This window comes from Lacerta agilis, chromosome 14 (genome assembly GCF_009819535.1).
Source record: "Lacerta agilis isolate rLacAgi1 chromosome 14, rLacAgi1.pri, whole genome shotgun sequence".
Classification (NCBI taxonomy): Eukaryota; Metazoa; Chordata; class Lepidosauria; order Squamata; family Lacertidae; genus Lacerta; species Lacerta agilis.
The window spans coordinates 9,703,189-9,844,376 of record NC_046325.1 but is presented as its reverse complement, the minus strand read 5'-3'; the positions used below and the strand labels follow the sequence as shown (position 1 = coordinate 9,844,376).

The 141,188-nt window shown below is 46.8% G+C and overlaps 6 protein-coding genes and 1 non-coding gene across 8 annotated transcripts; 3 read left to right on the top strand and 4 right to left on the bottom strand.

The window, feature by feature from the left end:
• Positions 1-21,744: 21,744 nt before the first annotated feature.
• Positions 21,745-38,869, bottom strand: FIS1 (fission, mitochondrial 1). Its single transcript, XM_033170082.1, has 5 exons — positions 38,750-38,869; positions 29,452-29,584; positions 27,061-27,137; positions 24,024-24,129; positions 21,745-23,155 (listed from the first exon to the last, which is right to left on the bottom strand). The coding sequence occupies exons 1-5, from the start codon at positions 38,792-38,794 to the stop codon at positions 23,058-23,060; spliced, it is 459 nt and encodes a 152-aa protein (XP_033025973.1). The 5' UTR covers positions 38,795-38,869; the 3' UTR covers positions 21,745-23,057.
• Positions 38,870-41,904: 3,035 nt separating this feature from the next.
• On the top strand, positions 41,905-52,352 carry LOC117057354 (extracellular calcium-sensing receptor-like). Its single transcript, XM_033168197.1, has 6 exons — positions 41,905-41,945; positions 43,314-43,605; positions 45,131-45,943; positions 48,082-48,309; positions 50,559-50,682; positions 51,439-52,352. Exons 1-6 carry the CDS (start codon positions 41,905-41,907, stop codon positions 52,350-52,352), a joined length of 2,412 nt encoding a protein of 803 aa, XP_033024088.1.
• Positions 52,353-55,354: 3,002 nt separating this feature from the next.
• Positions 55,355-63,645, bottom strand: LOC117057353 (C-type lectin domain family 4 member D-like). Its single transcript, XM_033168194.1, has 5 exons — positions 63,579-63,645; positions 61,459-61,568; positions 58,867-58,986; positions 56,758-56,801; positions 55,355-55,688 (listed from the first exon to the last, which is right to left on the bottom strand). The coding sequence occupies exons 1-5, from the start codon at positions 63,643-63,645 to the stop codon at positions 55,664-55,666; spliced, it is 366 nt and encodes a 121-aa protein (XP_033024085.1). The 3' UTR covers positions 55,355-55,663.
• A 4,835-nt stretch (positions 63,646-68,480) lies between these two features.
• LOC117058476 (alpha-2,8-sialyltransferase 8F-like) lies at positions 68,481-79,138 on the bottom strand. Its single transcript, XM_033169656.1, has 7 exons — positions 79,017-79,138; positions 77,395-77,472; positions 75,685-75,837; positions 73,818-73,962; positions 72,442-72,554; positions 70,686-70,772; positions 68,481-69,019 (listed from the first exon to the last, which is right to left on the bottom strand). The coding sequence occupies exons 1-7, from the start codon at positions 79,115-79,117 to the stop codon at positions 68,557-68,559; spliced, it is 1,140 nt and encodes a 379-aa protein (XP_033025547.1). The 5' UTR covers positions 79,118-79,138; the 3' UTR covers positions 68,481-68,556.
• A 21,476-nt stretch (positions 79,139-100,614) lies between these two features.
• ZNHIT1 (zinc finger HIT-type containing 1) lies at positions 100,615-107,172 on the bottom strand. Of its 2 annotated transcripts, none has more exons than XM_033170656.1 (5): positions 107,027-107,172; positions 104,431-104,601; positions 102,678-102,796; positions 101,619-101,788; positions 100,615-100,850 (listed from the first exon to the last, which is right to left on the bottom strand). In XM_033170656.1, exons 1-5 carry the CDS (start codon positions 107,046-107,048, stop codon positions 100,829-100,831), a joined length of 504 nt encoding a protein of 167 aa, XP_033026547.1. In that variant the 5' UTR covers positions 107,049-107,172; the 3' UTR covers positions 100,615-100,828. The 2 variants fall into 2 exon arrangements, with proteins under 2 accessions (XP_033026547.1, XP_033026548.1); XM_033170657.1 differs by having other exon boundaries at positions 102,717-102,796.
• Positions 107,173-107,785: 613 nt separating this feature from the next.
• On the top strand, positions 107,786-107,857 carry TRNAA-UGC. Its single transcript has one exon. It is a non-coding gene; the product is annotated as a tRNA-Ala (tRNA).
• Positions 107,858-109,377: 1,520 nt separating this feature from the next.
• Positions 109,378-137,708, top strand: PLOD3 (procollagen-lysine,2-oxoglutarate 5-dioxygenase 3). Its single transcript, XM_033169607.1, has 19 exons — positions 109,378-109,671; positions 123,093-123,184; positions 123,942-124,078; positions 125,251-125,414; positions 126,784-126,896; positions 128,230-128,293; positions 129,166-129,263; positions 129,657-129,758; positions 130,098-130,229; positions 131,887-132,008; positions 132,124-132,228; positions 132,347-132,472; positions 133,576-133,717; positions 134,190-134,303; positions 134,767-134,832; positions 134,929-135,033; positions 135,792-135,938; positions 136,284-136,409; positions 137,099-137,708. The coding sequence occupies exons 1-19, from the start codon at positions 109,566-109,568 to the stop codon at positions 137,252-137,254; spliced, it is 2,217 nt and encodes a 738-aa protein (XP_033025498.1). The 5' UTR covers positions 109,378-109,565; the 3' UTR covers positions 137,255-137,708.
• The last annotated feature ends 3,480 nt before the right edge of the window (positions 137,709-141,188 follow it).

Genomic DNA, 141,188 nt, shown 5'->3' with positions numbered 1-141,188 from the left:
CAAACAACTGCACCACTGGTGCAGAACTGTAGAGTTGGAAGGAACCCCAAGTCATCCAGTCCAACCCCCTGCAATGCAGGAATCTCAGCTATAGCATCCAGAACGGATGGCCATTCAACCTCTGCTAAAAAACCTCCGAGGAAGGAGAGTCCACCACCTCCGAGGAAGACCGTGCCATTGTCAAACAGCTCTTACTGTCAGAAAGTTCTTCCTGTTGTTTAGTCGGAATCTCCTTTCCTATAACTTGAAGCCATTGAATTCAAACCCCACCTACCTACAAGTGGTTTTTGTTTTTGCTTTGCAGGGCTCTTCCGTAACATGCAATAGTGGTGGGCTTATACTGTACCATCCATGCATCCTTCTGCTCTATTAGTTGTTCTGTGATGCTTCACTGTTACCATATTATTGCCATCTAGAAAGGCACTAATCTGCTGCAGCACAACAGAAGGAACAAACACACTTCCAGTTCTACTATTCTAAGATTCTATGATCCCATACTTTTCAATGCCTTTCCCGGTCACTTTCCAAACCTCAAAGAGTCTGGCGTATTTCCCCCTGCTCCCAAGAGCATTTCTTGTGCAAGGCTGACATTTGTTTAGTCGTGTCCGACTCTTCGTGACCCCATGAACCAGAGCACGCCAGGCACTCCTGTCTACCACTGCCTCCCGCAGTTTGGTCAGACTCATGTTGGTATCCTCGAGAACACTGTCCAACCTCTGTCATCCACTTCTCCTTGTGCCCTCCATCTTTCACAACATCAGGGTCTTTTCCAGGGAGCCTTCTCTTCTCATGAGGTGGCCAAACTATTGGAGCCTCAGCTTCAGGATCTGTCCTTCTAGTGAGCACTCAGGGCTGATTTCCTTAAGAATGGATAGGTTTGATCTTCTTGCAGTCCATGGGACTCTCAAGAGTCTCCTCCAGCACCATAATTCAAAAGCATCAATTCTTCAGCAATCAGTCTTCTTTATGGTCCAGCTCTCACTTCCATACATTACTACTGGGAAAACCATAGCTTTAACTATACAGACCTTTGTCGGCAGGGTGATGTCTTTGCTTTTTAAGATGCTGTCTAGGTTTGTCATTGCTTTTCTCCCAAGAAGCAGGCATCTTCTAATTTCGTGACTGCTGTCACCATCTGCAGTGATCATGGAACCCAAGAAAGTAAAATCTGTCACTGCCTCAATTTCCCCCCCTTCTATTTGCCAGGAGGTGATGGGACCAGTGGCCATGATCTTAGCCCGCTTTAATCCACTTCAAACTCATGAACTTAACTGTTATTGTTGTTTTTGCATTTATATTCTACCTTTCCTCCAAGGAGCTCAAGGTGGCCTACTTAGTTCTCCCCCTCCCCAGTTTCTCCTCACAACAACCTTGCAAGGGAGCTTAGGCCTAGAGTGAGCGGACTGGCCCAAATCCAGTTAGCTTCTTGGCTGACTGTGGATTTGAGCCCTCTTCTCCCAGCTCCAATAGGGACGCGGTGTGGTGCTGTGGGTTAAACCACAGAGACTAGGGCTTGCTGATCAGAAAGTCGGTGGTTCGAATGCCCACAACGGGGTGAGCTCCCGTTGCTCGGTCCCAGCTCCTGCCCACCTAGCATTTCGAAAGCACGTCAAAGTGCAAGTAGATAAATAGGTATCGCTCCGGCGGGAAGGTAAATGGCGTTTCCGTGCGCTGCTCTGGTTCGCCAGAAGCGGCTTTGTCATGCTGGCCACATGACCCGGAAGCTGTACGCCAGCTCCCTCGGCCAGTAACGCGAGATGAGCGCCGCAACCCCAGAGTCGGGACACGACTGGACCTAATGGTCAGGGGTCCCTTTACCTTTACCTCCCAGATCCTAGCCTGGCCACTAGTGCCACACCAGCTCCTCATATGCACTTGAATCCCTCCTGGAAAATACCGGCAGACTGGAGGTACCCTTGGTGTATGACAGCAGAGTGGAGATAGGAAAAAGCCATCTTCCGTCATTTCACCTCCACATTTATTTTTTTTGGCTGCCTTGCTATGCACACATCCATCTCTCAAGCCCTGAAGATTGGATCGCCTGCCTTTTCACGTTGGCACCGACCACGCTCTGCAAACACATCATTTCCTGCCGACAATCTACGGGCGGAAGGCTGGATGCCACCCTAGAGGGATCACTGGCTTCGTTCCTGATGAACGGTGGGTGCTGATGCCATCCTTCTCCCCAGACATCCGCCTTCTCTGCAGGAGGGCATCAGGAGGGCTGGAAGAGCATTGCACAACCTAAAGGGCATTATTAGCAGTGTTTATTTTAAGAGAAGAGGAAGAAAGGGCTTGAGGAGGAGGGCCTGGGCAGGAAGTGGGTTTCAAACAATAAGGGAGCTGTTCAAGCGCCACAAGACTTGTATGTTGTCCACGTGTGTGTGCAGTTGTGTTGTCCCTTGGGAGCACACTGATAACCTCCCTCTTGCTTCACAGTGACCCTGTTCTGGATACAGTCCTATTGGCACTCACCATCTGAGTTCGGTATTAGAAGGACTATCAGGCCAAGAGAGCTGTTAAGAGTTAGACAGCAGGGACAACTTCCCATGGGCTCTTAAGTTTTCTAATATGTAAGTCAATACACAGAGCACAGGGGTTAAATGCATCTCATTCCTGAATGGGGATGGGCAATTCTGTCAGTTTTGGTTTCTCTCCGTTTCTCATTTTTGCAATCTAGGGTTCAGTTCTCCACGTCTGCATATCAGTTTGCTGCTATTAATTATATTATTATTATTATTATTATTATTATTATTATTATTATTATTATTTACAAATTTCCCCTGAAGTACATGCTTTTGTACAAATCTTTGTCTCATTTTCACACTTTTGCAAAGGACACCTCTATTTTTGTATGTTTTAGTTGCTGGCCTGTGCCTTTATATGCACACTTTATCCTAGTATATGCATTTTTGTACACATGACTTGGCTGGAGCACCGCACTGCAAGATTCGAGAAAGCGTGGATTTCCAAGGATGGTCCGAGCTTCAGCTTGCATGTTCTTTTACAAAGTAGGAATTAGGTAGGTTCCCCTTTAAAAGTGAACTGCACTGAACTCTCTCCCACCCCCCTTCCTAAAATGCATTTCTGGATACCGTGCAAGCAAAACATTAGCATGCCACCCGGAGAAGGTTTACAGAAATTAGGGGTATTTATTTAACTCCTCTGTATATGAGCCCATCTTCATGGTCAGGAGCATGAATAAGGCAAACAGCAGACCCAATGCATTGCATTCATATATAGGAAACAACCTACTTCATAGAATCATAGAATTGTAGAGTTGGAAGGGTCCCTGAGGATCATCTAGTCCAACCCTCTGCAATATGCAGCTGTCCCATACGGGGATCGAACCTGCAATCTTGGTGTTATCAGCACCATGCTCTAACCAACTGAGCTAATGCTGCATCAAATAATTCACTGAGATATATACACTCAGTGGTGTAGTAAGCTTCTCCGTTGCCTCTACTTAGAATCATGGAGTACAACCCGATGGCTTGTAGATTTCAACAAGTAAGGCCTGCAACAAAATGTTGCAGTACGTTCTGACATCCTCCTGCTCAGAGTTTAAGCTACCCAACAGCCCATGCATGCCATCCTCCCTCAGGCTAGTCTATTCTCCTCCCAGCCATTTTCTTTTCCGAATGCCAGTCAACCTTCCAGGACAAGTGATTCAACAGTCCAATCAGGGGGAACAAAGACCCGTTATTATTTCTACATCAGGGTCCCCTTCAGGGGTCTCTTTCTTCAGCACCATACAGCTGCCCAGTCAGGAACTGTATGCTCCAAAGCTAAGCATTTGGGGACAATGAAAACACAAGGTGCTTCAGTTCCAAGACAACGGAGCGAGTTCTGTTGCGTGCAATGGGACATCGCAGAAGACACAACTTAAGTCACAAATAAAATATCAGAGCACTCGAAATCATTTGCCCATGTACATGCAGAGAAAATGGAAGATCTAGCTGCTAGCAAACATGTTGGAGATCTTTGCTGATTGTTGCAATGCATCCCTAATTGCTATTATTTTATCATTACAAGATTATTGTATAATTATATTGTATAATCTCAGGAGGTTATATAATCTAAGAAGGGGTGTGGCTGTGAAGAGACCATGTCCTTCTGAATTTTCCCATGCGCTACTGCCCTAGTTTATGCTGACACATTGTCCCTCAACGACACTCAATGAGTTTTGTGGCTGAGTGGGAATTTGAACCCTAATCTCACAAAGCTTCGTCCACCAATCTAACTACTGCACCATACTGGCATATACCGGTACTTTCTTTTGCATCAAGGGAATACTTTCCCCCTTCAAAAGGCTGCTTTCTTTGCTTTTTAACATGCTTACTATTGGCAAGGCATCCCAGTGAAGTTAATGATAGATTGCATTTAATGGCAAAATATCCCAAGGTTAATCAAAAAGAGGATCCAATTTTTCTCTGGTTCTCCCCCCTCCCTCCCCGCCACCACCTCCTGATTCAGGAGGGAAGCAAATGTTGGGAAATGTGCAGGGAAACAAAACTTCAGTGTTCGGAGCAGCTTTGTAAAGTAGGAAAGTTTGAAAAACTGGCTGGATAAACAACAAGACTTTTTATTTGTCCCCAGGTAATAATGCGTTTGATGTTGGCACAGCATGGATTTGGCACATGCAGGGGAGAAAACTCAGCTAAACATTGTGCGTGCCAGCAGTGCCGGATTTACGTATAAGCTAAACAAGCTATAGCTTAGGGCCCCCCTCTCTTAGGGGGGCCCAAAAAAATTTAAAGGGAAAAAAACACTGGATGTACATTTCCAAAATATAAGATAAAAAATAACTAAAATAAAACCTACATACAGCAACAGTGTTTTGTGTTGTGTAGGCTCCTATTAGGTCCATAAATTACCATATAGCATATATTCAACACAAAAAGCAGCGACAATTTGTTGTTGACAAAAGATAACTGGACATAAAAAGGGCCCCATTACCTTCAGTAGTTTAGGGCCTCATCAAACCTAGATCTGGCCCTGCCAGAAGAAGAAGAAGAAGAAGAAGAAGAAGAAGAAGAAGAAGAAGAAGAAGAAGAAGAAGAAGAAGAAGAAGAAGAAGAAGAAGAAGAGTTTGGATTTGATATCCTGCTTTATCACTACCCGAAGGAGTCTCAAAGCGGCTAACATTCTCCTTCCCCTTCCTTCCCCACAACAAACACTCTGTGAGGTGAGTGGGGCTGAGAGACTTCAAAGAAGTGTGACTAGCCCAAGGTCACCCAGCAGCTGCATGTGGAGGAGCAGAGACGCGAACCCGGTTCACCAGATTACAAGACTACCACTCTTAACTACTACACCACACTGGCGAGCGTAACCTTTGGGTTTTCTTCCAAACCTCTTGAGTAAGCAACTGCTTCACTGGCCAATTCAAGTTGCCAACTGACCGGGGTGGGGCCGGGGCGGGCAGGAAGCTTTGTCCTTTAATTCCAATGAGACTACTTGCAGTAGAACTTAGCTGCTACCCAGTGGTGTTCCTTTTGGACCCATATAAATGATCAGTTGCCATTCCTAAGTAAGAAAAGTCTGCTGGATCAGGCCAATGGCACATCTAGGCCAGCACCCTGTTCTCACAATGGCTGTGCAAAGCCCGCAAGAAAGATCTGAGTGCAACAACACTCTCTGCTCCTGTGCTTTCCAGCAACTGGTATTCAGAAGCATACTGCCTGAAAGTGGAGATAGAACACAGCTCTGTATCTTCCTCTCATTCATTCATCATAAATGCATAGAACTGCATAGTTGGAAGAGACCTCGGGCAAAAACAAAAATGCCTTAGGCCAGCCCTGGGGAAAAGCCCAATCTATGACTACTGGAGTTGGGGCTCTTGTTCTCTCTAAACTAATGCTGATTGGAGTGTTCCCTCAGAAAAAGACTGCAAACCTATCTACCTAAGTGAGGTTCAGAGGTTGACTAGACTGGTTGTTGAATCTATTATTATTATTATTATTATTATTATTATTATTATTATTATTATTATCATCAATTGAATTTATATACCACCCTATACCTGGGGGTCTCTGGGCAGTTCACAGAATAAAATCAAAATATATAAAACCACAAAATACATAATAAAAATAAAAACAACAATCTAATAGCCTCCCGCTCACACACAAAAGAACATATTTTAAAAGGGCATAGGACACGGGTAGGCAAACTACCGGTAAGGCCCGGTGGCCGGATCTGGCCCAATCACCTTCTAAATCGGAATCAGCGTGTTTTTACATGAGTAGAATGCGTCCTTTTATTTAAAATGCATTTCTGGGTTATTTGTGGGGCATAGGAATTCGTTCATCCCCCCCAAAAAAAAATATAGTCCGTCCGCCAACCCCAAGCTCTGAGGGACAGTGGACCGGCCCCCTGCTGAAAATGTTTGTTGACCCCTGGCATAGAGTGTAAATCAGATCAACCAAAGACCTGGTTAAAAAGGAACATTTTTGTCTGGTGCCTAAATGTGTATAATGAAGGCGCCAGGCGAACTTCCCTGGGGAGAGCATTCCACAGACAGGAAGCCACTGCAGAGAAGGCCCCGTTCTCGTGTTGCTACCCTCCAGACACTGGCGGAGGAAGGGGGCAGGGGGGCGGTCCGCCCCAGGTGCCAACCCTGAGGTGGGGTGACATCGCCATGGGCAGCACCCCCATTGGGACGCTCACTCAGGCAATGTGCCACAGCCCCTAGCTCCCGGTACCAAAGCCCCTAGCTCCTGCACTGCCTCCAAACCTCTCAAGGAGGAGGCACACAAAGGAGGGCCTCAGAAGATGATCTCAGGGTCTGGGTGGGTTCATATGGAAAGAGGCGGCCCTTGAAGTATTGCAGTCCTGAGCCGTTTAAAGCTTTATAGGTGACAACCAGCACTTTGAATTGGGCCCAGAATCTTATTTCACCACTCATGGCAAGGCAACATCCTCCACTGTACCTGAGGTAGCAGGAATATAGGGAGAGGCATGTGACACATGTACACCTTTCTGCCATCCCATAGCTCCTGCTGCCTGAGGCCACTGCCTCACTCTGCCTTGTGAAAGAGCCGGTCCTGCTTTCGCCCCATTACTCCCTTTGGGTTTTGCACACTGACACACCAAAGCTTATTATCACGATTAAATCTGTTCCCATTGTGGAAATATGTTCAAACCCTAGAAATTAATAAATGGTAGGATTTTGATTATTTGGGATGTGAAGGGAGAAATACAAGCTGCAGAGGAATTCTTGAGCTAGCCTATGCAAAAGAAAAAAAGCTAGGGTTATTAAGGAACAATGTGGGGTCACTGAGGGCCATTGGCAATGCTAGAGAACTGTCCTTCCCTCTTGCCCTGAGGTGTGAACAGAGACGGGGGGGGGGGGGGTTTGAAAGGTTGCCAGGATAACTGGGTGTGAGATGACAGGAAAAGAGAGTTTTTAGCAAGGTGTTCTGGGAAGGAGGAAGAAGAAAAACTGGGATCCATCTTGGGCTGGCTGACTGGGAGAGATTTCTTAGATTCCAAGGCCCCTCTTGAAATGACCATGCTGCAAGATCTGGACTCCGTACACGCAGACCAAAGGTGTAAAGAGGTGAATAAGTCGTATTTCTTAAATCTACAGCAGTCTAATAATAATACCTTTATTGCCATTGTACAACCTGTGTACAATGAAATTAAACCAGCCTCCCCACTCCACCCAAACACACAATCTCTTATCGAACACCTCACAAGTCAATTGCGCAATGTTATTTTCCATTCAACAGCATAATGGCCCACGGATAGAAACTATTTTTTAGCCTGTTGTTACGGCTGATGATACTTCTATATCTCCACCGTGTCTCAATTCTCCAAAGGAACACAGACCCTGGGTGAGTGACTGGAACCTCATGGGCTCTTGCTACCTCTTGGCAGAGAGAGTGGGTAGCACTCAACTTTTGTAACAATATTATTTGTCATTTGCTGGTCCAAAGTGGGTTACAGTTTAAAACCCAGTCTGAAAAACAGTTATAGTAACAGAATAGGGTGGGTCCTGAAAACACACCGCTCAGGTGTCAAAGGCCAGAGTGAAGAGGCGTATCTCTTGAGGCCTGAACCTTCCTCAGCATCTGAGGTTGAGGCCCAAGGTTACTCTCACCTGGGTATATGCCCAAAACCTGTTGCTTGGCAACCGCTTGGGATCTGCCGTCAAATGCCCTTCTTGGAGAAGGGATTCTGACAAAGGCTTTCTCTCTGCCCTTGGCGGAAGCAACTAATTATTAACTCTCTAGGCCTTGAGTGACGCAGACATCTTTTCTCAGCTGTTGAGTTTTTCAAAGGCAGCAAGAGGATAAACAAAAGGCCCATCCCTCTAATTTCTGTGTTTCTTCTAAAGGACGGTGCAGTGTTACCGTTCGATCACAGTGACTTGGCGTAGCAAAGTCCAGAGGAACTGGTGTGACACCCATCTCACAAGGCATTCGATGGCAATAGCTTCCTTATAACAAAGAGCAAGACATGGTGTCGGTCAACTCTGTTCCAAGCATGACCATTTTTACCCGGGGGTGCAAGGGGTGGGGGGCTCTTAACTATCTAAAAAGGTAAAGGTACCCCTGACCCTTAGGTACAGTCGCAGAAGACTCTGGGGTTGTGGAGCTCATCTCCCTCTATAAGCCGAGGGAGCCGGCGTTTGTCCGCAGACAGCTTCCAGGTCATGTGGCCAGTGTGACTGAGCCGCTTCTGGCGAACCAGAGCAGCGCACGGAAATGCCGTTTACCTTCCCGCAGGAGCGGTACCTATTTATCTACTTGCACTTTGACGTGCTTTCGAACCGCTACGTTGGCAGGAGCAAGGACCGAGCAATAGGAGCTCACCCCGTCGCGGGGATTCGAACCGCCAACCTTCTGATCGGCAAGCCCTAGGCTCAGTGGTTTAGACCACAGCGCCACCCACGTCCCTTAAGGTAAAGGGACCCCTGACCATTAGGTCCAGTCGCGAACGACTCTGGGGTTGCGGTGCTCATCTCGCTTTACTGGCCGAGGGAGCCGGCGTACAGCTTCCGGGTCATGTGGCCAGCATGACAAAGCCGCTTCTGGCGAACCAGAGCAGCGCACGGAAACACCGTTTACCTTCCTGCTGAAGCAGTACCTATTTGTCTACTTGCACTTTGACGTGTTTACGAACTGCTAGGTTGGCAGGAGCATGGACCGAGCAACGGGAGCTCACCCCGTCGCAGGGATTCGAACTGCTGACCTTCCGATCGGCAAGCCCTAGGCACCGTGGTTTAGACCACAGTGCCACCCGCTATCTACCTGTTATGAAATAATAAATCTTTTTGATCAAGCTAGAAAAACAAAATACATATATACCTAGGTATATCACTAAAGGACTTTCAACTTTGTGCGCTCATTTACCAAAGACGCGCCGTGCCAGCGCTTGCCATTCACAACAGCGGCGCTTGTCGTTCACAACGATGCCGTGCACGCGAAATTAACTCTTACATCAAAATATTACGTATTGTATTGAGCTGCTATGCGGCAGCGGGGTCAGCGGCACCTTTGACATGACTGATGTTTCTCCTAAGTAGGTGCCTAAACAATACTTATAAGTTTAAGTGTGATGGCGTTGTATATTTAAGTATAAGTGTGTTGTAAATAAATGAGCAAATAAAAAAGTTTGTTTCTTTTTCCTCCCTTGTTTCGTAAACAAGAGATTAGGCTTAAAACTGGTGTCTGATATAAGTTAATTTGGGGGCTAAACTAAATTTGGGGGCATTGGGCGGATCTTTGCACCCCGGCGGCACATATGCTAAAGAAAGCACTGGTTCCGAGACAATGATTTTAAGCTTCCCATGAGGTTTCGGGTTGTGGCTTTGCTAAGTGGCTGGAAAGAGATGCTGGGCGGAATAGGCACTTGGCCAATGCTGGCCAATCATGACTCTTGGTATTGGAATAGAGGTGCCAATGGCAGCTCAGGGAGGCCCCAGGACGCATATGCTTCTCTGGTGCTGCTTTGACATCAGAGCAGCTAAGCCAATAGCAGCTAGAGTGGGGTGTGGCTCTCATCCGTAGCCGGAGTCCCTGTTACATCAGAGCAATCAGCCTATAAGAGAGAGGGAAGGGGAAAGAGAGAAATTGTTGAAAACACAGGGAAATTTGACTGCGCTCGCCTCCTGTGCTACAAGCAGTTACATAAGTGAGGAAAAGCAACTAAAATGAACAGCAAATATTCGCGAGAAATCCTTCCAAGTTGGCAGCGGAGCACAGGGAAGGAAGTGTCTTGTTTCACCCCTCCTACGCTACTTAGAAATTTAATGCCCTTCTAGTATCCGTCCTGATTTCCTGGCTCCTGTTTCAGAGGCCTAATCCAGTGGAGGAGCTGAGCGCTTTCACTACAGCCACAGGCAGAAGCCAGCACCATTCAGCTGGAAAGTTTAGTACCCTGTGAGACCATTTTTTGCCCCCCCTCCCTCCTCTTATTCGGGAGCCCAGGCTCTGCAGAAGAGAGCATTTCCTTATTATTTTAAGCTTCTGGTTGACAACTCTTAAACACACAGTGCAAGGGAAAGTGCACAATCCGTGTTTTTCAGCAGAGCTGCTGGCCAGGGAGGAAAAAGGAAAGTTTTGGAGTTTAATTGCAAGCTGCTTTAATGGAGCCCAAAGTGAAGTGTAAATGAAGTAAAGCATTTGCTTTATTTTTGTTCTGTTCTGTTTTGTGTTTGTTCACCCCCAAAGAGTGGTTAGAGTGTTTGGCTGAGCCAAAGGTGAGGACTCAATGCTGGCTGAGCTGGAAATCTGCTGCATCCTAAACTGCTCCCCCAGAAGGATCTTGCCATAGGATTCTCCCCTTGGTCTAGGAACTGTGCCTGCCATTGATCTCAATGGCTGACTGGCAATTCTACTAGATTTTCCTTATCTGCCGCCTTACCGCTTATCAGTTTTTATAGCACTAACTTGGCAGAATTGCTTTTGTTTTTGTTGCCATTAGTCACCTTGGGGTGAAGGGTGGAGAGAAAAGCAAGATGTGACTGTTCTAAATAAACAGATACGTGCATTTTTTATTAATTTACGCACTTCGTGCAGGTCACAGAATCCAGCTTTGCAGTTATTGTGGTTTAGAATTATAGGGCTGGGTCCAGTGTTTATCAGGCGTGACTAAGCCACATACCGTAAACTTTAGCTTTAAAGTGGATCGACACACTCAACCTAATGCAACACTTTAAACAGAAAGAAAAGATGGACAATTTGTGGTTAGGAATGTGATGAGAAAATGCACTGCAAAGAGTGGGATGAATAAATAATTAACAGGAAGGTGAGGAGTGATGTTATGAGAAAAAACTGCTCCTTTTCCCTTATGCGGTAGCCAAAAGCCCGTATAGAGTCCTTTTTTAGGTTCTCTATCGGTAGGAGAAAATAACAGACACCAACCAGAGAATATTGAGAAGCAAAGCAGTTAGTAAGTCTGATCTTTATTAAAGCTGTTGCAACAGTGTGCTCCCCCCCACACACACACACATAAGGGGGGGGACCCCCGAACCATGTGCAGAAGCCCTTATATAGACTTTTGAACTGCCCACCCTGGAGCCCAAGACCACCCCTCCAATACACTATATGTACATCAGAGAAGGGGCAAACTACAACAGAAATCAGAGTGTGTTGTTTTTTCTCGTGTCTGCTAGGTTTGTTGTTGTTTAGTCGTATCCGACTTTTCGTGACCCCATGGACCAGAGCATGGCAGGCACTCCTGTCTTCCACTGCCTCCCGCAGTTTGGTCAGACTCATGTTGGTAGCTTCGAGAACACTGTCCAACCATCTCGTCTTCTGTTGTCCCCTTCCCCTTGTGCCCTCCGTCTTTCCCAACATCAGGGTCTTTTCCAGGGAGTCTTCTCTTCTCATGAAGTGGACAAAGTATTGGAGCCTCAGCTTCAGGATCTGTCCTTCCAGTGAGCACTCAGGGCTGATTTCCTTAAGAATGGATAAGTTTGATCTTCTTGCAGTCCATGGGACTCTCAAGGGTCTCCTCCAGCACCATAAGGCTACTTGATCGATTACCTGGGCTTCCTGGCCACTCTTTTGTTATGATAACCCCTCAACTCCTAAGTCCAGGTCACAGGCTTACCCTATTCATCTCTTAAATGTGCTCTTGAGACAGGATTTGTGAGCAAAGAGACAATGAGGAGGCTCTCGATTTCCTTCGACCTTGCAGAGAAATATTTGAGGTCAATTTGGAAGAGAGAAAATGGTTTCAGGACTTTTCTGTGGGTTTCAGATATGCGGTTTACAAATTTGTATGTGTTTGCTTGGTACATTGATTGATTGATTGGTAGTATTTTTATTAAAAATTTCTTGATTTACAAAAGTATGTGTGCTTGGTACATTTATGAACACTTATTTTATGTATATAAGACCTTAAAATTCTTATAAGTCATCACACAAGCAAATCAGGATAAACACAGGAGATGTGTTTTTTTTTATATAACATCCTCACAGAATAGTTCAGTTGGTTAGAGCGTGGTGCTGATAATGCCAAGGTTGAAGGTTTGATCTCCGTATGGGACAGCTGCATATCCGTGCATTGCAGGGGGTTGGAGTAGATGATCCTCAGCGTCCCCACTCTACAATTCTATGATATCAGAATGAATGCTTAGTAGCAATTGTGTATAGACTGCATGTAACCCATATATTTATAGCACATTTCCTGTCCCCGTAGAATCCTGGGGACTGCAGTTTACCCCTCACAGAGCTACAATCCCAAGCACCCTAGGCAAACTACATTTCCCATGATTTGCAAACATCTGGTGTGGAAACCTAGCCATATGGGTGGGGTACAAGTAATGTTATAGACAGGATAAACCTGTCTATAATTAATAAATGCTAGGATTTTGGTTATTTGTGATATGAAGGGAGGATGCAAGCTGCAAGGGAATTCCTGGGCTGGCTTATGCAAACCAGCTTTCTTAAAGCAGAAGAGTCTCCGCCATGTCTTCTGTTCTCTGAAGGGACACAGACCCCGTATGTGCGCCTGTGACCCCATGTGCTCTCGCCACTGAGAGGGGCAGGCACCAGGCTTTTGTAGCAATGTTATCATTATTTTGTACACAGCCATAATTTAACCTCAATGTAAGCTTTGTGCAAGAAAATCCGCATACTGTAGGTTGCTTGGAGAAGTCCCAAGTTAGCTGAACTTAGTCTCCGCGGACATCAGTGGGACAAGTTCATCATGTTCATGACTTAAGTGTTATTGATTTTGATGGGAACAAAGTGTAACTCAAGACCTCTTTGGGCATAGTGATAAAGTGCTAAGCAAACATGGGGGGGGGGGGACAAGAGCGCTGCCTCTACCACCCCCATTCCCATCACCCTCCAACAGAAGAGTGTCTGTCTCAAGCAGGGAGGGGGCCTTTCTAGACTTGTGGGGCATCCCCGACCATGGGAAAACCCTGATCCTCTTACATTCACCTTAGGGACCAGAGCGACCTGCTGAATTCACCTGTGTCTCTCACTGTGTGTGTGTGTGTCTGTCTGTGTGTGTGCTGAAACTCCACCAATAAATTTCAGAATGCTAAATGGCTTTGCATTGTTCCGCGTGTGGTTCTTCCTGCAAGGAAAGAGTTAAATGCTGCCTTTATTCATACCTTCCCTTGTAGAGGAAAGGCATGGGAGGGACACATGCACTACATTGGGAATGTCAGCCCAGCTCATGTATTTTTTATTTTTTCTCCTGTTATGTTTGCTCTTTTGTCCCTATATAAGAGGGATGGGATGTTTCGACTTGGCAGCTTGTTAATTAAGTGCCTCAGATAAACACCATACAATAAGGCCTCTATCTGTGGGGACTGGTTTCCCATCACGGTGGGCCGCTTACTTCCTTCTTTGTGTCACACAGCTACCGGCAGCCAGTGCGGCCTGTTTTTTTCCACCGCCGAGCAAGCTCCTCTCCCGTTTCCCAAACAGCCTGTGCTCATTTCTCTGGGGTCCATTTTTCCACAAGGCCAGCCTCCCTGCTCCCCTCGTCCCGTATGGACTTGCACATCCCTCTCCGTGCCGCTGAATGCTCAATAAACAGGTTGTCTGAAAGTACCTCCATAATGGAGTGGCAGAATAAGCTACAAGAATATGTGGAAATGGCACAACTGACAAACAGCTTAAAGGGCAACTCAAGACAAGAATTTGCACAAAAATGGGATAAACACAAGAGATATGTGCAAAAATATACCAGTGGTTTATCGTCCATGGCAGCATTTGCTTGACCTTGGATAAAGAAACATGAGAAATAAGATCAACAGTACAAATTGTTGTAAGAGTGTATTAGAGAATATATAAAGAATAGAGTAATAATGGTAGGTACATTCACTATAAGAATAAAATTATACAACGGGAATTGACAGGAAGTCCAAAGTCTTTATGATATTTTTAAAAATAAACTTTGGTAATAATCTTTGTTAATAATCGCATAAAAAGTAGCATAAATACAGCTGAAGTTTAAGGTTCATAAATAGGTAAGAAAAGATAAATATATGTTTTGTTTTGTTTTGTTTTTGGTGTATATGATTGAAATTTCAATTTACTCTATGAGGTGTACTATATCGGGGTAGGCAATCTAAGGCCTGTGGGCCGGATGCGGCCCAATCACCTTCTCAATCCAGCCCACGGACGGTCCAGGAATCAGCCTGTTGTTACATGAGTAGAAAGTGTCCTTTTATTTAAAATGCATCTCTGGGTTATTTGTGGGGCATAGGAATTCGTTCATTTATATATATATTTTCAAAATATAGTCCGGCCCACCACATGGTCTGAGGGATGGTGGACCGGCCCACGGCTGAAAAAGGTTGCTGACCCCTGTATTTTATTTAATGTATTGTAAGACTATTAATACAGCCTTAAAAAAATAAATGAAAGTACCTCCATAATAGTGTCACGACAAGGCACGCGCAGACATTGTGGCCGCCGACACAGAATATACGTTTATTCTCCCAAAGAGTCCTGGGAACCGTAGTTTGTTAATGGTGTGTGCAGCAGAGCTTTATTCGCAATCACGGGCGGGTCTGACTCAGCCCCATCTGCTCTCCGTCAGAATCGGCACCTTGACAGCCTCAAGATGGGATCTGGCTTGGCGTTCGCTCCATCTCACCCGTCGCTCGGTCACCTAACAGGGCCTGCAAGGAAACTTCAGCCCTGAGGGGAGATGGGAGCTGCCTGATAGCAGCCCATTACATAACCCAACAGGGCCTGGGAATCCGAGCCAGGAATGAGATAATGACTCTGACACTTCTGTGTCACCTGTGTAGGTCTAGCACAGAAACCTCGATTACCAAATAGAACGGGAAATGCCCATAAACACACGTACTACACTCAGGCCCTGTCTGTTAAGGGCTGAGGTAACTTTTCTAACCTTCATTTCATTTCCATTCTTTTTGTTCTTTACTTATTCAGTAATTTGGAGGAAAGGTGGGGTATAGATAGAAGATAGATAGATAGATAGATAATAAAAGCTACCAGAAAAAAAAGAGGATCAGTTTTTCAATGGGCCTGAAAACCTATGACCCACGCGCTACTGCTAAAATCACTGTTCCCTTATTTTTGCTTCAGGGAAATTCTTAACACACACACACACACACACACACACACACACACACCCTTTCTTGATACTGTAAAACATGCATACCTTCCTCAGTCATTGTTTATGCAAGTTATGTTGTATAAATTGAATTTGTATTTTCCTACTCTGAAAACTAATAAAAATATTTGAAAGTGGGGGTGGGGAAAAAGAAAAACATTCTTTCCCCCCCCCCACGGCTCACTTTGTTTAATAAATATTTTAAATTCCATTTTATAACGTGTATAAAACATGATTGCTAGTACTTGCCACTACTTACCTTTTACTACTGGTAGTAAGCACTACTTACTGTCAATACTGTTAATACTGCCTTACCACTATAGTCTATTTACTGTTGCTGATAACTACTGCTAATAGTGGTAAGTAACACTATCACTGCTTCAACTGCTCCTGGTTTTAAGTGCTGCTGCTACAACTGTTGTAGCAACTACTGCCTCTGCTAGTCCTGCCGTACCTACATCGTTGGAAGGTGTGGGTCATCACCCTGCTGGGAACCGAGACGTCCGCAGCAGTTCTTTGGGAAAGCCCATGGCAGGAGGACAAAAACAACAGGTGCATGCCTGACCGCCACTGACCTCCTCATCACCTGACAAGAGGTCCATTGTTATCGGCTAAACCAGCTCAGCCGGAACTGTCAGCAGGGACACACACAAGCCACGGGGAAAGTGAGAGGGCAGGGATGGCGTGAGTGGAGGAGGAAATTCCAACAAGCGTGGTGTCAAGCGTGGTGTCAGCATCTGCAATGCTGGTATTTTGCCTGGGCTCTTTTCCCTGCCAACCTCCATGAGGACTAGAAACTTTAAACCTCTGTAAGAATTATGAGAATGCTGGATTCTGGCTCCCAAGACCAACCTACACTAGCAGACCTTCCAAGTGTCCTATTTCCCTATTTTCCAGGGACAGTCCTGGATTTACAGAAGCCATCCCAGTTTCTAATTTGATCCCGGAATGTCCTTTTTCTATTCCTTAAAGGTAAAAGATAAAGGGACCCCTGACCATTAGGTCCAGTCATGTCCCGACTCTGGGGTTGCGGCGCTCATCTCGCTTTACTGGCCGAGGGAGCCGCCGTACAGCTTCCGGGTCACGTGGCCAGCATGACTAAGCAGCATCTGGCGAACCAGAGCAGTGCACGGAAACGCCGTTTACCTTCCCGCTGGAGCGGTACCTATTTATCTACTTGCACTTTGACGTGCTTTCGAACTGCTAGGTGGGCAGGAGCTGGGACCGAGCAACGAGAGCTCACCCCGTCGCGGGGATTTGAACCGCCGACCTTCTGATCAGCAAGCCCTGGGCTCTGTGGCTTAACCCACAGCGTCACCCGCGTCCCCGGCTTTCTTTTCCTTAGGACGTCCCTATTTCCACCAGAGAAATCTTGGAGGGTATGAACTAGGTGCAGGGCAAGCAACCCCAAGGTCCTTTTTTGGAGTCATGGACTTGTAGAGCTGGCCCAAACACAGTCCAAGACGTGAGAGGCATGCCCGGGCTGAGGTCCACTTCGGCTGGAGGTGAGGAAGTTCATGTTCCATAAGGCCATCCGTGACGCGGTGAAGATTCCTTCCCTCCCACTCTTGGCAGGCTGGGCAGCTTTACCCACAGGATCAGGTGAAGGGCTCAGCTCCTGGCAAAAGGCCACGCAGCTTGGGAATGGGAGCTGCCGGTACCTACCATCTCCCACTAAAGGGGCGTTCCGCCCATCAATCAAGCTTTCGGGCAAGAGCATGAAGCACATTCCTGAGCTGCTGCCCCGAGCCAAGGTCCTGAAGGCAGCCCCAGGGCATAGTCTGAAAGCCCATGATGCAGGAGCTTTGTGGAAATTAAACGGGAGGTCGAAGGCTGGAACCTTCTGGGCCTCGAGTTCTGTCTTTCAGTATGTTGTAGTAGCAGAGGGTGGTCCATTAGGGTGGGCAAGGCACTACCCCACCGACATCTGGGCACCTTCAGCCAGCTCCCACCGACCTGCCTGCAGGCCGGGCCTTCTTGCTTACAACCACTCAGATCACAGGCTCTGCTGATCACTGCCTCTGGCGCCACCTACTGTCCGCCTCCCTGCCTTCTGCCCTACCAGTCGCAATCAGCACCAGGCAGCCCCCACCTGCCTTGCAGGGAGGTTGGGTGAGGCTGACTCAAAGCAAACCGTTATCCCACACCTCCCGTCGTTCTCCTTATCGCAAAAGAAAAAGAAAAAGAAAGTCCCTATCTTTTGGACAAGTGGGTTTGTTGCGCAAGACCTCCTAAACTTTTCTAATTGTGCAACCAGAATTTGACAGAATGCAACTGAATTTGCTGGAATCCACAAACACACACTCACCCTGCCCCTCAAAAACAGCAGTCTGGAAGCTCCACTGGTCTATTTTTTAAAAAAAAAACTATAAAAAGCATGACCACCCTAATAATAAGCAAGCTGTGGCAGTGCTGGGCAGGAGGCATCAGCAGGAAACTAGCCCCTCTTACAAAAAAAAAACTTACTAGCTGTTTCCCTTTCAATACAGATAAGGAATTAATTGGAAATACCAAGATGTAACAGTCAACAGATTCTTGTTGATTCACTCAGATTGATGGGAGCAGGGCAGGATTCTGAGTACTCAGTAAACACCCTCTGATTAAGAGCAGGGAAAGTAGTCGGATTTTTATTTTATTTTTTGGCATTTCTTCCTTCTTCTCCGATCAACAGTTTCCCAAGTGTAACATTTCACGATTTAGCAAATATGGGCATGCCAGGGCTCAAACATGGGACCTTCTGCCTGCAAAGCACATGCTATTCCACTAAGCTACAGCCCTTCCCCCTATTTCATTAGTTTATATCATTTTAATTTCTGTAATGATCTACATATATTTTAATACACAATTATTTTACTTTAAATAATTTTTTTTTAAAGGCTAGTTATTTCAGAACTATGGCACATAAAGATAGCTTCTCGGATAAGGACGTACCACTGCTGCAACCAGACTTAAGGGGTTTTTAAGCCCATTCAACGATGCAGAACATCGCTGCTCCAAATGGGGCGTCAGGGCCTGCCCTACCATTAGGCAGAGTGAGGTAGAAAATGAGAGTACCTCTAAACATTTTTTTAAAGAAAAAAAGCACTGGTTACACCACTTTGGAAACTGCTGCGCCTAGGGAGGAATGAGGGTTTCATAACAACTCCCTAACAAACTACAGAAGTCTTTGGGGGAAGCCATGGCTGTTTACAGTGATACTGCTCACTTGGTTATAGCCGTGGTGCTGATAACAAAGCTGCAGGTTCGATGGGACAGCTGCATATTCCTGCACTGCAGCGGGCTTGGGCTAGAGATGATCCAATTCTACCGGTAAGATTCTATCATGCTTTAAATGCATGGTGTGAATGTGGCCTTTTAATATAAAGCTACTGGGTCTTTTTAGATGGGCATTACCAATTTACTGGGCACGACGTTACTGACAAGACAAATCTCTGCAACATAGGGAAGAAGAGTGTGGATTTGATATCCCGCTTTATCCCTACTTTAAGGAGTCTCGAAGCGGCTAACATTCTCCTTTCCCTTCCTCCCCCACAACAAACACTCTGTGAGGTAAGTGGGGCTGAGAGACTTCAAAGAAGTGTGACTAGCCCAAGGTCACCCAGCAGCTGCATGTGGAGGAGCGGAGACGCGAACCCGATTCACCAGATTATGAGTCTTCCACTCTTAACCACTACACCACACCGGCTCTCAACAGACCAGTGATGACTCCAGGTTTTAGAGACCCCTTTGGGTCCTCCCTCAGCATGTCTACTTCCTCACTTCAGCAGGTCCAAAGGGCTCTTGTCAGATGCCTAACCCTCGGGCACCAGCCTTGGGAGGATAAACAGGGAGGGGAGGCAATCGATTCAATTAGACCGAATGGACTTTAGGCTTGCTTTTCGTAGGGGAGCAATGAGACCTTGGCAAAAACCTGATGGAAAAGGCGGGTCTGAAGGAGGGGATTTGAAAAGAGGGCAGGTATCCTCAGGAAGTCACTCTCATGGAGGGTCAGTTACGACTAAACCTGCCCCAACAGTTTTAAACCATTTGTGGGGTTGTTGTTTTTTGAGGTGGGTTAGAAAGTGACCAGGCTTTGAAAGTTGCTCCACTGTCCAACTATTCTTATCACTGGAACATTCTTCCCCATACGCAACCTAAATCTTTCTTCCTTGCATTTAATCCGATTAGCTGCTGTGATACAACTCCAGAGAGAGCGATCCGTCTCCATTCTCGTTAAGCAGTGCTTTTAAAATAGGAAAGGATGTGTGCAAGATCACGCAAATGCAATTTAAAGCAACCATTTGAACTGTAGCTTCACCACCTTTAAACATTGGGAAGAATGGGATATGAAAATAAAACAGTGGCCTAGATTTTCCAAGGGCCTGATCCAGAAAAAAAACAGCAGCTTCCTATATACTTACAACCCTATTCATTCTAAAGCCATGTCATTAACTAAACATGACCAAGAAGTGTACAGAAGTCTGGACCATCAAAAGAAAGTTTCCCTAGATTATGCAACATAAAAAAACTTAATGTCAACAAGAGATAAGCTAGAAAAACATTTCCAGTTTCTAGGAACCATCAATCTCCTTTCTGAAGGAGCTGCAGCCTCGGCTAGCACACCAATGTTTTCCTCCTCCGCATTCAGCAGGTGGAAGCTCTTCCCTGGCTAGAGATCCAGCATTGGAAACAACTTCACCTGGTGAATTTCTGGCTGCTGCACTTAAAAGATGCAGAAAACTCCCTGGGTGGGAAGCAGGGCAAAGCACACTCCTCTGGAAGATGCTATGCATGGATAACCCAAACACTGAAGGCCAAGTCTACACAAAGCAAACCAGTCCCCATTGCCAAAAGAAAACTAGAGGCCTGGGCAGGGAAGGAAGGAAGGGGGAAAACAAAAATAAGGGAATCAAGTGTTTCTGAGTACTGTATGCTGCAGTCTCTCTGCAAGGGCGAATGAGCTGGGTAGCTGGCATTTAAATCCGGAGAATATAGCATTCCTCAAGCTCTCGACATCCTCAAACATTGCAGTCCCACAACATCTGGGGACCCAAAGTCCCCCCCCCACTCTGGATTTGACTAGGGTGTCTTCTTCCCGATATCCCGCAAGGCAGCAAAGGTGTAGGACCAGAGTTTTCCTTTTCCTAGATGAGCTACCCTCACCTGGTTTAGCTGGCCAGTTGAAGCCGTTCCCGGGATGTGGCCGCTGTCAAATTCTGACAGCATCTAGGAGCCACAGGTGAGAACTGAGTGCGGGGTGGGGGGGGGGGGAACAAAGGTGGACCAACTACCCCAGGAGCACAATGTCACCCCCCCCCCACTGGAGACATTATCCCTCCCTTGCCACACCACACACGTCTACCACCACTATTTAAATCACCTTAATTTAAACCCAATCCACCCATTCTGCAAGCTGTCAGAAATGGAGCGCGAGGAATGGAAAGGGACGTTTTGAGACACAATGTCCTAGACAGACCATGGCGCAATGGGACGTTCTCAGCTTGCTTCCAAACACACGTCAGCTGCAGAATGGGAAAGAAGCCCATCGAATCAGGCCATCGCTTTGCTTCCACTTGCTCAGCAACTCTTGCAGCCAGCAGGGTGAGGGGGAATTGCAGTTTGCCAGACTCGGTCCAAAGGCTACCGTGTAGGCCTCTGCATTCACTAACTAGGTCAAGAGGCATTTGCCAGGATGCTGGCAAACAACATCTCCATGCACAGCAGCCAGGTTTCAGCTGTTCCACAATGTGAAATTAGCCATCTTGCTCACTTCTGAAAATCACTTGGGGCTGCCTGGGTGCAAGTTGCCTGGGTGTGAGCTGTCATACAGCAATTAAGACGCATGGTGTTGCCAAGGATCCAGAGTTCAAGGCAAGCTGTTGGGTGCTCATTATCGAGGGAGACCCTGGCCATAGGGGGAAGGGCTGGAGCTCCCGTGGTGCAACATCTGCTTTGCATGCAGCTTCAATCCCTGGCATCGCCAGGTAGGGCCAGGATAAGGCACCCTGTTTGAAACCTTGGGAGATCTGCTGCCAGGCAGCATCAACAGCTGATGGGCCAATGGTCTAATTGATTCCTAACTGGCCCAAAACATAGAAAATTCAGTGGCGGCCTACAGCATAAACAGGATGGACTGGACAACAGCTCACTGCCTTAAGGACATCTGGTGCCCAAACTTCGCGAGAGGCGCAAATCAGACAACCAAAATCATTCGCATCTGTATTTTTATTTTAATTCACATCTCTGCCTCACACCAGTCAGAGGCTAGAAAACCATATAAAAGCACCTGTTCAGTGAGCAGGGAGATTAAGTTTCCAGAAAGGAGGAGGAGAAGGAAGAAGAGAGAAGTGTTTTCAATACATTTGTAGTCTCTGAACGGCCACTGGAACGTCAACCTTGCGCGAAGGAAGCCACACCATAGGGTTGGTGTTGGGTCTCCACTCGCCAACCTAAAAAAGGAACCCGTCCCCTGTCAGCTCGGAATCAGACGCTTTCCAATATAAGGCTGCTTTGAGTGTCCTCCTTTTATGCTGTTTTTCCTCTCCATCTCCCAAGAATCTCGCTCTCTTTATCTGTTGCGAGACAAGAGAGGTGCACCTAATTCTCATGTTGGCAGCCCCCACCAGCTCTACCAAATAAATAAGGGGATGACGGAAGATAGCTATCTAGGCAGAGGAAGGCCCCAAAGAAGAAGTGGGGGCACCTATGATCCTCCAGTGATGTGGCTGGAGTACAATTCCTATCGCTCCTGACTGCTGCGCCCGTGCTGTTGGGGGCTGACGGGAGTTCAACAAAAATATAGGGGACCACAGGCTCCTCTAGAGGGAACCCAGTGCTGCTACGGAGCTAGGAGGGTCAGGAGGCACTGTGCATGGAAGGAAGAGAGGGAGGCACATCTGTGTGTGTGTGTGTGTAAGTGTAAGAGAAAACACAGTCTGACAGTGAGGAAAAGGTTCTGTCCCAGAAAGCCTTCTCCTCAACCATCATTCACAGCAAAAGAAGCTAAGCCACACACTGCAGGACAAGGGGGGTTTCCCCCCGCCCCACCCAATCCAACTGTAGTCTTCTCAAAATGATGTCCTTTCCTGGCATTTTGTATCCTATGTCGCAGATTGAGAGAAATCTCCAAGCCCCACGACAAGCGAGAGGCAGCAAAGGCAGGCAGCGGGGAGAAACCCGTGTGCTTTCCTCACACCAGCATGTGATAGGTGAAGCGTAGGCAAGGAACCTAAAGGAAGTTACACAACAGGGGGGCTGGGGCGACTGAGAGCTGGAAGGGCCCCCAGCCATGCGCGCCCATGTTCCTATTTGGCCAGCCTTCTACCGATAGGGTCACTTTGGCCTCACAGAAGGAGGGGAGGGGAAAGTCCGGGAATCGGGGTCGGGTTAGTGGCTGCCGAGCATGTTTTTAATCGTCCCTCATTTTCCCTGCAGGGTTAGAGCTGTGAGTTGCAAAGGCCACGTTGCTCTGGCCGGGTGCAAAAGGGGGCGGGACCCCGCCACCCCCCTAACCGAGCCAGTTAAGGTTTCGATTTGGAGATGGCCAAGCCGATGAGACCAGCCAGCCCGGCCGCGCCCAGAGCCATGCCGCCCACGATCGCCATGCCAACCAGGCCATCTGTGGAGAGAGAGAGAGAGAAGAGGGAAGAAAGGCGTCATCCTGGAACACTAGTTAAGGATTGAGAGGCTCCTCAAGAGATCTTTGGACTGCAGCCTGCGGGAGGGGGGCTGGACCAACCCGGTTGCCATGGAGACCAACTTTTTCCATCACCACCTTTTCAGAGGAGGAGGTGGAGGAATAGCTGCTGCCACCTCCCAGGCTGAGGGCCATCACCCTCTCATTGGCCTCTGCCAGTGCAGAAGGGATCCCTGTGCCCTCTTATCTGACCGAGGCACCCGGTCCTCGTCGCTGGTACTTGAGAGCTGTTGAAACGCCTTCCCGTCTCCCTTGAGAAATACTAGCGAGGCATTTCGTAAAAGGCGCTCGATGATGGTTGGATGTTTTAATGCATTCTGCTCTCTGAACCCATCGGCTTCGTTTACATGTCCAAAGCACGATGGTTTGTTGGGCAAGGAATTATGAAGAGCGTCCCTGCACTCTCCCCATTCCTACGCACTTTAAAAACAAAAAGCCTCCTTGGTCTGTTAAACCACATTTCCCCCATTGCTTCCAAACTGGGAAACTGCTTTGGGCGATCCCCACAAACCTTGCATGAAGAAATGTCTCGGGGTTCAAGACCAGGCTTCTCCAGCTACGGCTGGGAAATATTCCCTTCCTGAAACCCTGGAGAGCTGCTGCCAGTCAGTGCACTGAGCTAAGCAGAGTGACACAGGCCTCAGACACAGCAGCTTCCTATGTGGAGTCATCACTTGGTTTGGGAGAAATGCCCCAACCATGGTTTACTGGGATCAGAGTTATTGTGTTTGAACAGAGCCTTAAAAGGTGGGAGGGAAAGGGTTGCGCTCCCCACTCCTGGCCCCCTAACCTTTCTGCATGGCCCTCTTGATGAGCTTCTCCAGTTCCATGGCTTGCGTGTTGCTTGGCTCCGTCTTCAGCAGCCCCCGGATGTACTTCAGAGCTTTCTCATATTCCTATGAAAAGACAGAAGAGCATTAATGCACCTGTGTCTGGGGACATCGTGTGCAGTACCCTGTTGCCCACCATAGATGGAGTGAAATGGAGGGAATCAGAAAGTGCTTTGGAAAAAGCAAGTGATGAGCTGGATGGAGGCTTGAGGGGAGTCAAGGAAGGTGGGGGGAAAGGAGTTATGTGCACTTAGAACTAGGGTCACCCAACAATGCGGACCATGGCTGTGGTCAGACTAGACACAGAGCACCTTAGCCAAACTATGTAACAGCTGCCAAAGTGGGTTTCAAAAGTCCCACACACATTCATAGAAAAGAAGTCCATTGATGAAACCTCCACATTCAAAAGGTAGGATGTCTCCAAGGATCGGAAAACAGGAACAAACAACATGCAACCGTCTGATTCTCAGGCTACTCCCGGGTATAAGGCGGTATATAAATTCAATAAATAAAATAAATACTGGGTGGGGCAATTCAAAAGGGACAGTTCAAAAGTCTCCTGCCTCAGGACATTAGGCTCTCCCATTCCCCCTTTTAGCTCAAGGCAAGGAGTTTAACCTGCACAGGAGATGCAAACCCCATATAGAGGGGGAGGGGGAGAGGGGTGGCTGCTTGAGCAACCTTCTGAAGTCCACATGCCAGAGGTGGGTGGAACAACAAACGCCGCCTCTGTAGAGTAGGCTAGTTTCTATATGACCATTGGCAGGAGGCATGATTAAAAGACACTTTTCTGCTAGACAAGAAACACTTGGGGGGGGGTGTTGAAGCAGAGCGAGTAAGGGGCGTGGCTAGGGAGCATCCTGAGGGCCAAGCAGAGGCCTGGAGGGCCACACTTGGGTCTGAGCCTCCCTGCCCCTGCCACAAGCTTTGAGAAGGACAGGATCTGAAGGGGGGGGGAATCCAGGGCAGCATCCCACCAAGGTGTTCTGCTAGTGTATGGCTGCTCAATGGAACTCCCTCTCCCCATGTGCCCCCAACTGCTCTGCAGGACTGGGGAGTCCCAGAACAGAATGGAGGGTGCATTCTCAGTAGCACAACCCAGACCCTAGCAATCAACTGCAGCTTGCCATCATTTGCACCGACACTCTCAGGGCTGCAACCCTAGACAGTGTGAGACCCACTACATACAATGGAACTCCCTTGCGCAGGATTGCACGGTTAAGATCGGCTGTGTTTTGCACCGCTCCTTCCCCTTGGGCCCAAGCTCCTGCTTATCTCGCCCCGTTGCCTCCACACACACGCCCCGTGACTGAAGAGGGTTATGATCTGCTGCTCTCGCAGTCTATAAAAGCGCGCAGATAAAAGGCCCAGCTACGACTGATACATGTGGGCACCACCCTGGTTTTGACAAGGTTTATGGAGTTGGGATTAGCTGCCAGAGATAAGAAAGGGCCTGGAGTAACGGGAAATGCAGGACTTTCACCCTGGACAGGAGAGTTGACTTCTCCCTCACATGGGGGGGAAGCGAGTGTGAAAGATAGGCAAAGTCTCAAACACTGACTGAGGATCTCTCCCCCGCTCGCCATTTGGCAACCCAAGGAGAAAACACATCCGTTGCCTATCCGCAAAAATCTGCAGGACGCAAAACATTTTAAAGTTTTTTAATCTGTGTAAGGAGGAAGCTGGTGAAAAACAGAAGCTCAGCTTTCCTTAAGTGAGATTTGGGGACAGAGGATGGAACAGGGGAAGACCTAATGCAGCCTCCAGCTTTCTAGTTGCCTGATTGAATCCTCTCGAGTGCCAGGTGCTACTCTTCTCTATTTTCAGTCATCGGAGCCCTGAGGATACAAGCAAATGCTATGTGGGGAGTTCTGTGGAGGTAGCCCCTGTGGATGCTGTCCAAGCACAAAAGTGAGGGATCAGCAACTGGCAGCCCTGGGCCAAATCAGTTCCAGTTTGGGAGAAAGGGGCAGAAGCTGGGAGAGGTAATGAGGAAGAAGAGCTCACTTGCTTGATGCCACTTTGAAGAAAGGACGAACGGATCTGAACCTTCCTTCCCTCTTTGCCTCTGTCCCACTGACTCGATGCCAGATGTTCTCCTCCAGAGCAGAGGTGGAGCGCTGGATTTGGGGGCAGATCATCATCTCCCCCGCCCCCTGCACAGGGGCCAAGCTCAACAGGTGGGCGAGTCTATCTGTCAATCACCTGACACCACAATGACACCAGGAACATAGGAACCTGCCTTGTATCGAGTCAGACCATTGGGTAATCTAGCTTAGTACAGTTTGCATCAACTGGCAGCAGCTCTCTAGTTAAACTCTTACCCATTTTTCACCCCCTTTTTTGCCTACATGACTTGGAATCAAAACATTTATTATTGTTTATTTATTGCATTTATATATATATATATATATATCTATATCCCACCATTTTCTCAATGGAGCTCAATGCGGCTTACATGATACTCCCGCCTCCTCCTTTCACAGAATTGTAGACTCGCAAGGGAAACCCAAGGGTCATCTAGTCCAACCCCCTGCAAGGCAATCCCCACAGCAACCACCATGGTCGTAGTATGACACTCTAACCACTACACCACACGGCTTCTGTGGGCTTTGCAAGTGCCGACAACTGGCTGATCATCAGGGTTCACAAAGCACTGTGCATGTGACTTTTCACAGATCAGTGGGGCCGACAGACCCTCTTTCAGCCTGTTCTTTCCCTGACCTACACCTCACATCACATACGATATAGGGTGGGTGGGTTCACTGAACTGTCTCACAGCCCCAATAGGCAGGCTTGGGAGGCCTACTAAGGCCTGAGAGCTGGAGGTGACCCCACTGCTGCTTTAGAGGAAATTACCTCCCTAAAAAAAGTTACATTTTTCGTGGATTTTAACTATAAGCTTCACTTGGATCCCATCTTGCCTGAACAACAGAAGTACAAATATAAGTGGGTCCAAACCAAAGGAAGCAGGCAGGGCCACCAACAGAGGCTTACCTTCAGCCGATAATTGGCCACCGAGAGGTAAAAGACATAATCACGCTGTTCCTCTTTGTTCCCTTTGGGCAGCAGCTCTGAAAATGAAAGGGTCAAGAGAGTAACGTATACCTATATCTGTTTAGTTAGAGATGGGTCTGAGGGCTTCTCCATTTTACTTGCCTCCACGAAACATGCAGACACAACACACAAAAATCTGAACTTGTAACTAGAGTAACCCCACCTGGATTCCCGACAACCGAATCCCAAACGACACCCCGGCGCCTGGACTTTGGCAAGCCGAAGGTCAAGAGAGTGTACGGGGAGCTGCCGTGCAGGGAGAGCAAGGACATTGTGCCAAGGAGGTCACGCCCGACCGATGAAAGGACAGAAATGGGACAGATGCACACACACACACAAAATGAAGGGGTGTGTGTGGCAGAGACGGAAGGACAGGAGACATCTCACCTGCTGCCACGTACACACAAAATGTTTTCTCTCCCCACAGTGCAAAAAGATCCTTTGATACTCCAAGGGAGGTGGGGGGAAACTCATAGCAGAAGTTTATGATGCGGAGAAATAAGGTTTTTTTTTCTCCCCTCCCCAACAGATAATGGCAGAACAGGGGGTGGGGGGTGGAGCTGCTCAATTAATTGACTGGCAGCAGATTCAGGGCAAACCACGCAGGAAAAGTACTTATTCGCAGAACGCATAATTGGCACGTGGACCTCTTTGCCAGTTAATGTGGTGCTGGGTTCAGGTGGCTGTGAAAGAGGGTTGGGCAAATCTCAGCCACATTTGGTAGATGCACGTTCAGAGACAGTGTGCTGCTGAATACCAGGTGCTGGGGGAGAAGGGCTATTCACGCCCTGCCTGCGGGCTTGCTGGAGGCCATATGATTGGCTATGGGGCCGGGGGGAAGAATGCTGGACTAGAAACACCTTTGGTCCAATCTAGCAAGGCTCTTCTTATTAGAGCAGGTGCTTTCAGGTGGCGATGTTTCAGTGTTAGAAACTCAGATACAGTGGTACCTCGGTTTAAGAACGATTTGATTTACAAACTCCACAAAACCGGAAATAGTGTATTGGTTTGAGAACTTCACCTCGGTCTAAGAACGGAATCCGAACGGTGGAAGGGCACCAGCGGCAGGAGGCCTCATTAGGGAAAGCATGCCTCAGGTTTAGAACGGACTTCCAGAACGGATGAAGTTCGTAAAACGAGGTACCACTGTATATAAGCTAGGGGCCAAACGGATCCTTAAACCGAGGTTGTAAATGCCAAAATGGAATGCCTAGTTGCCATTTTGGGGTAAAAGGTAAAGGACCCCTGACAGTTAAGTCCAGTCGTGGACGACTCTGGGATTGTGGCACCCATCTCGCTTTACAGGCCGCAGACAATTTTTCCGGGCCATGTGGCCAGCATGACTAAGCTGCTTCTGAAACCAGAGCAGTGCAAGGAAACGCCGTTTACCTTCCCGCCAGATTGGTACCTATTTATCTACTTGCACTTTGATGTGCTTCCAAACTGCTAGGCTGGCAGGAGCAGGGACCGAGCAACGGGAGCTCACCCCGTCGCCAAGATTCGAACCGCCGACCTTCTGAACAGGAAGCCCAAGATTTAGCTCAGTGATTTATACCACAGCGTCACCCGCTTTATGGGGTAAGACAGCTGTAAAGTCTTCTTTTGCAAATGACAGACTGACTGAGATTGAGTCTCACTGAAACATCAGGCTAGTTCCGATGACAACCTTGAGCTAGGTTAAGAACTTGGAGGACTTAAAGAAGAAAAGTCACTTGATCCAGGGACAGTCCACATATATATTGGCCCATTCCTACCTGTGTTTTTTTCATGGTAACACAAACCATTCACAAGTTAAGAATATTCTTCACAACTGTGACCAGGACAGTGGGATGGGGTAAGTGAAGACAAACTACAACAAATTAACCATAATGTTGTTCACTGCTCCTGCTCAGGCTGCACAGAAAAAGCATTTTGGTTCCTGAAATTGGTTCCGATTGCGCAAATAAAATATAACAGATAGGATGTGGCGTTAGTGTGTGAAAACAGTCAAGATCCAAGGATCCCCAGGCATGCACCTCTAGATAGTGGAGATGTCAGGCACCATTCTGGCACTCAGGCTTCTTCACTTGGTTGCAAGCGGTCGATAGCCAGGTGCAATATGTGCCTGGCTAGTTTCAAGCACTGGGATGTTTGTAATAAAAACTACAAAATAACCAACGGGAGTGTACAAAAAGGACACACTGTGGAGCTCAAATAAATAAATCAAAATGGAGTGGGTGTTTCAACCACTGCTTTGCGATTAGGTGGAACAGCTCACTGGATATCTTGCTTGGCAAGAGAAATCAAGGAGGTGGCTCGGTGAATGTTCTGGTCTATTGATCTACTGCTCACCTTCCAGGAGTACAACGCCCTTCTTGATGTCCTCGTTGTATTTGCTGCGGACCAGGCACCAGGCGTACTCAAATGTGGTTCCTTTGGAGACATTGCCTGAGCTCACCTCAGCATTGTACTTCTTCTCAAATCTCTGTGGAAGAGAAGAGAGGGATGGGTAAGCTGCCACCAGTCTCCCGGGAAAGGCAAAATGTGCCTTTCTGCCCCACCTCGCCCACCCATTTCACAGGTTTCTCTGAGAACAATACGTCAGCAGGGGTCAAACTGACACGATCTTGGCCACAGTAGGCCACCAGGGGGTGGGTAGCGGGCCCCATAGATCATGAAGGAGTGACAAGGGACTTTGGCCCAGTGTTAGAAACTGAGATATGAAAGCTAGGAGCTAAATGGCACCTTAAACCTATGTTACGGGCACAACAATGGAATGTCTAGGCACGCTTTTTTATAGCAAGAATACAAAACTGAAAATGAATGAACTGCAGCTAAAATATTATGCTCATTTTTCACATGGTCTAGTCCAGGCGTAGGCAACCTAAGGCCCGGGGGCTGGATGCGGCCCAATCGCCTTCTCAATCCCGCCCACAGACGTTCCGGCAATCAGCGTGTTTTTACATGAATAGAATGTGTCCTTTTATTTAAAATGCATCTCTGGTTTATTTGTGGGATATAGGAATTCATTCATTTTGTTCCTTCAAAATATAGTCCGGCCCACCACATGGTCTGAGGGACGGTGGACCGGCCTACGGCTGAAAAAGGTTGCTGGCCCCTGGTCTAGTCCTTCCCCTGCTCACTCCCCTAATATTCTTAAGAGGGTCTCTTCTCCAGTTTCGAGAGTAGCTGGAAGTGGGGCGGCAGAAAAAGCTCCTCCTTTCCTTCCACTCTGTAGTTTTAATCTGAAATTTTAGGCGCAGCACTGCACCCAGAGCTCAGAAACTGCTCGCGCTAATGAGATTCCCTGTCGCAAAATGCGCCAAGAACAATGGGAGTTTTGAATGCTGCTCTGGCCTATGGGAGAGCTGCTTCCATTAGGCCACTTGTCTGTAGTGGGCGGAGCCAGGAGCAAAAGTGGGTGGAGCCACAGGTGTGCCAACAGCCTACATTACAGCCATGCAAATGTCAAGAATTTCACACCCCTCTTCATCCAGATGAGCAAGATGCACTGACTCACAGGGACTTTTCAAGCAATCTCCCATCCATGCACCGAACAGACAAACCCCAGACCTGCTTAGCTTCAGCAAACATGGAATAACCAAAAAAATATCACTGATTACAACAGAAAACTACTGGCAGTGGATGGCGGGAGAAGGAGAGGAAGACAAGACAAGGAGAAGCAGTTCGGAATTCCAAACATTTGGTGCCATTTCTCTGCAAGGCACCAGCGAAAGGGTTGGCAGATCCAAGAGTTTCCTTTTGCGGCTTTTTTAAAACAAAAAAAAAAAAACCCACCACCCTAAAAAAAAATTGTACTTGTGCGTGGATGGTGCCATCATGGCTACTCACCACCGAACTTCAGAAATAGAGAGGGACGGGTGCAGAACCAATTATGCAAGAGGAATGATGTACAGGCACATAAATTTTGACAAAGGTCAGAGAATTCAGCTTTACTAGTTGGGAGATTTATTATTATTTTAAAGCGTTGAGTACCTAGTAAGGACAGATGATTCCCAGATGAGGAATTGCTCCAACAGGAACCGGTGACCCTGGCTTAGCAGCCGGATCTTCTATGAAGCCTTACGCAAGCATTGAAGAAACAAGAAGAGAACAACAAGCACCTCCGAAACCAGACACTGGTCTTTTTGTCTCCCATCAATGGATTTGGTCTGGGCAGGTCGCACCAACTGCCGCCCAAGGCTGCCAGGCTGTTTAGTGCTGGAAAGTCAGAGGGGGCTCTTCGTTCCGCAGGCACAGGAACCATTCAAACCCCATTTCATAAAAGGGCTCAGAAGGGAAAGTTCAGGGGAAAGGGCTGCAGCTCAATGGCAGAGTGCCCGCTTTGCGGGCTGAAGGTCTTGGGTTTGATTCCCAACATCCCTAAGTAAGGCTGAGACACACTCCCTGTTGGAAAACCTGAAGAGTCGCTGGCAGTCTGTGCAGACAGCACTGAGCTAGCTGAACCGATCTTCCCACTCAGTATAAGGCACGCACACACACACACCCCAATTTAAACAGGGCCATACAGTTGTTTGCAATTTTATTGGGTAGCCAGTCATTTTAATGATTGTTCCGTACTACTATTAATTGTGGGGTTGTTGTTTTTTTACATTTTCATACTGCTGCACACCACCCTGATACTTTATGGGTACTTTTATCAGCTAATCAGTAAAATTAATATAAAGAAATATAGCGATCATGCGCTCCCGCGATGAAAACAATGTGACCTTTAGCGGGGCGGTGGTGGAAAGAGGTTTGCAGTGATGGCTAACACCAGCCAAAGATCTGTCCAAGTAGCTGCGTGACTTCTCAGAAGCCTGCTCAAAAACCCACGTTTACTAAAAACAGCCGCTCAAGGAGGGGACGTCACCTGCCATAAAAGCGCCCTTTTAATTTCATCGGAAAGGAAACAGAACTGTTTAAACAACACTCTGGTTGCAACACCACTGCTCAAAAGCCTGAAAACACCCAAAGGAGGCCAAGAGAAGACCTGAAGAGCACCTTGTCCTCTTTGGGGTGGGAGCTGGCAGAAAGGAGTCAGCAACAAGCAAACCCTTCCACTTGCAAGCCCAGAGGCAATGGGGCGGCAGGGGGATGTATGGAACCTTCTGCCAGTTCAATTTAGGGTGGGGAATCCATAGCCTTCAAGACATTGCTGGAGCCTCCAATTCCCCACTGGGCCAAGCTGGCTGGGACCAAAGAGAGATGGGGCTCAGCAGCATCTGGTGAAGGGTCACTGATCCCACCCACTTTGCAGGATGTGATGGTAGAGCCCAGGTCCCCTTGGTAGTATATGGACTAAATTAAATCCAAGCAGGGTAAAAACCATTGACTGAAACCACCAAGGGGTAAGGGGAGAAAGAGAGAGAAATAAATCAATGGAAAGCCACACCAATTTAAGTCATGTCCCCCCCCCCCATTATGAAACTGATTAACTTGAGAAGCCAAAATTCTCACAGAGTCTGCTGTAGGCTCCATGGAGGATCTTGGCAAGAGATAGGATGACAGCGCCTGGAACCCAGCACCAGTGAAGAAGGCATGTGAGTCCCTGCAGGTCGAGGAGGACATCCAAAATAAATACTTTGAGGCTGAGCTAGGAGTTCTCCCACCAGTACCAGCCTCCACCAATTTATTATTGCACAAGGTTCTGCAGACTGGAGTCCACCTGAAGCATGATCTTTAAGGAGAAGGTTGGAGGGGGGCATTACCCCCCAACAGAATCTTCCTACAAGGAAAAGGATATACTACCACCTGGGGAGCATTTGAAAAATGGCATCCCTCCACCTTTAGGCATTGCCTATGCCATGGCACTCCTCATAGGGAACTGATCACTGCAGACCTGCGGTCATCGCCAACAGCAAGCGCCCCTTGCCAAGGGTAGAATTTAAGGCATGCCCAGTTGCCCACCTGCCTAGGGTTGCCATACGTCTGGAATTTCCTGGACATAGCTGGCATCTGGCTGTCGAAAAGGGTGTCCGGGAGGAAATATCTGAAATGTCCAGGGAAATCCAGACATATGGCAACCCATGCTGGAACTGTAGATTTTGGCAAATTTTATTAAATGTAGGTCTCTTTTTGTTTGAGATTTTTGTGTCCGGATTTTCCTTTTTTGAAATATGGCAACCCTACATCTGCCCACCAGATGACAACAGGTGGGTGGTGGGTGTTTTTTGGAGGGGCGGGGGGCGGGAACAGCCTCCCAGGCCAAATTGGTTCCAGGCCTAATTATCTCACAGGCACTATCGACCAGGCATAGTTAAACTCGGCCCTCCAGATGTTTTGGGACTACAACTCCCATCATATCTAGCTAACAGGATCAGTGGTCAGGGATGATGGCAGTTGTAGTCCCAAAACATCTGGATAGCGAGCTTGCCTATGCCTGCTCTAGACTACTGAGATTAGAATAATACAAGGAACATTTCTTTAAAAATGACACCCATCCATCTACAGTCTGAAATTGCACTTCCCACTCCTGCACCTCAAGATTCAGCTACCTCAGCCAGATGCACGCACAGATCAGGCACTGGCATTTTAAGAGGCAGGCCTCTGTATTAAATGGAGGTTTCCTTTTAAAACTGGGTTACCGTATGTTTCAAGGCAAGCACACATGCCCTGGTCACAGCCAACAAAGTCTCTTGGATCCTTCTCCTCTAGCCCTCAGCAGCAACCACAGGAAATAGGTCACACCATAGTGAGTAAATTTCAGGGAGGGGGATTTTATTATTATTAAGATGTTTGTTTTATTAAGTATTCCTGCAGCTACTCAAATGAATCCATGCTTCCCCCTACTCTTAAACACGTCAACGCAGTTCAGATGTGAAAGCAGGGCTTGGGAGAACATGACTCTCCAGATACCATGGGACACCAAACTGAACAGTGGATTCCTTGACAGTATTGTATGACTTGACAGGCGCAGCTCCCAAGAGTCCAACCATTGCAATTTTGATGTTCTGTTATATTAAGTGCGATGTTCTACTGTAATGTTTATCATGGCAACTGATTGTATGTAAGCTACTTTGCATGAGAAGAGAAGACTCCCTGGAAAAGCCCCTGATGCTTGGAAAGATTGAGGGCACAAGGAGAAGGGGACGACAGAAGACGAGATGGTTGGATGGTATTCTCGAGGCTACCAACATGAGTCTGACCAAACTGCGGGAGGCAGTGAAAGACAGGCGTGCCTGGTGTGCTCTGGTCCATGAGGCCACGAAGAGTCGGACATGACTGAACGACAACAAAGCTACTTTGGGATCCAGGTTAATGGAAACTGTCATGGAAATACAATAATTCGCTCACACACACTCAAAGGGCAAGGAGTCTAAATATTCATGGTTTGAACAATAAACAATAGTAAGATTTGCTTTCCAAGTCATGGAGATGCATCTCCCTGTTCTGTATCAACCAGCTCCTGCTTCTGACTTGGGTAAGTGCCTTACAGATGTAAAGAGTGTGCCAGGAAAACGTGCTTAATTTCACAATTGCTCCCTTAAATGCAGATAATTCTGCAATACAAAAGGAAACTAGGGTCCACGGACAAAAGTTTTAGATTGCGTTCCTGTGCACTATAGTAAGCTCTGTTGGTACCTCACCATGCCAGTATTTCTACTCCCAGCAGAACTAGCATAGCTCATTGCAAGCCGATATTGGTGATTATGACAAAACATTAGCACCTATTGTTGCGGAGTAACCATATATGAATGAGAACAGCAAAACCACAATTCAAGTCTCCAATCTGAAAAACCAGCCCTTATTTGTGGTCACTTAAAATCCACCCTGATTGTTTGTCATTGTGTAAGACATACAAGCCTGGCGAATTTCCCATTTCCAGAGGGGTAGCTTGGCTGCAACCAACTAACAAAAGCATCTTGTGCCACCTGGAAGGCTAACAAATTTATTACGGTGCAAGCTTTCGTGAGCTATAGTCCATTTCATCACATGTACGAAATGTCATCCTAGGTTACAGGTGTACTTAAGGTTAATAGGCGGGGCAAGGTATTATCACCGAGGTCAGAGAGGAATGAGATGCAGAAAAAGCACAAGACTGTGATAATTATGTTATTAAGAGCCAGCCATTCACAACCAAGTTGATGGCGCTAATACATACATCCTGGAAATTCCTCCTTAGCAACTCAATTGACCCTGAATGCCCAATTCCAACTGCACACAGCCATAGAAACCTATGGTATCTTCTTTCCTAAGTTACCACATTCAATGTAAATGCAAACTGCTGCTCAGAGACTGCAAAAACAGCAGCTTCATTGGCGGAAAAAAATGTCACGGAATCAATGCTCTCCTCTGAAACAAGTAAGGCTACAACTCTAAATGTACCTACTGGAATGAAAACTACCCTGAATTCAAAAATACGCATGCATAAGTGTACACATTTAGGCTTTGGCAGGTAAGCGCTCAAGAGCTATTGGAAGTGATTTGATGCCCCCTAGTGGATTTGCTTTACTTCTTATGCCAGTCACTTCCTCACAAATAAATCACAGAATGGTAGAGTTGGAATGCGCCCCTAGGGTCATTTAGTCCAATCCCCTGCAATACAGGAATTTCAACTAAGCTTCCTTAATAGATGTCCCATTCAACCTCTGCTTTAAAACTTCCAAGGAAGGAGAGTCCACCACCTCCCGAGGGAATCCGTTCCTCTGTCAAAGTGCCCCTACAGTCAGAAAGTTCTTCCTTCTGCTTAGTCGGAATCTCCTTTCTTGTGACTTGAATCCTTTGGTTTGGGTCCTACCCTCTGGAGAAGGAGAAAACAAGCTTGCTCTGTCTTCCATGTGACAGCCCTTTAGAGATCTGAATCATTTGATTGCAGGCTGTTAACAAGCTGCCTTCTATAACCACGAGGCTTCAATTACTATGCAACCCGGTGACATGCCTCCTCACAGGGACAGATTAAAGGGAGGATCCAGTACACATAGCATCTTCACAGCAAGGATGTGGGTGTGTGCACGCACTGCTCCCATCTTTAGATCCGTTGCCAAACACTCACTGCAATACAGAACTGCGGGGAAAAGCATAGGGCACATTCTAGGATGCCGTATTTCTGTAAGAAGAGGAATGGGAAACCTGTGTTCCCCCAGATGTTGCTGAACTGTGACTCCTGTCAGCCCCAGCCAGCATGACCAGTGATCAAGAATGATGGGAGCTGTATTTCAGAAACATCTGGAAGACCACCTTGTCATGAAATTCTACTCAATATTAATCCAGAGCAGATACCAATTTATAATTAGAAGAGTAGAAACTTAAACACGTTGCGGGATTTCCAAAAAATAGACCAGAGGCAATTGTATTTAATCCAGCAGAGCTTTACTGCTACTGAAAGGCAAATGAGCATAATGGTTATAAATCCAATACATTCAGGATTGGCACTGTCAATAAGATATCCAGTTACAGCAGACTTAACTTAAAACTTACAACTTGTAATAAGTCTAAGACCTTAAAACTATACAGTGGTACCTTGGTTCTCAAACAGAATGCGTTCCGGAAGCTGCAGAAGACGTGCGGAACATTCAGCTTCCAAAAATCGTTCAGAAACCGGAACACTTGCTTCCGGGTTTTGATCGTTCAGGAGCCAATTTGTTTGGGAGCCAAGGCATTTGAGATGCAAGGTACAACTGTATATATAACACCACACCAGAAGGAAAAGAGATAGAAAGTGAAAGTGAAACCCAGGCTCCTTCTGCCCCTACTTTTATAGTCAGCATGACCTTGACAGAAGAGATAACAGAATCAGTTTAAGCCAACCGTACTCAGCGTCTCTGAAGGAATAACAAACATCATGAACCTTCTGCTTTGTTTCTTTCACACAGAGAAGCTTCCAGAACCCTCTTGAATTAAGCAGAATAGGAAAGGTCTCTACACATCAGATCAATACTTTCTGCTAATGCTTTTTATTTATTATTTTGATAAGCAGGAACTAATACGCAATTCACGTAAGTGACACATTGTTAATATCACATTTTAAACAGAATTTGTTAGTACAGGTTTAATTTGGTGTTTACAATAAAAATATTGGTACCAAACTTCAGTCTTCAAAACACTCTACTCTTTATTGTTTAACTCCTTAAGGTATTGTCTATGCTTAACATATACTTCAGATCCAGAAGTTGAGGCTCCAGTACTTTGGCCACCCCATGAGAAGAGAAGACTCCCTGGAAAAGACCCTGATGTTGGGAAAGACTGAGGGCACAAGGAGAAGGGGACGACAGAGGACGAGATGGTTGGACAGTGTTCTCGAAGCTACCAACATGAGTCTGACCAAACTGCGGGAGGCAGTGGAAGACAGGAGTGCCTGGCGTGCTCTGGTCCATGGGGTCACAAAGAGTCGAACACAACTAAACAACAACAACAACAACAACAACATATACTTCAAGGCTTCAAAGCACATACATTCCAGTAATCATTGAGTGTAAAAATCCAGGCACAAAAAATGGCACCCAGATTTTTGAGGTGCTCAGAAATACGAGAACCTTTAGGCGCGAAATGTGCCTGGCGCCTGCTATTGTCGAACCCCGTATACAGCATATACCTCAGCTGTCAGCAACCCCTGCTGTCCAGAAATCCTAATTGGAGAACAGAAAAAGTCACTGCCATGAAACTGCCTCAATGTGTACAGGGAGGGTGGGGTGGGGAAATGACCAATCACAGGGAAACAGGAGAAACCAGCCCATTTTTTTTCTTGAGCGCTCTCTGACTGACACCATGCTGAGGGAGCAGAGGAGAGCAAAACATAGAGAATATACAAGTCTATGTATAGTATAAGTAGCTAACTAAATTAATTTACCTACATAATTTAATATCCAGTTTGTAGCTAATATTAATAATCATAAACAGTAGCATCCAGCTAAGCCAGTGTAGAACTACTCTGATCATGACTTAGCTGCGTATCACACAAAATTAACAAAGAGTGTGGGGGTGGGGGTGCCGAGAGGACCACACCTTTTCCAGCCAGGGGGCCAAATTGCATTGTGGGCAATCTTCCAGGGGCCACATTCCAAATTTTACATTAGTTCATTTTAGCCATTTAAAAGCTATTCAATCTCCAGCCTCCATCCAGAGAAGCAAAAAACATTACAGCATCATAGTTTAATGCTACATATAAGCCAGGCAGAAACGTCTTGGGTGCTTTGTACTTTCCCTCACTTGAATTCACTCAAGTCATTCCCAGCACTTCCCTTCTCCATATGGAGTGGCTGCCCAGCACTTCAGTGGAGAATGGTCCCTCTTTCTAGTCGCTACCATGAAGCATTTCCGCTGGAGGAGAAGAAGCTCCGGCTCCACCTCATCTTCAGACTGGACATATGACCCACAGCACAAATGTAAAAGGTTGCAGGAGGGTGCATTTTTTTAAAAAAAGGAAGAGCCACCAAAAATTAGATCAAGCGCGCGGGGAAGAAGAACGAAGCGACCAGGACGGAGAGCAGAGGGCGGCCATGCTGGGCCAAAAGGCCCGTCCAAGCCCAGCTGACTCCATGAAGCTCAAAGGCACTGCCCGCACTCAGCAGCCCAAGGTAGACTGCCCCTGGACCTGGAGGCTCCACCTCCACTTAAATCTCGCGGCCCGCGACCAGAGCCAGGAGAAGAGGGAGACCCCCCCCCAGCCGCCGCGCACCTCCTCCTCCTGTTAAAAAAGTCTCCGACTCACCTGCAGATCCTCCAGCGCCACCACTTCGCTGAGCACCGACTCCATCGCGCCCAATCCCGGAAGCAGAGCCGGAAGCGGTGTTGCGACGGAAGCGGAACTTTTAAAAATCCCACTCGGTCGCTCTAGGACGGGAGAGGGAGGTTGTCTCTATGGCGGCCCTTTTCAACTCTCCCTTAGTTCAGCCACGCCCCCTTACCTCGCGCGCCTGCGCACGCTCCCTTCCGCCGAGAAACCCCTAGAGATTTAAAAGCCCCCGCGCGCTTGTTTGTGCGTTGGTCCGTTTCCATGGCAGCGGGGAGGGCGGGGGAAGGTCTTTTCCCGCCGCCTCCCTCCATCTTCACGCTCACTGGAGGAAAAGGAAACGCGCTTCCTCGCGTTTCCAAAAAAAAAAGGCCAATAAGAGGCTGCCATGGCAACCTCAAGAGCAGGAAGCGTCATAGGTTAGGCGCGCTTTCCCATAAAAAGTATTGCAAAAATGGATTAATCCATTCCAGACATTTAAAAACAACCCCTAAAACAGCAATTTAACATTAATTTTACTCTCTAAGGAGACTATTGATCCATAAAATGAAAGCAATAATGTACTGCAGTCACACACACACAATCAATCAATCAGTAGCTGAACTGGGTTCCACACATTCACAAAAACAAAAAAAGCCGCAAAAACAAAGGCCTGAGGTGGATAAGGGCAATGGTGGGGGATCTGTCCCTCCAGCTGTTGCTGTAGTATATTGTTAAGAGCCACCCCAAACTTTGCCCAGAGGTGCATTAGATTCCAGGGGGTATTTGCCCTCAGTGTAGGACCATATTTGGTCTCATGTTTGCCATCTTCTCTGATGATACATTTCCTCCTTCTTTGGCACAGGCCAAGTCCACATTATACATTTAAATCATATTCCCCCCCCCCCCCCCAAAAAAAAAAGACTCCAGGGAACTATTGTTTGTTACAGGTGCTGGGAATTGTAGCTCTGTGAAGGAGTAAACTACAGTTCCCAGGATTTTTTTTTTATGCATGTGGTTAAATTTATGGTGTTTATGCAGCCATAACATAACAGGCTGCCAATTGCCAACCAATGGCAATGCCCATTTCTTTCTGATACTGTTCTTTCCCTAGAAAACACACACACTAGCTAGCAGGCGCTTAATTAGGACAGGGAGGTGCAGCTCAAGTGTTCTGCTTCATGTTTGAACCTGCCCTCAATTACATGCACTTATCTGCTATTTTCCTAATGGTAATTGGAATGAAAATAATCCTAACTATTCCCTTGTCACATGCGGTTTACCTGCCCTTGGTGGAGATGAGGGCGTTAGTAATGTGTTGCCTTATTTGGTTAATGAGACAAAATGAGCTTTAGGGCAGGAACTGGTTTAATTGCATAATAAAGCTACTGGGAATAAATCTGCAAACAGGGACAACCCACTTACAGAAGTTTCAAAAGTTTGTCCTCAAGTAGAGCACGTGGAGATTCCTGTGCTTTTTACAGCTGGGCAAGTGGCAGAAACCCAACAGGGGCAGAGCTTTCGCCACCAATGCATCTCTCGGCCTGAAAAAGCTGCACCCATTTAATTTCTATATTCTCTGAAAATGCGGCAGTTTAGTAGGAATGGCTGGGCGATAGATCACTGCTTGCTCCTGGTCGTTCGCATAGAATCTCTGTGGATTTTTCATTCTGTTAAGAATATTTAGTCTGGCCTCCTGTTCTTACAGTGGCCAACCGGGTGCCTGTAGGAAACCCCACAAGCAGTGTTTGAGCACAACAGCACACTTTCCACTTGTGATTTCCAGGAACTGGCATTCAGGGACATACATCATCTGACTGTTGAAGGGAAATGTAGCCATAGATAGCCTTAAACTCCATGAATTTGCAAAATCCTCTTTTCAAACCGTCCAAGTTGGTAGCCATCGCTACATCTTTTGGGGAGCGAATTAAGTACAGTGGTACCTTGGGTTAAGAACTTAATTCGTTCTGGAGGTCCGTTCTTAACCTGGAACTGTTCTTAACCTGAGGTACCACTTTAGCTAATGGGGCCTCCTGCTGCTGCCGCGCGATTTCTGTTCTCATCCTGCAGCAAAGTTCTTAACCTGAGGTACTATTTCCGGGTTAGCAGAGTCTGTAACCTGAAGCGTCTGTAACCTGAAGCGTCTGTAACCCGAGGTACTGCTGTAGTTTAACAATGCACTGTGGGAAGAAGTACGCACTGTAGTTCTCCGTGTATAAGACAATGTTTTATTTATTATAAAATAATGGATAGTGCAGAAGGGGGACGATTGTCAGCCAAGCCCTGCTGTTGATTTTCAGCAATCCTCCCAAAAAAAAAAAAGGTCAACAACTCTGGTCAACTCCCCCCCCCCCAAAAAAGCTTAACAACTCCGGGCAATCTCTCCCCCCCCCACATTTTCTTAATTTGGAGTCCCCCAAAATAGGGGTTGTCTTATACACGGGGGCGTGTTATACACGGAAAAATGCGGTACTTTCTTTTGTCTGTCCTGAATTTTCCAAAATTCAGCTTTATTGGATGCTTACAAGTTCTGGTGTTAATAAGCGTGAGGTGGGGGGGGGGAATTCTCTACTTTCATAAGACGCACGTTGTTATGGCTCTGCATCAGGTCTCCACCTCCCCTTTTCTCTAAGCGAAATACCCACAGATACTGTAACTTTGCCTCGTGTGGGAGTTGCTCCAACCCCTTAATCATTTTGGTTGCCCTTTTCTGAACCTTAGCCATTGGTGAACACTTTTCACTTGGGTTTCTCACCACTGGATGGAAGGAAAGGCTTTGTGTTTGCACGGCCCCTAAGATTTCACAGCGTGCTGGCCCTCTTGGCCATCATGAGGTCTAGAAACCTATTCAAAAGAAAACAAAAGGGCGAATTCCACATCACCCACAAAATTCCACACTAATGTGACGCTGTTGCACATACCCAGAATTCACACATACATGTAATACAGTCCAGATATTTACCAGGAGGGACCCAATCCAGGTGACAAAGGAAAAACGAAGCATATACTGTACCATATTTCTTCTTTCATCTCCTGCGTGAAAGAATTAACAATTACTGGATTCTATGGCCTGACTGGATCATCTGCAGTAACCCCCTAGGAGATAAAAGTTTCAGACGATGGGGTGTGGGAATAATTTTATGCTATTAGCGGCTATGAATGCAGAAGCCCAAGGCTGCCTTGCTGAGCAACTCCAGTGAGTCCTGGAGTCTCCAGGGTCCTGTCATCCCTCCAGAGAATCCATTTTCAAATGTGCCCTTCCTTTGTGACGGGTGGTGGCCCGTCACTCATCTCGCCTTGCTTCCTCGGCTCATCACAATTTTCCATTTGGCAGAAATGCTCCAGGGATGGTAAGAGCCAACACAATATTATTTTGCTCTCTGCATCAATTGAAAAAGGGAGTTTTGGGGGTCCTGGAGATTAATTGGAGATAATATTTGCCATCAACCAAGAATCGGAGCGAAGAAAGACCTCCCTGTTACAGAAGGCCGCCTTCTTTGGATGTCACATCTATTTTCCGCAAGAGGCAATACAGAACATCTGCTTGCGGATCCATGAACTTCCTAGGACTCCCATTTTTTATGCTGGTGGTCCGCACTGATGGGCACCAGTGTCAGCTGCCAGCCCTCAGGATGGAGGCCTTTGAGAGAAGGGGAGACATCCTCATCGGAGGGCTTTTCCCTCTGCATCACCAAACATCACGCGATGCTGTGGCCATCACCTTCACAATGCCGCCTAATCCCACATACTGTCACATGTCAATGCAGCGCCAGCAGCCCCTCCCGAAGGATCTATCTTATACTGCTGGAACTGTCAATGCAAGACGTCCCTCGAGGTAAATCTGGGGTGCCTGGGCTGCTTTGGAGCAGGGTGGGAGGGCGATTCTCCTTTTCTCTTCTGCCTAAGGAGTGCTTGTTCACTCACAGAAGCATGCATGTTACCTGGGGCCTCTCCGACCAAGCCTGTGATGGTGTAGCGGTTAAGTGTGGGGCTAGGACCTAGGAGAGACTTGGGTTCGAATTTGGTGCCTCACCAGACTGGCTATTCATTGGGGGCGTGTTCTATGACATGTTCTTGACATCATAATAGTGCATTAGCGGTGATTCAGTGGCCTTCACTAGACTCTTTTCGGTGACTGTTAAAATTTTACAAGCCTACCCAGATATTTAGAATGCTGGTTTCTTTTTTTCTTTTTCCTTTTTGTAAAACCAGTAAAATCTGGATTTAATTGTTTTTACTAATCACAGAAAACAATAGAAAATTGCTTCAGTTTATTTTTAATATAGTTTTAATCAGAGGACGTGTGTGTGTGTGTTTGTGTGTGTGTGTTTTTATACACTCTACCCACACTCACTGGTATCTGTGTTCGGCAGCTAGCAGCCACCAGTCATCAGAACCCATTGAAGACACATTTATTTACCATTCATGTCCATTAGCTGTTGACTGAACAACATCTGAGGCAGGTCTATCTCAGTTGGCAGTCGGTGCAATAATCTGTGCAGCCTGAAGATCAATTCCTGCGTTCTGATTGGAACCCGCTGCATTTTCTCCTGCTTTTCCACAGCTTGGCGCTTTGGTTTTACAAGTTCATCCAAACCATGGTCTTTGCCATCAAAGAGATTAACCAGGATTCAAGCCTATTGCCCAACATCACTCTCGGCTTCCAGATCTTCGATTCTTGCCAGATTCTTTCAAGAGCCCTTTTGGGTGCCACACAGTTTCTTGCGGGCGGTCAAAACCCCATCCCCAACTTTCACTGCGGCCACACCCCGCCTCAAGCTGGTCTTATAGGAGAGGCAGGCATAACTGAGTCCAGGACGATAGCTAGGTGGTTGGATCTCTATAAATACCCCCAGGTAGGAGTGGCGTGGGGTTGTAAGCTCCTCTGAGGCAGGAGCTGTCCTTTTGGAATTTGCAAAATGCCAGAGCCCACAAGGATAAAACTGATTTCACACCGGATATCTGTGTGTTTCACATACAGGTGAAACTCGAAAAATTAGAATATCGTGGAAAGGTTCATTTCTTTCAGTAATTCAACTTAAAAGGTGAAACTAATATATGAGATAGACTTGTGACATGCAAAGCGAGATATGTCAAGCCTTTATTTGTTATAATTGTGATGATTATGGCGTACAGCTGATGAGAACCCCAAATTAACAATTTCAACTTTGGGGTTTTCATCAGGTGTACGCCATAATCATCACGATTATAACAAATAAAGGCTTGACATATCTCGCTTTGCATGTCATGAATCTATCTCATATATTAAACTCCAGTAGCTAATGAAAAGAATTGCTTACATAAATGGACTTTTCCACTATATTCTAATTTTTCGAGTTTCACCTGTAGGTTGCAGCAAAGGAGCAAATAGCATTGTGGGACTTTTAAAAGAATAACCAATTTTTTGTGGTGTGCGCATTTATGGACTTAGATGCACTAGATGAAGTGGATAAATTAACGCTTTAGACCAGCATAACCCCTGCAGATGTGAGCCTAATCTGTAATGTGAAAGATTTTTCTGAGTTTGTTTCGATGGTGTGTGGATACAAGACTTAATACCTGTACATGTATTTGCTTTGGAAGACAGCATCTTATGTTTGGTAATTGTTTTTTTAAAAAAAAAAAAAAAAGAAGCAAAAGAAATGGATTTGAGCAGTCCATCAAAGCTTTCGCTATAATAAAATTGGTTAGTCTTTTAAGGGTGTTGCAATTTTGGCAGATGGTTGTAGTTGCATGGAAGGGCCAGTAGAGGGCAATGTGGTTGCATGGATTGAGTGGGAGCATTAGTTTACTGTGAATTTATTATTTCCATGAAAAATGCCTTATATGATAATACCCTGACTAGGCCTCATGCTGTATCTAGGTGCACCTACTTGCATTACTGTCTCTCCCCGCACCCTTCCAACAAATTTTTGCATCCTAGAGACTTTTCTCTTCTTCCAAGCGATGGCAGTTCCATTTTTTTTTGGAAGTCTAAATGATACAGGTTTATAGGTTTTTTGAAGTCTAAATGATATAGGTTTATAAGGTGGTGTGTTCAGCGATTCTCTGACTGAGCGCAATGTCAGCAAAAATAAGATACACTGAAATAAATGTTACTAAGAACTCTAGTAACATTTATTTCAGTGCATTTTGCAATAAGAACTCCAACTTAATTCAGCAAAAATAAGATGGCAGCATTAAAGAAAGCCATTGCCTCAGATATTCACATACACGCAAGTCCCACGGTTCGGATATCCGAATCAGATGTTCGCGTACCGAGGCGAGGGTGCAAGTCCCACGTTCAAATAACCGAAGGTCCGTCTGACAAGTGTGTCTGCATAGGGGGACCGGCATGCGTTTTTGTTTAACAGACGGACGGTTTTCTCCTCTTGCGCCCAGATCAGTTACTTTGCCACGGGCCCGGTGGCCGACGACGGCTCTCAGTTTCGCTCTTTCTTCCGCACTGTCCCCAGCAGCAGGCTGCAGGCCCTCGGCCTAGCTCGGCTAGTGACCCACTTTGGCTGGACGTGGGTCGGCCTGCTCACGACGGACTCCGAATACGGGAAGCAAGGCATCGAGATTGTGCGGGAGGAGATTGTCCGGAACGGGGCGTGCGTTGCCTTTTCGGAGCTGCTTGACAAACCACCGGACACGGGCAACGTCGAGAGAGTCGCCAGAAGGGTCGCAGGATCCAAGAGCCAGGTCATCGTCACCTTCTGTGGGTCCGAGGCTCAGCCTCTGCTGGTCCTGCTGCACAGCCAGGGGGTGAAGGGGAAGGTGTGGCTCTGCTCCGAAGCCATGAGCCACATCACCTTCTACAGGAACCGGCAGGCCTTGCTGATGCTCAGCGGTTCGCTGGCCATCTCCTCTCGCAAACAGCCAGTCCCCGGCCTGAGGGACTTCGTAATCCGGCTCCACCCTTCCGCTTCGCCAGAAGACATCTTCATCCAGGAGTTCTGGGGCGAAGTCTTCCATTGCTGGTGGGACGCGAGCTCCAAGGAGGGGGGAAACAAAAGCAGCCACTCCTGCACAGGGAAGGAGAACTTGGGGGACGGCAGGAACTCCTTTGTCGGCATGATGGGGTTCGGCTTGTCCTTCAACATCCACAACGCGGTCTATGCCATCGCCCACGCACTGCACGACATGGCGCAAGAGGAGCCAAGGGGCCTGAAGAGGACCGAAGGGAGAGTTCCTGGGATCGAGCCCTGGAAGGTAATATCTGACTCCAATCACACGTTGACTTTAAAAGTGTGTTGGAGAAGGCTATGGATAGCTTCTAGCTGTGGTAGCCATGCACAGCCTGCCACAGTTGGAGGTGGCAGGGCTTTCTCGGTATTGGCACCGACTTCTATCACAAGAGACCAGGGCCCTGCGGGATTTGGCATCTTTCCGCAGGGCCTGCAAGGCGGAGCTGTTCCACCAGGCCTTTGGGTTGGTTTCTGTTTGATAGTTATGCTTCATTCTTTTATAGGTGGGCTATTTGGAAATGAGACTGCAGTTTTAATTTTGAATTTTTAAATTTGTATTTTAATCTGTATTTTAAATTGATTGTTTTTATGTTTTTGCTGTGATTTTAATTAGTGTTAGCCGCCCTGAGCCCGGTTTTTGGCTGGGAAGGGCGGGGTATAAATAAAAATTTATTATTATTATTATTATTATTATTATTATTCTGAATACCAGCTGAAAGAAACCACAGGAGGAATGCTCTTGCACCGAGGTCCCGGCTTAAGAGTTTGCAGCAGGATCTAGCTTGCCACTGTGAGAACAGGATGCTGAACTAGATGGGCCATTGGCCTGATCCAGCGGGCTCTTCTTAATGTTCTTACATTGAAATGCTTTGGGGTGGGGGTTCTAGAATGGGTGCAGCCTAAGGTGGCTACCTCCAGATGTTCTTCTTCTTTATCAGATTCTTCTCCCCCAAAAAGCAGAGGGGGTTAATAACTGAAAAAGCAGCTCAGAATCCAACATAGGCTCTCCTTTTACAGAAGAGATGTGGGAAGTCCTTCCTTCGTCCTCTTACGGGTTTTCAGCAACACCATAAATCCTTCCCGAGCACAAACCGGGCAGGATGGAACGCACGGTGTGAAATCTCCTCATAAAAGTGAAGATAATTGTGGTAGAATTAAATTCTGCCACAGAGAAATAGAGGCCAGTCCAATACCACACAGTGAACCTAATGGTTTAGTGGGGATTCGAACCTGTCTGTCGACTCTTAACCACAGCGATCTAACTCCGGTGCTTCAATCCTCTGCTGGGGCTACAGTTCCTAGTCAGCACAACCAACGGTGAGAAATTATGGGAACTGTAGTCCAACAGCATCTGTATCTGAAGAAGTGTGCATGCACACAAAAGCTCATACCAATAACAAATTTAGCTGGTCTCTAAGGTGCTACTGGAATTTTTTAATTTTGTGTTGACTATGGCAGACTAACGCAGCTACCTACCTGTAACTAGCATCTGGAGGGTATCTCACTTGCTACCACTGTTTTAGGAGATTCACACTGATGCCGGTTCAGAGGATACCAAGGTACAGCGGTACCTTGGCTCTCAAACTTAATCGATTCCGGAAGTCCGTTCCAAAACCAAAGCGTTCCAAAACCAAGGCACACTTTCCCATAGAAAGTAATGCAAAATGGATTAATCCGTTCCAGACTTCTAAAAACAACCCCTAAAACAGCAATTTAACATGCATTTTACCATCTAACGAGACCGTTGATCCATAAAATGAAAGCAATAAACAATGTACTGCAGTCACACAATCAATCAATCAATCCGTAGCTGAACTGGGTTCCACACAGTCACAAAATCAAACAAAAAAAGAGCCACAAAAAGAAAAACGCTAAGTAAATAGCAAAAAACAGACAGACCTCAGCGTAACACTCAAAATGGAAGTGTGGCACTCGAATCAGAAGCGAAACACTCAAAACGGAGCACATTTGGCTTTCGAAGAAAGTTTGCAAACCAGAACACTTACTTCTGGGTTTGCAGCGTTCTGGTTCCAAGTTGTTCAAGTACCAAGGCGTTTGAGAACCAAGGTACCACTGTATTCTGTTGCCAGTAACTAGCCACACAATTTGGGCAGTTAACCAGTCTAGGGCAGCATGTACATATGAGCAGAAAGCCTAACATCTTCCCTTTAGTTAGAACTCAGGCGCCTGGAACCTTTGGCCTTCCAGGTGTTGCTGAACTACAACTCCCATCTTGCCCAGCAAGTGTGGGGCGATAGGAGCTGCAGTCCATCAACATCTGGAGGCCCACTGGTTCCTTGCATGCCCTTAACTCATGCGATGCGTATTTACATAGAGCACAAAACCGATGCCCGCCCCTTTCCTCCCCCGCCTTGCTTCCAGTTGCTTCACTACTTGAGGAAAGTCCGTTTCAAGAACAAGGTGGGCGAGGAAGTCTCCTTTGACCAGCACGGTGACCCCCCTGCCCTCTTCGATGTCCTCAACACACGCTTGCCTTCCACGAAGCAATTCCAAGCTGTGCCAGTGGGGCAGATTGCGTTCAGCCCCTCGCAAGGCGAGGAACTGAAGGTGGACGACAGCGCCATCATGTGGACAGGAGGGAATACACAGGTAGGACTGATTTTATGTTCACCATTGTGAAAAAAACACTTGCAATGTGAAAGGAACTGTGGATATAAATAGAATTTTATGGACAAATAGAGGACAATATGATATGCAGTGGAAAGCAGTTATCGGCGGACTCCACGGAGGGGAGGGAGGAAGTCCAAAAATTCAGAGAATTCTACACTTTTTTGGATTCTAATGTACAGTGGTACCCCGCTAGACGAAAATAATTCGTCCCGCGAAAATTTTCGTCTAGCGGGGTTTTCGTCTTGCGGAGCGGCAATGGGAGCCGCGCTCCGCAAAACGAAAAAGAAAAAAAAAGACGAAATTTTTTCGTCTTGCGAGGCAGCCCCATAGACTTTTTCGTCTAGCGGGGCTGCCTCCCGCTAGACGAATGCTTTCGTCTAGCGAGTTTTTCGTCTAGCGAGGCATTCGTCTAGCGGGGTACCACTGTATGTGTGAATATAAAATTAAATTGTAAAGCCAATTAAAAAAAATATTTTTTAAAACAATGTTCACCATTGCTCCTCAAAGGGCATATCTACCCTGCATAGAGGAGGAGGAGGTTGTTGTTGTTTTAAACCCCTTATTCACTCTTCCCCAGGGGAGAGTTCCTGTGTGAGGACTGGATGTGGCAGGGCACATGAGGGACGGGCTGTGGCTTAGTTGCAGAGCACCTGCTTTGCGTGCGCAGAAGTTCCCAGGTTCAATTCCCGGCATCTCCAGATAGGCCTGTCCAAAACCCAGAAGAGACACTGTCAGTCAGCGTGGACAATACTGAACTAGGGGGGGCATATTGTTTGACTTAGTAAAGGCAGCTTCCTGTTTTTGTGTGCCCTGAGGTGCATCTTGTGGTCAAGCCTGTCCAGGATATTTCTTTAGAATGCAGCTCCTAGGAAACAGGTCTTTGCTACAGCTGTCCTGTGGAGAACAGTGTATGCTGCTCTTAAAAACAAAAGGCAGAAAACAAAGAGAAAAACAATAAACCAGAGAGGGTTGAGGAGGGTCCTGAGTTTTCTCACTCAGGGCCTCTGGGCAGCATCCCAGTTTTGATCTGCAGGATGCTGGAGGGCATGTATTTGGCTCCTTCACCAAACGTTCTCCACACCTAATAATAATAATAATAATAATAATAATAATAATAATAATAATAATAATTTATTTATACCCCGCCCTTCCCAGCCAAAAACGGGGCTCAGGGCGGCTAACACTAATTAAAATCACAGCAAAAACATAAAAAAACAATTTAAAATACAGATTAAAATACAATTTCAAAATTAAAAATTAAAACTGCAGTCTCATTTTCAAATAGCCCACCAATAAAAGAATGAAGCATAAGTATCAAACAGAAACCAACCCAAAGGCCAGGTGGAACAGCTCCGTCTTGCAGGCCCTGCAGAAAGATGCCAAATCCCGCTGGGCCCTGGTCTCTTATGATAGACTGTTCCACCAAGTCGGGGCCAATACTGAGAAAGCCCTGGCCCAAGTTGAGGCCAACCTAGCATCTTTGTTGCTTGGGACCTCCAAAAGATTATTATTTGAGGACCTTAAGGTCCTACACGGGACATACCAGGAGAGGCGGTCCCTAAGCCGAGGGTCCTGCCCTCTTTCAGTGGGAAGGAGCAGCAGCCATAGGCCCAGTTCCCACCTGGAGGCAACTGCAGACCCTCCAAGTATCCTTTTTTTCCAGGGACGTCCTTGATTTAGAGAAGCCATCTCAGTCTCTGATTTGATCCCGGAATGTCCCACTTTTCCTTAGGATGTCCCTAGTTTTATTGGAGAAATGTTGGAGGGTATGGCAATCCTGCATAGAGAAGTTCTTTTTGTTTAATTATGTTTTTGTATATGTTGGAAGCTGCCCAGAGTGGCTGGGGCAACCCAGTAAGATGTGTGGGGTATAAATAGCAAGATAAAAATTATGGAATGGGATGTCCCTATTTTCATCGGAGAAATGTTGGAGGGTTATGCAACTGTGGCATATCTCCAGGAGGGTGGGGTGCCCCACTCTCTACCAGTGAATTATCTGCACCCTCGCACCAAAACTACAGTTCCCAGGATTCTTGGATGGGGAGGGGGAGCCATGATGCTTGAGCTGATAACACACCAGTGTAAGCCTTTTTCATATAAATGTGGTATTTTAAAACAAAGTGTGCTTTGTCATTCATGGTCGTTTTAATTGGCACAATGCAGGTAAACATTGGTGTTGCGATGAGAAATATCAAGTCAGGCAAATCTTCCTCTCCTCTCTTATTTAGGTCCCTGTCTCAGTCTGTACACCGAGTTGCCCCATGGGCCACTACAAAACCCAGCGCTCAGATATGGCTACTTGTTGCTTTGAATGTGTGCCGTGTGCAAGCGGGGAAATTTCAAACCAGACCGGTGCGTAGAATGCCCACTATAGTCACTCTGGGAAAGATTATCTATGCTACAAATATCTGTCAGTTTTATATACCTGTTGTTGCTGTTTTGGCCGCCCCCCCCATGGCATTTAGCTAGCATTGCTAATAGGTGCGGATAGGTTGGTCCTCCATAAACTCACCAATTACTCTTTTAAAGCCATTTTGGCATCAAATCACATGTTTGTTTGTTGGATGGATGGAAGGATGGAAGGAAGGAAGGAAGGAAGGAAGGAAGGAAGGAAGGAAGGAAGGAAGATTGACATAACACATAGCCTGGCCCTAAACTAGGGGCAGTTCCCATATCTTGTAGCTGAGAATTCCCAAAATTAACGACATGTTCCATCCCATAAAGAAGTCTTTCTCTTTCATCTGTGATGGTTTTCCTGCCAATCAATTGCCCGGGGTCAACCCAAGTTTAGTATTTTTGGGAGGGGGATATTTCTAACCCATTTGCCCTACACTCCAGTTCCAGACGCACTTGAATTATGCTTTGAGCCTATACCAGTGGTATACTCTGTGTAAACCCAGAGACTCCCTTGTTTAGTGTAGCTTTAGAGTTTTCACAGCTTTAGACACAGGCTGCAGGGTAAAAGCTAGTGAGGTCAAATAGAAGTTAAACCAAGGATTATGAAGGGCACCTGAAGGTTTTCCTTCCTTTCTTTTGGGACAGAAGGGAGGGGAATTGGTTGGTGCAGTGCAGTGATGAGATGCTCTCCGAATCCCTCTTTGCTTCTAGATTCTTCCGCCTGCTCAAGGTGCCCCGAAGACCAGTGGCCTGGTGCAGGGCAGACACAATGTGTACCCAAAAGGGAGCTTTTTCTCCATTTCCATGAGCCTCTGGGGGCCGGTCTGGCCAGTGCCTCCATCTGCGGCTCCCTCTTGCCCGTCTTGATCCTCGGCCTCTTCGTCACTCATCGGGGGACCCCTCTGGTCCGAGCCAACAGCCGGGAGCTCAGCTACCTGCTGCTGGCAGGGCTGGCACTCAGTTTCCTCTGCTGCCTGCCGTTCCTCGGGCGGCCCACGCCTCGGTCCTGCTTGTGGCGCCAAGCTGCCTTTGGGCTGACCTTTGCCCTCTGCCTCTCCTGCATCCTGGCCAAGACAGCGATGGTGGTGGCAGCCTTCAGGGCCACCAGCCCCGGCAACCCCGCGAAGCTGTGGCTCGGTTCCAGGACGCCCCGTGCCGTGGTCCTGCTGGGCTGCCTGCCCCAGCTTCTGCTGTGCGCCACGTGGCTGGCCACCTCCCCTCCCTCCCCTGGGAGAGATGCTCACTCCATCCCTCACGCCATATCCCTCTTCTGCGACGAAGGCTCTCCCAGTGCATTCTGGGGCATGCTGGCTTACCTGTGCCTGCTGGTGGCGCTCAGCTTGGCCGGGGCCTTCCTGGCGCGGAATCTCCCCGACGCCTTCAACGAGGCCTGGCTCATCTGTTTCAGCTTGTTGGGGTGCCTTGGGGTGTGGCTGGCCTTCGTCCCCGCTTACCTCACTTCGAGAGCGTGGTACACGGCAGCCACAGAGGCCTTCGCCATCCTAGCCTCCAGCTCAGCCTTGCTCTGCGGCATTTTTTTCCCCAAGTGCTGCATCTTGTTGTGGCACCCTGAGCTGAACACCAGGAGGTTCCTCATGAGAAGGGAAACGCACGCCAGCACTTAAGCGCGGGCGGGAAAAGACTCTAGGGGTGCCGAGTTTTGCCCGCGGACGTTTTGTTGCACGGATGGCTGGGACCCAATGCAGACCAGAAGGAAAACTCCAAGCAGCTTTTCAGATAAAAGATTCTCTTTATTGTTTTGTCAAGACAGAGCAATGATGCAGCTGGCTAACGCTCACAAGTCTGCCTACCCCTCAAGCACATGCAGGGGTGTGCGGGGATTCGGTGCTGGAGCTTCCCGCGTGTGAGTCTAGGCCACCCACACACGGGTTACCAGTTGCTGGGGAAATGCGGCCAGCGTTCCACGGGCGTATTGGCACGGGCGCCGGCCAAGCCTCATAACCTGAAGTTGCGTGAGTAAGTCGGAAATGATAGCGCCTCGGAAATGAATGGATGCCTCGAAAATAAATGGATGCCTCGAACTAACTTGAAGTTACTTGCGACCTCCTGTACTGTTACTGGTGTGAAAACAAATGAACTAAGGGCAAAGTTAAAGCACTAAGGTGAAACCCCTGACGTTTTTCGAAATTAAATAAAAAACATTTTTTCCCCAAATAAAGACAGACACCGATATATCTTTTATGGCTTTGGCTGACCCGCATAGGCTCTTTACACTTTGCTGTTCCTAGCCCTATGCTAAGGTTCCCTAAACTCTCAGTCCCTGCGCCGCCAAATCTTCCGCAATACTAAACTAAATAAAACTAAACCGCCAATTCTTCCGCGATCTAAACCTAAGCTAGGTCTAAGGGCTATCTAACCTTCACCGCCAAGTCTTCCGCGATCTAGACCCTAACTACCACCTGCATGCGCTTCCAACCCATCCAACCCTTCCAACCCTCAGCCCTAAAACCCTTAAACTAAACTTGACTGAACTAAAGGATAAAAGAACTAAGATGCCTAAAGCGGGGAGCCTCAGCCTTTTATTGATTACCAGGTATGACATCACGATCAATATATTAACCAATAGAACCACTGTTGCTGCCCTCCAAAAAGGCGGGAAGCAGAATAAACGTCCATTGACAACTTCAAAAACCTCTGGAACTATATTTTTTGGGCGGAGTGATCTTCAGTGGCAAAGTGCTCACTGAGTTTACTTTTACTTTCACTTTAGAACGGAAGGACACTAAAAATAGTACTTAAATAAAGCATTAATACAAACAAATAACCGCGGATCTTAATGGATCCACGAAGTGTATTCCGACAGGGGTGTTTTATACTCTTTACAAACTGCTAAAAACCCAACCCCTAGGATTCCCCTTCTGGCCAGTCAGGATGGGAGATACACCCACCTGGCAGCCTTATCTGTCATCCACCAGGCAGTTCTGCATAACTACAATTCTATATAGCAGTGTTTGTGACCTAATTAGCTGGGCTATGACACAAATACAGTGATCCTGACCACCATTTCCTTAGGTCTTGTGGTATCTTTTGTGGCGGGCCATTCTCGGTAACCAGGATATAACAGACATGCGGTGAGCTAGCAGTTTCCTCTTGCGAGTCTGTGGTTAACAGGTGCTGAGGAGGGGTTGCGAAGGGAGTTCTTTACACAGAAATACAAATTCTTAAGCTGTATGGCCTGCTGGGCAGCTTTGCCCTCATGGCTACCTTTATGCCTGGCTATTAGCTGGCATGGGTCACCCTGGCCCATCAGTTTCTTCCTCATTCTCAAGATTCACCTGTTGGTATCTGAAGAGGTCGGTGAAACAAATCCAGCTTGGGCAGACGCAAGCCGGATTCATCAAACACTCAGTTTTCCCGTTCTGGAAAATGGGGGTAAAGTGATCTTGTTCACGGTGTTACTGCAAGGATGAAGTCCACAGCAAAAAAAAAAAAAAAAAGATGCATCAAAGATGAGCTGTGGGAGACACCCCCAGAAATCTACATTTAATATTTAATATTTTCATTTGGGGAGATGGGGTTGGGGCACGGGTAGGCAAACTAAGGCCCGTGGGCCAGATCTGGCCCAATCACCTTCTAAATCCGGCCCCCGGATGATCTGGGAATCAGCTTGTTTTTACATGAATAGAATGTGTCCTTTGATTTAAAATGCATCTCTGGGTTATTTGTGGGACCTGCCTGGTGTTTTTACGAGAGTAGAAAGTGTCCTTTTATTTAAAATGCATCTCTGGGTTATTTGTCGGGCATAGGAATTCGTTCATTTATATATATTTTTTCAAAATATAGTCCGGCCCACCACATGGTCTGAGGGATGGTGGACCGGCCCACAGCTGAAAAAGGTTGCTGACCCCTGTACTATATACTTATGTAATGTATTGTAAGACTATTAATACAGCCTTAAAAAAATAAATGAAAGTACATTAGTTCTGAGGGACAGTGGACCAGCCCCCTGCTGAAAATGTTTGCTGACCCCTGGGTTGGAGGGAGCTCAAACTTTTGCTGACCCCTGGGTTGGAGGGAGCTCAAACTTGCCATAAAATGTTTTTAGAATTCATTGCCTACCATGCTCCCTTATAAATGGGCTCATATCTAGATTTCCTTTAGGGACTGGGGAACAGGACATTGCTGTGGTCTACCCCTATCTGCGGGACATATTGTGCTAGTTCTGTCCTCTGGCACCTAAATGCACCTGTCTTCTGCAACAGATACAAATATTATTTTTTTGTGTGTTTTAACATTTTGTATTGTTTGATCGTTACTGTTGTGATTATCAAGTCTTTGGGGAGTTTAATCTGGATTTCATTTTGTTGGTTGTGATGTCATAGTTTTGTGTGATAAAAAATTACTGTGCGTTTTATTATTTTGGTTAGCCCCCTCAGACTTTAAAAAAAAAAACAACTACGAGAGATAAATTTAGTAAAACAGTCAAGCCGTTCAGCTGTGCCCTGTTTTTAATATTTGCTCCAAATTATTTCAGAAAACATGCACGTACATTTTCAGCCCATCCTGCAAATGAGAAAAAAAATATATTGTAGCGGCTTCCCATTTAATTTCCTGGATTTTCCCTTGTTCCATCAACAGGTGGAACATTCTCACAACCAGTATTCAAAAGAGGCACACAGTACACTCATTGCTGGACTGTTTCACTTCAGAATGCTCCTTACAATTCAAAAAATTATCTACGGGTCAGAAGCATTTTCCTAACTGTGAAACTCAAAAGTTCACTATTCGGTTGGCTATGATCTGAAAGCAATTGTTTTGGACATCTATCTGCTCCAGAACAATTTCGGCTACCGGAATAATAGTCGCTAAGCAAAGGCACACAATAGCTTCTTAAAACCAAATGCAATTCTCCTTTTTCTCTGGGGTGCATCCTCAATACAGAAGGTATTTGCAGACGTACATGTGTTGAGAACTCTTAGGTGCATCGATCCAGTAGATACCTAAAAGAAAAGCGAGGCAGCTGAAAAGGGGGACCAAGAAATCTGAGTAGCAGCATATATGACATCAGGTGTGGGGCAGGTGTGCACAGTTGGGGGAAATGACCTCCTTGGGTCAAGTTTGACCTGTGGGCCAGAGGTTATCCAACCCTGAATTCCAGTATCTTCTCTGCATGCACAAGGCCCCAGGTTCAGAGATCAGCATCTCCAGATAGGGATGGGAAACACACCTGCCTGGACCCCTAGAGAGTCACTGCCAGTCAGTGTCGAGCCCCACTCATAATGATAATTTTTTTATTATTTATACCCCACCCATTTAGCTGGGTTTCCCCAGCCACTCTGGGCAGATCCCAACAGAATATTAAAAACATGATAAAACATCAAACATTAAAAACTTCCCTAAACAGGGCTGCCTTCATATGTCTTCTAAAAGTCAGATAGTTGTTCATTTCCTTCACATCTGATGGGAGGACGTTCTACAGGGCAGGCGCCACTACCGAGAAGACCCTCTGCCTGGTTCCCTGTAACCTCACTTCTCGCAGGGAGGGAACGCCAGAAGGCCCTCGGAGCTGGACCTCAGTATCTGGGCTGAACGATGGGGGTGGAGGAACTGCTCCTTCAGGTATACTGGGCTGAGGCCGTTTAGGGCTTCAAAGGTCAGCACCAACACTTTGAATTGTGCTCGGAAACGTTCTTAAACTTAAACTCAGTTTAAGGCAGCTTCCTAGGTTCATTTCAGCGTTGCATTTTCTTTTGCGGTACATCACCCTGCAGCTCTTGTGCTGAGGGGCAGCATAAAGAATTGCAATAAAGACATAACGCAAGAATCGTACAGTGGCAAACCTCACCCCTCTTCTGCCTCAAAGGTCAATCTTATCTCTCCACCATCGATTTCCCATTATTTCCATGCAACAGTGGAAGTTGGTTGGCTGATATGGGCTGAGTGCACTCAAGGTGTGCGCCCGGCTATGCCTACCCCTGCCCCGAACCTTTAGCTTTTGATCTGTCGACTGCCAGTGCCATGGGTATCCGAGGGTTGCTCGATCTTAAAGGCTGCCCAAATTTCTCATACCGCCATGTGGAGTTATCGGTCCATCTCCAGGGCGCTGCTGGATCCTACGGAACAAACAGTGAAAAGAAGAAGAGAATTAGCATTAAGAACCAGGAGCGGCCACTGCTTGAGAAACTCATGAAACACTCCTATACCTACTGAAATATACTCTGAGTCAAGTGTGAATTTCATGCTCTTAATTCAGCTCATAGTAGTGAGGAATGCAGTTCCCCCCCAAAATGTTTGCTTTATATACACTATTTACACAATGGGCCCCGCGTGATTGGCTAATTCCGGGATACTCCTGTATGCCAATCGGGTTGCGGATTCACTTCCACCTGGAGCTGGATTGGGTGGCTCCTGCGGACCAATCAGACTGCTGCAATCTCAATCCTATTGTTCTAGGACCAATCAGAATGCTGCATTTTGGATCCTGTTCAACTCAGTACATAACACCTACGGAGGTAAGACCCGCTGAGTTAAATCGAACTTACTCCCAGGTAATTGGGCCTCACACGTCAACCCTTTACCCCTTTTCCTGGCAGTAAGTCCCACCAAACTCAGTTGGAATAACTCTAGAATATGCAACTGCAGCGGCAAGAATGTTGTTTTCCCAAAAATGGAAAGAAGAAGAAGTCCCAGTGAAAGGAGAATGGATACAAAAACTTGTGAAATACGCAGAAATGGCGAAACTTACTGGAAAAAGAAATCAAAATAACAAACTTTTTATAAAAGAATGGAAATGGTTTATTGAATATTTACAAATAAACCGCAAACAGATAAGAACATTGGCAGGGTTATTGTAATAACCTGCAGTTTTACAAGCGTATACATTTAAAGCAGATGAATAAATGATTGTTAATTTGGACTATGCAGAAAGTATAAAAAACAAATTTAAGGAACCGTACAAAGAGGGGGAAGTAAGTCAAGTTTTGAAATGATTGTAAAATTATTGAGATGTATAAAATTGAAAATCATATATTTATTTATTTTTTTAAAAAGAAAATTACTCTAGAATAGACACGTGGAAATATGGTCTGTAGCTCAACATCAAAAAAATTAAGATCATGGCCACTGGTCCCATCACCTCCTGGCAAATAGAAGGGGAAGAAATGGAAGCAGTGAAAGATTTTACTTTCTTTGGTTCCATGATCACTGCAGATGGTGACAGCAGTCCTGAAATTAGAAGACGCCTGCTTCTTGGGAGAAAAGCAATGACAAACTTAGACAGCATCTTAAAAAGCAGAGACATCACCTTGCCGACAAAGGTCCGTATAGTTAAAGCTATCGTTTTCCCAGTAGTAATGTACGGAAGTGAGAGCTGGACCATAAATAAGGCTGATCACCGAAGAATTGATGCTTTTGAATTATGGTGCTGGAGGAGACTCTTGAGAGTCCCATGGATTGCAAAAAGATCAAACCTATCCATTCTTAAGGAAATTAGCCCTGAGTGCTCACTGGAAGGACAGATCCTGAAGCTGAGGCTCCAATACTTTGGCCACCTCATGAGAAGAGAAGACTCCCTAGAAAAGACCCTGATGTTGGGATAGATGGAGGGCACAAGGAGAAGGGGACGACAGAAGACAAGATGGTTGGACAGTGTTCTCAAAGCTACCAACATGAGTCTGACCAAACTGCGGGAGGCAGTGGAAGACAGGAGTGCCTGGCATGCTCTGGTCCATGGGGTCACGAAGAGTCGGACACGACTGAACGGCTGAACAACAACAACAAGAAGAAGGCACGTGGAATATTTGACTCTTTAAAGTCACAAGAAGTGAGGTGGGAACATCAGTGTCATATGCAGGAAGTTATCTACCGGTATATATGCCTTTCTGAAGAGCTTTTGAAATTTCCCCACTCGTCTGCTCCAAGTAGACAACTCACCTGAAGAAAACCTTTGATGCGTTTTCTCACTCTTTCCCAATCGGGTGCCCTCCAGAAGATGCTTCACCTACCACCACCACCACCACCAGATGTGTTGGCCAAAGTCAAAACGGAGTTCCCTCAATAACTTTCAGAGGGCCAGAAATGCTGAGACAGGTAAATCTGCCACCAGCACTTCCCGTGGTGTAATAAGCTCTGGTTGTGAGCAATACTAACAGTGGATCCCACCCACTCCCTTGTTCTTACATCAGTTTCCTCTGCGCCAATCCAGTAACGTGTCCGTCGCCCCATCAAGTGAAAGATGAAGCTTTGCTCGTCGTCGCTGTGAACAGAGGCTAGATGGGTACCGAATCTCTCACAGTTCTCCTGACGTGAAATAAGAAGAATAGCATTGGTGGGACAGCAGCCTCTTTCCAGAGCATGAAAAACTTTAAAAAACTCTCAGTTTTTCTAATCTCGTGAAGTGGTTTCTCTAACTAAGTAATCTGTACAAAGGTCCATATGTATTATCTTTGTGTGGTTATATTTGTTGTTTGCAATGTTTAATGGAAACAATTGGGGGTAAATGCACAAATTAGGAGAAAGCGTGCATAAGAATGCATCTGTTGGTGAAAAACTAAACATCAAAATGCATTAGATGTGGGGAAATACCTAACAAAAATTTGTATTCCAGGCAAAATTGCACACAAAAAGGTGGTTTTATATTTTGATTTTGTTCTGTGAACAGCCCTGAGACCTCCGGGTATAGGGAGGTATATAAATTCACCAACTAAAATAAATAAATAAATAAACGTTAGGAGAAATTTGCACCACGGTGCTGATGAATTTTCACGAGGATTTAAATTTTCATGAGTTTTCATTAATTTTTAAAAAAGTAACACAATTTGATACAGAAATGTGGGTGACTGTACCTGGGAAAATGATAAAGTGAAACTGACAGATTTTTTTTTTTAACAAAATTTATTAGCATTTTCATAATATAACACAAACCCAACCCCACACCTACAAATACAAAAACAAATACAATTACACATAATGTCAGGATTCTTCTTCTTATTTATATACCTTACAAAAAAAAAAATTTCTAGTTCTAAATCTTGACGTTTGACTTCCCCCGCCTATTCACCTTCGGTTTTAAATCAATATACTATTTCCTTAACAACTTTTCTCTATCAAAAAAATTTAACTTTACTTAACGAAAAAAAGAAAACATACTTATCTTAATCTTTGCATTATAACCTAAATCATAACCAAATATTCTTATAGCTAAACTTATTTCTTCTATCCTTTATCATGCTGCTTTTAACTTAAAATTCAATATCTCCTTACTTGTTTAAAATAGACTTGTAATTAACAGACTTCACACTCCGATCTCGGATACCATGGCAGACCATTTAAATTATACATTTAATACTTCAACCCACTCCCCCTCTGTCCATTGTCTTTTTCTGTCTTTCTCCAGAACCAAATCTCCAATTGTCTTCCTCTGAGTGTCCACAGATCCAGGCAGCATCCACAACAAACCCCGCATCGAGCCTCAGGGTGCTCATCATCTCCATTCTGGGCTCCTCCGTTTCTTTTTCTTCTTCTTCTTGTAAAAATCTTAATTCCATGTCCCTTGCCCCCGAGCTGCCACCTCGGAGTCTGGATATTGTAAATTTTCCCGTTTCAGGTTCCTTTTCCCGGATTTGCCCAGCCATTTCAGACCATCCTTGAAGCACCCCTCCCAGCTCTTTGTCAAGGCTTGATTCCATTGTGTAAAACTTTTGAAAAGCCTCCTCTGTGGAAAGTAAATCCTTTTTATGAATAATTCCACTCAAAACTTGTAGTTTCCGATTAAGCAATTCCATCTGCAAGACAGTGAGCATTTCCTCATCCTTTAAACTAGAGTTCGATGCCAGTGCGAGCACAAAGTCCAGCATTTTAGGAGAGAGGGTGAGTATCAGATTTCAGTTCCTGTCTCTTCCTTCCTTTGTTTCAATTTTTTCCCACGACAAACCAAGTCGCCGCCATTTCTCCGAAGCCGGAGTATAAAGACCAAAACTTCAAGTGGAGATATTTTTTCCCCAGTTAACCCCCGAAGGGAAATCTCAACAGACTCAGTTTTCAATTTCCAAGTACTTTCTATTGATTGTTGTAGCAGCAGTCACTTAAAGAGTTAATTTCTTTCACCACCCGAAGGGAGGGAGGCGGGCTGCCTTTCTTCTTTCCCCCAGATCGTTCCAGGAATACAAAGAGTCAATCAATTACTCACAGCCTCTGGGTTCTTATCAGCTCCTTGAAAACAGGTAGAACTTAGACGCTCATCACAGGCTTTGTCGCCGCATTTACATCCCGGTTGGGGCATGTCCCCTATAGCCCGGCTCCGTCGTCCCTTCACCCCCACTCCCCCTTTACCGGGGGAGCGAGGGAAGGGTTCGGAGCCATAACGGGCACAGCCGGGGAGCCCAGGGTGCGGGACGCTCTTCCCGCACCCCAACCGGAGCCCCGCAATGCGGCTGCAGGGCTCCTGACCCCCGGGATGAACTGGGTGCTTCGCAGCCGAAGCATCCCACGACCACCCATAATGGCGTCAGCCGCCGGAAGTCCCGTGAAACTGACAGATTTGTTCATCCATCGTTATTATTGTTATCATCATCAACAACAACTTATTAGTTTTCTTGCAAATGCAAACATTAAAATCACCATAAATCAAAGCATAGAAAAATCTAAAACTTGCCCACATTTTTAAAAGGCAAGATTAAAATACCCCATCCACAAAAAAGTTAGGATCACATATGTTTGGATATCCTAATCTATCCACTGGCGTTTGAAGATTCTTACACACGCACACTGTACCTTAACTGTACTCCAGTCGTGAGTGTCGCCTGTGACTGGTCGGTAACAAGCATCTTTGTACTGAAACCAGGCATTGGCACAGCATCCCTGAGTGCAAGGACAAAAGAGTCCTGGAAAGGAAGGAAGCAATTTTTCTATGAGAGGACAGGGCAAGGGCAGAGCATCTGCTTGGCATACAGAAAGCCCCCGGCATCTCCAGGTAGGGATGGGAATTTCCCCTGTCTGAAAGCCCTGGAGAGCTGCTTCCAGTCAGTGCAGACAGCCCTGAGCTAGATTGACCCCTGGGCTGACTCAGCAAGGCTCATTTCAGGGTGTGAAAATGCAAATTTCTTCCTTGAGGGATCTTTTAAAAGGGTGTGTGGGGGGGGGAGAGAGAGAGAGAGAGAGAGAGAGATGATAGGCAGGCAGATAGATAGATAGATAGATAGATAGATAGAAGTGAAAAAATGGGTGCCGCTCCCGAAATTTTCGAGTTACGAAGGGGTAAGCGGCGGCACGATACCTTGACTTACGAGGTTTTCAATGCGGTTTTTTTGACTTGCAAAGTTTTCTTCCGTTCCGAGATGGCGCCTTCGACTTACGAAGATTTCGACTTACGAGGGCGCCTTCGGAACAGATTATCTTCATAAGTCAAGGTACTACTGTAGGTAGATAGATAGATAGATAGATAGATAGATAGATAGATAGATAGATAGACAGACTTGACAAAAGACTGTTGACAGCTGATGTCTTTCTGGTGGTGAGTCTCCCTCCGTGGGAACTAAGAAAGTGAGGCAATGATCAGATGAGCTTATTCACCCAGAGTACCGTGGAACCTTGGTTTTTTAACGCCGAAAATCCAGAAGTAAGTGTTCCATTTTTGAAACACTTTTCAGACGTCGAACGTTCAACGCGGTTGTCGGCTACTGTTTCCGGGGCACCTGCGCCAATTGGAAGCCGTGTCTTGGTTTTCGAACGCTTCGGAAGTCGAACGGACTTCTGGGAACCAACAAACAAGGCAACACGAGACCCAGAGTGAAAGCAACATATCAGTTCAGGTATCTGAAGAAGTGTGCATGTACACGAAAGCTCATACCAAGAACAAACTTAGTTGGTCTCTAAGGTGCTACTGGAAGGAATTTTTTTATTTTATTTTAGTTCAAACTTTGCTATTCTGCTCGATTGTATTTGATGTTACAGAGACTTTTTCATATTTTGCAATTCTGCTTGATTGTATTCGTTGCTATTATATATCATTGGCATAATAGAGTTTTTCTAGAACTGATATGCTGCTTTCGCTCTGGGTCTCATGTTGCCTTGTTTGTTGGTTCTCAGTTGAGCTGCAACACAGGGGTTCATTTTGCTTCTTGAACGGACTTCTGGAACAGATTACATTCGAGAACCAAGGTACTACTGTATATGGACCCTGGGCAGATGCATGACCACGCTAACTCTCGATTCTGGCCCTAACAACTTATTGACTCACAGCAAAATGATACGCACAGACCTGGCCTCTCTGTAGATCTGTCGTCGTCTTCATCACTGCTCTTGACGCTTTCCATGGAGCCTCCAGAACCTTAGCAGAAAACATCTATTATCTTTTTTTGTTATAGTAATTAAAAAAAATATGCAGAAAAAGAAGAGTAACATACTGTATTGGGTTGTATCTACTGTTCGTCCTGTTCAGAGAAGGCCCACAGGGTGGCACGCAATACTGTTCCTACTCAGAGTTGACCCACTGAAGTCAACGGACATGACTAACTTAGGTTTTCGATGGGTCTCCTCTGAGTCAGACTTAATTGAATACAACCCCATTAAAACTGGTGGGCGTGGCTGTCAGGTGCATGAAGTCGGACTTAGTTGGATACAACCCACAGCCATTAACCCACAAGGGTAAAGAAGAGATTTAACTCTCATTTTAAAGTATGCAATATGTTATCATGTCCTCACCAAACTTATTTCATCATCATCATCATCATCATCATCATCATTCTACTATCATTAATAATAATATGAGGCAAGCTCACCAAGGACTAGCAACCAAGGAGTGGGGCACAACAGAGGTTGCTTTGCCTACCACCCCCACCCACCCCCCCAAAAGCCCCGGAGCCCTCTCTGCTTGTCCTTCCCTATAGCCCTACCTGCCACCACGGTGCCTGCAATCACCAGAGCGATAGGCAGGAGAATTTGGCCAGGCCGAGCCGCCATCTCTGATGAGGAGGATTTGGGGACGTGGAAGCTCTGCTACGGAGGCAAACGGTGCTGAAAAAGATGAAACTATTTCCAAACAAACCCCAACTTCTCTCATTTAAAGCACATCATCCCCCTGCCCCCCAAATGCCGGGTGGAATGCTGGGAGTTGTAGCCCTGCGAGGGGCAAACTGTAGTCCCCGGAATTCTTTGGGGGAAGCCGTGACTGTAAAAGTGGTATAAATGTCTGATAATGTATGGTGTAGATTGTGACCTAAGTTGAGGTGAGGTCTCCTGCAGGGTCCTCCAGCTGAGAAGACTCCTTTTCCCTCCTCTTATGCCACCATAAGAGCTAGTGGTGGTGTAAATGGTTTTTTTTGTTGTTGTTTTTTGTTTTTTTGAAGTGTGACTGGGCTGATCTGCCTTGAAGAACTTTGTGATAATAAGCGGGAGCCCATTGCTTACTTATTTCATTTAAAAGCAACAACCCTGCTCTTCCTTGAAGGAGCTGGGGACAGCGAACCTGTCCACTCCTTCACAACAACCTGATGTGGTCGCTTAAGATGGAAAAGAAAAGGATGGGTAAGTAGCCCAAGGCCCTTTGTGGTTCGGAAAGGATTTGAAGCAAGTCTTCCTTAGCCTAGCCTGACACTTGAGGTACATCACACCCAACTGAAGAATGCTTCACCTGCTGCATTTCTGCCCTGGGGCACAGCTGTTAATAGAGCCCTGGCAGAATAATTAAGATTCTGGCGCAGTTCTGAGCCAAGGCTTTCGCCCAGAATTACTGTACATTTCCACGCAGGGGAAGGATTTCGTCTGTTTAGCAAATCCTCCGACATTTCACAGAGAATATTAGGGGCACCCCAGTTTCAGGACCTCACAGAGCTACAGTTCTCATAGTGGTTTAATCTATCCCTTTTTCCAGGGAACTCTGAAAATTGTAGGCGGGTAGGGGGTTCTCCTAGCAACTCTCAGCACCCTTAATAAACTACAGTTCCCAGGTTGCTTTCGGGGAAGCCATGACTGTATCACAATGCTTTAAATGTAAAGCTTGGATGTGGCCACTAGTCACCCACCATATGAATTTGCCCGCAGGTATCTATAAGTATCAGTTAGCGCATTACATGCAAATTAAAATTAGCACCTGCAGTTTTGTGTCATGGGCCTGCGTCCCAAGTCCTTTAAATAGGTACAGAAGCTCATGGCACCCCACCCCGAGACGCATGCCATATACCTGATGGTCTAAGTTAGATGCTTCCAATCGGTAGCTGGATGGTTTTCCAGGGAACAGCCTCTCTGCTGGGTTGTATTTATACACTAGGAGCAGCTGTGTTTGCTATGCCACTGATACAGAACAGCGGCATTAGAAGAAATGGCGAAATTGCGCACTGCCCAATTTCGGGGGCCCTTTGTTGTTGCTCTTCCACCCAGTATAAATTAACACAGCAAATAAACTACATTGTAGTTGAATGGGTTGTGCACATCAAGCATGAAGCATGTTCTGTAAATACATTTGCGACTATCTAAATAAAGGACCTTCTCCTTCCCAACGGACCCACTCGGGTGTTAAGATTGGCAGAAGATAGCAGACCCTCGAAGTGGACCGAAAGTTTGAGATAATCACATTTTCTTATTTTATGTAAATGGCAAGTGGGAAATCAGAAGTTCCTTTTTTGTATTGTCTGCTAACGTTTCTTTCCTTTTCTTTTGCTTTCTTTATTTTATCTTTCTCTTTCCTCACTTTATTTCTCTTGTCCTTTTCTTTTCTCCTTTGTTTTGTACTTTTATAGATGCAATTTTACTGCGTTATGGGAAAATCTCGATTAAAAAATCTTATTAAAAAAGAAAGCGGTTATTATTGTAATTCGTAAATGGAATGAAATAGATAAACATAGCAAGTGCATAATAGATATAAATTGGCCCAAGTCCACCTTCGCTGATCTCAATGTTGTGAAAAGCCGGGGTGGCGGCTGATGATGATGATGATGATAAATTTATACCTTGCCCATCTGCCTGGGTTTCCACTCTGGGCGGCTTCCAACAGAACATTAAAAACACAATAAAACATCAAACATTAAAAACTTCCCTATACAGTGCTGCCTTCAGATGTCTTCTAAAAGTCAGGTAGTTGTTTATTTCTTTGACATCTGATGGGAGGGCGTTCCACAGGGCGGGCACCTCTCAGTGGCGGAGCTTCATGCTCTGGCACCAGGGGGCGGAGATCAGGCGGGGCAGGGCTGGTGCGTGTCCCGGGGGCGGGGCACCCAGTGTGGGCGGGGGCAGCTGCGATGGCACCCTGCCGGGGTCGCGCTGCCAGGGACGGTGCACTCCCCCCGCACTCCTCCTTGTAACCTCACTTCTCACAGTGAGGGAACCGCCAGAAGGCCCTCGGAGGTGGACCTCAGTGTTAGGATGGAGGACAGGGCAAGGTGAGGACAGACTAAGATTGATGGGGCAGTGCCCAATTTACCCACCTCCACTAAGGAGGACCTCTGATTGGGTGTGTGAGAAACCTATGGCCCGCTAGATGTTCCTGAGCCACAACTCCCCTCATCCTAGGCCACTGGCTATGCTTGCTGGGGCTGATGGGAGTTGTAGTTTAGCAGCACCTGTCAAGCTAAAGGTGTCCCCACACCTGCCTTCGATGAAAGGTCTTGGCAAAGGGAAGTCTCTCTTGGTTAAAAACAGCTTGGAAATCTGACCCTGACCTGACCTGACCTCATGGAAGACTGCATAAAACACTAAGCAAATAATTAAATCTGCTAATGGGGAAAAAAAAATGCTGTTTGCTATCGGGCTTTGTTCCTGCATTCTAGACCTTGTAACTGGAAGCAGGTGCTGAGCAGGAGAAATTATTTACGTTTGCTAATGGGAAGTCAGGGAGTGGCTCCTGTCCGAAGGTGGGGCAAACATGAAAGTCGGGCATGCGTTGGGAGGTGAAGCAGAATCACAATGTCAAGACGAGTTTCTACATGAGAACTAGCCCTTTTGAATTTATATTCAGTGGCACGTTAAGAAGAATAAGGTTGTCTCCCTCAGTGTGTTTACGGCAGCAAAAACAACAATTTTAAAAGGCGGTTGCATAAATCAGAGGTAGGAGGGTTCCCAAGTATCTCAAAAGTCAAGAGACCTGCAATTCTGAGCTGGGCTGGCCACTTTTTTTTTTTTGTATTTCTGTTATTATTATTTTTTCCCAGGTGTTTACACACACACACACACACACACACACACACAAAATTTATTTTCCATTTTATAATATACATTCACATCACAACACTCCACTTTACATCGCTGCCTCTTCAGAGCCTGTCAACTTCCTTCCCTCCTGCCTCATGGCTTTCAAAATTAACCTTTATAACATTGCATTTTGTACGTTTCCCAATTCTAATTACACACATTACAAAATAACTCAAAATTTAAATAAATATAGAAAGGTAGAGAATTTCTCATTACAAGTCTTCAAACAACCCTGCTAGTGATGTTAATTGCTTTCAGATATCGTATAAATTTACTCCAGTCCTTCTGGAATGCTTGATCTTGCTGGTTTCAGATTTTTCCTGTCAGCTTCGCCAGTTCTGCAAAGTCCATTACCTTCAGTTATTTCTATTGGTTTGATTTACTTCAGTAAAATCTTTCTCTAAAAAAATAATAATTAAAAATAACAGAGCGGCTTACAAATACAATGTGAACACTAACACAAAGAAGCACATGTTGTAGAATTGTAGAGTTGGAAGGGACCTCAAGGGCCATCTAGCACAGGCATCCCCAGCCCTCAGCGCTCCAGATATTTTGGACTACAATTCCCATCATCCCTGACCACTGGTCCTGTTAGCTAGGGATCAAGGGAGTTGTAGGCCAAAAATCTGGATGGCCGCAGGTTAGGGATTCCTGATCTAGCACAACCCCCAGCAATGCAGGAGCAGACAGGTGGGAATCAAAAAACACACACACACCAAGAACTCTGGCCAGAAGTTTCAATACTAGGAATAAATCCTACTCATGAGTTGCAGTCAAATAAAGGTATATATTCTGGTAAGAGTTACAGGCCTGTAAATTCTAACAGAAAAGCAGCTGTTTAAAGTCACATACGTATAATTCGTTGCAATGTAGAACGTAAGAGGTTTGACTCAACAACAAATGATGTACAAGTCCGTATCCAAAAGGTCGTTTTGTACGTGGAGCCAGAATCGATAGTCGATTCAAAGAAAGAACCCAGGACAGAGCCCTGTTTCGGTATGAACGCCTTCGTTAGCTAATGTGTGAGTTCGTGTTAGTAAAGCAGTGTTTTTCAACCACTGTTGCCTGGGAAAAATTGTGTTTATTTGATTCCTATTCAAGAGAATTACTTTATATATAGTCAATATAGGCACAGAGTTAAATTTTTTAACATTTTCTAATGGTGGTGTGCCTCATGATTTTTTTCATAAAACAAGTGTGCCCTTGCCCAAAAAAGGTTGAAAAACACTGTAGTAAAGTACCAAGTGGTTCTATGTTTTTCAAATGTAGCGTCTACGTATGAAGCGATCAACGTGTCTCTATATACCTTTATTTGCCTGCAACTCACAAGTAGGATTTATACCTGGTATTGAAATTTCTGGCCAGAGTTCTTGGTGTGTGTGTTTATAGGGGAATCAAGCCTGCGACCTTGGCATTATCAGCACCACACTAGTCTAACCACACTCTATCCCTCCATCTACCAATCTTGGAACACAGACGAGCCTCCTGTTCTTAGAGGAATTTCACTCGTGTTCCTTATCACATCCAGGGGGGTAGGAATGATTGCATCAGAACAAAACCCTCCTTTGGGCGGCCTGCGCTGCTGCCTTCCGGCTTCGCCGAGCACTGCAACCTGGTGCCACCATTTGTGCCGCCTGTTCTTCCGCGTCTCAGGAGACGCCCTTGCCCATTCAGATGGAAGCTCCCCTCTCACGGACACTTGCCAAGCCGTAAGCGCAGCACCCCCTGGGCGTACATGTCTAGATACCGGGAAAACTCGCTTGGCATCTCGTGAACCCCCTGCTTGGGCAGCCTGTTATCGTAGTAATGGTGGAGAATGGGCTGGTTCTCCAGGCCGTGTTGGAATGGCCAGAATCCGTAAAGAGTGATGCGCTCGCACAACTCCAGAGCCATGCTAGTGAACATGAAGCCTGAGGAGAGGCGTTTGGGCCCTAAGCCCCTCGACTTCCAGTAGCTACCCAGTGGGGCCAGGTAATGGGGGTTCAGGAAGAGAGCTCGCTGAGCCAAGCCAAAGTCCTCCATGGTATACAGGGCGCGGTAGCTGACATCACTGTGTCCCAGGAAGGAGAAGGCAGGGATGATGAAGAAAGCGTCCCCATAAAGGCGCAGGGAATCGGCAAAAGGCTTCCGGTGGTCCGACAGTTTTCGGAATCTGCAGGACACGGGGAAAGGAACAAAACGATCAAGTCATGTTCTTCTAAGCATGGAGGAGAAATTTCATCAGTTTCTAAGCCGGCTGATCTCATCAGCACCATGGATCGGAGTTGTGGTGACAGCCACAACATTTAAAGCCCGTGACTTCCCCCAAGGAATCCTGGGAACGGTAGTTTGTGAATGGTACTGTGAACTGTAGCTGTGCGAAAGGGAAACTACAGTTCCCGTGGTTCTTTGGGGGAAGTCACGGGCTTTAAATGTGTGCTTGATGTGCTTTAAACACACGGAGTGGGTCAGCCCTAAGGCAGGGCTGGAGGAAGGGGGGGCGGTGGGGGCGGTGCGCCCCGGGTGTCTGCTGAGAGGGGTGACATTTGGCAGTTCCAGGTGGGCGGTGCGCCGAATGTCCACCATTGGCGTCTTGCTCCGCCCCTGGATTCAGGGCGCGCATGCCACTTCATACACCCAAGCGGCTATCCCGCCCCTGGGAGGGCACCCTCCGCGCCGCGCCCCCCTTGGGAGCACGCCCTCAGCAGCATCCACATATGATCCGCTGCTACCCTAAGGCACATTTAAAGCATACAGCCTCCCACAAATAATACTCTAACTGCAGTTTCTCTCTCGCACAGCAAAATTCCCAGCACCACTCATTCATACATACATACTTTTCACTAATTGTACAATGATTTGGCATTTCGAAACTTGACTTCCCCCTCTTTCTGCGGTCCCTTAAATTTATTTTTAATATCTTCTGCATATCCAAATTAACTCATTTTGTTCATTTATTCACCTTCTTTAAATATATACTCTTATCAAACTGCAGGTTATTACAATAATCCTGCCATAGTTTATCTGTAAATACACAATAAGCCATTTCCATTCTTTTGTAAAAGATTTGTTAACTTGATTTACTGTTCTTCCGGTAAGTTCCGCCATTTCTGCATATTCCATAAGTTTCTGTATCCATTCTTTCTTTGCTGGGACTAGAATTCCTAGCACCCTTAGCAAACTACAGCTCCCAGGATTCTTTGCGGGGTGTTTTCCATGTGTGGTGTGTGGGCATGGCCATAATTATCCTTTGGGTTTCATGAAGTATTTGAAATGTTTACACCGAGATAAAACATGTTTTTGTACGCCTACACGGAGATAAATTACGCATTTAACGATGAATCTTAAATACACAGGAGCACCGAGTCAAACCATTGGCCTCTCTAGCTTGGCAGGGGCTCTCCAGGGTTTCAGGGAGGAGCCCCTTGCAGCCCTGCCTGGAGACGCCAGGGATCGAACCTGGAACCTGCTGCATGCAGAGCAGGAGCCACAGGCCACTAGGTGCAACATCGTTACTGCTTCCTACAACCACTTAAATCAGGGGTCCTCAAACTTTTTCAGCAGGGGGCCGGTCCACTGTCCCTCAGACCTTGGGGGGGGGGCTGGACTATATTTTGAAAATAAAAATATGAATGAATTCCTATGCCCTACAAACAACCCAGAGATGCATTTTAAATAAAAGCACACATTCTACTCATGTAAAAAACATGCTGGTTCCTGGACCGTCTGCGGGCCGGATTGAGAAGGTGATTGGGCCGGATCTGGGCCCCGGGCCTTAGTTTGCCTACCAATGGCTTAAATTATGACACAGCCAGTGCATTCTCGGGTCTTTTCCTTACTTTTCATTAAGGATGCTGGGGTTTAAAGTCACCAGGTCTGACTTGGTTCCCACGTCTTCAGAGAAATTCATGGGAGGCAGGTTGAACCTGGGTCGGAGGGAGAAAGTGGAGAAACAGAATCAGCTCTAGTGCAACCGTTGGGGAACTCTCATTCAGACAGGCTTCATGGAGAATCCAGGCAAGGTAACTGCCAACAAATCACATTCCAGAGCTCTGCATGCTATCCCTGGATCTTTTTTTTCAGGCCTGATTTGTGAAGGTTTCTCTCTCCTCCCCCCCCCTTTTTAATTTTTATTTATTCTTTTCAAATTTATACATTTCACTGATTTTACAATCATTTTGACATTCCAAAACTTGACTTCCTTCCCCCCACTTTCTGCGGTTCCTGAAATTCATTTTTAATCTCTTCTGCCTATCCAAATTAACACAATTTGTTCATTTATTCATCTTCTTTAAATACATACTCTTACGGAACTGCAGGTTATTACAATGATCCTGCCAATGTTTTTTTTATCTGTTTACAATTCATCTGTAAATATTCAATAAACCATTTCCATTCTTTTATAAAAAGTTTGTTATCTTGATTTCTTATTCTTCCGGTAAGTTTCGCCATTTCTGCATATTCCGTAAGTTTTTGTATCCATTCTTCCTTTTGCTGGGACTTCTGCTTCTTTCCATTTTTGGGCGAGTAATATTATTGCCGCTGTAGTCACATACATGAATAAGTTTCTATACATTTTAGGTAGTTCTGTCCCTATAATTCCCAAGAGAAAAACTTCTGGTTTTCTTTACGAACGTTATTTTAAATAGCCTTTTTATTTCATTATATATATTTTTTCCCTTTTCTTAAAACGCAACAGCAGTGTCAGGCCATCCAGTGTGGACCCACACCGTTTCTTTAATAGCTTCCCCCTTTTAATGGGGCTTCTACCTTTGTATTTAGTTGCTTCCTGTTCACTGACAGCAGCATTCCTAAATCAGCTGCTAAACTGGCGGTTCTATTCTCTGAGGTATGTTTCTCTCTCTCTCTCTCTCTCTTTCTCTCTCTCTCTCTCTCTCTCTCTCTCTCTCTCTCTCTCTGAATCAGTACTTTCCTCTTTGCAGCCAATCACTCCTTTGCTGTCTACTTTTAAGTGTAAAGGAGCAATTGCTCTGGCAGGAAAGAAGAAGCCAATAATGAAAGGTTCAGCTTCTGCAAGAGACAGGACTAACTAATGATGGGTGAATTTAGGAATGCAAAGACCACAAGTGAACAGGAACAAGAAGATTCAAGGAGCAGAATTCTGCCGGTCAATGTTGATGACACTGGGCTACATACACGGGCTCAGCATTAGGCTGCTTCCTATATTAGAAACATAAGGAGCCCCCTTAAACAAGGGCCAACCACCTGTCTATCTAGCTCAATATTGTCTACTCTGACTGGCAGCAGCTTTTGACAATCACAGGCATGGGTGGATCTTTGCCTTTAAAACTGAAAACAGCAGGGGCTGAACCTGGGACATTCCGTATGCAAAGCTTGAGTTTTACCACTCGGCCCAAATGCTCTTTTAAAATAATTGGGAAATTGCCAGTTAAAAGGCTATTTGCAAGGAGAAGTAGGACTTTTGCAGAATATTACTTACTTCTGAGTAAAACAAAACAAAAAACCAAGTCCACCTGGGAGTGAACACTGTAAAAGGACCCCATATTATTTGTGATTCCCACCTGTTTGCAGTGCTACCACTTTCCCTTTGAAAAGGAAGAAGAAATAAGTTACCTGATTACTAGATCTGCCCGGTCAATTTCCTGACCACAGTTGCTGTCTCGTAGAATCCCACCATTGCCCACCACAGCACAGTGCCTATACCGGGAGTCTGGGAAGGGTGACCTCTAGATTTTTGGGAATGCAGGAGAAAAATAATCTTAATAAAAAACATACAAAAGAAATATTGGCTTAGATCACCAGGATTCTATTACCCTTTAACTAAGGAGTGGGGAATCATTTTCATGTATGATATGTCGCTGTATCATAAAAATATGTCACAGCATTTTACAAAAATATGTCACAGCATTTTACAACAATAAACAATATAAAAGCATAAAGCCAAACACTAATGTCATAAAAAGTTAAAAACTAAAAGCAAACCTCCACAAACCATTATGGGTGGATGCACTCTGAATTGCCTGCATAGGCCTAGCAGAACAGAAAAGTTTCCAGCAGGCATTTAAAAGTTGACACATAATTCACTTGGCGAATCTCCCATGGCAGAGAGTTCCACAGGACTAGGTTGATGACACTGAAGGCTCCGTTTCAAAACCAGGTCTAAACCCAGATCGCAGCATACCTGCCAAGTGCCCCGGGGGGGGGGGGAATGGACAGCCCGTTTTTCCCCCAGGCAAGATTGAAGCAGGCATTTTGGGTGCAAAAACGCGCCCCCTCCCCCAACACAAAAAAGGACTTTTTCAGGGTGAGAGTGAGGCACAGGTCACGTGACTCACTCCCGGAAGACGCGCACCCCCGTTTTAGGTCTCCAAAAGTTGGACAAATTTGTTGTAGCGGATCTAGGCAACCCCACTCTTCCGGGGATACCAGCTCCACAACCACCTTCGCCAAGAAAGGGATATTGGCAACCGGTTCATGGGTGTTACCCTAATAATAATAATAATAATAAATAAGTTTTATTATTTGTACACCACACATCTGGCTGGGTGACGGGTGCCATTCGCTCGTGCAAGGATGTGTTGACCACACCTTTGACCCCTTGAGTCACCCCACTCTGGCTAGCTTTAATAAGCCAGGATGGAAAAGGATGAAGATGGTGGATGATGACTGTATTTTATTTATACCCCTGGGGTCTAATGAGCAGGTGGTTGAGTGCATTGCTGCAAGAATCCTTTGCACACCCCCAGGATGTATTAACCCGGAAATGATCCCACAAGAACGGGTCTCATAGGTGGCATCAGGTATAGGGTAGGTTGGTGTGGACCGCAAGGGGAGGCCAGGCAGGCCAGAAGAGACCTGTAAGCCAAAGGTTCCTCTGCCCAGTTTTAATGAGAGATGCCAAGAGGATTGAACCTTCTGTACAGGAATGTGCTCTGGGTTGTGGCTCTTTCCCCCCCCCCCACCCCAAATACCGCCGCCCCGCTCCCCACCTCCGGCAGCAAGTCCACCAGCTCAGCGCTCGCCGGAAACGCCTTTCCTTTTATTCCGTCAAAGGTGATGCTTGATCCCAGCGGCGTGTTTTCCTTGGTTAAGACTATCGAGAAGGAAGCATTGCAACATCGGCCCAGTTCTGCCCTGCAAATGGGAGGAGAGGTGGATTAGGGTGAAGCTGTGAAGGAGGTAACTTATGCTCCCCCTAAGCCCTTTTGGGGCAGGTGGGGGGACACCTACAAAGAGATGAAGTCACCCTAAGCCTCATCAAGGGGAGATCATGTATGGACCCTATGCATGTTCTAGATGGTGTTGCCTTCCTTCTGAAGATCTGTAGTCTGGCTCCATCCCTGGAGTCCTCTCCCTCTGAACACTCGTTACTGAGAATCACAAGAGGATGAGGATGCTCCTGCTTGCAGGCTTCCCACAGGCATTGGGTTGGCCACTCTGGGAACAGGGGCCTGGATTAGATGCGTCTTTGGCCTGATCTCTTCTTTTTGTTTTTTTTTAAAGTATTTTTATTAAAGATTTTCTTGATTTACAATAGTATTCCCCCCCCCATGTAACATTTTTGCAAGTCAGCTTCATTTGTCAAGACATTAGGAGGAAAAGGGGAAAGAGGTGGACGGGGGGTGGGGTGGGAGATGGGTGGGGGTGGGGTGGGGGGCGATTTTTCTATTTTACTTAATATATGTAGGGTTTGGTGTCAGCGTTGCTTGTGCAGGTTCTCTGTTGTGCGCTTGTGTTCCTTTGGTGGTGAGAGAAGTTGGGTTTGGCTTCAGCCCAGTGTACCTGAAGGAGCGTCTCCACCCCCATTGTTCTGCCCGGACACCGAGGTCCAGCTCGGAGGGCCTTCTGGCGGTTCCCTCACTGCGAGAAGTGAGGTTATAGGGAACCAGGCAGAGGGCCTTCTCAGTAGCGGCACCCGCCCTGTGGAACACCCTTCTATCAGATGTCAAGGAAATAAACAACTATCTGACTTTTAGAAGACATCTGAAGGCAGCCCTGTTTAGGGAAGTTTTTAATGTCGTTGTTGTTGTTGTTGTTGTTGTTGTTGTTGTTGTTACCAGCTTTGTCCATTCTTGGACAGGAAGATAGCTTGTCTACAGTAGTCTAGGCACTTGTAATATACAGTTACTGACTTATACTTCTGTGCATGAAGGAATTAACCTGAGCTCAGGTAGCCAGTGGGGGGTAGAGCTTAGCAGGCTCCCTGCAGCCTTTTGTTTCTTCCCTCCCATTCTTGCCTTTTCTCTTCATGCTTTCTGGAACAAGCAAAAAAGGAGCCGTGTGGCTAAGGCCCCCAACAGCAAAAAAAACAACCCAAGTGAACTGAGTCTCCCCGAAAGAGAGATTTTACAGCCTGCATCTTTGCTAACCCAAAGATTGCACAAGACTTTTTGTGCGGAAACAAAGTAATTTTTTTGGAACCTTTTTCATCTTTGTTTTACCGCCAACAGATAGGAGACGTGTTTAATGTAGCTTCTAGAAATGCTGTGAGTAAACTATGTGATTTATTCTAGCCTAAGTAGTTTTGTGCAGAATGTTTGTTTAAAGGCTTATGGGGGGGCAGGTGCAAAATCTAACCAAGTTTAAATGTGCTTGGAGCAATCACCATTGTGCCTAACTCTGCTACGGGAGAGTAAGGATCTCTCTCCCAAACCTCTCTCTAGATCACTGATAACCTTTGAGACTGGATTACTGTAACATGCTCCATGTGGGGTTGGTCTGGGAGCTGCTGCTAATGCAGAACCCACAACCAGGCTTCTGGCTGTAGGGGGGGGGGGTCTAACAACGGCATATACAACAACCATTGCTGTCTGTCTTTCCAGGTGTCTCTCCGAACAGGTGAGTGGATGGCTTTACCTATATTGGGCCACTGCTGCAGGATTGGGTTCCCAAGGGCACTCCTGAGTGAGCAGCACATGCTCCAGAATGCCCTTATCTTTTTGAGGAAGTTTCCACGTTTTGACAACACGAACCCGCTTCTCATCACTAGCTGTCTTGCTGAATTGAGCGCTGCCAGCAAGAGAGAGAGAGAGAGAGAGATTACCAACGACTAGCTTCAGAGTTTTACCAACGACTAGCTTCAGAGTTCATCCCTCTTTCCATATGAACCTAACCCAGCCTTTCTCAACCTTGGCCCAGATGTTTTTGGCCTACAACTCCCATCATCCCTGACCACTGGTCCTGCTACCTAGGGATGATGGGAGTTGTAGGACAAAAACATCTGGGGACTCCGGGTTGAGAAAGGCTGAGTCCTAACCGGACCCTGAGATCATCTTCTGAGGCCCTTCTTCTTTGTTTGCCTCCTCCACAAGAGGTCCGGGGGCTGGAAGTCATGGAGGGATGAGGCTTCTTCAGGGAAGTAAGGAAATTTGGCAACAACAGATCGCACAACGCAGAGGTGCCAGGTTGCCCCCAAGATTGTGCAGACCCGGGGTATGTTGGGCTCACGAGATGTCTCAAGCAAATACAGAGGGGGCTGAGGTGACTTTTCTCATGGAATTCTACTCAAAATGATCCAGAGCAGAACTCTGATGTATAGTTAGCAGAATAAAAACTTAAACATGTTGCAGGATTCTCCCGAAAAATAGACCAGAGGCAATTGTATTTCATCCAGCAGAGCTTTACTGCTACTGAAGGCAAATGAGCATAATGGTCACAAATCCAATACATTCGGGATTGGCACTGTCCATAAGAAATCCAGTTGCAGCAGACTTAACTTACAACAATGTATGGTATAATAAGTCTAAACCTTAACACTAAGCATACTATGTACAGAACACCACACCAGAAGGTAAAGAGATAGAAGGAGAAAGTGAAACCAACGCAGTGGAGAAAGATTGGAAGAAATTTAAGGAATATTTAAGAACTCATGCAAAAATAAAGATTTAAGAAAATAGCAGATAGAAGTAAGAGGCTACAGTTAGGAATTGTATTAGAAATACTAGAATAAGTTTAATAGTATATTTTTTATAATATGAGGATAGGGAATTACTACAGATGAGATGCAGTGTACGTAGAAGGAGAGGGTGTGAGGAAGTCATCAAGACAATGTGATAGAAATTGTAAGCGAATTTATGATAGTGTTTTGTATTGTTGTTTTTCTTTTTTACTGTTGTATGTAGTGTGTTGTTTTTGTATTTTTGTATTGTTATATTAGAAAATATTTTTTTTTAAAAAAAAAAAAAAGAAAGAAAAGAAAAGAAAGTGAAAGTGAAAGTGAAACACAGGCTCCTTCTGGCCTTATTATTATAGTCAGCATGACCTTGACAGAAGAGATAGGAGGACCAGTTTAAGCCAGCTTCTCTGAAGGAATAAATCATGAATCTTCTGCTTGTTTCTTTCACACAGAGAAGCTCCCAGAGCCCTCTTGAATTAAGCGGAATAGGAAAGATCTCTACGCATCTGATCAATACTTTCTGTACTAAGAAATGCAAACGGACGCCTTTGACCCCCTTGAGTTGGTGCGCCAGACACAACTAAAGATTTCCTGCCTTTCCATGACACCCCAAATCAGCTGCCTCTCTCTGCCTAACAGTGAGGCGTGCCAGGCCAACCAGAAAGACTCACCTCTGGGAGAATTCCCTTACTTCAAATAACCGATTCAATTCCCGGCACTTTGATAATTGTCCTAACGTAGCCTTCTCTCTGCGGGGGAAAGAACCACACACAGCACTGGGATAAATTTCAGAGCTCATAGTAATAATAATAATAATATTTATTATTTGTACCCCGCCCATCTGGCTGGATTTCCCCAGCCACTCTGGGCGGCTTCCAACACAAATCAGATACAAAAATATTACACATTAAAAACTTCCCTGAAAAGGGCTGCCTTCAGGTGTTTTCTGAATGTCAGGTAGTTATTTATCTCCTTGACCTGTGATGGGAGGGCGTTCCACAGGGCGGGCGCCACTACCGAGAAGGCCCTCTGCCTGGTTCCCTGTAGCTTTGCTTCTCGCAGTGAGGGAACCGCCAGAAGGCCCTCAGTGCTGGATCTCAGTGTCCGGGCTGAATGATGGGGGTGGAGACGCTCCTTCAGGTATACAGGACCGAGGCCGTTTAGTTGCTACAAACTCTGCTAGAGCCCATTTGCACTGCGCCTTGTTAAAACCTCTCAGGTTTTTAAAGAGGGCTCTCAGAGCTGCATGTACTCTACAGGTTTTCCTTGTTACGGGAATTTCCCCGAACCACCCAGTTCCACAAGCACAACACTCACACACACACTTGAGTGAAAATATTTCTTTCTCTATAGTGTTTCTGTTATAAATTCCTATAAATTCAACCGTATGCCGTTCCACCTTTGTTTCTCACCATGGAAAAAGGACTGTCAAAGGGGTGAGACTTGGAATACGGGGCAGCCATAATCCCCTAGATGTAGCAGCACGTCCACAGCGAACTCTGCTCAGCGGACATACCAACACCAGTGGTGCCAGACTGTGGATCATTTCACTTACAAAGAGGCACCTTTTGGGAATTGATTCAGTAGTGACTGAAACAAAGGACAGTGATCAAACCCTCTCTGGAAGGGAAAAAGAGCAGTTTGTTTTCTTCTAACAGGGGTGGCCAACTCCCAAGAGACTGTGATCTACTCACAGAGTTAAAAACTGGCAGTGATCTACCCCCTGTTTTGGGGGGTTCAGGTCAAAGTTGTTGAGCTTTTTTCAGGGAGGAGGTTAAATGTTGTTTGTCTCTGAGTAAAAAAGGTTAGTAGACTTTCTGGCTCTGTGTTAAAGAGAATTTTCAGCCAATATTTGAAGGTAATAATAATCCAACCCCTAGTTTCTAAGAAGTGTTGGCCCAACTCTGCACACATAGCCAGATATGAGAAACATTTTGGGACTCCTAAGATTTGCCTAATGAAGGATGCCTGGACACTCTCGACTTTGTTGTTATAGTTGGTTATCCATAAAGGGAGAGTCACAGTTGTTCAGCTTCTTTGGGGGGAGCCAATGATCTACCAGTGATCTATCGCAGACGTCCCGTGATCTACCAGTAGATCACAATCTACCTGTTGGACATGCCTGTCTTATAACACTCACACACACACACACACACACTTATTTGGGGATGCTTGCCTCCGTGGACGTCTCAGGCAGACTGGCTACCTCTGATACTGCTTGACATTTCCAAAAAAAAGCACTCACAGCTATGCTGTTCCCAGCCCACTTTCCCAAAGAACCCAGATAACTCACCTGGTTGCCCTCTGTAGCAGTGAAAGAGTGAGACTAACAAGGAAAACCACACAGACAGTCAGCACTAAGTTCTGTTTCCAAAGCCGTAAACTGAAGGACATGTTACGGAAAGACGGAGTTGAGATCCGAACTGTCGGTCGCCGTGGTTCACCTGGAGTGTGCCGTTTCATCAGGTGTGCCCCGAACAGCTGCTGCAGAGGTTGGCATCAAAACGCATCAGGACGAGGAACAAGAAAAACGAGAAAACCCTGAAGCGAATGCCAAGGCAATAATAAGGATATTAGAACAGTATTGTATTATACTCAGCAAATACGTATCTAAAATAAGCTACGTCAGTGTTGATGTGTGAACAAAATTAAACCAGAAGACCGGCTGGTAGATACCGGTAAATATCTGCTTAAACAGCTCAGTTGAAACAACGTTTTTTTCACATCTGAATGGGCTCAAGAAATCTCTTTCAATAAGCAGCCCCACCTTTATCGTTCAGCCCTCAGGAAATATCACACATTTCAGAATGCGCACACTGGTTACCACAACTTTTGTTGGTATAAGGAGGGGTGGCCAATTCCCAAGAGACTGCGATCCACTCACAGAGTTAAAAACTGGCAGTGATCTACCTCCTTTTGGGGGGTTCGGGCAGAGCTGTCAACTTTCCCTTTTTTGCAATGGGAAATGGCGCTGGAATAAGGGAATTTCCCGCAAAAAAGGGGGAAAGTTGACAGCTATGGGTTCGGGTCAAAGTTGTTGAGTTTTTTCAGGGAGGAGGTAAAATGTTGAGCTTTTTTTTAGGGGAGCCACAGTTGTTCAGCTTCTTTGGGGGGGGAGCCAATGATCTACCAGTGATCTACCACAGACATCCAGTGATCTACTAGTAGATCATGATCTACCTGTTGGATATGCCTGGTATAAGGAGTAGACAGTGTCAGATTTACATATGGGCTGAGTGGGCTGCAGCCCAGGGCCTCATAATTTAGGGGAGACTCAGCCTCTTGCCATTAAAAAAACAAACCAACAGGCAGATTTTACTATCTAGAATCATAGAACTATAGAGCTGGATGGGTCCAAAGGGTCATCTAGTCCAACCCCCTGCAATGCAGGAATAATAATAATAATAATTTATTATTTATACCCCGCCCATCTGGCCGGGTCTCCCCAGCCACTCTGGGCGGCCTCCAACAAATACCAAAATACAATAGAGTCACAAATTTAAAAACTTCCCTAAACAGGGCTGCCTTCAGGTATTTTTTAAATGACAGGTAGTTGTTTATCTCTCTAACTCCTGATGGGAGGGCGTTCCACAGGGCGGGCGCCACTACCGAGAAGGCCCTCTGTCTGGTTCCCTGTAGCTTTGCTTCTCGCGGTGAGGGAACCGCCAGAAGGCCTTCGGTGCTGGATCTCAGTGTCCGGGCTGAATGATGGGGGTGGAGACGCTCCTTCAGGTATACAGGACCGAGGCCGTTTAGGGCTTTAAAGGTCAACACCAACACTTTGAATTGTGCTGGGAAACGTACTGGGAGCCAATGCAGATCTCTCAGGACCGGTGTTATGTGGTCCCGGCGGCCACTCCCAGTCACCAGTCTAGCTGCCGCATTCTGGATTAATTGCAGTTTCCGGGTCACCTTCAAAGGTAGCCCTACGTAGAGCGCATTGCAGTAGTCCAAGCGGGAGATAACTAGAGCATGCACCACTCTGGCAGGACAGTCTGCGGAATCGCAGCTAAAGAGTCCCTGGCAGATGGTCATCCAACCCGTTGAAACACCTGCACTGAAGGAGAGCCCACTACCTTCCAAGGTAGCGCGTTCTGCTTTTGAATGGCTCTTGCTGCCAGAAAGTTCTTCCTCGTGTTTCCTAGGAAGCTGCCTTAAAGCATCTGGGCCCATGTAGCCCAGTATTGCTGCTTCTGGCTGACAGCTGCTCTCTCAGGTCTCAAGCAGAGTGAGAAAGATCTCTCCCATCCCCTGTCGCCTAAGGCTGCTGCGTTGGGCTGAACACGGGACCTTCTTCCTGCAAATCAAGATGTTTTGGTCACCTTCCCCGTTGCTCCCCCAGGCATCCCCTCCTGCAATTCTGCAGCACCTGGGTAATGCGTGGCACACGCAGAGCATTGTTGTCCTTCACAAAGTGGTTCGTGATGGCCTTCCAGTTGCTGCCGATGCAGTCAAAGGAGGCTGACTCACTGGGCAGCTGCCTGCGAATGTCTTCTCCCAAGAAGACATCAAACCCCTTACAATGCAGGAATCTCGGCTAAAGCATCCATGACAGATGTCCATCTGAACTCTGCTTAAAAACCTCCACTGAAGGAGAGTCCAGAACCTCCCGAGGGAGACCGTGTTCCACTGTCGAACGGCTCTTACTGTCATAAAGTTCTTCCTGATGTTTAGTCAGAAATTCCTTTCTTGCAGGTTGAAGCCGCCTCAGCTCAGTTGCATTAAAAACATGACACATATGTACTGTGTCATGTACTGGAATGTACTGGAAAATATCTGAACGAAGTAGTATTGTTTGATCTACATTCAATAATAAGAGAGGTAGACGCATGGGGATTTGACAGGAAGTCTGATTTGTGAAATTAAAGTTTTGTCAAGTTAAGTTTGTTATGTATACGTAGGTAAGAGAGTCTAGGTATGTATAGGTATGTATAAGTAAGTGGATGTATGGACTATCTAATTATATGCCTGGCTGAATTTTTTTTCCTTTTTCTATTTTTTTTTTTTTTAGTTTTCTCTTAGAGTTAAAAACTGGCAGTGATCTACCTCCTTTTTGGGGGTTCGGGCAGAGCTGTCAACTTTCCCTTTTTTTGCAATGGGAAATGGCGCTGGAATAAGGGAATTTCTAATTATATGCCTGGCTGATTTTTTTTTCCTTTTTCTATTTTTTTTTTTAGTTTTCTCTTAAGATATAAACAATAAGACACAGATACGACTATGTGGGATGTTAAATTTTATTCAGCAATATTATATAATAGCAGTTGTAATACTTTGTTACCTTTTTTCCCTTTGTTTGTTAAACAAAATGAATTAATAAAAATTAAATAAAAAAGAAAAGAAAACATGACACATAAGTCTATGGCTCTACAATAAGGTTACCAGACGTCCCCGTTTCCTGGGGACAGTCCCTGGATTTACAAATCAGCCCCCTGACAAAATCCACTCCCTTCAACTGAAGTTGAAAAGCGTCCCCAGATTCATTAAAAAAAAAATCTGGTAACCTTACTCTACGACAGTTACACAAGCGTGTACTTACTGTTTAGTAAAGTTTGTGGAGGCTTTGAGGCTACTCAGAATCAAATGATAAAGTCAGCTAACGAAGCATTACAGGTGTTCAGATCACTGTCTATCATCCTAGTGTGCGTTTTGAGAACAAGTGAGAATTCTCGTACATCAATGTGAATCACAATAATATTTCACTTTTACTTTTTGCGGAAACAGCAATGAGTAAGCGATATGAAAGTGGTGCTATTAAAGGAAGTGACGAAAAGGAAAGAAGGAAATACAGCGGTATCCTGATTTACGAACTTACCGGTAATCCGTTCCAGAAGTCCATTCTTAAACCAAAGCGTTCTTAAACCAAGGCGTGCTTTCCCATAGCAGCGGGGGACTCAATTTACAAATGGAACACACTCAACATGTTCTGCTTCCAAGGCAAAGTTCACAAACCAAAACACCTACTTCCGGGGTTTACAGCTTTCTTCATCCAAGTCGTTCATAAACTAAGCTGTTCTTAAACCAAGGTACCACTGTCCTCAAAATGTTTAAGTGGCTTTGCACAGCAGGCAGAAACAGCTCTCAGATACAGAACAATTGTATTTACAAGCAGAAGGAAATCAAGTAGACTATACAGACTTAGCAGCCATACAGACTGAAGAAGAAAGCAATTTATATACAAAATGCAGCCTGTCAAAATTTTCAAGGAGCACTGTTCTCAGTAACTAGCACTGCAAGTACAAAATCCTCTGGAGAAATTGACAGTGACATGGCAGGACCCACAGGCAAATAATCAACACAAGGCGTGAAGGAACATGACACGAGATCAGTTTATCAATCTGTGCTGTTTTCTCCTTTGTTGTTAAGCAGGACGTCCTGCCACTGTGGCAGAAAGAATACTCCACTCCAAGACTAGCTGTGGAAGCAGTTGTCCATGTGCAGATAACCGTTTACCGGTAGTTACAACAAAAGAAGCCACAGCCAACCACAAATGAACAAGCACACCTAGGCCAACCCCAACCTCTCACCACCAAAGGAACACAAGCGAACAACAGCGTTATGTATTGAAGTTCTCACCCTAGGCCACCTCGGGTGTTGTGTATATAGTTTTCACTCAGGTCCACGCCAGTTAATTTAGGCAGGAAACCCTGGGATGTTGTTGTTACAATGTTGTCAGCTGGCTGCCTATAAAAGCAGGAGTGTTCAGTTCAGTTCCAGTTTAAGAATAAAGAGCTGCTTGGAGAAATCTCTGTGTCGTCTGCTATGTCCACCCACCAAGGGTGTCAATGGGGGGGGGCGGTAGGGGAAAGTGGGGCACGTTGAGCCATGGGGCACATTGATCCTTTCCATTTTAAAACCGTACTTTAGCTTTTATACAAAGTTTGTGGCAACACAACAACAACAACAACAACAACAACAACAACAACAGTGATACTACATACTGTCATTGGGTTTGGGTTTGGGTTTTCAAAGAAGTTTTTAAAAAAATCCAGATTTGTTAAATTAGGTAAGCTTTAGTAAAAAAAAAAATGTATTGTGAACCATGTAGCTCTAAAAGTTGTAAAGGTAGCTGAAATATCTTTTCATTTATGTGATCATAGTTAACATAGCTGTGACCGGCGGTGCGTGGGGAGTGGCGGGAGGGGCCGCTGCTTGTCAACCCCACGCGCCACCGCTCCCTCCGTCACCCCGGGAGCGGCAGCGCACGGCCCAACGACGGAGTAGTGGGCCACCCTTCTGCTACATCCCCTCTTCCTCTGGAACTTTCCAGCACTTCCCTTAGAAGAGCCTGCTGATGCTTCAAAACAGCCATCTCCTCCGTTTGCTGGCTCACCCTCCCTTGAGAGGCCTCCAATTGTTCCCAAACCTCGCGGAGTGCAGTAAGCAGGACCCATCCAAGCCCTGTTACTGCCTTCTGCCCCCCTCCTTCTATTCCTGCCAACTGCAAACACTCGAGTACAGCATCAGGAGTAGGACCTCCAAACTCTTCCAGCTTGGAGTCCCAAGAAACCAGTGGCATCAGCCGGTTCAACATTCGAGCCACTGGCCCCCAGACACTAGTGCTGGGCCAGCCAGGAACATAGCTCTCGCCAGCACTTTGTTGAGTGGTTCCCCACTTCCACCAGAACGTTGCCCTGATATCCTGCTCACATTGTTTTACCACTAAACATTACCATTGTTTCATTTGTTGTTGTTTAGTCGTCTTAGTTGTGTTTGACTCTCTGTGACCCCATGAATCAGAGCATTCACTTCTCAAAGCTTCTTCTTTTTAAGGTCCATTGAGTTTTCTTTGCAAAATACTGGAGTGGATTGCCAGTTCCTTCTCCAGGTGGATCACATTTAGTCTAAACTCTCCGCTATGACCTGTCCGTCTTGGGTGGCCTTGCACGGCATAGCTCAGGGGTAGGCAACCTAAAGCCCGTGGGCCAGAAGAGGCCCAATTGCCTTCTCAATCCGGCCCGCAGACGGTCCAGGAATCAGCTTGCTTTTGCATGAGTAGAATGTGTCCTTTTATTTAAAACACATCTCTGGGTTATTTGTGGGGCCTACCTGGTGTTTTTACTTGAGTAGAATGTGTGCTTTTATTTAAAATGCATCTCTGTGTTATTTGTGGGGCGTTGGAATTTGTTCATTTCCCCCCAAAAAATATAATCCGACCCACCACATGGTCTGAGGGACGGTGAACCGGCCCATGGCTGAAAAAGGTTGCTGACCCCTGGCATAGCTCATAGCTTCTTGGAGTTATTCAAGCCCCTTCGCCATGACAAGGTAGTGATCCATGAAGGGGAAATGTTTCCATAAATCTCTCCTAAATGCCAAAGCCACGTTCTGCCAAAAGGGAAATCATTGCAATAACTCGCTGAAGTACGTGCCTCCAGTAATCATGAGTGGAATCTACACACCTTTTTTTAAAAAAGGTTGTGAAAATGCTTTTTTTTAAAAGTGTTTTTAAAAGCACATTGAATTTTCCATAAGGCTCACCATCGCCATCGAGAGTCACATTGTATATTGCATTAAGCACACTTAAAACGTTTTATTTACAGCAGTATAGCTGAGTCCCTGCTCTGCTCTGCTTTTTGTGTTGATGTGAGCATTTGACCCCCGCCCCTTCTTGTTCAGTATGTTAGCATAGCGTTCATATGATTTTTAGAGTTTCCGTGGGTTTGAACAAGATAAGTGTGATGCTGATTGTCGAATCTAGAATGATATTTCCTTGTTATTCAATGTGGCCCATAAACCTACGTCACTCTTGTCTCTGAAATAACTAGCAGCATGAACAATTGGTATTTTTGTGACTGAGATGCTAGAGATTTCGCAGAGATCGTTTTCTGTTCCTCCCCCCGCCCCATTCTTTAAGATGGTAATGAGCTTAAACTGCTTCTTCCTCTTCTTCAATTGTGTTTTTTTATTAAAGATTTTCTTGATTCACAAAAGTATGTGCAATGTCTCTCGTATTTTTCCCAAGTAACATTTTTACAAATCGGTTTCATTTGTTGAGACATTAGAAAGAAAAAGGGGGGAAGTGGTGGGTGGGGGGACGACAGAAAAAATGATATCTGCGAAAACTCTAGCATCTCAAGTCACAAAAATACCAATTGTTCATGCTGTTAGTTATTTCAGAGACAAGAGTGACGTAGGTTTATGGGCCACATTGAATAACAAGGAAATATCAAAATAGAAAATTCTTTCCAGTAGCATCTTAGAGACCTTCAGATACGTAGCACCTTCAGATACTTATCTGAAGAAGTGTGCATGCACACGAAAGCTCATACCAAGAACAAACTCAGTTGGTCTCTAAGGTGCTACTGGAAAGAATTTTCTATATTGTTTCGACTATGGCAGACCAACACAGCTACTCACCTGTAAAGGAAATATCATTCTGGATTGAGAAAGGTCCTTCAGAATGTCAGCACTGGGACGGTCTTTTTACCACTACAAAACAAACAAATGTGATCCACCTGGAGAAGGAACTGGCAATCTACTCCAGTATTTTGCAAAGAAAACTCAGTGGACATTAAAAAGAAGAAGCTTTGAGAAGTGAGAGTTTCCAAGGCATGCTCTGATTCATGGGGTCACAGAGAGTCAAACACAACTAAGACGACTAAACAACAAATGAAACAATGGTAATGTTTAGTGGTAAAACAATGTGAGCAGGATATCAGGGCAATGTTCTGGTGGAAGTGGGGAACCACTAAACAAAGTGCTGGCGAGAGCTATGTTCCTGGCTGGCCCAGCACTAGTGTCTGGGGGCCAGTGGCTCAAAAGTTGAACCGGCTGATGCCACCGGTTTCTTGGGACTCCAAGCTGGAAGAGTTCGGAGGTCCTACTCCTGATGCTGTACTCGAGTGTTTGCAGTTGGCAGGAATAGAAGGAGGGGGGCAGAAGGCAGTAACAGGGCTTGGATGGGTCCTGCTTACTGCACTCCGCGAGGTTTGGGAACAATTGGAGGCCTCTCAAGGGAGGGTGCGCCAGCAAACGGAGGAGATGGCTGTTTTGAAGCATCAGCAGGCTCTTCTAAGGGAATCGCTGGAAAGTTCCAGAGGGAGAGGGGATGTAGCAGAAGGGCGGGCCACTACTATGGCCGTTTGGTTTGCTAAATTAAAACATCGCCAGCAGGCGAGGAAAGGGATTATCCCCAGCCTACATAAAGTACGGGCTTTGGTTGCCTCTAGGGATTGGAACCCTGAGACTTGGGATGGGGATATCTGGGATTCAGATGATGACGACGAGTGTGAAAGGACTGAGGATGAGGAAGGGGGTGAAAGCACATGGGTGGCTGCGGCACGGCCGCTGATTACTAATAAGAGCAAAGGACCACCTGGTAACCCACAGGCTACTCAGACAACTAGGATTGTTAGAGATTACACGCAGCAGGAGTTAGCTGACATAGCAAGAAATAATAGACAGAATCCAGGGGAAAGACTGAGTCAATGGTTGGTGAGACTGTGGGACCAAGGAGCTAGCAGTATTTACTTCACTGCAGGTGAATTTATTATATTGGGCACATTGACCAGGGATACAATGATTAACCAATACCTACGTACCCCTAACCCTGGTGCCGCTGCATCTCTGTTTGAGTGGGTTGCGCATGCACTCCGGACTAGATACCCTGCCGCAATGGACTGGGAGGAACAGATGCCCCTATGGCATACAATTGATGAAGCAGTGGAGCAGTTGTGAGGGATGGCTATGCAGACTGGACTTTACTTGTTCAGCGTTTTACTGCAGGAATGAGAGCATGTGTAATGAAGGGTGCCCCTCCCCACATGCGAGGTCCCCTGTTAGCATTGCTTGGACCTGCACAGGGCATAGCAGTGGGGGAGGTGGTTGTGTTGTTAAGTCAACTAGGAGAGGTCCACGGAGAGAATGTTGCCAAACCCCGGGCATGGGTGGCAAGGAAGGGAGAGAAGTTTCAGCAAGTCCAGTCTAGGCAAGCCAAGAAGCCAGCTGATAGGAAGCAAATGTTTACGGAGCTTCTCAAGGCAGGAGTGCCTAAAGTGGACATTGACAGTATTGCAACAGCTGAAATACATAAAATGTGGAAGCAGAGGTGTGCTGATAGTCACAGGGGGACAGACGGCAATCCTCAAGTAAGAGGAGCCACCCCAACCATCCCAACCTCCCCACCGGAGGAGGCATTCTATCCCCCTTGGAAGGGGGCCCAGGGGTGGGATATACCTCAGCCCATGGATTGGGGGGGTGTGGCAAGACTCCAGAGCTAAGGCTAATAAAGGCAGCCATCCCCGGAGATCAGTGCCCTCATATACCCCTGACCATATATTGGTCCCGAACAAATGTGCAGCATGTAATGGCCCTCATGGATACTGGGGCAGAGGTAACCCTCATACATGGCAACCCTGATAAGCATCAGGGGGCCACAGTATATATCAATGCCTATGGAGATGGGGAAGAGCGTACTACTCAGGTGAAAATATGCCTAGCTTTGGGAAAGTCTAGACCCTTTCGGGCAACTGTGCTAGTCTCTCATGTACCTGAGTATATCATTGGAATTGATTTATTGAAAGGGAGAGAATTTCAAACCCCGTGGGGTCGGTTCTCTTTTGGGATTCGGGCCATAATGGTAGGGAGAGCAAAGTGGACCCCATTAAAAATACCACCACCTTGCAAGGTGGTATATGTAAAGCAATACCGGCTGCCAGGGGGGCATAAAGAAATATCACAAACAATTCAGGGATTACTGGAAGTGGGAGTTTTAAGACCAGCGGTCTCCCCTTTCAGTTCTCCAGTATGGCCACTGAAAAAGCCAGATGGCACATGGAGGATGACAGTTGACTATCGGCAATTAAATAAGCATGCCCCGCCACTGGCTGTAGCTGTGCCAGGCATAGTAACCTTATTGGAACAAATAGAGAAAAATGCCGGCACATGGCATGCCGTAATTGATCTGGCTAATGCATTCTTTTCAATAGCAATTGCCCCCGAATCCCAGGATCAATTTGCATTCACCTGGGAAGGCAGGCAGTACACCTTCCAGGTTTTACCACAAGGTTATGTGCACAGCCCCACCCTATGCCATGGGGTGGTGGCCAGGGACTTAAAGGAAGTTATACTGAAAGAGGTGCAGGAGAGTTCTATTGTCGAACTGGGTAAATCCCCAGCGACGGAGGTACCCTCATACGAGCAGGTTACTCACCGGGAAACCTGGTTCACAGATGGGTCAGCTAGATATCAAGGAAATGAAAGGGTGTGGCGCGCTGCTGCCATTAATCCTAAAAGACAAGTTACTCTGACCTGTTCAGGAAAAGGTAAATCTAGCCAATATGCTGAATTGATGGCAGTGTTAATGGTAGTTGAGCATTCTGTGGAGCAAAAGTCAGAAGCTGTATATGTGTATACTGACTCATGGACTGTGTATAAAGGCTTAACTATGTGGTTACCAAAATAGAAAAAGGATGGCTTCTGTATCCATAACAGGCCTTTATGGGGCCAAGAGCTTTGGAAGCAGTTGGATCAGTTGCTTCCACAAATACAAGTGCATGTTGGCCATGTGGATAGCCATGTATCCGGGACGCCTGAGGCTTTGTATAACCAAGCAGCAGATCACTTGGCTAAAATAAGAGCAGCTAGACCCAATCAAGAGCTGGAGGACGAAGAGCTGTTGATCCTAGCTCGATGGGCTCATGAGAAATCTGGGCACTTAGGTGCCAAGGCTACACGGGAATGGGCACTAAGTAGAGGTATTCCTTGTTCGGTGGATGCAGCTGCCACTGCGGCTGCCAACTGTCAAGTCTGCTCTCATGTGAAACAACTACCTCTGGTGAAACAACTACCTCTGGTGATGGGGAAATTGTACAGGGGAAGTGGTCCAGGACAGATCTGGCAAGTAGACTATATAGGACCCTTACCTCAAAGATGGCAATATGTCTTGACTATGGTATATCTTTTGACCTACCCATGCAGTAGAGCAACTCAGCAGAGTACCCTAAAAGGTTTAGAAATGCTAGTTAGGTATTTTGGAGTTCCTTTACAGATCCAAAATGATCAAGGTTCACATTTTGCCAGGGGAAAGGTGAGGGACTGGGCCAATGAGTGGGGCATCCAATGGGTCTACCATATCCCACGTCACCCCCAAGCTGCAGGCCTTATAGAGCACCTCAATGGTCTCTTCAAGCAGAAAATTAAGCAGCTGACACCTACCCACACGTTAAAGGGGTGGGGGAAGGTATTTGAGCAAGCTGAATTTGAATTGAATAATTGTCCTCTGTGTGTTGGACAAACGCCTTTGCAGCGAATGATCTCGCGTGGAGCATTATTACCAGCAACCCACCTCAAAGTATGGAAGGTTCAACCGTACGGTAAGCTACCCCTCCGGGCAATGCCTGATAGTGCGGGGGCAGATCTGATCGTGCCTGAGGAAGTAGTGATACCAGCCGGAGGGCAGGTAACAGTACCCTTGAGCATAGGGATAGCAGTGCCTCCCGGTACGTACGGGCGAATTGCACCACAGTTTGAGCTGCCCCTTAAAGGTGTCCAGATACTAGGAGGGGTGGTGGATACTGGTTACCAAGGTGAAATAAAAGTGCTACTGCATAATATTGGCGTGCAAGATGTGATTCTCCCCACAGGACAGCGAATAGCTCGACTGATTTGTGAAAACATAACAATGCCAACTGTCCAGGAAGTAGCCAGTCCAGACCAGCCAATGAACAGAGGTGACAGAGAGTTTGAACCAACAGATTCAGGTATCGTAGCAGGACAAAAGGTGTGGGTAGTGTATCCCAACCGGCCCAACCAACCAAGCAGGAAAAATCATTAGTAGGGGCCCCGGCACCACCTATTGGGTGCTACTATCCCAAACCAGCACTCCAATTTGTTTGGACTATGCTAAATTAAAGCGCAGGGAATGACTCGTTTTCAAAGAACCTGAAGGGTAAAATTATGTTTTTGGCGCCATTTGGATAGAGCATGTTTCTGAGAAATGCTTTTCAGCTCCCCATTGGTACCTTGACCTTAATGTTTATTAGTTGGTATTAATTTTGTTTCTTTCATTTAGGATGACTAGTCTATTAAGTATCCCACAAGAACATGCACAAGCCTGCCTTGAACGAAGATTCTGGGTCAGCATGAACGACCAGTCCTTACCGAAGGCAGCTGAAACGGGAATAGAGCGCAGTGATCCCAGCTAATCAAGGCATGGGGAAAAACTTGAGACATGCCAAGGGGTGGAGTGTATGGGAAACAATCCGGAAGATATTGTCACGAGGAGATAGAGTGGCATGTCTTGGAGTTCTCCCCATATCTGAGCTGCGCCCCAAACTTAGCTTCTGTGTAGATGTTTCTGAAAGGAAAGAGAGCTTGGATGTTTGACCACAGATGTTGCTAATTAAGATCAAGCTCTCTATAAAAGGCAGGTATTTGGGATGGGGATTGGGAAGCAATGACAAACCTAGACAGCATCTTAAAAAGCAAAGACATCACCTTGCCGACAAAGGTCCGTATAGTTAAAGCTATGGTTTTCCCAGTAGTAATGTACGGAAGTGAGAGCTGGACCATAAAGAAGGCTGATCGCCGAAGAATTGATGCTTTTGAATTATGGTGCTGGAGGAGACTCTTGAGAGTCCCATGGACTGCAAGAAGATCAAACCTATCCATTCTCAAAGAAATCAGCCCTGTGCTCACTAGAAGGACAGATCCTGAAGTTGAGGCTCCAGTACTTTGGCCACCTCATGAGAAGAGAAGACTCCCTAGAAAAGACCCTGATGTTGGGAAAGATGGAGGGCACAAGGAGAAGGGGACGGCAGAGGATGAGATGGTTGGACAGTGTCCTCGAAGCTACTAACATGAGTTTGGCCAAACTGCGAGAGGCAGTGAAAGATAGGCGTGCCTGGCGTACTTTGGTCCATGGGGTCACGAAGAGTCGGACACGACTGAATGACTAAACAACAACAACAACAACATTTGGGATGGGAGAGAGAGCCTCGTCATGGACCCAGGGTGAGGGTGCCGTGAGTCTGTTTGTGTGTCCTCGCTACCCATTTGAGGGGCTCCTGGGAGCGGATTGGGGACATTTTGGGTATGTATGTTTTGTTTCCTTCAATAAAGGTACTTTGGTTCATCTTCCCCCTGCTTTGTTTATTTGCCCTGATATCCTTGAAAAGAACCGCTGCATTTGGCAGAACACTTTCCCAAAACCATATGTGAAGGGGTTATTCAGTTGGCGAGAAGCAGTATTGAGATTATTTTAGTTTAGCAGTTGATTCAACCCGATGTTTACCACGTTGATCAATTTACTATCATTGTTAGATATGTTTCTCCCTCGTGATGGATTACCAGCTGAACACTTTCTGAGTCTTTTTGAACTGCATTGAAAGTATGGCTAAGCTGATACAACTACAGTGAACTTGAGATAGATTTCAGACAATCATATGATAATGCAGCCAATGTACCTGGAAGGTATAATGGTATTCAACAAAAAAATTATGAAAGGAACAAGTTTGCAAAATTTATTCCATGCGCTGAACATTCTCTATATCTAGTTGAATGAACTGCAGCTGACTTGGGGCTGGATGCAGAGAATATATATATATATATTTGCCACAATAAATGTGCTTTCTTTCTTTTGTTTTGCAGCTTCTACAAAAAGAAGGGAAGTACTAAAGGTTGTTGCCTCTTGAGTTAAAAAAATCCTAAGCGGTCACAATAAAATTATGCCAAAGCACTCAGTCATATTTCCTGTGATGAAACTGAAAATGGAGACAACAGGCTGATAATCTTCTGCAGGAAAACTGAACTATCCAAATTCATTTTCACGCTTCACTTTTGGACACACTTACTAAGACCACTTGCATAAAGTTAGCAAGGCATTCCAAAGTTCGCAAATTTCATCGAGGATGTATGCAGAGCTCACTATTGTGGTTTGTATCAAACACTCGGACAGAGGAGAGCAAAATTCTCTGTACAATGGGGTGGGGGGTTGGGACCTCCAGCCCACAGCTCAAACATGGTCCACCAAAACACTTTTGGGAAGCCACACCCACCTGCCCCACACCTGACATCATACAGGTGTGGGGCAGGAGGGTAAAAGTACTGGCTGTTCCTTAGATCCAGCTGTGGGATGTAAACACAACATTGCTACAGTGGACATGAAGGTGTCTCAGTCCTCCAGCTGTAACCTCCTGTTTACCTGGACTGAGGCAACTTCCTCTATGTAAGTAGAGGTGGATGTGGTCTCACCTGTATACAAAACTCTTGAGACCAGACGCCATCTCTCCCTTTTTGGATCGTCTGCTACATCTAGGAACAAGGATGCCCTCTTGGCTTGCAGCCGAGAGAGGGCCAGGTGACGCCTGTTCCCTTATGGAACTAGCTTCACACATGTAAATACATTTATCTAAGCTAGCCTGCCTTCTGAGACTGTACTGTAACTCAGGATGACTGTAAGTAAACTCTTTCTATATCTTTTATAAAGCACTGTGTTGTGTCTTTACTTTTAAGAGAGAAGAAGGGGAATATACCAGGAATATAAATTCTTCTAGAGGCTTTAGCAAGCCTGTGCAACCGTTTTCTGCTGTGTTTTAGAAAGGGAATGGAACTCTGCTAAGTTTGGAGCTTGTTAACACAAGCTGGGATTAGATATATAAAATAATATATCACCATCCACACTCCTAAGCATTCCCACACCAGCTCTGGTCCACCCATTAACCAGTGCAGATTGTAACACACCTTCAAACCAAACACACCACTCGTTTCTCTTTCAAAACTTGGAGGCTTGAAAGAGAAACGCGGGGTTTGTGTGGTCCTGGGTGGAGAATCTGAAGCCTCTTTCTGCCCTCCTTTAAATAAAGCTTTAAAGGAAAAGGGACAGGCTGTTTTGAAGACCTTTGTAAAGATCCCTGGGCAGGGAATAGACAGGGGCATAGCAAGGGGGGGTGAGAGGGGGCGGTGGCCCCGGGTTCCATAATGGAGGGGGTGACAAATTAGCAAGGAAAACTTTTTTTGATTTTTTTTTTTTGAATTTTTTTTTTGAAAATGCGTGCTCCGAAGGTCTTATCTTACTACACTAGGGATTATATAGCTATATATGAAATTTCATGCATATCGGTTAATATCTTGATCCTCCTCCACCAAAATAGCTGTTCACTTGGCTGTTTTCCTATGTCATTTCAGTTCCGAGAACACTTACTGTTCCCAACCCTAACCCTGTGGAAAGCCATCTAATTAGACTTTGAGAGGTTTTTAGGAGGTAATTTAATTATTGTTTGATTTTATACCAATGTTATGTATCTGGTGTTAGCCACCCTGAGCCCGACTTTGGCTGGGGAGGGTGGGATATAAATAAAAGGGTTTTTATTATTATTACCGGTACTTGTTATTATTCCTTTGTAAGAAAATATGAAATTACGTAAAACCATTTTTGCGGGGGGGGGGTGTCAATGGGGGGGTTGACAAGAAATTTTCCGCACTGGGTACCACCTGACCTTCCCATGCCTTGGGGGGGGGGCAAAAAAATTTTTGCCCCCGGGTACCAATTTACATAGCTACGTCCCTGGGAATAGACACCAAGTCTCTAACCTCCTAGAAACCACAAGGAGAATCAAAAGTTAGAACATACCTTAAAGGTCAGCGGATTGGCAGCTTGCGGTTAGCAGTCTCCTTTGGCTGCTTAAGTGAAGGTTGCTGAAGCCCATTTGTTCATTAAAATCAGGCATTGGATTATTAAGGGCTAGTTTCTCCTCCCCGCCCCTCTTCTGCACAGACCACGTATTCAGAACCCAAGCTGAAGCCACCCTAATTCAGCCGCATCTTCTTATTCAGACTTCGGATGTGTCAGCTTAATAATTTACAAATAAAACCGAATGATGCCTCTGCTTCCTAACGACATTTTGCTTTGCCATGCTCATCCATTGGACAAGACTGGAAGGGCAATTTAACCTCCACCCCTAAATAGTGTTATTATATGCCCTGGGTGCAGCAGTACAAAGGAATAACACACTATTGAAACAGCCATCCCCAAATGGCTCAGTCCAGCTTCCTGTTCTCACACTGGCCAACCAGATGACTGTGGGAAACTTGCAAGCAGAAATCTCTCCTCCTGAGGTTTCCAACAAGTAGCATTCAGAGGCAGCTGGTTCTGGGGTGGCTCAAGGACTTCATGGCCACCATGACAACCATGGGGCTGTCCCAACATGTCACCGGCTCAACGCACATGGCAGGCCACACTCTGGACCTTGTTTTCTCGACTGGACAGGAAGAGGGTGATCTGAAGGTGGGGGACATTGACATCAGTCCCTTGTCATGGTCCTGTTGATATTTAGGATGTCAGCAACTTTTCCCCAGTGTGGGGAGAGATCCAGTGTGGTGTAGTGGTTAAGAGCGGTAGACTCGTAATCTGGGGAACCGGGTTCGTATCTCCACTCCTCCACATGCAGCTGCTGGGTGACCTTGGGCTAGTCACACTTCTCTGAAGTCTCTCAGCCCCACTCACCTCACAGAGTGTTTGTTGTGGGGGAGGAAAGGAAAGGAGAATGTTAGCCGCTTTGAGACTCCTTCGGGTAGTGAAAAGCGGGATATCAAATCCAAACTCTTCTTCTTCTTCTCTTCTTCCCCTCCGCAGAGGCGGGGGACCAATTAGGAAGGTCCACTTTCAGAGGCTGATGGATCTAGTGGGATTCCAAATGGCTGGGGGGGGGGGTTTCCCTGGCTGATATGACTGGTGTTCCTGTTGAAGACCCGGCACACCTCTAGAACACCTGAATGGCTCGTGCTATAGATATGATCGCCCATGAGTGCCTTCTCCCACTTTGTGGAGTCTGATTGCCCCCCCCCCCCGTATACTCCATAGCTTAGGTCAAGGAAACAAGCCAGGAAATGTCTTGAACGCAAGCAGAGGGGGTCCTGCAGCTGTTTATTCCATTACTCACGTTTGGCGTTGTCCTTATGGTGGGGGAGCATAGCTGTCAAGTTTCGGATTTGAAAATAAGGGATCAGCAGCCTCACCTATCCCAGGGACAGTCACATGGCAGTGGTGGTCGGAGCCAGAAGCAAAAGTGGGCGGCACTGGTGTGAACGCGCGCAGTAGGCTTACTGTATTTTGGAAAGCTCCGGTCTCAATCAAATGTTGTAGGAGAGGAGTTTTAAGTGGGGAGGGAAGGAAAAAACACTGAAGGGACAAGGAGCATGTGTGGGGTGTGTGGAGAAGGAGGTGGCTAACGATGCAGGAGCGGGTTTAAGAGGAGGGAGAAAAGGAAGGCAAAAGTTCTCTCTCCCCCCCCCCCCCCAGCCAGCGCTCTCTCTCTCTCTCTCTCTCTCTCTCTCTCTCTCTCTCTCTCTCTCTGTGAGCACTGAGAGGAGGAGGAGGAGGCAGCTGTTGGTTGCTCAGCATTGGAAGGGAAAAGGATCGTGTTAGCTTATTGTAATGTTTCAAAGCATCAGCCTCAAAGGCAGCCAGGCTCCCTCTCCCCCCGCCCCCCCCAGCTAACCCTATTGTCTAGCTGAGGGGCTCGGCAGCAGCTGATAGGGGCTGATGCAGGGGGCCAAATACGCCCCCCTGTCCGCTTGCTTTGAGGCTGCAAGGAGGCGAGGTCTTCCCAGTCGCTGGCCAGCAGGGGGAGGGGGAGGAGCTGCTTCCTTTGAAAAATGGGAAATTAAAGGGATATAAAAAATAAGGGATGGCAGCGGGAAACAGCTTCAAATATAAGGGAGTTTCCCGGGGATTGGGGAGATAGGAGTCCATCCTCACCTGTTTCTTCGCTTTACTGGCTTTATTAGGCCCCAGTATCATTACTGAAGGGACCCAGGTGGAGCTGTGGGTTAAACCACAGAGTCTAGGGCTTGCTGATCAGAAGGTCGGTGGTTCGAATCCCTGCCACGGGGTGAGCTCCCGTTGCTCGGTCCCAGCTCCTGCCCACCTAGCAGTTCGAAAGCAGGTCAAAGTGCAAGTAGATAAATAGGGACCGCTGTGGCGGGAAGGTAAACAGCGTTTCCGTGCGCTGCTCTGGTTCTCCAGAAGCAGCTTTGTCATGCTGGCCACATGACCCGGAAGATGTCTGCGGACAAACGCCGGCTCCCTCGGCCTATAGAGATGAGCGCCGCAACCCCAGAGTCGAACACGACTGGACCTGGTGGTCAGGGGTCCCTTTACCTTTACCTTTATCATTACTGAGACTGTTTCGGATTCTTTTCTTGCCTCTGGATGACATTTTAGGTTCAAAAGGCTAAGTTAAAATCTCATTAGTTACAGTGTCGAAATCAACCACCTTCCGTGCTTCCACTTGATAAACGGGATGCTGACAGAACAGATAAGCTCCAAGTTTGTGAATTATTGCTTATCTCACAGCTCCACATTCTTCTGCTGTCCAGCTTCCAGGTTGATAGTTGAACATGAATTCAACCAAACACTGGTAAGGGCGGATTATTGAGCCCACCTAGTGGCAGTGAAAGCAGCAAAGAAGGCATACATTGAATCCTCATTATGTCATCCGGCAGAGCTCTTCCGGGTTGTACGTTTACAGGCTGGCCCAAAGGAGGCGATAGAACCAACAGTAGCTCACTGTGACTGTGTTTGCAAAGCATTTTGAGGATAAAATCACTTGCCTCTACTAAGGCCTAGACCCTTCTGTTACAGCAGATGAATCTCATGTTGTTTTCCACAGGACAGACTAGTTGTGTTGGATGAGTTTCAGTTGGTAAGGCTTGAGGAGGTGGACAAGGTGCTCGGATCAGTCAGGGCGACCACTTGCGCTCTAGACCACGCACCCCCCAAACTCGACCCTCCAGATGTTTTGGGACTACAACTCCCATCATCCCTGACCACTGGTTCTGTTAGCTAGGGATGATAGGAGTTGTAGTCCCAAAACATCTGGAGGGCCGAGTTTGGGGGTGCGTGGTCTAGAGCGCAAGTGGTCGCCCTGACTGATCCGAGCACCTTGTGCACATCCTCAAGCCTTACCAACTGAAACTCATATAGCAGAATTAGACAAGAATGTACAGAAGAATGGAAGAAAGAAGGATTGCTAAAGGTTAGTGGAAACTGATCTATATGAATATTGAAATCGGATATTATTATGTTTGCTTTGTTTATTATTTCTAATTTAAAACTGAATTATTGGGAATATAGGAATGTATTATTTGAATGTATTTTGTGGTTTCTTTTTATGAAGAACTCAATATGTAATTTTTAAATTTTCTTTTTTTGGTTATTGTTTTTTCTTTCATTGTTCTTTTTTTCTTTTTTGTACCTGATGTAATAAAGTTAATAAAGTATTAAAAATTTAATTTAAAAAAAGGAGTTGTTGTTCCAAAACATCTGGAGGGTCGAGTTTGGGGGTGCCAGCTCTAGACCCTTGCCCCTCCTGACTGATAAAAACCAGCAGGGAGGGAACAGCTGGCTGGGCCAGGGAGGCGATCAATCCCCCTTTACAAGAGGAGGGGGTCCCTGCCTGTTTGAAGGAGGCAGTGGTAAAGCCACTCCTTAAGAAACCTTCCCTGGATTCAGAAAACCTAACAAACTACCGGCCAGTTGCTAATTTCCCTTTCCTGGGCAAGGATCTGGAGCGAGTGGTCAAGGCCAGATCCAAGCACTTTTGGAATAAACTGATTTTCTGGATCCATCTCAGTCAGGGTTTAGGCCTGGTTTTGGCACAGAAACTGCTTTGGTCGGCCGGTATGATGACCTCTGTCGAGAGACAGAGACAAGGGAAACATGTCCCTGTTAATTCTCATCGACCTCTCAGTGGTTTTTGATACCATCAACCATGGTATCCTTCTGGAGCGATTCTCTGAACTAGATGGTGCGTGGCACTGCTTTGTGGTGTTTCCAGTCCTACTTGGATGGTTGCTCCCAGAGGGTGTTGCTTGGGAAATGCTATTCAGCCCCGTGGAACCTTCAATGTGGGGTTCCGCAGGGCTCAATCCTACCCCCCATGTTGTTTAACATCTACATGAGACCGTTGGGTGGGGTTATCCAGAGGTTCGGAGTACGTCATCAGCAGTATGCTGATGATACTCAGCTCTATTTCATCTTTACCCCTGCAGGTGAGGCAGTGGAAGTGCTGGACCAGTGTCTTGCCTCGGTAATGGACTGGATGAGAGCCAACAAGCTGAAGCTCAATCCATACAAGACTTGAGGCACTGTTACTGGGTGGTTCCTCAGACCAGATGGTTGGGAGGTCGCCTGCTCTGAATGGGGTCACACTTCCCCCGAAGGAGCAGGTTCGTAGCTTGGGGGTACTCCTGGATCCTTTGCTGTTGCTTGAGGCTCAGGTGGCCTCAGTGGCCTGGAATGCCTTCCATCAGCTTCGGCTGGTGGCCCAGCTATGCCCCTATCTGGACAGGGATAGCCTAACTACTGTTGTTTATGCTCTGGTAACCTCAAGGTTAGATTACTGCAATGCGTTATACATAGGACTGCCTATGAAGATGGTTCGGAAACTTCAGCTAGTGCAGAATTCAGATGCCATGTTGCTCACCACAGCAAGATGGTTTTTGCTTATTATACCGATCCTGGTCCGACTGCACTGGCTACTGTTTAATTTCCGGGCCCAATTCAAAGTGCTGGTTTTGACCCTATAAAGCCTTAAAAAGCTCAAGACCTCAAGGACCGCCTCTTTCCATATGAAACTACCTGGACCCCGAGATCATCTTCTGAGGCCCTTCTTGGTGTGCCTCCTCCTTGAGAGGTACGGAGGGTGACAACACGAGAACAGGGCCTTCTCTGCAGTGCCTCCCCGTTTGTGGAATGTTCTCCCCAGGGAAGTTCGCCTGGCGCCTTCATTATACACCTTTATGCGCCAGGCAAAAATGTTCCTTTTTACCCAGGCCTTTGGCTGACCTAATCAACATCTTTTACCCTTTAAAATGTGGCTCTTTTTTGGGGGGGGTTGTTAATGGGATTAATGTTTTTATTTTGATTTTATATATTGTGATCTTTTTTGTGAACCGCCCTGAGACCTCCGGGTATAGAGCAGTACAGTCATACCTCGGGTTGCGAACATGATCCGTGCAGAGGAGGCACGTTCACAACCCGAAGCGTTTGCAACCAGCATCACGTGTCTGTGCACGCGTGTGACGTGATTCGGCGCTTCTGAGCATGCGCATGACATCATTCTGTGCTTCTGCACATGCACCAAAACCCGGAAGTAACCCGTTCCAGTACTTCCGGGTTCGGCGCGGAGCACAACCCGAAAACGCGCAACCCGCAGCGTTCGCAACCCGAGGTGTGACTGTATATAAATTCAATAAATGAATGAATTGCCTCCAGCAGTTGTGTTAGAACACAACCAGTGTGGTTAGTAGCCACCGATTGCCTTACTGAAGTTGTCTAATCCTTTTTTAAAGCCTTCAAAGTTTGTGGCCATTGCTACTGCTTGGAGAAGGGGCTTTTGTAGTACTTTTAATTACGAGCTGCGTGGAAAAAGCACTTTCTTTTGTCTGTGCTGAATCTTTCCAACATTCGGCTTCGCTGTTGCAATCACCAGCCGTACATTCGTTGAATGTAATGTGTGAACACCTCTCTGGCTACGAGCGGAACAAGACAAAGCTGCAGCACGCCTGTTGATGATTTTTAAATATGCTTCATAGACCGAGACCAATTTCCCGGCGTTTCATATGTTGTGAGCCACCCTGTTGCATTCTGTGAAAGAGCGGATTGGAAATTTCCAAATACAGTGGTGTTTCGCAAGACGAAAATAATTCATTCTGCGAGTGTTGTCATATAGGGATTTTTTCGTCTTGCGAAGCACCAACGGGAAAATAGCGGTTTTACGGAAAAAAAATAATCGTCTTGCGAGACAGCCTTCCGCTAGCGAATGCCTTTCGTCTAGCGAGTTTTTCGTCTAGCGAGGCATTCGTCTAGCGGGGCACCACTGTACAAATATATATATCTGCAAGACGAATAGTCCCAGGCGACTCAAAAGAAGCGATCCAAGCCGCAAGGCTACAGCACAGATACTTTTTAATTACTCGAAACACTAGCGACAGATGATGGCGCAAGGCAAAGCGGCCTTCCTCTCCGTCTCTGAGAAACCTGGTTTCCTGTCCTTCAGCCTCGAAGCGAGGAAGAGCTCCAGGCCCAACCCATCCAAAGGCAACAGGTACGCCACACAAATGGTCCTTCCACAGGCAGCACTGCGCAGTTCCTCAGAACACATCTCAGACGGTCCACTTCAGACACCTTCATGTAAGAGAGAGAGAGAGAGAGCAGGAGTTTCAGAAAAAAACCTAACAAGGCTTTTTCAATTCTCTTTAACGGATTCTCTGTAATGGTCTTTTATGAATCTCTTTGTGAGAGTCACCTGAAAAGCTGTATAAAACCCACTTAATTCTTAAAAACACACAAACACACACACAACTGGGGCTGTGCACCTGTTCACCCACTTTGCATCGCATCCCACCCCCATTTACTTCTGTCACTGTTTTAAACCATCACTTCTTCCCTCTCTATGTTCCTCCTGTCTTGCTCCCATGCCATGGCCGCTGCAGTTGTGCAACCTGCTTTTACCTGCGCTCCCCTGCCCCACTATGAAAAACCAGGATTGTTAGGAGGCACTGCGAATCCTCCAGTGGGGAATGAGTGACGACATCCTTACATTTTCATTGTAAAGAGAGAAAATTTCAGGCTCTTGAGTACTACACAATGACATTCCTACGTTTCTATTAAATACTGTAGAGAGAAAATGGCAGGCTACTAATACTGCTAAACAACCAATCCGGTGCACACCAGATGTTGCTGGACTACAACTCCCATCATCGTTGGCCACTGATGGGAGCTGGAGGCCCACAGTACCCGTAGGGCACTACATTAGCTACTTGCTGTCCTGACAGCTCCGTGTTATTATTCTTTTAAAATCGCCTTGGTAGTTGCGGTTTTGGGTCAGGAAATGCAACAGCAGGCCATGCTGGTGGCGACCAGGGCGAGCTGCTGTTTGCAAGCCTGTCTCACCGAGTTTCTTGGTGCGTCCCCAGACACTTGACGCAGCAGTACCGGGTTCCGCACGATACACATGTGTAGTTCGACGGGAAGCCGCAGACGGTGCAGAAGCGGCGCTGGGGCAAGTTGGAAGGGGGGGCACACGCTGTCAGGTAGTTGGGTCCCTCGCTCACGTTCAGGTTCTGTTGGGGAGTCCAGAGGGGAGAAAAAGACTATGAACTCAAGCCTCACGCCATGCAGTGACATTATATAAGGAAGACTCAAACTAGGCAACTTTAAGTTTCATTTTCTCCTCCGTCTAATCCTGCCTCTGCACTTTCTGCCCTGGACCTGGTCCCACCTCTCTTGTTTCTAGGCAACAAGCCCTTTCAACCTCAGGCAGAGCAGCACTGACTTGACGGCATAAAAATGAAAGGAGCGGGGAGGGGAAACATTCAGGGAAGGGTGAGAAAAATGAAGAATTAAGGGGCTAAATTAGGATAATAGAGGTAATTTGTATGAGGGCCAAAGCAAGTTTCAGAAGTACGTAGGAGCCGAGGGTTGAGTTTAAAATTTTAGGAGTTAAGGCGATATTATATAAATATGTCAAAAAAAGATAAGGAGAAAATATTTGGAGTTTGGGTGAAAATAGATGTGACTATGATTGGAAAACTGGTAAAGAGGTAGACAGTGAACTCAGCGGGGGGGGGGGGATTTGAGGAAGTTCAATATACAATGAAATTGAGGATAGGAATAATGGAAAAGGGCCGGACTTAAGCAATGATTATTTATATGTTTAACATGTTAAATTTGAAATGTTTAATATTTGTTCCTGTGAGAGAGGGGTGTGGATAATTGCTTCCCCCAGTGGGAGGTGGGGAAGGATGAAAAATTTAACTGTTTATGTAATGTGCTTTAAAAAAACAACAACAAATTTTTAATAATAATAATAATATGCTTGCGATGGCTTGGCTACAATGTCTGCATTTGTTCAAACATTTATATTTAAACAGCGCTGGGTGTGGTGGGAAATAAGACCATAAGGGAGGAGTACATAAGAGAAGCAGCTGTTAAAGAATATTCATGCCTCACCCACGTCCCACAAAGGGGAGAGGGAGGGCCAAGAGGCACCTGTTCTTCCAGCAAGGCTTGGAAGTTCTTGCGGAAACGCAGCTTGAAATGGTCCCCCCGCGTTTTCTTCTTCTTCTTCCCTGTAAAAACAAAACCCAGGGAACGCAAAGTATGATTTTATCTGGATTCAATAGTACTCCTTGTTGCTGACAGTTCTGCCGTACTTCCATGTTCTTATTATTCATGCTGTTGTTACAATCTCTCTTCAATTATCATTTCTCTGCTCTGCATCCGTTTCTTTCTTTTTCAAATTGAGGGCCATATGACGTCAAACAGGCAAGCCCCTCTTGGTTTCTGCACCTCTCAAACATTTGCATTGTTATATCCAATAAAATAAAATAATTAAAATGTAGGGGGATAAATGTTACTATCTGCACTCCCAGTGCCAATAACAACCCATTATTTTCAGGGATTGTGAACGAAATGACCCACATTAGCATTTTGAAATTTTTTCAATTAAAGTTTTAGCTGCTGTCTATAATAAATTTTACTGAGAAAAATATATATAAAATTCTTATATATATAATGTATAAAGTATTTTACATTGTAATGTAGCCAAAGCAAATTCCACGTATATTGAAAAATGTACTTGGCCAATAAATTATTATTCTATTCTATTATTTGTACAGTGTGATGGAACAGTGATAGGTATATCTATATCTGGGGTGTTCCGTTAGTGCAGTGATAGGAATACCTATGGGGTTGGGTTTTTTTTTTGAGATGCTGTTGGACTCCAAATCCCATCAGCCCCAGCCAGCATGGCCAACACTCAGGAATGATGGGAGTTGGAGTCCAGCAATTTCTAAAGCGCTACAGGCCGCCCACCCCTGAGCTAGCACATCCATCATGGTGGAACCATATCATAGTGGGGCTTCTGCCAAATCCTAAAGCCCTCAGCTAGTGGATATTGAGTGCAGGATTGCAACTTTGTCTCCAACCATTTCCCCTGTTTTCTTGACACCATCTCTACTAAACTCCATCCAGCATGCCCAACCCTCAAAGGTGAATTTGTGACCTTCCAGTGAAGGAGGAATGGCTTTTTAAAGTAATGGGCTACGTGGAAAAGGCAGAGATGACAGCAATATTAAGAGATCGAAATGTAGCAAAGATGAACTGTTTACAGAAGAACGGAGGCCTTTTTTTTTTACTACTTGAAAAAGTACTACAGCATATCGAAATGAAACCACGGGCAAGATTTGAGATAGGAGCAGCAGAAGGAAAACGATAAAGTAATTGTATTAGAGGGATTTGTGTAACAGATAAGAGTCCGATATTTAATGCAGTAGAAAAGAGTTTGAACGAAAACACTGTGGAGGTAGGGATGGGAAGCCAATGTATGAAACAATGTAACTATTAGATTTGAAGTTAATATGTAAAAAATTGGAAATTCAATTGAAAAATACATTACTGTATATTCTGGCGTATAAGACTACTTTTTAATCCAGGAAAATCTTCTCAAAAGCCGAGGGTCGTCTTATACGCTGGGTGGAGAATCTGCGGTCGAGTATATCTCAAACTCTATATTTTAACTGGAAAAGTTGGGGGTCATCATATACTCCCAGTCGTCTTATATGCCAGAAAATACGGTACATAAATAGAGATGAATTTGTGACCCACATCCAGCAGCGAAGCGGTGCAAGTTAACAGAGTGAGCACCAAGAGGCAAGGAAGACGGCAGAAGTCAACAGATGCAACCCAACAAACGAACCCTCACCCGTTTCAGCGTCGTCGTCAAACTGAGGCAAGCGCTTCACAAGCTGGGGCATGTTGGCGTGAGGGTCATCCTGGAAGTTGTCATTCTCGAGCGCCTCCAACTGGCGGTTCAGGCGCCGCTGCCGGGTGGCCCGGTCTAAGATGCGCCTCTGGCTGGGGTCCTGAGACCGTGCTGAGGGAGAAAAAGAGAGAGGGTTGTGTCTGATGCCAAGCAACCCAGTTTCCCAGGGGAGACACCCCTTGCACCTTCCGCAATAACCCCTGAACATCTGAGTTGCCTCCACTGAAGCTCAGGTGGCCCTTATGCTCAGGACAGCTTGGTGGCAAGGACTGCCTTCCATCAGCTTCAGCTGGTGGCCCAGCGATGCCCCCTAAATGGACAGGGGTAGCCTAACTACTGTTGTCTATGCTCTGGTGCTTTCACTCATTGGTTAAAACCACTGAAAGGTGAGAGCAGACTAGTCTCTCCCCAAAACAAAGAGCAGAATAGGGCCTGCACACCTGGCCTCATATCTGACGTTCTACAAATGCTGGGAATTTTCACTCTTTTTTTGGAAAAAGAAAACTAGGAATCTGGAGATTATGTTTCATTTGGGGTGGGGGAGGAACTGCCTCATTGCCCCCCACCATCACAAAGCACCCTTGAGGTCTAACAGACACATGACTTTCAAGAATATGAAAGGCTCAAGAATATGTTCTACTAATGCACCCTCCTGTGGGAGGAACAAGTAGCTGCACAGGAGGAATTTGTATTGTATTTTTGTATTTGATTTTTATCTGCTTTTTTTTTTTTTTGGTTGTACATATGAATATTTTTTCTGTTTAGGCATGCTGCTCTAAATGTGAATATTTATTGTGTTGCATTTGTAATGTTTTAATTTGGTATTTGGTATTTTGAAAGGTTCTGCTCTTTTGTTTTAAGATAGCTTGGAAACCACTTAAAGATTTAGAAAAATATAAAGCGATATAAAAAATTATTAAAAAGAATAAATCCTTTCCTGCAGATTCAGTTTTTAAGAGGCAGCCTGATGCCAGCTTCTTCCGAATAGGAAACCCTGTCCCTTCATTTCCAGATTGTTGAGAGAGGCTGACATTCACCAGTGGCAAGCCAAAAGGCAGTCTGTTCAAGCTCAGATACCTTCCCATGGGGTAAGCTCAAGTACTTCCATCATGCCTGACCCCCCGACCATACTGGCTGTGGCTAATGGGAGTTGGAGTTCAGCAACTTCTGAAGAGCACCCCCATCAGCTACCCCTGAAAGTGTTGTAAGAATTTTAAGGTATTTTATTTATATATAATAATTGTTATTAATGTACCAAAACAAATAAGGCCACATGTCTGAAAAACAGCACAGACAGGCCTCACTCCATTTTGACTCCCAACTGACCAAGTATTTCTTTGTCTCAGGAACAAAGGGGGGGGTTGCCCTCCAGCTACTCAGCAGCCCCCTGCCTGAGTGATAATCTCTGGCATCCTGATACCTGTGTCAGACAAAAGGGTGTGATTAACTTGGCTGGGATATAGGGAAATGTAAATATCTTTTGTTTCACCTGATGGGTTTTTGGTGGAGGGCGAGAGGAGACATGGGGGCAGGGTCCAAGATGCTCAGATCACTGTTACCTACCAGACCCTCCCAATTTGTGATGTAATTCTAATGTATGGAGGGGTGGTCTTGAGCTGGAGGGTGGCAATTTCAAAAAGTCTATATAGGAGCTTGCGCACCTCTGTTCGGGGTCTTTCGCTTGCAAAAACACCCTGCTGCAGCACTTCTTATAAAGGGCTACCGCCTTGCTTTGGGAGATTCTGTATCGTCTCTATTTATTCATAAGTGCTCCTGAGAGGAGGAGAGCCCTACTAAGGCTCTCTCCCCGGGTTCGTGGACTCCCTTCTGGGGTTGAACCTAATTTTTATTACAAAAGGGATACTGTGTTTGTAGCAGGAATTGGGAACCCACCACCCTCCAAATGCTGTTGGACTCCAACTCCCATCAGCCCCAGCCAGCATGACCCATGGTCAAGCATGGTGGGAGCTGGAGTCCTACAACATCTGGAAGGCCACGGATTCCACACCAAGGTCCTTTCTCTATCGTTACCAGGTGCTAAACTAGCATCAGCATGTTGCAGCTTTTCCCATTAAACGCTAGTTCAAAATTAAGCCCGGGTCACATAAAAAACTTTTGGGACCCACCTTGCTTCTGCGATTGTAAATTGTTTCAAATATTGTGTTTTAATGGCTGCAACCCACACTGGGACCTTCGAGCGAAGGGCAGATTAATGTTTAGGGCTATGGTGAACCTAATGAAACCTCAACAAGAGCGTTCTTCTACATGTGCAGAGTCCCTGAGGAATAAACTCTCCACCAACGATGCTGATGATAATAGTTCTGCAGGTGGGAAGCCGGATTATAACATCACTTTGGGGTTCCCAGAATATCCTTTGTTTTGCAAAGGGCTGTTCCTGATCACAGCACAGCACAATGCAAAACATGCATTGTTTCCCATTATTTTCTTGGCAATTGCTATTTAAATGGGAGAACCCCGACCCCCCCCCTTCGCGCCCAGCAGCCCCGCCGCCCTCCCCGTTCCCACTCCTCAGTACCTGAGATTTTCTTCTCCACCATCCTGCAAGCAAGCAAAGAGGCACAACCTCCCGCAGACACTCCTTCCAGACACTTCCGGTATCGAACCGCGCTAGCTTCCCAACTCTGCTTCTCTTAACGCAGCGTGCATACGGTAGATAGGGCTTTCCAACCATAGAGAGCGGGAAAAGATAGAGAGGCTCTACCCCTGCATCCCGCTCAGGTAAGAGCTTTCGCTTTAATACCGGAAGTTTAGGCTGTATCTCCCCGGGCGGTGGAACCGCTCGCAAGCCGCCATGTTACCAGGGGCAAATCGCGCTTCCGCCTGTGCTCCCAGGTTACATTCCTCGGGGAAAGTCGCGCCCACGTTTCTAGCGAGCAACTTCGCGGGGTCCTAAAGTCCGCAGTCTGTATTTGGCGCAACGCCTTTCTAATGCATTTTTTAGGGAGAAGGGAGAGGCAGTGATTTATGGCTGGTGGCGATTGGGAGGTAAGGCAAGGGAGCCCCACTTGCCCCGAGGGGCTAAGTTTGAAATGGAGATGACAGAGCCCCACTTCCCCAGCCTCGGAAATGGTGCCCACTTCCAATATTTAGGGCTATGATGAACCACAATGAAACATCAACGGGAGTGTTCTTCTGAACATGTGCAGAGTGTCCGCGGGAAAAAACCCTCCAACAAGCACAATGAAATGTAGGGGTGGGGGATAGAAAAAATTGGGAAATAACAATTGGCAGGTTGAAAGGCAGTACTGAGCCTCGGAACGCCTTGTTTGAGCCAGGGGATGTAGCTCAGTGGTAGAGCGCATGCTTTGCATGTATGAGGTCCTGGGTTCGATCCCCAGCATCTCCACCTTTTACTCCTTGTTCTGCCAACAAGTTGACACCCAGGCAGTGCTGTAGGTTATCCAGTTAGGGCTATCCCTGTCTGTTGAAGCCTGAGAGGGCAAATGAACGTCAAGCACCAAGGAATTCACGGAGCTGCTTACAGTTACGTGTGTCCCACTGTCCACATCTTCAGAGGTAGTATAGTATAGTGGTTAGAGTGTCAGACCAGGGAGGCCAGGGTTCAAGTCTCCCCACTCAGCCATGAAGCTCACTAGGTGACTCTTTACCCTCAAAGATTGCTGGGCACTGTCCTTTGTTGCTGATAAAATTAAATTTAGAAATACGAACCAGAGGAAACATTTGTCAAAGCATACTGTAGATAAAAACCGGCAGTTTTAAAACAAATTAACACCAACAAAATTACACGCCTGGGTAGGCTGCTGCTGGCCTGAGCAAAATGAAGTTTTGAGCAGGCAGGGAAAGCAATACAAGGCATGTGAAATGTGAAATTAATGTTTCGAATGCTAGTGCTCAACAGACGCACGATATGCATTTAGTTATAAAAAAATATTTATACACCACTAAACTCCCCCCTCTCTGTGTGTGTGACATCCATTACAATTGCAGAAAGATGTATCGTTCATTGCCTGGTTTTCAGCAGGTGTGTGAAAGTGGCTAAGGTTGCCCTGGAACCATCTGGGCTCCCATCATTTTGAAGCACGCGAAGTGATACCGTAGAGCAGGCATGTCCAACTCTCAAGAGACTGTGATCTACTCCCAGTATAAAAAAAACTGGCAGTGATCTACCCATTGTCATTGGAGGGAGGAGGAGCGTGCGTGGGGTGGGTGGATTGCCCAGTTGCTGAGCTTTTTTTTAAGGAGGGAAGTGCCCAGAGTTGTTGAGCTTTTTGGGGCGAAGATTGCACAGAGTTTTTTAGCCTTTTCCCTGTAAATTTTTGTACACAGTAAGGATCCTGCGATCTACCAGGATCAGCTGGGGATCTACTGGTAGATCACGATCTACTGGTTGGACATCCCTGCCGTAGAGCATGGGGCGAGGGGCTTTAATACCTTTAAAATCTCTTAACAGCACCTCCTGCTCAGGGTAACCCACCGTTCCTCCCTGGATCCCCCTCCCCTCAGATCTCCCACCCACCCCGCGGGCAGATTTATTTTCTTGGCAACGTGGCATTGGAAGAAGCGCAGGTCTCCCCCCTCCTTCCTCCCCTTTTCCAAACATTTTCACGACCAGATTTTCTACTACTTTCTCTCGCCGTCCCGAACTTTCCAGACTCCTGATTGGCCCGCAGAGGGAGGAGCCCCCGCGTCTCGATTGGCCGGCCGCTTGCCCGAGCTGCCGCGCGATTGGATGGCGGCCTCTCTCTTTTTTTCCCCATGGGCTCCCATTGAAGAAAATGACAATGAAAGAGACGCGAAGGTCCTCCTCGCTGAGCTATATACTGTACTACGTTTCTTCTGGTTTCGTGGGTGGGCGCAGCGGGAATATCGGGGTTTCACCGCCGCATCCCGCCCCCAATGAAAGTGGTGGGGGGAGAAATGGGAAGAGGGTTTCCGATCCCCCTTTCCTCCTCCCCCTTCCTTTTCCCAGCTGCAGGGCTGCTGCGGGGAGGAGCCTGACGTCGGTCCGGCCCCGCCGATCGCGAGAGCAGAAAAAGCAGCAGCCTGAGGGGGCCCCCGCAGTGTCTCGCCTCGGTTCCCGGGTTGCCTCCACCATGAAGCGGCAGAGATGCGTCTTTCTAAGCGCCGCCGCGATCCTAGCCACTCTGGTGATGGGCGCAGCCGCGACCAGCGAGGAAGATCAAGAGGCCGTCGATCCAGGTACGATATTGGTGGTGGGGGGGGGGGGTTGTATGGATCGGTAGCAGAATGACCTTTCCAGGGATCGAGTTTTTCCACGCCGGAATGGGGTAGAGGTTGCAGTGGGGACTGGGGATGGGGTGAAAAAATGGGGGGGGGGGGGGCTTCCCATACATATATGCACATGAGGAGAGAGAGAGAGGCATATTGGCAAATGGTGGGGGGGGGGGGGGGGAGGAGAGCATCGACCCGGGAATTGCAAGCCGCGCGCGGCGCCAAATAAGAGCCTGCACAGCGCCTTTCACAATTGCTGGCCTTTCTCTTCGCTTTTTGGGAAAAGCGGAAGGGACTATAGCAGCCAAGGAGGTGGTGGACTGCCAACTCCCATCAGTCCCAACCAGTGGGCCTGGGATGATGAGAGAGAGGTCGTTCCCAACATCTGGAGCGAGCGCATTGCTTTGGCTATAAGGGAAAGGTTAGTCAAGTCTGAAAGAGACGGGAAATGTGTAGCCCAGCCATAGGCAAACTCGGCCCTCCAGATGTTTTGACACTACAACTTCCATCATCCCTGACCACTGGTCCTGTTAGCTAGGGATGGTGGGAGTTGTAGTCCCAAAACATCTGGAGGGCCGAGTTTGCCTATGCCTGGAGTAGCCCTACAGGTGGTGTTGGGCTCCCGACTCCCATCAGCCCCCAGGCAGTGTGAACTGGTGGTTGAGGATCGTGGGAGTTGTAGTTCAGCAACATTATTGGCTACAAATAATCATTTGTACATCCCTTTCGTTGTGATTAAGGACGCGGGTGGCGCTGTGGGTTAACCACAAAGCCTAGGGCTTGCTGATCAGAAGGTTGGCGGTTCGAATCCCCACGACGGGGTGAGCTCCCGTTGCTTGCTCCCTGCTCCTGCCCACCTAGCAGTTCGAAAGCACGTCAAAGTGCAAGTAGATAAATAGGTACCGCTCTGTTGGGAAGGTAAACGGCGTCTCCGTGCGCTGCTCTGGTTCGCCAGAAGCAGCTTAGTCATGCTGGCCACATGACGCCGGCTCCCTCGACCAGTAACGCGAGATGAGCGCCGCAACCCCAGAGTCGGACACGACTGGACCTAATGGTCAGGTGTCCCTTTACCCTTTACCTTCGTTGTGATTGACCAAGTGAGCCAGGCAGAGGGAGAACAGAGGAAAATCAGAAAGGTGTTTGTGTATTTATATAGAGAGCACTTGACATAGTCCATGTGACAGCGGAAGAAGGGAAATGTTACCAGGGCCATCTTTACAAAATGTGCGTGCAGACACACACACGGCACTAATATTATGCACTGATGTGTTTGGATGTAACGGGGGAGAAGAGAGGAAAGGTTGTGCCACGGGTCAGATGAGAAGCAATAATGGCCACCAACTTGGATGACTTCAAAAGAGGAATGGACAACTAGGAATAAGGTGATCACTGGCTGTGTCCTACTTCAGCTCAGGCAGCCTGCCACAGAACAGTCTTTAAAAGACTTGTTTTTCTTCTGCCAGAGGAGCAGAGCAGCCCCGCTATTCATCGGCTTCTTGTGCATAGGATTTCTCTCTAAGTGTTTTTTCTTTTGCAAACAGATCCCAGTTCGTAGATCTCAGAGTTCTGGTGCAATACAAAGTAGATCCCACCAACCTGCAGTCCGCAACCCCTGGTGCAGCTTGCCTTTTTTTGCCAAGTCTTTTTATTATTTCTGCTAAGATCTGACAAGCGCTTTGAAGCTAATCAAAGAATGTATTGTTTGAGAGAGTTTAGCGCTTTGTCCAAGTGGTGACTTGGCCTGTCTTGGTTCATTCTCCCTTTGTGAGCCAGAGGATGCTGATCTATATAATCTCGCCGTGGTTGGGTTGTGGGAGGTTTTGGGTCGATACCCCACACTGCTTCAGCATCCACGAATCCTCTGACATGCTGGTGTGTGGCTCTTCTGCAGCATCGTATCCTCTAACCTTGGGACAGAAAAGCAGTTCCTCCTCCTGCTCTTCTTCTTCCTTTAGATGGTTTGAGGAAGCGTCTTTTCCTGCCTTCAGCTTGTGATATGAAAGTTGCAGACTTGGTGACTTAGCAGAATTTGCAAAACTGCAACTTAACCGCTGCCCATAAATATTCCACGGTTGTTTTGCTGCTGCTGTTCTTGATTATGGTGTTATTGGGACGGTAGTAGTCCTAGCTTACTGTGCTGGATCACACCGAGGTTCATTCAAGTCCAGCATTCTTAGAGTAGCTAACAAGATGTTTCTGTGTGTCCTCTAGGAAGGTGGCACCATCAGGGCGGGACTTTGGGGCTGAATTTCGAGGGCCCCTCACCAGAATGAGGACCCCCAAATCCAGCAGGGCTGACTTGTCGCATTTCGAACTGAAAACAGGCATTGGCATCTAAAGAGCTCCCTCCCACCCATAAGGCCGCAAAGTCCAGAGTTTAAAATGACCTAACTGCATCGCTGAATTTACAAAGGTGGCACTTCTCTTGCGCCCGGCTTGTGTGACTCATTGTGGTCTGGCCTGCCCCGGTTCCCCTGTGGCTGAAATGCTTGCCTTCTAAGATACATGTCTTTATAGTTCCTTCGAACTTCTGAAGTCGAGAGCTGGCAACTGCGAAAGTGGGAATGGGGAAGCCAGTGGCCCGCCAGATATTGCAGGACTCGCAACTCCCATCATCTCCAGCCATTGGCTGTGTTGACTGGGGCTGATGGGAGCTGGAGTCCAAGGAGATGCAGAGGGTTGGTTCCCCATCCCTACTCTAAAGGAAAGTGAGCTCTTGGAAGTAATTCATTGGGACACCCTTAACCTATTTTTAGGGTTGTGTGTTTTAAGCATGCAGTTGAAAATGAAAGGCACTAGCAACAAACTGGGGACACGAAAGAAAAGTACCAGCTTCTTGGCATCATTCTAGGAGTTTTAGCATTTTATCGTTTAGCAGCCTTTTTAGCTGGTGGTTAATATTGTCTGCTGGGGCTGCTGCCTCTTGAAAAGGGTTTTGTGTATAGCTAGGTTTTGTGCTTGAAAGTGGGGGCTCTTGCTGTTAGCAGTTTGGCTCGAGGTGTTTTCTTGCCTGTGCAGATTTAAAAAAAACATTTGTATTTATGACATTGCATGCCTTGTTTTATCTGTAAGTTGCCCACAGGCTTTTTACATATGCAACACACAAATATAATCCATCAAAAATAATTTTTAAATTATTATGTATCAAAGAGCCCAAATTGCCTGGTGACTCCCCATTGAATGTATTTCCTGTATACAATATGAATAAGTTCTTGAGCAGGCTTTGGATTGGAGGCCTCCTCAGAGTGGAACCATAGAATTGTAAAGTCGGAAGGGATCCTGAGGATCATCTAGTCCAACCCCTGCATTGCAAGAATATGCAGCTGTCCCATATGGGGATCGAACCTGCAACCTTGGCATCATCAGTACCATGCTCTAACCAACTGAGCTATCCAGGCTATAAATATAGTGATCGTCCGGGATTTGAACCTGGGACCTCTCGTACCCTAAGCAAGAATCATACCTCTACACCAACAAGCCAGCTAGAGAAGATCCATTTGAAATGACTGGACCCCATTTAATCTCCACAAAGACCCTGTGAGGTAGGTTAGGCTGAGAGGCAGGGTGCTTCATGGCCAAGTGGGAATTTGAACCCTGCTCTCCGAGGTCCTGTTGCAACAGACTAACCAGCCATTCTCAACCTGGGGCCCCCAGATGTTCTTGAACTGTGGCTCCCATGATCCCTGACTGAAGACCATGCTGGCTATGAATGATGGGAGTTGTAGTTCAACAGCATCTAGGAGCCCGAGGTTGAGAAAGGCTGCTCTAACCACTATGCAACACTTGCGACCAGATTTGGGTGACTGGACCTTTTTGTTCAATGTAGACTCTCTGTAAAGTGAGTGCCTTCTCTTGTTGTTTTCCAAACATTGTGTTCCTGTTTGCGACGGAGATGGAGCAGCCCAGTTTGCAATTTGGCTTGGATCCTGTACTTCAGAGATCTTTCTCGGTGGCTTAGTGTTGTTTAAGGACAGCTCTCCAATGAGAGTTCCAGGGCAATGGCCTCTCTCTCTCTCTCGCCCCCCAACCAGCTCTGCCAGTAATTATTTTTACAGAAGTTGCTGGATAGGATTTCATGGGGCTGGTGACTTCCGGCTTTGCGAAATATTACCGACTGCCAAAGGAAATATACGGACCGTGGAGACAGCTGTCCGGTTTTGGAGAGGTATTGCTATGTCCATGAATGGAACGCTGCCAGACTAAGACATTATCATATTTATTTGCATTTTCTCTATTTGGGCTCAAGGATTGGAGATCCCTAGTCCTAAATCCTACTAGGTTGCAGCAGAGGCACTTTTTCTGCACTCTGTCTGTGGCTAAACGATTGCTAAAGGGCCGAATCCTTAGGAGAGGAGCAGTATGGTTTGTACTCTAAACAATTTAGGCTCCCAATATCTGAAAAGCCATCTTCTTCCCAGCGTTCGAAATTCACCAAGCACATTTTGCACCTGGCTGTCGGGCCACTTGCGACCAAGTGAAGATTCTCGGGCTCCAGGTTGGTGCCTGACATCTCCACCATCTGGAGGTGCGTGCCTAGGGATCCTTGGATCCGGGCTGTTTTCACACACTAGCAACACATCCTGTAGAGTTCTGCATGATCAGAATGAATTTCAGGAACCAAAAGGTTGTATCGAAAAATACGACTTTCGAGCTGTCTGGCCCCAAAATGCCAACTAGGCATTCGGTTTTGCCAACTGTAGCCCTAGTTTAAGGAGCCATTTGGCACCTAGATTATCTACCTGAGTTTCTAACACTGCAGTCTGTCCCTAGAGACCCTCTTGGCTGTTAAGATTGTCTGAGGGAGCCCACCTGGTAGTTTGGAATGTGTGAAGGCATTTTTCTGTGGCAGCCTCCGAGCTGTGGAGTTCCCGCCACACAGAAAGGTGAAGACACACCTGTTTCTCCTGGCCTTGACACCTGAGAGATGTGTTTTAGGGCTCACCCTAGGGCTCGCTGATCAGAAGGTCGGCGGTTCGAATCCCCGCGTTGGGGTGAGCTCCCGTTGCTCGGTCCCAGCACCTGCCCACCTAGCAGTTCGAAAGCACGTCAGAAGTGCAAGTAGATAAATAGGTACCGCTCCGGTGGGAAGGTAAACGGCGTTTCCGTGCGCTGCTCTGGTTTGCCAGAAGCGGCTTTGTCATGCTAGCCACATGACCCGGAAGCTGTACACCGGCTCCCTCAGCCAGTAAAGCGAGATGAGCTCCGCAACCCCAGAGTCGGACACGACTGGACCTAATGGTCAGGGGTCCCTTTACCTTTTATTTTTGATTGTGGCTTAACTGTTTTTAATACCGTATTTTTAACTGGTTGTAACCCAGTTTGGACGGCGTGATAAGACAAACCATGCAGCCACAGCAGGAGGACTAGGGGAGGAACACTCCCTCCTCCTAGCCAGCTCCTTGTTTCCTCTTGTGCAAACATGGTACCAAGACCTGTTCACAATGAAGGAAAGGATGAGGGAGGCATGGCCAATGATTGGGGATGATGGGTATTGTAGTCCAGCAGCAACTGGAAAGTCCACAGATTTCCCCACCTCCTGACTTGGAGCTAACATGCCTGCCACTTTCCCCTCAGCACTGGCCCACTAACTTAATTCAGCTGTCGAACTGGGGATATTCGAGCACAAAGTTTGACGACTTCTTCACATAGGGTTTTTTCATTCGTCTTAATGCTCTTTCTTTTTGTCCATTATTCCTTGCTCCTGTGGCAGGTTTTGTTAGGCGGCTGCTAAATAACATTTGCTTCTTCCCTTTCTCGGTTGCCTCTGACTGACTGGTGCCTTTTTCTTCAGCTTTTCTCTCTCTCTCTCTCTCTCTCTCTCTCTCTGAGCGCACGGGACAATTTGAGACTTTGCTGGCTTGTTCTCGAATTCTCTGGCAACGCAGGGAGCAGGGCGGGCTGGGAAGGCTCTCGCCAGACTTTCCAGAGTTTGAAGAGCAAAAAAATAGTAGCTTGGAAAATATTGCCAGAGGGATACAATCGTAGGTTGGCAGGCTAGGTGGCGGCGCCGACAGCTGAGAGGAGAAACCCTTGTTCAGGAGAAGTTTGTTTTGATGTGGGAAGAGTGGCTTTTTTTTGGCTTGGGTTTAAAGCATAAAAATCAGTGATTAATTTTTTTTTTAATTTTTGGCATTTAAAACGGATTTTTAAAATAAAATGCTTTTGGAGGAAAAATATTTCTAAAGATAGTTTTCTATTTAAGTTACATTATAGTCCAAAGGCTATTCATCAGGAAATAAGGATTTGTTTTAAGTTTTTCGTGTGCGCTAAACTCAGTCTAAGTTTTTTTTTAATTGTTTAACCAGACCAGTTAACAAACATGGATACATGTCTGTTAAATAACATGCTATCATGTTATTGTTATAGTAAAATAAATTGTTATTAAGGAAATGATTATTTTTCTCCTTCCATTAAATTACGGCAGAAAAGTTGTCCAAATACAAACAGTTAACTTATTAAACCTCACAATAATTTCATATTTATCTGTATATGTATTTCTAATAGTATAACCAAATCAATAATTTTGGATATAACTGTAAAAGTGGTTGTAAATAGTAAGAGTATACCAGCAAGAATGAGTCTTTCTGTAAAAAATAGTCTGTCTTACTCTAGTGATTTAAATCGATTTGATTCAAATCAAATCCACCCTGGTTTAAAGGCAGCCTCTTTTTGTTGTCAGAGCTCAGATGGGAAACCTTTTTTCTCGGACTGAGAGCTGCATCAGCTCAGGTACATTTACATTTGCTTGAAGTAGCTGTTTGGGGCAGTGATCTGAGTCTGCACAAGGAACCTAGGGAGCTGCCTTAGACAGAGTCATCAACCCACCGGTCCATCTCCCAAGATTTCAAACCAGCTATTTTTCCCATCTCTACCTGGAGATGCTCTATAGCCGAGCCATGGGCTTTTCCCAAGTACAGTGGTATCTTGGTACTCAAACGTCTTGGTTCCTAAACTCTAAAAACCTGGATGTAAGGGTTCCGGTTTTTGAACATTTTTCGGAAGCTGAACGTCCAATGCGACTGTCGGCTATTGTTTCCGGGGCTCCTGCACCAATCAGAAGCTGCACCTTGGTTTTTGAGCATTTTGGAAGTCAAACGGACTTCCGGAACGGATTAAGATTGGTGCTTTTGTTTTTGCTATTTATTTTGCGTTTTTGTTTTTTCAGGCTTTTTCAGTTAATTTGTTTTTGTGACTGTGTGGAACCCAGTTCAGGTACTGATCGATCGATTGTGTGACTGCGGAAATGGAAAAAAAAAAAAAAACCCAATGACTATCATCGGTGCAAGAAAGAAATAAAAAAAATAATTTTAATTTTGATCATCTACAATACTGTATTTATCTCATAGTACAGTACGTTGATTATTGCTTTCATTTTATGGATCATTGGTCTCATGAGATAGTAAAATTCATGCTAAACTGCTGTTTTAGGGGTTGTTTTTAAAAGTCTGGAACGGATCGATCCGTTTTGCATTACTTTCTATGGGAAAGCACGCCTTGGTTTTGGAACGCTTTGGTTTTGGAATGGACTTCTGGAACAGATTAAGTTTGAGAACCAAGGTACCACTGTATACTAAGCCGCTTCCTGAGGAAGTCTTGTCATCCTCTTTCCCCTCTGCTTTTGCTCTCTCTCCCCGAGTGACCGGAAGCACCCTGCTCCTCTTCCTCCCCAGGGTACGTCTTTCTCTGTGCTTTTACTTCCCGACTAAGAGGGACTTTCCCTTGTGAGCCGGAGGCCTCCTGACAGAGCAGCAGCCTTGGCCTTCCCCCAAGGCTGCATTCCTGATCCCCTGAAAGGCCCATTGAGGAGCCAGAGGCCCTGGCGCTGTCTGGGACCATCCAAGCCAAAAGGGGACGCGCAGGGCTTTAAAAGGAGGAGAGTGGAGAGGACCCAGGATGGAGTTACCACATAGCTGTGCCAGGCCTCAAGAGACACAGCTCTATCTGCCCACCACTCTTGTCTCAGGAAACTCCAAACACAATGTGCCTCTTATTCTCATTTTAATTCCATCCGCCATCAGACTGATTGCAGAGACTCGGCTCTGAATAATTGCTACTGTTAAACCACTCTGCCCACATGGTGCATGGCCTTAGATGTTGGACTAGGGTTCAAATCTCCACTCGGTCCCAGTCTACCCTTGAGCTGCTTGGAGGATAGGTAGGGGGGGGTGCCCATAATAAAATACGAAAATAAATGCCCTATATTCTTGACTTTGCGTTCTTGTGCAGGGTCAGGGTGGTGCAAAATGCCTCTCTGCCAAGTGTGGAATTGAGCAGCAAATGCAGAGACCAGATCCACTTTGTATCGTGGAAGGTATGGTAGAAAGAATCCTGGCGTTTTTCGTTTTGCTTTTTTAAAACTCCCTGAAACAGAAAACTAGTGCAGCAGGGCTCAGCTACCTTTTTTCCTGCAAGCTATTCATTTTGCAAGGAGTTTTCAATGGGTGCATTTTTAAAACTGCTCCTTCCATGCCCACCTCTCATATTCTGAAATGGCACCACCTGGTCAGGATTCTACCATTCCGTTCTGATGCTTCCATTGACCAGGCCAGAATTTGAGATTTACCAAAATCCGCTGGCTTCCACTCTGCTCCTGTAGGTTTCAGTGACGCTGCCCTTGCTGTGTGGTTCAATTCCCGATCTCTCCAGGTAGACCTGGGAGAGAGACTCCCGTCTGAAACCCTGGAGGAGCCACTGACTGTCTAAATCGCCAATAATGAATGAGATTCCACAGTGGTTTTATGCAGTATAAGGCAGAGATTCCTGTGAGTCAAAAGGAACTGTGTTGGTGGGATGACTCACTAGGTCCCACTCCCCAGAAACCTGGCAATGGACCACTGGATCGAGACTTACGGTATTCCTCACAGCTGGTTTGAGCTGAAGATGCCATGGGAACAAGGAAGAGTCATTGGTCCCAGCAGAGTTACTCCGATGCTCTGAGCCAATGCTGCAGCTGTGTGGGTTGCAGCCGCCACTGCAAGAGAAGCTGCGCATGTAGGGTTTTTTTGTTTTGTTTTTTGCATGCATCCTCCTAGAAATCCATTGCCTCTGTATTCATCTGTTTGTTGAGATGTGGAGGGTGGGGAAGACAAAAATAGGGTTGGCGGGATCAGTCCATTGCTTGGACAAATACCAGTATATATTGGCTGCTGTTTTAAAATTGTCAAATATTCCATGAGACCATGAATGCCACTGTTGAGATGGTGGCTCATTTAAAAATAAAAAAAATGATTTACAGTGTTATTTGTCAGCAAGTACAAGAGTGAAGGTTCTTTTCCTGCTAGTAGTCAGTAGTATTCCTCATTGGGCAAGGCTGCATGGTGGCAGAATATCTGCTTTGCAGAAGATTCCAGGTTCAGTCTCTGGAGCATCTCCAGGGAAGGCTGGGAGAAGACTTCCTGTTTGAAATGCTGGAATGCTGCTGCCGGTCAGTGTAGGCAATGCTGAGCTAGATGGACAGAAAACCATGCAAACGTTTAAAAAGCACTTTGAGATGATTCTAACACAGATGACTGGGTTGAGGTTCTCCGCTTAAAGGCCTCGTTGGAAGAGGAAGGTCTTCAGAAGCAGATTTCTCAAAAGACAACAGAGGCAGCACCTGTGTGATTTGCAAAGGGAGGGAATTTCAAAGGGAATGTATTGTTTTGGGTGTTGGCATCTGTCTGTCTTGAGAGACAATGGAGTGCGCCTCTGGGGGTGAAGCCAGAACTGCTGTGTTAGCAGCACCGAAATGACCTCCTGTGGGCCAAACCTGTGCAGTGTGACTGGAGGTCCTGGGCTGCCCAGATGACAAGACTCCCCCCCCCCTTCCTTGGCCTCACTGATGTGATCCAAAGAAAAGCAGAGGAATACGTTTGGCACCAGCTTGGCTGCAAGAGCTGCTGCAAGGAGGCGTACAAGATGCCAACCAACTGGACTCCACTCCAGATTGGGGTTCCTGAGCCTATTCTTCTCTCAAAGGCAGCAGAAGTTTAGGATCAGAGTTTTCCATCTGCCCCTCGCTTCCCTCTACAGCACGTACAGAAACCCCATTCTTCTTTGTTGGACCCACTATTGGTCCCATCCCCTCAATCCACCAGAGCCTGTCTTTGCATGCAGAGGAAGTCCCTAACTCACAGGGAGTTTGAGACCCACCGGCTACCCTCACCTGGTTTAGCCAGCCAGTCGAAGCCATTCCTAGGGTGTGACCGCTGTCGCATGCTGACAGATTCTAGGAGCCACAGCTGAGAGCTGAGTGCAGACTGGGAGCGAAAAGGTGGACAAATTGCCCCAGAAGGAGCATGACATGTCCCCACCCCATACAACCCAAAGGGAAGGAGCCACCACAGTAAAGGCCCTATTCCTATATTGTGAAGAACAGACCCCCAATAAGATCTTCAGGAGGCCTTCTCACAGTGATATATTGGGTATATAAGGGCAAAGTGATCTTTTAGGTAGAAGGATATAGGGTTGCAGGCTTATTCTGGATCCAGTCCTGAACCTGTAAGCCAGACTTCCCAAACCTTGAACTCTCCCAATTGTTTTTGGCTCCCATCCGCCCTAGCTGGCCAGTTGTGGCTGATGTCAGTTGTCATCCAAAAAATCTGGGGAGCGCCAGGTTGGGGAAGTCTGCTGTAGGTTGACCCAAGTGTTCCTGCACAAAAGCCTGAGAGAGGAATGGCCCAGTGACTGACTAGCATTTATAGGAAAACTTTGATTCCTGTCTTTTAAATGCAAATGGAATCATGATCATATCTACTGGCTGCACTATAACCAAGAGTCTATTTGTAATTAGTGTTCTGTATTAAACCAGTTGATGGTTAAAAAACATCTGCGTTGAAAGGTTTATGCTTTTTCAAAAGCACAACCCTTATTTGACCAGATCTCTTTTGCCTGGTTAGATGCCGGCCTGCAAACCAAAATTCTTTCTTTCTTTCCTTTGGTGCGTAAGAGCGAGTCAGCGAAAGAGCGGGTCACATCGTGCCTGACCTTGGCTACTCCTAGCGATGTTGTTTTTGGGAAGCTGCTTCTTTGCTTACTCAATACTCTTGCAGCCGGCGCCCAGAATACGTGTAGTCCGTGGCTCCGGTGTGATCTGAATCTGGGTCCAATCCAAACACGCCTGGCTGCCTGAGCGCGCAAAATCTTCGCTCCTGTTAGCAGGGATCCTGGTGGTGTAGATCTCCTCCGCTCTCCCCCTGCTCTCCCCCTGGGCCTCTCTCCTCCCTCCTGCTTGCAAGGATGGAAGAGCATCTTTTCCAGCACTTAATCACCAGGAATGTAATAGCTTGTGAGAAGGTAGACAGAGGGAGATGGCCCTTAGGCTCTGTGCTACTGAGAGAGGAGGGGACACTTTGGTGAGCTGAGCTCTCTGTAGTAGAGAAGATTCCAGGTAAACATTAGGAAGAACTTCCTGACAGAGCTGTTCAACAGTGGAATTTGCTACCAAGGAGTGTGGTGGAGTCTCCTTCTTTGGAGGTCTTGAAGCGGAGGCTTGACAGCCATCTGTCAGGAATGCTTTGATGGTGTTTCCTGCTTGGCAGGGGGTTGGACTGGATGGCCCTTGAACTCTTCCAACTCTATGATTCGATGAAAGGTAAAGAGACCCCTGATCATTAGGACCAGTCGCGGACGACTCTGGGGTTGCGGTGCTCATTTTGCTTTACTGGCCTAGGGAGCTGGCGTACAGCTTCTGGGTCATGTGGCCAGCATGACAAAGCCGCTTCTGGCAAACCACAGCAGCGCATGGAAACGCCGTTTACCTTCCCGCCAGAGCGGTACCTATTTATCTACTTGCACTACGTGCTTTCGAACTGCTAGGTTGGCAGGAGCAGGGACCGAGCAATGGGAGCTCACCCGTCGTGGGGATTCGAACCTCCGACCTTCTGATCGGCAAGCCCCAGGCTCTGTGGTTTAACCCACAGCTCCACCTGCGTCCAGAAGAAAAGAATTAGCAACCTTCAATTGGAGGGTTCCTGGGGTGAAAGCTGGGCATAGTGTCATGCGGTAGACTTCAACTGGTCCAGAACCAAGACCCACCTCTGACACACGCACACCAAGCTGCAACATGGGACCCACTATTAAAATTTGCACTGTTGATTTACACTGTAGGGTCCCATCTTAGGAGTGGGTTCGCTTCCAAGGGTTCTGTGTATACAGGGGAATCCCGCATACCCAAACCCAAGGAAGGCGGAGAGCTTAAAAGCTCTTTCTGTGCTGGCTTAACCCTAAGTAGACCAGACATAAAAAGAGCTTTTAGGGCCATTCCATGAAAAATGAGCCTGATAAGAATGCTAGATGAGCACTGGACTTTGGTGAGGAAGATTCCAAATGTGCAGTCTAACCATTTTTTTAAAAGCTAAAGACAAAAGAAGTTTATTTTATGGACCTTCTTTTCACACCACGTAGTCTTCACAGAAGTGTTCAAGTTAAAAGTTTTCTGATGATTGTCCCACCCGTGACAGCATTTTTTCCTTAATTTTGTATCGTTAAATTTCTTAAACATAATTCCTGATTGCGTAGTTGTAACCAATAAACATTGATTTCAACAGATATGCTGAGTTTATCATTGATTCACCTCCCAACTCAGAGTTTTTCCATAAATCAAACTTATCTCAAGCTCCATGTCCTTTTTTGTCCCACCCGTGACAACACTTTTAACATTTAATAAAATTGTCAAAAATATCCATAAAAATAATAAAAAATTAGTAAAATGTTCAGTATCTTATTAAGAACATAGTTTAAATTTTGTTTGTTAATTTTTATGTTTATTTACATTGTTACACATGTGTGAATACCAAAAAACATGGTCAAAGTGTCCCACCCGTGACAATGGAATGGCCCTTTAATATTATCATTTGCATACCGCTCTATAGCCGTAGAACTCGGGTCGGTTCGCAACGTAAGAATACGATGTAAAATTCACAGAAGACATAATAAGAAATAATAAAAAAACAGAAACAAACCAATAAATTCCCAGCCACTCCTTCCACAACACATTTAAAAGGGCATCGGATGTCAGTCAGCCAAAAGCCTGGTTTCAATCCTGAAATCCTCGGGAGAAGGATGGGCTAAAAATATTAAATTTCCAAGTTCGTGTGTCCAAATGCTTCGCCTCTCCGCAAAGAACTCTTGCTAAATTCTCTGCGATTGCTGGACTTGTTCAAGCTGTGAATGCTTCCAAAAATCTTCAGGGGAAATATGCACTTATGATGCCATCTTCTGCTTTTGAGGAACTGGCTGTAGGGGGGGGGGAGAACATTTTTAATCCCTACCTAGCTCCTTTTAGGAACCTGGATCACAGAGGCCCTGAGATAGATCCTGGCTTTGATAGCCGAGGTGCAGTTTATATATGTAAATCCTCTGGTTTCCATCCCTGACGCTATTTGGGGAATGTGTGTTCCTATTTTCAGGCAAACTCCTGGTACTGACGGCTGCCACAGATGAGACAGAGGGTTACCAGCGCTTCCTGCGGACGGCCAAGTACTTCAACTACACTGTCAAGGTGCAAGAAACTCTGCAAATAGCAGATATTTCCTTTCCATTAAAATAATAATAAAAACATTTGAGGGAGCGGGGGGAGGTAGAATGTAGAGCCAAATTGCAGCTCTAATTTAACTGTCCCCAGATTACCTCAGCAGTCTTGTTCTCTGGTACCTCATGGGACATGACTGTATGGAGGCAGCCGGGGGAAACCTTTCTGAGCCTGAGGGCCACATTCCCTTACAGGAAACCTTCCAGGGGCCACGTGTGGATTGATGTGGGAGGGGAAAAGAGGCAAAGGGGGGCAGAGCAGCAGAGGAGACTCTTGCCTTTGCACAATAGGCTATATTCCATCCCAGGGCAGGCCCAAGACGTTTTGGCACCTGAGGAGAACCACAAAATGGCGCCACCGGTCTGAAACGGGTGCCATTTCCTTGCCGGGGGTGGGTGGCCAACAGCGTTTCCTCTTCGCCAAGAGGCCGCTGTAGAGGTGGCATTGGTGGGACTGCCATGGAGGCAACAGATCCAGCCTCTAAGAAGTGTCCCGTCGCTGTCGTTGCTACCGCAGCAGCAGGCAGCCCATTCCTTGGAAGATGGATCTGTTGCCCTTGTGGATCCTGCCGCCTGAGGCGGTCGCCTCACTTTGCCTCCTGAGTGGGCCGGCCCTGTTCCACCCAGGCAAGGTGGAAGAGGCATTTATCAGTCGAAGGACAGTTTTGCTTTAGAAGAAAATAACGAATTTCTACCCCTCCTGCTTTTGTGCCGTCGTCCCCCCCCAGACTCTCGGCCTAGGAGAAGACTGGAAAGGTGGGGACGTTGCTCGGACGGTCGGCGGAGGGCAGAAGGTCCGCTGGCTGAAGGCGGAAATGAAAAAACATGCCAATGAGGAGGACCTAATCGTCATGTTTGTAGACAGGTGAGCTCAAAGATTCTCTCTATGCCAGTCGCAACGACTTGACTGTGAGGGAGGCCTACCTCGCAGGGCTGTTGTGAGACTTAACACGTAGAAGTTTGATCTGTTCATTTCATTTCACTTCTTTTCTTTCTTTTCTGCCTGCGTGGGCCCCAAAACTCAGGACAGGTGAGATGAGGATATAATATAGTTGCTGTGCAGGCCACGAGGAAATAGTTGGTGTTGTGCTTTACCCGATAAAGGAGTGATGGGGAGGTCAGGGTTTTTTTCCTTTTGGAGCGAGGAAAGTGAGGGGTGGGCATGGAAACGGGAGGAAACTGAAGCTTGGGGTGGGGGTATCCGTTCTCTGGGGAAGAGTGGCAGCTGACCATTTAATTCCCACCCAGATATTTGTGATTTATCACACTTTAATAGGTGACATGGGAAGACCTGTGTTCAAATCCCCCACACTTGGTAATAGAAGCTGGTTTGGTAGCTATGGGCAGGCCGGTTACTTCCAGCCTAGCCTACCTCACAGGGTGGTTGTGCTGATAGAATTCCATCCCAGCCTCCATCTGGAGTTCCTTGCAGAAAGCACATGGTTATTGAAATTGATGGGCAACCAAGAAGATAAAGGGTCTGGAAACCAAAAAGGCTGATGGCCAATGGTTGAAGGAGCTGGGTAAGTTTAGCCTGGAAAAGAGGAGACTAAGAGGTGATATGATAGCCATTTTCAAATAACTAAAGGGCTGTCCCATGGAAGATGCAGCAAGCTTGTATTCTGCTGCTCCAGAGGGGAACGACCCAAACTAACGGATCCCATTGCAATAAAGGAGATTCTGACTAAACGCCATGAAAAACTTTATGATGGTAAGAGCTGCCCGACTGTGGAACAGACTCTCTTGGAAGTTGACGGACTCATTTATTGGAGGTTTGTAAGCAGAGGTTGCATGGCCATCTGTCAGGGCTTCTTTAGACTTTGATTCCTGCATTGCTGGGGGGTTGGACTAGATGACCCCCCGGGGTCCCTTCCAGCTCTACAGTTCTAGGATTCTATAAAGCGTTGAATGAGTACTGTTAGTAATTACAAATAGGCATGCTCTTTTCCTGGAGAAGGCCACACGATAAAGCGTTGCCTTGCTCACCTGAGGCCCCTCGCTAAAAGCTCTCAATCTGCCCTCTTGTCTGCTTCCCAGCTACGATGTGATCCTGGCCGGGAGCCCCATCGAACTCCTCTGGAAGTTCCTGCAGTTCAAGAGCAACGTGGTCTTCTCGGCGGAAAGCTTCTGCTGGCCAGAGTGGTCGCTGGCCGAGAAGTACCCGCCGGTGGGCGTGGGGAAACGCTTTCTGAACTCTGGAGGTAAAAGGCCAGCTTCCCTTCCCTGCCCCCTCCAACTCCCCATTTAGCAAAGTAACTTGAATTCTATGCTAGGAAGGCCCACTGGAATCTGCCGCTGGAATCAATTACGCAAAGATGCACATGGGTTTTGCACAATTAATATTCCGGTGCCGAGTGCCAGGTTTCCAAATAATGCAGTGTTTCTTTAGCAAGCTGTGTGGGTTTGGGTGGGTAGGTGAAACTTAAGGAGGAAAGCATCATATTTAGAAGGAAAGCATTATATTGGAAGAAGGAATGAGATGCTCACTGGGGCTGTAAACACCTACTCTTTTGTCCCGAAAAGTACTGTTATCGCTTTCCTTCTGCTCGAGGTTCTAGCTGTTTGCTGCCCACACGCTAGCAAGTTTCTATCTGCAGCCATATGGACTAGAAGCTTGGAGCAGAGGGAACTGAGCGTAAAAGCTGTTTAATAGTTTATACTAGATGCTGGATTACAAGCTTGCACAGCAAATGTGAGCGTAACAGGGCTTGATTGATGACTGGCTTCTGAGCACCTTCTGATGGGAGCTTCTGTAGCTGTCCTGTCGACTCCAGCTAGGATTCTGCTGCTACTGCCCTTCTGGAAGTGTGCCAGGATTGTAGCTCAGGTGTGCTTTGAAAGTGCCCTGTGAGTCATAATCCAGCAGCACGACTGCAGCAGGCTTGGTATCCAAATGCGGAGATTGGCATTCTGAGAATTCCTCTTTTACTTAAAAAAAAAAGTTTCTAGTCCTTAAGGCGGGCTGGGAAGCTCAGGCCTGGAGACCAAATGCAACCCTCCTGGCCTTTCTACCTGGCTCTTGGAGTTCTTACTGCCCCCTCAGGCACGCCTTGAGAATTTTTGCCTGGCTGGAATGTGTTTTGAGCTCTGAGAATGTCTCTTGCTTGTGGAGAGGTGTGTGCGTATAAAGAAACTAGCCTGTTCTAAAAAGGTAACATAGATCAGCCCAGCCATTTTTGCTTCTGACCGCTGGCACATGGCCCCCAGAAGGGAATGTGGCCCTCGGGATGAAAAGGTTCCCTACTCCTGCCTTAAGAAGAAGAAGAAGAGTTTGGATTTGATATCCCGCTTTTCACTACCCGAAGGAGTCTCAAAGCGGCTAACATTCTCCTTTCCCTTCCTCCCCCACAACAAACACTCTGTGAGGTGAGTGGGGCTGAGAGACTTCAGAGAAGTGTGACTAGCCCAAGGTCACCCAGCAGCTGCATGTGGAGGAGCAGAGACACGAACCTGGTTCCCCAGATTATGAGTCTACCGCTCTTAACCACTACACCACACTGGCTACAAGGGTAGGCTTGAAACAGCACGTGCCCCCTCAAAAGCCCCAAAATGTTTGTCCCTCTGTCTTAGGGTTTGTTGGCTATGCCCCCACCATCAACCGCATTGTCCAGCTCTGGAAGTACAAAGATGACGACGACGACCAGCTCTTCTACACACGCATCTACTTGGATCCTGCCCTGCGGGTGAGTCTGTTGGGGGTAGGTGGGTGAGTCTTTGCTTCCCTTGAGAAACAAAGACGGGGAACCCTGTGGCCCTCGGAGCACTGCTGGACTCCCATCATTCCCGACTGCTGGCTGTGGCTGATGGGAGTTGGAGTCCCGACAAAATCTGGAGCGCTTTAAGAGACTCTCCTGCTGCCTGTGAAAGGGGCACATGGAGGCCTCTGGCTTGACCATCTTAAGCTGCTTTCAACAGCAGCCGGGAGACTGAAATCTGATGCCCTTGCAAAAGCAGCAGGACTGGATTCTCAGAAAAACACGAAGACTCTGCACATTCATTTCTCTGGCTCAAAAGCTAGGAGCTAAAGTCTTGGTGTGGGGGGGGGGGGGACTTTGTTCACCACTTCACAGAAAGGCAGGATACCCATTTTGAATAGGGAAATGAAGCTTTCTATCCAATGTCCGTCATGCTCTGAGCAGACGCAAGAATCAGAAGAATCTTTATTTGCATCAGCCACTAGCCATTAGCAATAAAATAAAATAAAATGTACTGAAGATATAGGTAAAAACGTAACTATAGGAAATAACGTTTTGGGGGGGGGGGTTGCATCAATAATCAAATACAGTTGTACCTCGGAAGTCGAACAGAATCCGTTCCGGAAGTCCGTTTGACTTCCGAAGCGTTCGAAAACCAAACCACGACTTCTGGTTGGCTGCAGGAAACTCCTGCAGCCAATCGGAAGCCCCGTTGGATGTTCAGCTTCCGAAAGAAAGTTCGGAAACCGGAACAGCCACTTCCGGGTTTTGATCGTTCGGGAGCCAAAACGTTCGAGAACTAGGCTGTTCGAAAGCCGAGGTACGACCGTAATAGATCTTATTCTAATTGGCCCCGCTAAAAACCTTGCAGTTTTTGCTATCACCTGATCATCTTGATCTGCTAAAAGAAAGGACACAGTAGCAGTGGAAAGCAATGGACATTTATTATTTGTTTATTTGTTGCACCTATATGCCACCTTTCCCCTCAAGGAGGTCAAGGTGGTATTTTTAGTTCTACCCCCTCCTCGTTTAATCTCCACAACAACCCTGTGAGGGAGGGTGGGATGAGAGAGTGAGTGACTGGCCCAAGGTCACTCGGCGAGCTTCATAGCTGACTGGGGATTGAACCCTGGTCTCCCAGGTCCTAGTCTGATGCTGCAACCACACTGAATTTATAAATAGATATGGCATATAAATCCTTGCTGGATTTGTGTTTATAGTGGCACTCTGTGGGTGCTTTTTAATTGTGGCATTTTGATGGAAGATTATGATTATGTAAGGGGAGGCTTCTGTTCTTACCTCCTCCTTCTTGTCTCCCTAGGAGAAACATAAGATCACGCTGGATCATAAGTCAAAAATCTTCCAGAACCTGAATGGCGCCATCGGTGAGTGGTTGGTGTTTTCTGTAGCAGCGTTCCGGTTGTCTGTGAGTGAACACATCAGTAGGGCAGCCAGAACCATACATTGAAAGCACCGTGATACAACCTTAAGCAGTCGCGCCTTCCCCCCAAGGATTCTGGGAGCTGTAGTTTGCTAAGGGTGCTGCTCGGAGGCCCCTATTCCAGAGCTACAATTCCCAGAATTCCCTGGGAAGAGGGCTTGATTGTAACTCTGTGAGGGGAATAGGGGTCTGTTCAGCATCCTTAAAAAACTGCATTTCCCAGAATGCTTTTTGGGGGGGGAAGCTATGGCGCTGTGGGTTAAACCACAGAGCCTAGGGCTTGCCGATCAGAAGGTCGGCGGTTCGAATCCCCGCAATGGGGTGAGCTCCTTTTGCTCGGTCCCAGCTCCTGCTCACCTAGCAGTTCAAAAGCATGTCAAAGTGCAAGTAGATAAACAGGTACTGCTCCAGCGGGAAGGTAAACAGTGTTTCCGTGCGCTGCTCTGGTTCGCCAGAAGTGGCTTTGTCATGCTGGCCACATGAACCGGAAGCTGTACGGCGGCTCCTTCGGCCAATAAAGCGAGATGAGCGCTGCTACCTGAGTCATCCGCGACTGGACCTAATGGTCAGGGGTCCCTTTACCTTTACCTTTATGACTTTAAAGTGGTATCGTGATGCTTTAAATGTATGGTGTGAGTGTTGCCTAGCTCCCCCTGATCTGCATGTTTGAAACTTCATAGTCACGAGGCAAGCTGCAGATCGCAATAATTCCCACCGCGTGGTGGACATTTCTGAAAGGGGAAACATGGGGTTTGGTTTGGTAAGCAGAGATTCGGTTTGTCCCATACTCTTTATTCCATCCTCCTTGCTTAACAGACGAGGTAGTTCTGAAATTCGAACGGACCCGAGTGCGCGCCCGGAACGTCGCTTACGACACCTTTCCTGTCGTCATCCATGGCAACGGGCCCACCAAGGTATTTGAACAGCTCCTCTCCTGGTCATGCCCCTTGGTCGAAGAAGACCTTATTCCTAGGGGTTGGGAGTCTGCGGCCAGCTTGCTGAAGCTAAGCAGGTCCGTGCCTGGTCCGTGCCTGCATGGGAGACCCCACTTAGGCCAACAGACTGAAGAAAAGCGGGATAAAAGCACAAATAAACAATATGGATGTTGTGTTTCAATTTGCCTCCGGTCTTGAAACCATTGTCTTGATATCTGGGAAGGCAAGCAGGCTCCCAAGCTTACTGTCCTCATGGTGGCAAAACCCACAAAGAAGAATTCAGGTTGGAGGGTCTTTGGGCCAACTGTCCTCTCCCCCCCCCCGCCCCATCTTGCTGACTGGTGTTCTTGCCCTCTCCTTCCATCCCTGCAGCTGCAGCTGAACTATCTGGGGAACTACATCCCCAACACCTGGACCTACGAGGGGGGCTGCGAAGTTTGTGACGAAGGCCTCTTGGATCTGTCAGGCCTGCCGGTGAGTCGGAGGATGAATTGGGATGCAGGTGTGAGGCTGGGGAAGGTGTTGAAGGAGCGGCAAGGCCAGCCCAAGACATATTTTGACCGCCTGAGGCGAAGGACAAAATGGCTTCCCTCTTGCTCCTCATATGGAAGCGAACGGAACTGCTGTCGACGGGATAATGCCCTCTTCTATATCTGGGGGCGGTAGGGCTACCTGGGAGCAGGAAGCAAAGCCAAGCCCCCTCCCTCCATTGCTTCTTCCACCTTGCTGGTCCCTGCGAGAGTAGTGTTCGAGAGAGGGCTTCTGGAGGTTCATATCTGAGCTCACCTTTCCTGTGCCATCTCCTTTTTGCAGGAAGAGTCGTATCCACGTGTGCTTCTGGGTGTGTTCATCGAGCAGCCCACACCCTTTCTGCCTCAGTTTCTTCAGCGTCTCTTGACCTTGAATTATCCGTACTCTCATCTCCAGCTCTTCATCCACAATCACGTGAGTTATACTCATGAGCACCCCCCCCCCGAAAGGATAGGTATTTTGCACTGTCCCTAACTGTAGCCTGATCCTCATTTTACATTTAAAGCTCTGGTCTAACTAGACCAGGGGTCAGCAAACTTTTTCAGCAGGGGGCCGGTCCACTGTCCCTCAGACCTTGTGGGGGGCCAGACTATTTTTTTGGGGGGGGGGTGAACGAATTCCTATATCCCACAAATAACCCAGAGATGCATTTTAAATAAAAAGACACATTCTACTCATGTAAAAACACGCTGATTCCTGGACCGTCCGTGGGCCAGATTTAGAAGGCGATTGGGCCACATCCGGCCCCCGGGCCTTAGTTTGGGGACCCCTGAAGTAGACCATCAGATAAACAGCATGCAGGGGGGGGGGGGGAAAGAGCTGTCCTAGCTTCTTAAAGGACTTGGGGCTCGGGACTCATGGCACAAATTTGCATATGCTGATTTGCATGTGATGCCCTAATTATTTATTTTATTTGCTTCGTAAAATTTATATGCTGCTTGACTGTAAAAAAAAAAAGAACAGCTCAAAGTAGTTTACAAAACGATAAAGCAATGAAATTATCACTAAGGAAAATTAACACCAATATCTTAAGACATTTGAAGAGTTAAAATACTGATATGTAGCAATGCCTTCAGGCAAATTAATAAGCTAGGTGACAGGTGGCTGTCTGTGAACTAGACCAGTGTTTTTCAACCACTGTTGCGTGGCACACTAATGTGCCGCAAGATGTTGCCTAGTGTGCCGTGGGAAAAATTGAAAAATTCAAGAGAATTACTTTATATATAGTCAATATAGGCACAGAGTTAAATTTTTTAACATTTTCTAATGGTGGTGTGCCTCATGATTTTTTTCATGAAACAAGTGTGCCTTTGCCCAAAAAAGGTTGAAAAACACTGAACTAGACATTTAAAGCACTATGATACCAACCTTAACAGTTACGGCTTCTCTCAAAGCATCCTGGGAACTGTAGTTTTCTATGAACACTGAGAATTGCTAGGAGACCCCTATTTCCTTTGCAGAGTTACATTTCCCAGACTGAATATATATATAAAAATAAAATGTCCAGTAGCACCTTAGAGGCCAACTAGGTTTGCTCTTGGTATAAGTTTTTGTGTGCATGCACACGAAAGCTTATACCAAGAACAAACTTAGTTGGTCTCTAAGGTGCTACTGGACAATTTATTATTATTATTATTATATATTTTGACTGCGTCAGACCAACATGGCTACCTACCTGAATCTATTTCCTAGACTGGTTTGACAATCCTTCTTCCTGGGGAACTCGGGGAATTGTAGTTCTGAGAGAGGCAACGAGGGGTCACCTCACAGCTCTTGGCTCCCTTAACAAACCACACTTTTCCAGCATTTGTGAGAAGCTAGGACTGTCTTAAAGTAGTAGAATACAGGTTTAATTATATGGCACGGATATGACCCGTGTGTTTGGGTGTGTGTGTTGGGAAATTGAACCCAGGCATTCTGAGGTTCTGCTGCATCTGCGGCATTTTGATCTGCTGTTCGGGCCTGTATGTGAAGGCACAGGAACTGTCCGCCATGTTGGAATGTGGCAACGCCAGGGAGACTCTGCTTCCCTGCTAGGGAGGCTCATTTAACATGTCCCAACGTTTTGCAGGAGGTGTATCATGAGCCGCACATCGAAGCCGAGTGGGAGCAGCTCCGTGGGGCCTTTGAGAGCATCAAGCTTGTCGGGCCAGAGGAGGAACTGAGCCAAGGGGAGGCGAGAGACATGGCCATGTAAGTAAAAGCGGAAGAAGGCAGTAAAAGCCCGTAGTTAAACTGTGGAATTTTCTCCCATAAGAAGAGAAATGTTCTCAACCCGTTCTGAAAATTTTCCCTCTTTTTGCAACAGGGATCTCTGCCGCCAGGACCCCACCTGTGACTACTACTTTAGCCTGGATGCCGACGTGGTTGTGACAAACCCCGAAATCTTGCAGATATTGATCCAGGAGAACAAGTAAGCTTCCTTTTTCCTCCCCGGAGCCTTTTATAAAAACCATTTGTATAGCATTTCTCCTGCCCCCATCTCCCCATAAGCGACTTCTCTTTTGCTTCTTTCTCCCTCCGCGATCCAGGAAGGTGATCGCTCCGATGATGTCCCGCCACGGCAAGCTTTGGTCCAACTTCTGGGGCGCCCTGAGCCCCGATGAATATTACGCGCGCTCAGAGGACTACGTGGAATTGGTCCAGGGCAAGAGGATGTGAGTCATGGTCAGAGCCGGGTGGGAAGAAGAAGAATTACTATTAGTATTTATTTATTAAATTTATGCGCTGCTCTTCACCTGAAGATCTTGGAGTGGTTCACAATGTAATAATACAGGAGGTTTTCCTCCCGAAAATTTCATTCGTATATTTTAAAGCTTTGGTCTTCAGCTAAGGAGTTGGGACCCCTTGCTGGGTCACAGCCTGAGATAAGGTGGGTCACAACAGTGGCACAGCCAACATACAGATAGGTGGTACCCAAAAAAAGTTATGAAGTGGGCCAGAAGACAACATGTGGATGGGCCAGAAGACAACAGGTTTAGACTGCTAATAAAAAAATTGTGCATGGCTTGGAGAACCTGGCTAGAGAAAAGCTTTTATCCCATCTTTCAAAACGCTAGAATTTTGGGCATCCAATGAAGCTGAATGCTGGAAGATTTAGGAGAGATAAAAGCAAGTCCTTCTTCACGCAGTGCGGAGTTGATCTATGGAACTCGCTGCCACAGGAGGGCAGCGACACTCATCAACCTAGATGACTTTTAAAGTGCATTAGACAAATTCTTGGAGGAGAGGGCTATTGAAGTTATGCTCTGCTCTGCCTCCACAATGGGAGGCAGCAATGCTTCTGAATATCAGTTGCTGGAAACCACAGGAGAGGAGAGGGCTGCTGTGCTCGAAGTAGCACTTGCTGTTTTCCCCCAGGCATGTGTTTGGCCACTGAGAGAACAGGATGCCGGACTAGATCGGCTATTGGCCTGATCCTGCAGGCTCTTCTTGTGCCCAGCTCTTCAGCAAAGAAGTTCCCTGAGCTGTTTACTTGCAGTTCATTAAAACAAGGCAGTTCCTGCCCACAGGCTTACAGTGACATGACACAAAAGGAAAGAAGGGACCAGGAGGGAAGAGGATTTCCCCCCCCCCATAGTTGTTTAACTTATGTACCTGTAAGTTACATAGATCTGCCAGTGAAACAAATAGTTTTTGAAAGAAGGGAAACACTGGTGGAAGGGAAACTGCTGCATGCAACGACTAGAGGGCAGAATAGAAAACGATGGCCGCTTACCTTCTTACTGCGAATTCTCCTCTCCCTCTTCTCTTTCTACAGCGGAGTGTGGAACGTCCCCTACATCTCTCAGGTCTATTTGCTGCGAGGGGAAACTCTACGCCAGGAGCTGCCCCAGCGCAGCGTCTTCACCAAGGATGACACGGACCCAGACATGGCCTTTTGTAAGACTGTGAGGGAGAAGGTAAGGAACGTTTCACTTCCGAGACGTCCCGTGAATGTAGATCTCCCCGGACTTCCCGCGCTTTTGAAAGCTATGTTCTGTCTCTTCCGGAGATGGTGCAAACCCAACACGTTTGCAAAAATTTATTCTACACCTACCACTTTTGGGGAAAGTCAAAAGATTAACAGAAGCTCTGTCCCACTTTGGGGAGTTTCACTGCTGGTTTGCTGCCCTGGATTTCAGTTCTATCTGACCAATCTTAAAGGCTAGAAACCTCCTTTTTAAAACATAAAACCAAAACCACCACTTAAGGTTCTCAATAGCAAAATTCTGTGATCTTGCAGAACACATATAACCATAAAATTATATGGGGGGTCGGGGGAGCACTTCTGTGGCCTCCCAGGATGCATGTATTTGTGGGTGGAGGGTGGCCATGGTAACTTTTTTCTACTTATCCAAATTTTAACCATCTATTTCCCCCCCCCCACCCCAGGGCATCTTCCTTCACATCAGTAACCGGGATGAGTTTGGGCGCCTCCTTTCCACCGCCAGATACAACATATCTCACCTGTATCCTGACCTCAGGCAGATCTCCGAGAATCCCCTGGTGAGAAGCAGTCCAGTTTCCTGCCTTCCGTAACTCCGCGATGCACTGGGGTGTGATGGCTCCCCTCCGCTACCCATCTTCCCACAAATTTGAGGGGGGGGGGCTGGCCAAGTGTCATCTTGTGGCCACTGTCCCACATTGGGAGACCCCCCTGGAGCTGCACGCTTACCTAAAAAATTACCAACTGAGGTCTGCTGTTTTAGTATCCCTGAAGTGATGTCGTGCTGGTGTATAGTGGGAAAGTAAAATGGCAGCTCCCCAAACCGGCTACACGGTGCTTATCGGATCTGAGTGCCAGTTAAGAGCCCAGTGTCTCTGCTGCTATACACTGGATTATTATTTTTTTAGCATTTCTCTGCAGCCATGAGGTCTAGAAACTTGCTCCTTGTCATTTGGGGAAATCAAAGGTGTATTCCCTGGATCCCTTAATGTCTCTATCCTTCCCCCACCTCCTTTGGTTCAGGATTGGCAGGAGAAATACATCCATGAGAATTACACTCAGGTGCTGGAGGCGGACTATTTCGAGCAGGTAAGCATCTCTCGGTTGCCATGCCTTTGCATCGCGCATCTCGTGTCTCGGAAACTCTCCTTTCTCTCTGACGCCAAACCTTCTCCCCTTTTGCAGCCCTGCCCTGACGTTTACTGGTTCCCCGTGTTCACCGACCAGATGTGTGATGAGCTGGTGGAAGAGGCAGAAAACTTTGGCCAGTGGTCCGGAGGGAAGCATGAGGTGGGAGCCCTCCCTTCTTCTTTGGGCCTAACATAAAGAAGAGCTTTGCTGGATCAGGCCAGAGGCTCATCTAGCCTTGACACTTTTTCTTATTCTCACAGAGGCCAAACACATGCATCCTGCGGTTTCCAGCTGCTGGTGTTGAGAGGTTGTAGGGATGCTGGTGGCGCTGTGGTCTCAACCACTGAGCCTCTGGAGCTTGCCGATCAGAAGGTTGGCAGTTTGAATCCCCACGACGGGGTGAGCTCCCGTTGCTCTGTCCCAACTCCTGCCAACCTAGCGGTTTGAAATCACACCAGTGCAAGTAGATAAATAGGTAACACTGTGGCGGGAAGGTAAATGGCGTTTCCGTGTGCTCTGGTTTCTGTCACGCTGCCTGGCCACTGTGATAACAGGATGCTGACCTAAATTGGTCCTTGGCTTGATCCAGCAGGTCTTTCCTTAAGTTCCTTATCCCTGAATTCTAGTATTAAGAGAAAGGGAGAAAAACATCTTCCTGTCCACTTTTTCAGCACCATGTATTCTTTCATATACCTTTACTGTATCCCCCTTACTTGCTAAATTTAGCAGAAGGGGCCGTGCAACTCCCATGAGAGGTTTCAGCTTGAAATTTGGGGCAAGGGGAGGCAAATGTGGCTTGGGGCACCCTTAACCGTTATTATTGTATAATTATAAGATTATCGTAGAATCGTAGAAAAGGCAGTGGCGGAAATTTGCCAGTATGCTACTGGTTTCTTAGTACCATTTGCCTCCTCCAGGATTCCCGGCTGGCTGGTGGCTACGAGAACGTCCCGACCGTTGATATCCACATGAACCAAATTGGTTTTGAGAAGGAATGGCTGCAGTTCCTGCAGGACTACATTGCTCCCGTCACGGAAAAGCTCTATCCTGGCTACTACACCAAGGTACCGGCTCCTGGGGTTTGTCGGAGGGGGAAGCATCCAGCCTGCCTGATGAAGCATCACAGCTGAGGGGTTGGAAAAAGGGTCGCTGCAAAGAGCCCAAGTGGGGAGATGAATAGGAAACTGTTCCGAGCTTTGGAAGGAAGCAGAGGAGGGAGGAGGAATAACCAGACCATCTCCAGTTTCACGAAAGCTTCAATTTTTTCTCACATCTGGTGGCTATTTATAAGCCTGGGCACGGCAGCAAAGTCTGGCGTTTCCTGAATTATTTCCAGTATTATTATTTTTTGGGGGGTGCAATTTGCCATTCTCCCGCAACACAATGCTTGACTCACTGCCATTCTGTAGGCACGAGCAATCATGAATTTCATGGTCCGCTACCGCCCGGATGAGCAGCCCTCTCTCCGGCCGCATCACGATTCCTCCACTTTCACCATCAACGTTGCACTGAACCACAAAGGGATCGACTACGAGGTGAGTGCCCCTTAGTGGGTGGGAATTGGAGCAGGGTTGTGTGTGTGTGTGTGTACACATAGGTAAAGGTACTGGTGGCGCTGTGGTCCTGAACGACTGAGTCTCTGGGGCTTGCTGATCAGAAGGTCAGTGGTTTGAATCCCCATGACGGGGTGAGCTCCTGTTTCTCTGTCCCAGCTCTTCCCAACCTAGCAGTTCAAAAGCACGCCAGTGCAAGTAGTAGGTATTGCTGCGATGGGAAGGTAAACGACGTTTCCGTGTGCTCTGGTTTCTGTCACTGGTGTTCCGTTGCACCAGAAGCAGTTTAGTCATGCTGGCCACATGACCTGGAAAGCTGTCTGCGGACGAACGCTGGCTGCCTCGGCCTGAAAGCGAGATGAGCGCCACAACCCCATAGTCGCCTTTGACTGGACTTAACCATCCAGGGGTCCTTTACCTTAACCTTACACAGGAACAAATACTGTACTTTTCGTTGACTATAAAATGTGAGCACTGCCTGTTCATAGTTCAACAAGTGCATAGGCTGTACGTACAACTGCTGAGCTGTACAAATCAGCTGTGGCACACCCTTTTGCACAAGCGCTTGCACACGTGCGGCAATTCATTACGCCCTTCTTCGGTGTCATGTGCAAATGAGCCTCAAGCACAGCTTGCGATGTACATCTTCTCTCTCTCTGTATCCCCCTGAGGGAGGCGGCTGCCGGTTTATCCGCTACAACTGCAAAGTGGAATCCCCCCGCAAGGGATGGACCTTGCTGCACCCCGGACGCCTCACACACTACCACGAAGGACTGCCCACCACCCGTGGGACCCGCTACATCATGGTCTCATTTGTGGACCCCTAACACCAGCTCCACCCCCCTGGTCCTGGGGCAGTGAGTGGGCCGCAGCGGTCAACACACTGGCAGGAAGAGACTTGTGGGGGGGCAGACGCAGGCGGTCCTTCCTCTCCGGCTCGGCTGCTGCCTTCCTTGTGCCTTTGAAAATGGAGGGAAACAAACAACTCTACGTCCGGTGCCGATGGATACAGTCCCTTGCCTGGCGCTGAACTTTGGGTCACTACTAGTGCTGGAGCAGCCACTGCTGCCTTGTGGCGTTCCACCAACCTTCACCCCCTCCCCCCATAATATGTGGGTCGAAGATGACAGGCTGTTTGTGCCTCTGTCTCTAACAAAACGTCGCCCGTTCAGGATGTGTTTCAGTGCCTCCCTCTCTCAGCGTGGCCCAGCCAGCTGGAGATACCGTTGTTTTAGCAGTAGCACAATCATTCTTTAAATGTTTTTTAGTCCCTTGCTCAAATCAAGGCACCTCTGGGTTTTTCCCCTACAAATATATGGACTACCGCTGCTGTTCTGTTTTTGCCCCAGGTCTTCCCCCCTCCGCCCACCTATGAGCCTAGGAGTGTCTTTGTTACACCGAAGCTCCTGTCCTTGCATTTTGTGAAAGGATGCCTCTGAGCAACTGCAGAGTTTTTTTCATCTGTAATTCCCGGCCGCATGCAGTTGAGGATCTAAGTGGAAGGTGTTTCTTTGTTTCATTGCACCTTTTTAAAAACAAAACAACAGGGAGGATGATGAGAAAAATCTCTCTTTACAGGCACAGGGTAAAATCAGTATTAAGGGAGAAGTAAGTTAATGAGAGGTCACCTAATAATTCCCACAGAAGGGAAAAGGGGCTTGTCTGTACATTTCAAGTTGACCTATACTATATATTCAAAGCTAGTTATAGCATTTGAAAAGTCATGGCTCCCCCCCCCCCAGAATCCTGGGAGCTGTAGTTTGCTGAGGGTGCTGGGAATTGCAGCTCATCGGGGCAAACTACAGTTCCAATGATTCACTGGTGGAAGCCTTGTGCTTTAAATATATGGTGTGGTCCTCCTCCCTGCACACAGCTACAGTTCCCAGGGTAGTTTAACAATCCCTCTTCCTTGCGATCATCCCGGAAATCAGGGCTCTCTCTGTGTGTCTCCAACTCTCAGCACCCCTAGCAACTATAGTTCCTAGGTTTCTTTTGTGAGGGGAGCCATGGTTTTAAAAAGTGGTATAAGAGGTGCTGTAACTGTTTGGTGTGGATGTGGCCTAACCTCGAGGTGGAACAGCCAACAGAGAGCTTGCCTTAGGCTGCAGCAGGGGTCCCTTTTATGCTTGATTTGTGACGTATTTAAACACTGTGGATCAGGCAGCACCTACTCAGAGACACACACACACACGAACCTCTCTCGGGGCATCTGCAAAGTGTGACTAATGTCTTCTTAGCAGTATGTGGAAAATGTGGTGGAGTGTTTTGGAGGGGGGGTGTTTTTCTGCATTTGTCAGCATGCCTACGCCAGGAACTCCCCTCCCTGGGGTGAGGAAGGGAAAGGGCCTGGCTGGCAATTGTGAGACAGGGGCCTTGCGTAATCTCCCATAATCCTGTGGGCTTTTCTTTTGGCCCTCGGCCTAGTCTGGCTGGTAGGGTGGACATGCGTCGGCTGCTTCCTGTACAAAGCGTGCATTAAGTTATTGGCGTGGCTGTTCCACAGAACACCCAATAAATCTACCTTTTATACTAGACTCTTTTCCTCCGCAGCTTTCAGGGATGCCGGAGGGGAGAGGCTATCCCTTGCTTAAGGGAAGCGCTTTGGCCTAAGATCTCTCAGTCAAATGTGTGAGAAAGACGCTCTTGAGCGTTGGGGCCTAAGGAACCGTCTCCTTGTGAAGATCTGAGACAGCCTTCTGTCGAGTCCAACTGCTGGTCTATATAACCTGGAAATGTCCGCTCCGAATTGTAACCAGAGGCACACCCTTCCTCCCCACTGGCTAGCTTCAAAAGTGTCTGCGAACTGGATTCACTAGGGGTGCCCTACAAATATTTCTGGACTACAACAGGGGTGGGAGGGACCAATGTGGCCCTCCAGGCATCTCTTAATTGGCCCCTGGAACAGTCCCCAGACTGCACACTCCTCACTGGTCCTGCTTGCCCCCGATATTTTTGCCTGGCCAGAACTCTGACAATGCCTCTTTCTTGGCTGGAAGGTGTGGGAGTGTGTTTGGAAACTTGCCTGCATTAAAACAGCAAAATGTATGCTCCATACACAACACCCTGGCATGTCACCCACAGAAAGGAATGTGGCCCTCTTCTTTCCCCTGCCCCCTGGATGACGGATCTCATCAGCCTTGCCCACTTTAATAATGTGTTGGGCTGGGGCTGATGGAAATTGCAGTCCAAGACGTCTGGCGGGCAGCAAGTTGCCAAAAGCAGATTGCTCTAGTCTAGCTGAATAGGATTCCCTCTTCTGGATGTGTGTTCCAGCTGGAAGGAGACCAGCCTGGCAACTCGCACAGAGACCACTTGCCAACCTCCCGTTGAAAGCAACCGCCCCTGCTGCTATGTTTCTGGAGGGGCTGAAAAACCCACTAGCACCCAATGCTGACATTGCAGAATGGCCCCCTTTTTCGGGACAGGCTGATTGAGCCATGTCCGTTTCCAGACTATTGGATCCAAAATAGCAGGTCCTCCCCCCGTTTGTCTAGAAAGGGAGGGGGGCTTGGGCTCAGAAGGATCTTTAAATGTAGGAAACAGCAAGCCTAAGTGTCAGAAGAGCCACTGGTACGTAGTGGGATACTTCAGGGCTGGCTAAGACAGTGTTCTCATCTCCCCATGTGAGCGGAGCATGTGCATAGGAAAAGTAATGTCAGCAGTATTTTACAAGTATCTGCAAACACCAGAGAAGGAGCTGCTTGCAGGTAGAGAAAAAGCCCATTGCCACAATATTCTTCATCATCTTCATAGTTTTTTTTAATAAAAAAGCAATTCCGATAGAAAAACACAAAACACAACAAAAGGACAACAGTGCAGGCAAATATGGTACAGAATAAGTTAAACATCTTTTCCGTCCGCACCTCCTTGATGCTACCAGAGCTGGTGGGGGTGCAGAAATCTCCTCCTCTAGGATAGAAGTTAAGAGGCTGTCATATATAAGTAAATAAAGCCGGTCCGTGCCACGTTTCCAGGGTGGGAGCAGGGGAAGAAGATGCAAGAAAGGGCGAGGAAACTCCGGCAGACTTGCAAAACTGGCGGTAGGGAAATGCATTTGGAGACGGGGGGCAAGCAGATCAGACGCCAGCGCCAAGAGAGAAGAAATAGCGGCCGAATCCTGAAAAGTGGCAGACCCATGAGGCCCCGATCCCCTGCGGGGGGCCGCTAGTTGGCAAGCAGCATAGGCCGCTGAGGTAGAGAGAGGGCCCTGAGGCGAAGAACAGCGGGGAGAGTCTCAGCTGTAGTAGAAGAGATCGATGGCACCAAGAGTAGGGATTTCCCACTTTTGCAAAATGTAAATCCCAGGTTCCTAACATGGCCTGGTAGGAAAAGGCACGGCCAACCCCGCAGTTAGGGCACCCTCAAGAGCCAGGGGTAGGGCGTGGGAAGCAGTATCAGGCCCACGAGGCCTTGGGGCAGGTTCTGGGTCGGTTTAACCCACACGTGGAATTGACTGACCCTCTGTATCCAGAGGAGGATGGGGGCTGTGTGCAAATCCTGCTCCAGCTTACTGGCAAAGAAGGTGCTGTGTTCAGGCATCTGATTCTTGGGAAGGGGACAGACTACACTTGCAAACCCTGCTTTCAAACTGAGTGCCCACCCCCCACATTGTTAACAGGCGTTGGCAAAGGGAGGCTCCAACTAGCTGCTCCTCTCTGTGAAAAAGGGACCCGGTCTTTGCAAACACGTAATTCAACCCTCTGAGCGCAGGAGGAGCAGACAGGAAAAAAATAACCCCTGCGCTGACAAAGTCTGTCATTG

Bases quoted from the DNA above. Each gene is read 5' to 3' on its own strand.
- FIS1 (XM_033170082.1), bottom strand. From the start codon at position 38,794: ATGGAGTCGGTGCTCAGCGAAGTGGTGGCGCTGGAGGATCTGCAG. The intron at 29,585-38,749 runs GTGAGTCGGAGA...TCTCTTCCACAG, and splicing joins TGGCGCTGGAGGATCTGCAG to AGATTTGAGAAGAAGTACAA. The intron at 23,156-24,023 runs GTTAGGGGGCCA...CTCTCTCCACAG, and splicing joins CAAGAGGGCCATGCAGAAAG to ATGGCCTGGTTGGCATGGCG.
- LOC117057354 (XM_033168197.1), top strand. From the start codon at position 41,905: ATGAATGCAGAAGCCCAAGGCTGCCTTGCTGAGCAACTCCA. The intron at 41,946-43,313 runs GTGAGTCCTGGA...GCTTTTCCACAG, and splicing joins TGCCTTGCTGAGCAACTCCA to CTTGGCGCTTTGGTTTTACA. The intron at 43,606-45,130 runs GTAGGAGTGGCG...TCTTGCGCCCAG, and splicing joins ATCTCTATAAATACCCCCAG to ATCAGTTACTTTGCCACGGG.
- LOC117057353 (XM_033168194.1), bottom strand. From the start codon at position 63,645: ATGGCGGCTCGGCCTGGCCAAATTCTCCTGCCTATCGCTCTGGTGATT. The intron at 58,987-61,458 runs GTACAGTGTGCG...ATTTCACGTCAG, and splicing joins ACGACTGGAGTACAGTTAAG to GAGAACTGTGAGAGATTCGG. The intron at 56,802-58,866 runs GTAAGAACAAGG...TTTGTTCCGTAG, and splicing joins TTGGCGCAGAGGAAACTGAT to GATCCAGCAGCGCCCTGGAG.
- LOC117058476 (XM_033169656.1), bottom strand. From the start codon at position 79,117: ATGTCCTTCAGTTTACGGCTTTGGAAACAGAACTTAGTGCTGACTGTC. The intron at 75,838-77,394 runs GTGAGTCTTTCT...TCTTGCTGGCAG, and splicing joins GTAAGGGAATTCTCCCAGAG to CGCTCAATTCAGCAAGACAG. The intron at 69,020-70,685 runs GTAAGGAAAAGA...CGTGTCCTGCAG, and splicing joins CCCAGCATCCTTAATGAAAA to ATTCCGAAAACTGTCGGACC.
- ZNHIT1 (XM_033170656.1), bottom strand. From the start codon at position 107,048: ATGGTGGAGAAGAAAATCTCAG. The intron at 102,797-104,430 runs GTGAGGGTTCGT...TTGTTTTTACAG, and splicing joins TGACGACGACGCTGAAACGG to GGAAGAAGAAGAAGAAAACG. The intron at 101,789-102,677 runs GTGAGGCATGAA...ACTCCCCAACAG, and splicing joins CTCCCCTTTGTGGGACGTGG to AACCTGAACGTGAGCGAGGG.
- PLOD3 (XM_033169607.1), top strand. From the start codon at position 109,566: ATGAAGCGGCAGAGATGCGTCTTTCTAAGCGCCGCCGCGATCCTAGCC. The intron at 123,185-123,941 runs GTGCAAGAAACT...GTCCCCCCCCAG, and splicing joins ACTTCAACTACACTGTCAAG to ACTCTCGGCCTAGGAGAAGA. The intron at 134,833-134,928 runs GTAAGCATCTCT...CCCCTTTTGCAG, and splicing joins AGGCGGACTATTTCGAGCAG to CCCTGCCCTGACGTTTACTG.